At 45.7% G+C, this 141152-nt stretch overlaps 6 protein-coding genes across 13 annotated transcripts in view; 3 read left to right on the top strand and 3 right to left on the bottom strand.

Moving 5' to 3' along the window:
- PTMA (prothymosin alpha) overlaps positions 1 to 8897 on the top strand; it is a 16955-nt gene extending 8058 nt beyond the window's left edge. For 2 of the 6 annotated variants that reach the window (XM_087933673.1, XM_087933677.1), the window contains exons 3-5: positions 9 to 102; positions 5745 to 5818; positions 7889 to 8897. In XM_087933673.1, coding sequence (XP_087789799.1) covers positions 9 to 102; positions 5745 to 5818; positions 7889 to 7936 — 216 coding nt within the window. In that variant the 3' untranslated portion in view covers positions 7937 to 8897. Of the gene's footprint in view, positions 1 to 5; positions 103 to 5744; positions 5819 to 7888 lie in introns of all 6 variants that reach the window. The other 4 variants (XM_087933672.1, XM_087933676.1, XM_087933675.1 and 1 more) reach the window with 3 other exon arrangements.
- A 23910-nt stretch (positions 8898 to 32807) lies between these two features.
- On the bottom strand, positions 32808 to 77697 carry PDE6D (phosphodiesterase 6D). Its single transcript, XM_026721006.2, has 5 exons — positions 77334 to 77697; positions 46482 to 46570; positions 38383 to 38508; positions 35120 to 35225; positions 32808 to 33616 (listed from the first exon to the last, which is right to left on the bottom strand). The coding sequence occupies exons 1-5, from the start codon at positions 77399 to 77401 to the stop codon at positions 33535 to 33537; spliced, it is 471 nt and encodes a 156-aa protein (XP_026576791.1). The 5' UTR covers positions 77402 to 77697; the 3' UTR covers positions 32808 to 33534.
- A 3804-nt stretch (positions 77698 to 81501) lies between these two features.
- On the top strand, positions 81502 to 115892 carry COPS7B (COP9 signalosome subunit 7B). 3 transcript variants are annotated; one of them, XM_087933664.1, is made up of 8 exons: positions 81502 to 81583; positions 82079 to 82327; positions 85676 to 85853; positions 87727 to 87802; positions 91233 to 91321; positions 93539 to 93741; positions 93880 to 93985; positions 115188 to 115892. In XM_087933664.1, the coding sequence occupies exons 3-8, from the start codon at positions 85692 to 85694 to the stop codon at positions 115422 to 115424; spliced, it is 873 nt and encodes a 290-aa protein (XP_087789790.1). In that variant the 5' UTR covers positions 81502 to 81583; positions 82079 to 82327; positions 85676 to 85691; the 3' UTR covers positions 115425 to 115892. The 3 variants fall into 3 exon arrangements, with proteins under 3 accessions (XP_087789790.1, XP_087789792.1, XP_087789791.1); XM_087933666.1 differs by lacking the exon at positions 115188 to 115892 and adding an exon at positions 97845 to 100648; XM_087933665.1 differs by lacking the exon at positions 115188 to 115892 and adding an exon at positions 94937 to 95523.
- LOC148125939 (natriuretic peptide TNP-b-like) lies at positions 100305 to 101867 on the bottom strand. The gene is made up of 2 exons (XM_087933667.1): positions 101631 to 101867; positions 100305 to 100999 (listed from the first exon to the last, which is right to left on the bottom strand). Exons 1-2 carry the CDS (start codon positions 101739 to 101741, stop codon positions 100778 to 100780), a joined length of 333 nt encoding a protein of 110 aa, XP_087789793.1. The 5' UTR covers positions 101742 to 101867; the 3' UTR covers positions 100305 to 100777.
- Positions 107948 to 109319, top strand: LOC148125938 (natriuretic peptide TNP-b-like). Its single transcript, XM_087933679.1, has 2 exons — positions 107948 to 108250; positions 108774 to 109319. The coding sequence occupies exons 1-2, from the start codon at positions 108146 to 108148 to the stop codon at positions 108990 to 108992; spliced, it is 324 nt and encodes a 107-aa protein (XP_087789805.1). The 5' UTR covers positions 107948 to 108145; the 3' UTR covers positions 108993 to 109319.
- Positions 115893 to 118112: 2220 nt separating the features above from the next.
- On the bottom strand, positions 118113 to 131258 carry NPPC (natriuretic peptide C). The gene is made up of 3 exons (XM_087933678.1): positions 130935 to 131258; positions 129878 to 130331; positions 118113 to 118901 (listed from the first exon to the last, which is right to left on the bottom strand). Exons 1-2 carry the CDS (start codon positions 131046 to 131048, stop codon positions 129918 to 129920), a joined length of 528 nt encoding a protein of 175 aa, XP_087789804.1. The 5' UTR covers positions 131049 to 131258; the 3' UTR covers positions 118113 to 118901; positions 129878 to 129917.
- Between the last annotated feature and the right edge of the window lie 9894 nt (positions 131259 to 141152).

Raw genomic sequence — 141152 nt, 5'->3', positions numbered from 1 at the left:
CAAAGGAGAACGAGGAAAATGGCGAGCAGGAGGCGGACAACGAGGTAGATGACGAAGAGGAAGAGGTTGGCGACGAAGAGGAGGATGAGGAAGAAGGTGACGGTAAATTCTCCCCTCCGCCCTTTTTTTCCGTTTTTTCTTTCCTTTTTCCTTTCCTTTTTCCTCCCTTTTCCTTTTTTCTTTCTTTCCTTTCCTTTCCTTTTTTTCCTTTCCTTTCCTTTCCCCTTTCTCCTTTCCTTTTCTTTTTTCTTTCCTTTTTTCTTTTTCCTTTCCTTTTTCTTTCCTTTTCCTTTCTTTCTTTCCTTTCCTTTCCTTTTTTTCCTTTCCTTTCCTTTCCCCTTTCTCCTTTCCTTTTTTTTTTCTTTTCTTTCCTTTTTTCTTTTTCCTTTCCTTATTCCTTCCTTTTCCTTTTTCTTTCTTTCCTTTCTTTCCTTTCCTTTCCTTTTTTTCTTTCCTTTTCTTTTTCTTTTTCTTTCCTTTTTCTTTTTCCTTTCCTTATTCCTTCCTTTCTTTCTTTCCTTTCTTTCCTTTTTCTTTCCTTTTCCTTTCTTTCTTTCTTTCCTTTCCTTTCCTTTTTCCTTTCCTTTCCCCTTTCTCCTTTCCTTTCCTTTTTCTTTTTTCTTTCCTTTTTCTTTTTCCTTTCCTTTTTTCCTTTCTTTCTTTCCTTTCTTTCCTTTCCTTTTTTTTTCTTTCCTTTCCTTTTTTTCTTTTTCTTTCCTTTTTCTTTTTCCTTTCCTTTTTCCTTCCTTTTCCTTTCTTTCTTTCTTTCCTTTCCTTTTTCTTTCTTTCTTTCCTTTCCTTTCCCCTTTCTCCTTTCCTTTTTCTTTTTGGTCTCTTCTTGGGAAACGTAGTCCACCCCAATGGAAGGGGCGCCTGGCTGGAGAAGATTTAGGCTGAGCTGGCTATGGTGGAAAGGAGGCCGGGTCCCCCTGGTGGCCCTTTGGCATAGAGCATGACAAACAAGCCGATTCTGTGTTTTTTACACACCACGGGAGCGATCGGCATGGGGAAAACCGCTAAAATAGGATTGTGTACAATTTTGCAAAGTTGGGCACCAAGAGCTGGAATCCACCAAAGTCTCCAGGTGTAACTCCCTGGAGAAGAGAGGAATTAAAAGCAACTATTCACTCAAAAGCTTGCCTCCTTCTAAACGGGACGGGATTTAGTATTTTTAACTTTTTCTTCTAACCAGGAATCTCTCTGTAGGGGGCGGGGGAATAGTTTTTATTTATTTATTTATCCCACCTTTATTGTCTAGAAAGATTCTCTCAAGTCATCCAGGTCAGAGTTGCTCCAAAGGTGCTTTTTCAAGAGGCCACTGGACCAGGAAGTACTTTTGGGCCCCACCTTTCTTATTTTCATAAATATACATACCTTCTTTCCTTCTGTTTTGTTCATTGTTCTGTTTTCCTACAACACCTGGGTAGGCTGAGAGAATGACTAGGCCCAGCTGGCTTTCCTGCCTAAGGTGGGACTAGAACTCACTGTCTCCTGGCGATTGGCTCATCCAGTTGGCTTTCATGTGAATAGCGGGGATTAGTATTTATTATCTCTTGATGATGACTGGCTTAAAGTCACCCAGCTGGCTTTCAGACTAAGGCAGAACTAGAACTCACTGTCTCCCGGTGATTGGTCCAAAGTCACCCAGCCGGCTTTCATGCATAAAGCGGGACTAGAACTCACCATCTTATGTTTTCTAGCCTCGTGCCTTACCCAGTAGGCCAAACTATTTCTATTGCACTTTATTAATTTATTTGATTCTTTTTGTTAGTTTTTATCATTCTTTTTATTTTTATTTTTTGTTTTAAATATGGTTTTACATTGTGTGAGCCACCTTGAGTTTCCATGGGCGAATAGGCTGCAATATAAATTAAATAAATAAAATAAATACCTGCCTACTTACCTATATCTATTATCTGTCTCATCTATCTGTCTGTCTTTGGACGGATGGATAGATAGACAGAGATGATAGATAGATAGATAGATAGATAGATAGATAGATAGATAGATAGATAGATAGATAGATAGATAGATAGATAGATAGATAGATAGATAGATAGATAGATAGATGGATAGATAGATAGATGATAGATAGATAGATAGATAGATAGATAGACAGACAGAAAGACAGAAAGAAAGATAGATAGATAGATAGATAGATAGATAGATAGATAGATAGAGGATAATGATGAGAGGTGATAGAAAGGTAGAGATAGATAATGAGAGAGAGAAGAGATGATAGAGATACTGTAGCTAGAGAGATGATTATGGAAGGATAGATTGGTAGATAGATAGATAGATAGATAATAATTTGTGATAGATGATAGAAAGGTAGAGATAGATAATGAGAGATGATAGAGATATTGTAGCTAGAGATGATTATACATGGATAGATAGATTAGATAGGTAGAAAGATAGATAGAAAGATGATAATGATGACAGATGAAAGAAAGGTAGAATGAGAGATAGATAATGAGAGAGAAGAGAGGGATGATAGAGATACTGTAGCTAGAGAAAGATGATGATGGGATAGATATAGAGATCTACCTCCTTGTTTCTATCTCTATCTTATCTATCACTATCTCTATATAATCTACATTTATCTCTGTCAACCTATCACCTCTTTCTATCTAGCTACATACTAATCTACAATTCTCTCTCTCTCTTCCCTCCAACTCTCTTTTTTATTTATTTTTATTATTTGCCATTCTCTTCCCAACTGTTTCTGCCTTCTGGCACCAAAGAGGCCCATTCTGGAGCTTCCGTTGGAGTTGAAGCTGCAGAACATTTATTAGATTTTTTTTTAAAAAAACCACCCGATAAGCCAAAACCTGCCTGGGCAGCTTGCCATAAAAACCCATTAAAATTACAGTGCCAATAAAAGCATATACGGTTTTAAGATCAATAAAAGGCAAAAATGAAAAACGCCATTCCGGCTAAGGGGAGCCGCTGAGGAGCTAAGACACAACAGAAGAACAAATTTTCCAGGCTTAGAAATGTCTAGAAAAAAATGGTGCCAGTTGGGACTTCCGTCCGGCTTCTCTGGACAAGGGCTTTCGCAAACGGGCACCATCGCCGAGAAAGTTCTGGAAAAGGCTGGGTGAGAAGCTATTTTCAGGCTGTCCTCGACTTAACGTTTTTTTCCGCTGCTAAGCGAGACGTGGGTTAAGTGAGCTTTACCCCGTGTTACAACCTTCCTTGCCACTGTCATCACTAAGTGGATCGCTGGAGTTCTGCAGTTGGCAACCCGGTCCTTAAGCAAATCACTGCAGTTATTAAATTAATAACCCGGTTGTTAAGTGAATCAGGCTTTCTCTTCCCGCCCCCCCCCCATGGACTTTGCTTGTCAGAAGGTCATAAAACGGGACCTTGGGATACTGTGGCCATCGTAAATACGAGCCATCTGACTTTTGATCACGGAACCATGGAGACGTTGCAACGATCATAAGCAAGAAAACACAGTCCTAAGTCGCATTTTTCGGGGCCCTTGTAACTTGAGTCATTAAACGAACGGTTGCAAGTCAAGGACTACCCATAATTTGCTATTTTGGCCTGTAAGATAATGCAGAGGGTCCTGTAATTTGCTATTCCTGGGCCGGTGTACCTGAGGGAAACACCTGGTTTTGGGGGGGCGGTGTTTAGCCAGAATGCTGGCAATTTGCAACCATTTCGGCTTAAATCTTCGTGAGTCAAAAAGAGTTAAAAAAAAAAAAAGAAGAATAAATAGGGTTTTTTTGTCCCCCGTGAATGATGCTGCCCTCTCCTTGAGTGGTGGCCCTAGCCTTTTGCACCGAGGGAAAAAAATGTCCTTTTCTCCGCTACAGCTGGTCCTCGACTTAAGACCATAACCAAACCTAGAATTTCAGTCACCCAAAATTCACACCCCAGTTTATCCTTGGCCGCGGCGATTAAGCGAATCACTTGCATTTCTTAAAATTAAGTCACTAGGTCATTAAGCGAGTCTGGCTCGGTCGCAAAAGGGGATCCCGTGACCGTCATAACTACGAGTCCGTCGCCAAGTGCCCAAACTTCACCCCGGCGGATGCTGCAAAACGGTCGAGAGTGTGAAAAACAGTCCCTTTCTCTCCCCCCCCTCCCCCCGCAGTGCCGCCGTAACTTCAAACAGTAACTGAACCGTCGGAAGTTGAGGACTATACCTGTATTAGCACCTGGCGTGGGGAAGAAGGGGGGGGCTCCTTCCTGGATGCCCCAGGTTGGAAAGCTGCAAATATTTGGGAGCTTCGAATGCCCAGCCGTCGCCTTGCAAGGAGGGTGGGGAGAGCGAGCATTCTCCCCGGGGCTCGGCTGCCAGCCAAAAGCGCCAGCTGCCAGGCCTGCTAAGCCAACCCCCCCCCCCCCCGCCGGTCAAGGCGACTCTTCCTGGGCCCAGAAAGACGGTCTGGCTCCGCCGTGAGTCCTCTGGCATCCTCCGCCTTGTTGTTCCGAGCATCTCGGTTGCCGGGTGGGGACGGTTGCCTAGTTACCCTGCCCACTGATGGAGAAGGAGGGCCGGGAAGGAGCCGTGGAGGAGAGGGGGGGTGCCTTGCATTGCCAGCCCCTCCCTTTCTCTCCCCCCCTCCCCCCACTGATGGGTCTGGGCTGCTGCTTGGCCCCCTCCCTCTGGGGGATGGGCTTTGTGTGCCAAGAAATTGGAGACACGCTAATCTTGCGGGGCGGGGGGGGGTTGAAAAAAGTTATTCTCAGGTGACCCTAATCTCTGGCAGATCCCAGTGGCACTTAAGCCAGATTATTGGCCTCTCCGGGAAGGGTCGGGGTTTAAATCCCAAGAGCCTTAAAGAACACACACACATACACACACACACACACACACACACACACACACACACAGAGTTGTGTGGCTAAGAAACACTGGACCTGGGTAGCCTCTCAATCTGTCTGCTTTTTTCTTTCCTCTCCGAAAATCAAGTGGTATTCAGTTCCCCTTGTCGGTTGCCATGGCGACAGGCAAAAACCACCCGTCCCAAGGGTGAACCGGGAGTGAACTTTACAACAGTTTTTTTTCAACCGCGGCCGGTTCCCACGACAAGCTGTTGTGGCGTCAAAAATGCCGTAAAAGGGGGACAGGGCGGAATTCACTTCGCGACTCTTTGCTTAGCGACAGGAAACGTTGGGGTCCTCAACTGTGGTCGTAAGTCAGGGACTACCTTTATTTGGAAAAGAACAGTACTGGGGGAAGGTTGGCAGTGGTCTGGCACACACAGACACACACGCACAATTGGACAGCCATTTATCAGAAATAGTATAGGTTTCCTGCAAGGACGGGGTTTGACTAGATGACCTCCGAGGTCCCTTCCAACTCTACTGTTACGGGGTTATCCTAACACGGCTGTCAAACCAGAAGGCCTGCTTGGTTTCTACATTTCCCTAGAAGCAGCTCCTTTTTTTTTTCCCCTGGGTTTTTTTTTCCACTTACGGATGACTACCCTGGAGACCACCAGATTTGCAGCTTCCCGTCGGTACCTGGTTTGGGCTGAGGTGGAAACGGGATTTCCTGCTTGGGCACGGGGTTGGGCTAGAAGACCTCTAAAGTCCCTTCCAACTCTGTTACTCTGTGAGTCTGAATTCTTAGATCTCTTGTTTGGTGGGGAGGTGGAAACCTCCCCACCACACTCCAAAGACCTGCTTTGAGGACACCGGCCTAAGCCGAGATCGGCCTTGGAAGAGGATGTGAAGAAGCCGTTTGGTCCCGGAGCTCCTTTCTCAAGTTGTCCTTCCTTCTCTAGGCGAAGAAGAAGACGGCGATGAAGATGACGAGACCGAAGGTCCGACCGGAAAACGGGCAGCTGAGGACGATGAGGTGAGGGCATCTGGTCTTCCGGCCTCCCATCTCTACTGCTCATGGTTTTTTAATAGCTTACCAAAATATAAAATGCAGAAATGCAAAGAAAATATACAGAAATACGAAATAGAGAAATGCAAAGAACATATACAGAAATATAAAATGCAGAAATGCAAAGAAAATATAGAGAAATATAAAACAGAGAAACGCAGAGAACATATAAAATGCAGAAATGCAAAGAAAATACGTAGAAATATAAAATGCAGAAATGCAAAGAAAAATGAAAATAGTGGCAAAAAAAAGAGTACGAGGGGGAAAATGTAGGGTAAAAGTGGAGAAGAAAGAGAAATTCACTTCCAGCTAATTTGGTATGGTAAAATCAGGTAACAAAAACCTCGACTTTTTACTTTTACGTATCAATATATACCAGCCATTTCTATAAAAACAAACCTATCCAATTGTCAAAACTCAAAATCTAAAATTTTCATGTGTATATTTTTCCCTCGCTTCAAGCACAAAGTCCAGAACCGGGTTCCAAGCAGAAACAAAATGGTGTTCTTTAATCAAAGCAGTCAAATTTAGCCACCTCTGCTAACTCCCATCAACTTTCGCAGCCGTTAGTCCTTTGTGGGAATCACAAAAGCGTATTCTTGCTGCCGTCTGCCTATATAATGCCAAAATTTCCCCATCTTTGGAAGAAGCTGTGATGCATCCCAACCATGGAACATGGCCTTAATTTCAGTCCACCCGATCTCATTTTTTGAAGTCGCCTACCTAAGTCTCAAAATAGTCCTCCCTGCTTGTTTAGGCCAGGCCCATCGTCCTGAGCCCAGTGTCTGCTGGTAGTTTTTTCATTTAGGTTTCAGATCTGGGTCTCTGGGCACTTCCATAAACTGGCATTCCCAGGAATCTTCAAAACCCATTGACAGAAAAGCCCCGAGCCATAATTGTTACCTCAGAGAGTTCTAGGCAGGAGCTCAGGATGGCTGAGGAAAAGATGGAGGATGTAATCTGACCCAGAGAAGAAAAAAATATAATAATTCCATTAGGAAAAGGCCATTTGTGGAGAACTGGGGCCTTTAAAAAATAAATAAATACCAATTTTAGAAACTGCCTTTGTCCCTTGCAGGGAGATCTTGTGCGATAAGCCCCCACAAAGAAAATGGGACCGGAAGGTAATTGGGTTGTGAAAGGATACACATGCTTTTCCTGCACAGCTTGGTACGTCCCCGAAGAATTCTGTTGGATCAAGAAGATGGTGCTGTTATAGTTTGCTGGAAAAATACAGGAAGATGGACCTATGGCAGGGGTCGTCAAACTTGAGACAGCTTTAAGACTTTGTGGACTTCCAACTCCCAGAATTGCTCCTCCAGTCATGTTAGCTCAGGAATTCTGGGAGTTGGAAGTCCACAAGTCTTAAACTTGCCAAAGTTTGAAGACCCTTGCCCCTATGTCATCCTTGCAGCTCTCTGAGCTTGGTGGTTTTCTTGCAGACGTTTTGTTGAGTAACAAACTCGACTAGGTAACATCAGTGCTAGGAGAAGTCATGTTGGGGTCCTTGGTGCTCTCTGAGCTTGGCGATTTTCTTGCAGACTTTTCATGACCCAATTAGGTAACATTATCAGTGCAAAGAGGAAGACTGGAATCCTTGATGCTGTCCGAATTGGGTAGTTTTTTTGCAGACGTCTCATGACCCAAGTAGAGAATGTCATCAGTGTTAGAAGGGAGTTTCATACTAGACCAACCATCAATGGTAAACAGCAGCCTAATAAAGGAATCGCCATAATAACTCCACCAAAAGCAAACCGGGCAAGCAAGCCATTGTATATAAAATGAGAGCAAACCCCGCTCCCTGCTAGCACTGATGATGTTACCTAGTTGGGTCATGAAACATCTGCAAGGAAAACCGCCAAGATCAGCTCAACCCCCGAGCGACAAGAGTTTCTCTTCTGGTTGGAGGATGGGTCCTGCCTCGAAAACCCGATTTCAGGAGCAGCTGAACGGGGGTCATTTAATTTATAATTAATGAAAATTCCCAGATCTGAGCTCTCTGACCCATTTATTTTTTCCCCCGCCTTCCTTTTACAGGACGACGACGTCGATCCGAAGAAGCAGAAAACCGACGAAGACGACTAGGGAGTAGAATAATAAAAAAAGAAAAAGAACCAACTTTTTTTTAAACTTAAGAAAAGAGGGAAAAGAATTTTTTTAAGAAAAAAGGCCAGCGTGGAACTTCTTTCACCTTTGAAAAACTTCCTGTTACAAAAACGAAAAAAAAAAAAAACACGTTTCCCCCTTGTTGCTAATGGTCACCGTCATAAAGTAGAGCAAACAGACAAAAAATCCACCCCAACCCCAGTAAAAGCCGTGTGGCCGTAGAGCTGCCATTTTTTTTCCCCAACTTGTAAAAATAGCAAAAAATAAAAACCCAACAGCCCAAAAAATCTCCCTCCCTTCTCCCCTCCCCTCGGGAAAACTTCAAGGCCCAGCTTGCTTTCTTAAAAGTAACTTTAAAAGGAGAATTTGTTTGTATTTTTTATTTACATTTTATATTTTTGTACATATTGTGATGAGGTCAGCCATTTTTAACGCGATCTCCATTGACCAAAAGGGGGGGGGGCGGGGGCTTTTGAAGTGTGCTTTTCTTTTCGTTTTTCCTTTGTTCCTATAAACGAAACGAAACAAACGAAAAATAATTCTTGACTTTACTTGTGGTGTGACCGTGTCCAAAAAACCATTATCTCAAAGGAGAAAACTTTAAAAAAAAACGACCTTGTAAAAAAATAATAATAATAATAATTTCAAAAACACACGCAAAAAAAGTCCAAGGTTTATGACGAGCATTCCAGTAACACTTTTTTTTTTTTGTGTATGTACTTTTACCTGTACCATAAAAGTAGTGGGTTTGTGAGATGGCAAGGCCAAAGATTAAAAGATTTTTTCCTTTTGTTTTTTTTTTCCTTTTCGTTCTTTTTATTTTTGTCTAAGGAGTTGCTGTTAATTTTTTTTCTTCTTTTTGGCCTGTTTGATGTATGTGTGAAAACAATATTGTCCAACAATAAACCGGAATTTTATTTTGCTGGGTTGTTCTAACGAAGCTGGTTGCACAAGTGATGTGTAGTTTTTGTTTTTGTTTTTTTTAAACCTCCCCCAAGTAAATTTACCTCAGCTTATTTGAAGATTTACCAAATACTATTCCTAGTGAGGGGGAAAAAAAACCTTAGATTTGTGATATAGGTAGTCCTCGCCTTAAAACGACCACAATTGAACTCAACATTTCTGTTACTAAATGAGAAAGAAGTGAGCTTTGCCCCTTTTTTATGACCTTTCTTGCTGCCGTTAAGTGAATTCGCTGCAGTTGGTAAGTTAGTAAGTGAGAGGGTTATTAAGCAAATTCCTCGTTGACTTTTCATCCAAAGGTCGCAAAAGGGGATCATATGACCCTGAGACACCAACTGTCATAAATGTGAGTCAGGCGTCAAGCATCCGAATAAACCACGTGACCACGCAGATAGCAATGGTCATAAGTGTGAAAACTGATTCTTAGTCACTTTTTCACTTAGTCACCAAGCAGTCTCAACCTCAATACTCCGGAGGATCTTGGGAAAGATAAACCATGTGCGAACAACTAGAAGCAAATAAAGTTATAGCTAGCAGTCAGCATGGGTTGGTTAAAGACAGATCGTGCCAAATCCAATCTTATTTCATTCCTTGATAAAATCACTAAATTATTAGACCAGTGAAATGCTGTGGGCATAGTATACTTAGATTTCAGCAAGGCATTTGACAAAGTAGACCCACAATCTACTTGGTAAGCGAGAAAAATGGAATAGATCAGGGGTTGCCAACCTTTTCGACCTCAGGGACCACCAAATGTATAATTTTAAATCCTGTGAATCAAGAGACCCTGGAAAAATCCCCCCAAAAGTCTGCAGGAAAATTCCCCACCCTGTATTCCTACCAGTCGATTGTTCTTTATTTGGGATTGAAGGATACTGTCTCCAGCTCCGTTCTCAGGGAGAGAGAGACTTTTGACTTCATGCAAAGAAAGCAGCAGAAGCCGCAAAAGTCTTTCTCTTCCCCCAAACTCCGCCAGAAACGAGTCTTTGCCAGTGCAGCCTCTTGGGGCAGGAGGCTTTTCAGGGTCCCAAAGACTCATTCCTGGCAGAGTTTGGGGGAGAGAAAGAAAAACTTTTGCTGCTTTCCTTGCGTGCAGCCAAAAGCAGCAGAAGAAAGAAGCAGCCCAGGGGCCAGGCCAGGCGTGTGGGGCAAGTTCCCTTCTCCCCCTCCCGCCATTACCTCATGGTGTTCACAATGCAAGCCACACAAGCCTTATGTACCTGTGGGCCATGTGGGTGGCGCAGCCTTGTGTACCCACACAGCCTGGATTAATTGCTTTTAGGGGTGCTCTGGAGGTAACGTTTCTCTGAACCACCAACATTTTCTCGCAGCCCACCAGTTGGCAACCAGTGGAATAGACAATATCATCACCAGATTGATTCATAGTTGGCTGAGACCATGTTCAACGAGTAGCCCTTAACGATACTACGTCCCCATGCAAGAAAAGGGGGGTATCACAAGGCTCCATCTTAGGCCCAGTACTCTTCAATATCTTTACCAATGAGGGAAGAGAAGGGGGACTCACCGAATTTGTAGAGGACACTAAACTGGCAGGAGTAGCCAACGCCCCAGAAGACAAGCTGAGGATCCAAAGGATCTTTGACAGACTTGGAACAATGGCCTCTGTCCAGCAAAACGAATTTTACTATGGAGAAAAGCAAAGCCTCACATCTAGGCAGGAAAAATCAAAAGGTATAGTAAATAAAGATTAGGCAAGATCTGGCTCAAAAAGAGTAAGTGAGGGGGGCCTTGGACGATCACTTGAACCCGAGCCAGCTGTGTGCAGCAGCAGCAGCCGAAAACCCGAATACAACCCTGGGTTGTGTAAACAAGCATAGAATCAAGATCATGTGAAATATCAGTGCCGCTTTACAAAACCCTAGTAAGGCCCACCCCAAAAAAGGTGACTGAAGAGCAACTAAGATGATCAAAGGCCGTTAACAAAGACAATTAACCAGTGGAACTCCTTGCCACCAGAAGTTGTGGTTGCTCCATCACTGTAGGCTTTTATTTAAGAACAGGCTAGACAGCCACCTGTCTGAAATGATATATAGAGTCTCCTGCTTGAGGTAGGGGGTTTGATTAGATGACCTCCAAGAACCCTTCCAGCTCTATTATTCTATGTTATCCATTGGCTCAGCTTGAGTAGAGGGGTCAACCTCTTCTCTAAAGCCCCTGAAGAAGCAACGGATGGAAACTAATTCAAGGAGAGAAACAAGCTAGAACTAAGGAGGAATTTCCTGACAGTGAGGACAATTAACCAGTGGAACAGCCTGCCACCAGAAGTTGTGGGTGCTCCAACACTGGAGGCTTTTAAGAAGAGACTGGACCGCCAATGGTCCGGAATGACATATGATCTCCTGCTTGGGCAGGGGGATGGACTAGAAGACCTCCAAAGTCCCTTCCAACTTGCTTATTCTGTTATTCGGGTTTTCTGCACCTCGTCTGGGAAAACGTCCCGGATTCCCGTGAAGGAATTTCGTCCAGCTCCGTGCAATCAATGCCTGCCAGAATTCTGCTTAGCCTCACGAAAAACCAAAGAATAAATTTGATCAGCGGGAAAGTCCAGGAGGAAAGAGGGAGGGCCGAAGGAATTTGCACCCCAGAGGGAACAAAGAAAGGCATCCTGGTGGTACACACAGACACACACACACACAGACACACACACACAGACATACACATAGACACAAACTCCAGGAGCAAGCCACTGGTGCAAACCCATTTTTGTGTATGTGTGTGTGTCTCCTTCGGAAGCTATCAAACCAGGCATTCCCAAACTTTGCAAAAGGGGCGAGTGTGTTTGTGCGATATGCATACACACACACACACCCATCAAAAGAATGAAAATATTTTTGTTAGGTTTTCAGCTCAAAGCCATTGGTGCCTGTGTGTGTTTTTATAGGATCTATCAAACGGGCATTCCTAAACTTTGTAAAAAGAGGTGAGTGTGTTTGTGTGATACACACACACACACACACACACAAAACCTCCAAAAGAATGAAAATAAAGATTTTCCTTAGGCTTCAGCCGATATGCCCCCGACTTTTTAAGAATTCCATTTTAACGGACTCCATCGAATTCAACAATCCTCGACGTACAACGGTTCATTTAGTGACCGTTTGAAGTTGCAACGTTGCTCTGGAAAAAGTGACGTGTGACCGTTTTTCACTCTTACGACCTCTCCACGGTCACGCAACCAAAATTCAGACGCTTGGGAAACTTGACTCATATTTACGTCGGTCACGGCGTGCCCCGGGGGTCACGTTGATCCCCTTTTGCACCCTCCTGACAAGGAAAGTCAAGAGGCGGAAGCATGATTCATTTAACAACTGGGTGACTAACTTATCCACTGCAGTGATTCACTTAACAACGGGGGCAAGAAAGGTCGTAAAATGGGGCACTTAACAACTGCGACAAGAAAGGCTGTAAAATGGGGCAAAACTCACTGTGCAAATGTCTCAACAGCAGACATGTTGGGCTCAAATTGTGGTCATAAAGTCGAGAACTACCTATATGGTAAGACTTTCTCTCTGGAGTGATCGATCAATCAAGTTTTCGTCCATTTTCCTCATGAAGATTTCTGGGCCTCTTTCCCCCAAAAGTGAGAGCTTCGTTTCCGAAACAGCGCCTGGCATATCTTGGATCTTCTGGGATCGATGTTTGTTCTCGTGTGTGTGTGTGTGTGTGTGTGTGTCTGCAGGAGAGGTCACAAAAGTCAAGATGGCAGCCGCAATTGCAACCTTCTCTCTTTTTCACAGCGTTTTGAGTTCACAATTTATTTATTTTTCCCCTGGCTTTGGAACCCGTTGAAATTGGAAACCTCGATCAAGAGACAAAACTCTTGATCAGGACAATGGTGGGAAAAACCCTGCTCTAGTCTGGGGGTCACCAACCTTTTGGACCTCAGGGACCACCGAACTCATAATTTTAAATCCCGGGGACCACTAATATGAATTTTGACTGACGGTGGCTTGCTGACGTTGGTGGGAGAGAGAGAGAGAGAGAGAGAGAGAGAGAGAGAGAGATCTGATCTAACCTCCCTCCTTCCATCCCTCCCTCCCTCCCTCTCCCTCCCTCTCTTTCTTTCTTTCTCTCTCTCTCTCTCTCTCTCTCACACACACACACACACAAACATTTACAAGCACACAGAGGCAGGGGTGGGATTCGAATTTCTTAACAACCGGCTCTGTGGGCGTGGCCTAATTTGTGGGCGTGGCTTGATGGTCACGTGACCGGCTGGGCACGGCTTGTATGTAAATATTATAAATACTAATATAAATATTGTTTTTTTAAAAAAAAATAAAGAAAGAGCAACTTTTACCCCAAATCAGGCAAAACAGGCAGGAAGATTGAGTTGCTCACAGAATCACAGATTCATTCAGAGAGCCTGTCACATAAACTTTGCTTGCAAGCAAACTCACAACACACCATGTATGTAAATATTGATTTTTTTTTAATTTAAAAAAGAGCAACTTTTACCCCAAATCGAGCAAAGCAGGCAGGCAGATGGAGTTGCTCACAGAATCCCAGATTCACTTAGAGATCTGTGTTTCTGCCATCGTCTAGCTGAGTCTGCACTGCTTCAGTCTTAAGGAAGGTTCGGCTCTGCTTAAAAGCAGAGCCGAAGATCTAAAGATTAGCTAGAAAGCAAGAAATCCAACCATTTCCTGCTTCCTAGCTAATCTAAATCTCCTGGCACAGCAGAACAGCTGATTGTTGGAAAAAGGAAAAATAGCAACTTAGCAGGCAAGTTCGCCAGGTAAGGAGTGAGCGGGTGGGGAGGGTTCCCGCAGGCCATGTAGGAGGCGCAGCCTTGTGTTCCTGCGCAGCCTGGATTAATTGCTTTGGGGGGTGCTCTGGGGGTGACATTTCTCTGTGGACCACCAAAATTTTCTCGTGGACCACCAGTGGGCCGCGGACCACCAGTTGGCGACTGCTGCTTTAGATAATCTGGGTTTGTCCATTTTGCTGAATTGTTTTAATCATCGTTTGCATCCCAGGCTACCACTGGCTGGGTTTACGCATGATGCTAAGTCATAAGCCATGGTTTAAAACCATAATGGCTGCATTCACAGAGCAGGCTAAGAGCAAGCCGAATTCTAGAACTTATGGTGAATTTAGTGGTGCTTCTAACCAAGGCTTCCTAAGGCACCAACAGACACACATATAATCCAAAACTCTTTTATTTTAGTTCAATGGCTGTGAATTATCGTCATTCACAACCCGGAATGAGTCATAACTGGTTATAATTAGTTCCATGGATGTCTCCCAAAATTCTTCGGGAGAAGTCTGATAAGAACGCACCTTTATCTGACTTGAAGTGCTGCCAACGACTAAAGTCCCAATTAGTCTTTCTAAAACCAAACAGAAAACAAATTCATCACGGAGCTTTCAGAGTCCAAACCGATCAGAGCAAACGACGTTGCTTCCTGCAAAGGTTTCTCTACCTTTGCACTTCCTTTATACCTTAGGGGAGGAGCCAATCACCTCCAAGCCTTACTCCCGTTTTGTCTTAACTGTTCTTGCCTTCTGGCAGCTCTGTGCAAGCACACATTGGGAACACGCTCCTGCTGTTCCTCTGCCTCGCCTGTTGTGAGATTCTGGAGGCAGCACTCCACGCCCAGATGGCCCTGGCCCCATCTCTGCATCAGATGCAGGACCCTCGTCCAAGTCCTTCCCAGACTCCCAGAGGGGTCCCTGTTCTTCCCCACTGTCCGATTCTGCTGCCATTTGCGCCGGCTGCCGGCAAACCTCAACATACCCATTTTATCAGACTGGCCGCCTGTTGGCCGGGCAATTCTGGGAGCTGATGCCCACACACCTTCAAGTTCCCAACGTTGGAAAAATACCCCTATGGAAAATGGCTGGATCAGAAAGGGAAGTTTAAAAAAAGAAAGCCTTGGTATTGTTGCCAAGGAACCTACATTTATAAATAAATGATTTATAACTTAAATGACACTGGGCAGTTTGCAACAACAACGTGTCCATGGAGTTACTTGGAATCCAGGACGTTTTACCTTTTATCAGGGCAGTTAAGGGGAACTGTAAAGCCTTCAATCTGACATGCCACTTAGAGCAGGGGTCCCCAACCACCGGTCCCTGGACCAGTACCGGTCCGTGGAACAATTTCTACCGGGCCGCCAGTTTGCTGGGCATCGCCATCTTGTTTTGATGAAAAAGTGCTTCCGGTGAGCTTTTCCGGGTAGAAAGCGGCGTTTCGGTGCTGAAAGAACCCTCGCGCCTTAGTTTCATCAAGGGGGGGCGGCTTCGAACAAAACTAAGGCGCGAGGATTCTTTCAGCACGCATGGCAAGGTGAGCCAAGCAACCGTCCCGAAGCTGTCGCGAAGCCCATCGACACAGGTACAAAGGAGGAGTTGAAGGTGGCGGGGAGAAGCGGGGGACGGCTGGCTGGCCGGTTGCTCGGCTCGCCTTGCCATGCGTGCTGATGCCGGTACCAGGCCGCGGATGATTTTGTGATGCCGGTACCGGGCCGCGGCACAAAAAAGGTTGGGGACCACTGACTTAGAGGACCCAATATATATATAGACCGAGAGAGAAACAGAACAGAGAGCAGAGCTCTTTTCTATAAGGAGCCATGGCGGTACAGTGGCTGGAGTGCAGTACTGCAAACTACTTCTGCTGACAGCCAGCTGCCTTCAATTTGGCAGTTCAATTCTCACCGGGCTCAAGGTGGACTCAGCCTTCCATCCTTCTGAGGTGGGTAAAATGAGGACCCAGATGGTTGGAAGCAAGAGGCTGACTCTGTACACTGCTTAGAGAGGGCTGTAAAAGCACTGTGAAGCACTATATACTGTAAGTCTGAGCACTATTTAACTTCCTTCCTTCCTTCCTTCCTTCCTTCCTTCCTTCCTTCCTCCTCTCCTCTCCTCTCCTCTCCTCTCCTCTCTCCTCTCCCTCCTCTCCTCTCCCTCTTCCTTTCCCTTCCCTTCCTTCGCTCTCTCTTGTGGTGGAACAGTGCTTAGAATGCAGTATTGTAGGCTGACTCTGCCCAGAGCCAGCAGTTCAATCCTGATCGGCCCAAGGTCGACTCAACCTTCCATCTTACTGGGGTCAATAAAATGAGGACCCAGATTGTTGGGGGCAAGAGGCTGACTCTGTAAACCCCTCAGAGAGGGCTGTAAAAACACTGTGAAGTGCATATAGGTGCTATTGCTATCCCCCCTTCCTTCCTTCCTTCCTTCCTTCCTTCCTTCCTTCCATGGTTAGAATGCAGTACTGCAGGCTAATTCTGCCCATTGCCAGCAGTTCGATCCTGGCTGGCTCAAGGTTGACTCAGCCTTCCGTCCTTCCGAGGTGTGTAAAACGAGGACCCAGATTGTTGGGGGCCAGAGGCTGACTCTGTAAACGGCTTAGAGAGGGCTGCAAAGCACTATAAAGTGGTATATAAGTCTAAGGGCTATTGCCTTTCCTTCCTTCCTTCCTTCCTTCCTTCCTTCCTTCCTTCCTTCCTTCCTTCCTTCCTTCCTTCCTTCCTTCCTTCCTTTTCCTTTCTTCCCTCCTTCCCTTCCCTTCTCTATCCATCCATCCATCCATCCATCCACCCATTTATCCATCCCAGATTAAGGTGGACTCAGCCTTCTGTCCTTCCGAGGTGGGTAAAACGAGGACCCAGATTGTTGGGGGCAAGAGGCTGACTCTGTAAACTCCTCAGAGCGGGATGTAAAAGCACTGTGATCAGGTACATTAGTCTAAAGTGCTATTGCTATAAGGACAATTTTCCAAACTCCAGACGAGATCCCAACCTAAACTCCATAATACTTTCGGTCACAGCCCAGGTCATCAGATGGCCAAGGCCACCAGCCTCAGGGCAGCACAAAGCTCCTTTCAGTGCACCGAGGTGCTGAATCCATACACAGTTATTCCTGGATTACGACCACCACTGAGCCCAAAATTTCCGTTGCCAAGTGAGACATTCGTTAAGTGAGTTTTGCCTCCTATTACAAACTTCCTTGCCACAGCTGTTGAGTGAACCACTGCCGTTGTTATCACGGTAGCTAAACCAATCAGATTTCGCTTGTCAGAAGGTCGCTAAATCAGATCACATGACCCCGGCCCCCTGCAACCACCATCAACATAAGTCGGTCGTTAAGCGCTCAATTTTTGATCACGTGACCATGGGAATGCTGTCAGTGAGGGGAAAAAAAGCCATAAGTCACTTTTTCCAGTGCCATTATCACTTTGAATGGTCGGTAAATGAAGTGTTGTAAGTCATGGACTACCTGTATTTATTTAAAGGTACCCAGGAAGTCGCTAGATTTACGAATCAACAGTGCCCTCTGGTGGCTGGAGATGGGATTTTGTAAGCCGGACACAAACCACACACACTGGACAACTGAATCTTCAAACTCTGCCCAAGAATCCCGTTTGATCTGGCTGCCAATTTGAGGCTTCCTTGTGCTGTCCGGATTAATTTAATTTAATTTAATTTAATTTAATTTAATTTAATTTAATTTAATTTAATTTAATTTAATTTAATTTAATTCAATTTAATTTAATTTAATTTAATTTAATTTAATTTAATCTAATTTAATCTAATTTAATCTAATTTTATATTTTATTTTATTATATTATTGTATTGTATTTATTTTATTGTTTTAATTTTATTTATTTATTTGATTTGTCAATCACTTACAAGATAATAAGTATAAGTATAAACATGAGTAAGAATACAGGAAATAGGTATGAATAAATGGGGACAATAGGACAGGGACGGGAGGCACGATGGTCACTTATGCACGCCCCTTACAGACCTCTTAGGAATGGGAATTCTCTCCTTTCCTTTCCTTCCTTCCTTCCTTCCTCCTGCTCCCTCCCTTCTTTTCTTTCATCCCTCCCTTCTTTTCCCTCCTTTCTCCCCCCTTCCTTCTGTCCTTCCTTCTTTGTTTTATTTATTTTTTTATTTGATTTGTCAATCGCTTACAAGATAGTAGGTATAAGTATAAACATGAGTAAGAATACAGGAAATAGGCGCGAATAAATGGGGACAATAGGACAGGGACGCTAGGCACGATGGTGCGCTTATGGATACCCCTTATTTTGTCATCCATGCAAGAATGAGAGTCTGCTAACATCCCCTGCTGCATCAAGACTGTTGGGAATATAAGTCACCTAACAGGTATTTGGGTTAGAAATATATAAACCAGGATAAACATTTTAAAACTGTATCTTTAAGAAAATGCAAAACTGTAATTAGGTGTGTGGTTTTTCAAACAGCCATAAGATGGAGCCAGAAACCTGGGTTGTTTCTGTCTTAGTCTCAGAAGAGAGTGTGTCTGAGTGAGTCTCTGTTTTTCATTCTGTTGGAAAGTATTGCCCTTCCTCCATTTTTTCTAATTGACTGATATTATTGGATTTAATGTAAGTCTGTTACTGAACCTTTTTTTTTGACACTGGACTTTGATATTTGGATTATCCCTGGATTGAAAAACTGACTGATTTACCTGTGAATTATTTTGGATTGCTTGTTTGGATTTTGCTTAACGTTTCTGGAAGTAAAAACCTACATTTACTGTACAGTGTATCTGTGTGCTGTATGTGTATTATTCAAACACGACTCTCAAATACGTCTCCCTGTATGCACTCATTCTCCTAACGGGGAATTACCTCAACAAAGTCTCAAAGTATTTTGCAGATCAAGTATTATTCAGATTTATCTAACTATAGGTAAAGCATAAAGGTTCTCCTCGCACACCCATCCTAGTCGTTTCCGGCTCTAGGGGACAGTACTCATCTCCGTTGCAAAGCCGAAGAAGAGCCAGCGCTGTCTGGAGACGTCTCCATGGTCATGTGGCTGGCAGGACTAAACGTCCGAAGGCGCATAGAACGCTGTTCCCTTCTCACCAAAGGGGCACCTATTTTTCTACTTGCATTTTTGTTATGTGCTTTCAAACTGCTAGGAATGGGAGCTCACTCCGTTACACGGTGATGGGGATTTGAACCGCCAAACTGCCGACCTTTTGGATTGACAAGCTCAGCGTCTTAGCCACTGAGCCACCGCATCCCTACTATCTAACTATAATGGATGTATTATTCTATCCCTTTGTTAATCCAGATTTAGGATTGTGTTGTTGGTTTTTTGGCGGGAGCCAGCAACGTGCTGCAGCTGCCAAACAAACCAACACAATTCTAGGCTGCATCATCAGAGGGATAGAATCAAGATCACATGAAGTGATAGTACCGCTTTATAAGGCCTTGGATAAGGCCACACTTGGAATACCGCATCCAGTTTTGGTCACCACGATGTAAAAAAGGCAGGACTAGAACTCACAGCCACCTGGTGATTGGCCCAAAGTCACCCAGTTGGCTTTCATGCCTAAGGCAGGACTAGAACTCACAGCCACCTGGTGATTGGTCCAAAATCACCCAGCTGTCTTTCATGCCTAAGGCAGGACTAGAACTCACAGCCACCTGGTGATTGGTCCAAAATCACCCAGCTGGCTTTCATGCCTAAGGCAGGACTAGAACTCACAGCCACCTGGTGATTGGTCCAAAGTGACCCAGCTGGCTTTCATGCCTAAGGCAGGACTGGAACTCACGGCCACCTGGTGATTGGCCCAAAGTGACCCAGCTGGCTTTCAAGCCAAAGGCAGGACTAGAACTCACCGCCACCTGGTGATTGGCCCAAAGTGACCCAGCTGGCTTTCATGCCTAAGGCAGGACTAGAACTCACGGCCACCTGGTGATTGGCCCAAAGTGACCCAGCTGTCTTTCATGCCTAAGGCAGGACTAGAACTCACGGCCACCTGGTGATTGGTCCAAAATCACCCAGCTGGCTTTCATGCCTAAGGCAGGACTAGAACTCACAGCCACCTGGTGATTGGCCCAAAGTGACCCAGCTGGCTTTCATGCCAAAGGCAGGACTAGAACTCACCGCCACCTGGTGATTGGCCCAAAGTGATCCAGCTGGCTTTCATGCCTAAGGCAGGACTAGAACTCACGGCTACCTGGTGATTGGTCCAAAGTCACCCAGCTGGCTTTCATGCCAAAGGCAGGACTGGAACTCACCGCCACCTGGTGATTGGCCCAAAGTGACCCAGCTGGCTTTCATGCCAAAGGCAGGACTAGAACTCACCGCCACCTGGTGATTGGTCCAAAGTCACCCAGCTGGCTTTCATGCCAAAGGCAGGACTGGAACTCACGGCCACCTGGTGATTGGTCCAAAGTCACCCAGCTGGCTTTCATGCCTAAGGCAGGACTGGAACTCACGGCCACCTGGTGATGTTGAGACTCTGGAAAGGGTGCAGAGACGAGCAACAAAGAGGATTAGGCGACTGGAGTCTAAAAGATATAAAGATCAGTTGCTGGAATCGGGTATGTCTAGTTCAATGCAAAGAAGGACTAGGGGTGACATGATAGAAGTCTTTCACAATGTTGCCACCAAGAAACGGGTGTCAAGCTATTTCCGCAAAGCCCCTGAAGGCAGGACAAGAAGCAACGGATGGAAACTCATCCAGGAGACAAGCAACCTGGAATGAAGGAGAAACTTCCTAAGGTAAGGACAATTAACCAGTGGAATGACTTGCCACTAGAAGTTGTGGGTGCTTCCATCACTGGAGGCTTTTAAGAAGAGACTGGACTGTCTCAAATGGCATAGGGTCCTGCTTGAGCAGGGGGTTGGATTAGATGAACTTTAAGGGCCCTTCCAAGTCTGTTATTCTATTCTGTAGTTAGGTTTATTGGTGGTTTACAATTCAAGCACTACCCAAGCGTAGCCGTGCTTAGCTATTTTTCAAGGATTAAATTTGGTGCCACCAAAAAACTCTCTGAATGCTAATTCTAAATCTCTCTTTTAACCTCAACTGCTTACAGGTCGTTCTCAACTTACAGCCATTCATGTACTTACCGTTTGAAGTTGCAACAACACTGATGATAAAAAAAAATGACTTATGACCGTTTTTCACAGTTACAACCGTTGCAGCGTCCACACCATCAGAGTTCAGACGCTTGGCAACTGACTCATAGTTATGACAGTTTCAGCGTCCCTGTGTCTGGCAAGCCAAGTCCATGGGGAAGCTAGATTCACTTAACAACCGGGTTGAAAAACTGAGCAACAGCAGCGATTCACTTAACAACAGTGGCGAGGAAGGATGTGGCGAGGAAGCAAAACTGACTTAACCACCGCCTCGCTCAACAACAGAAATGTTGGCCTCCATCGTGGTTGTAAGTTGAGGATACCTATAATCAAGACCCCCTCCGTTCTTCAAGATCAAGGATCGAAGAAAGACGGTTTTTTCTCTTCTCCTTTTTAGGGTTAATGGATAAAGAGGAAAAAGCTACAGAAGATTATTGCAAGATGTTACTGCAGCAACAAGATTATTCTGCATTATTCTGATTATGCATTATTCTTCCATCCAGAGATGGAAAGGTTTGCCACTATCCTCCACTAATGGTTGGTGAAATTGGTAGAATTTGCTGAGGTGGATAAACCAACTTCTTTGATAAAAGAAAAGACATTTTCTACATTTATTGCTGGCTAGAAACCTCTTATGAACGCTTTGCATAATAATGAAGGGGGAAAAAAAAGAACTTCTGCCTCCTGGTTAGACAAGAGAGATTATACCGTGTTTCTCCAACACTACGGCGTCTACCAATAGGAAGGCCCAGCATGATTTCTAGGCATGAGGTGAAATTAAGCCCTACCCCAAAAATTTAGGCCTATTTATTCCATGCGTTTCCCCGCCGTTTCTCACATCGTTCGTTAGAACTACAGGAGGTGAAGAGAAATGGGGTGTGGGGGGGAGAAAACTCGCCTTTAGGAGTGCCCTGCAGGTAGCCTAGGCTAGAATACCCCGATCTACCGATAGAAGCTCCCCGAAGGCAGAGTCCCCAGCCGCTTCGGGGTGAGGCGTGGCTGCCCGTGTCCCCTCGCCATTAGGCAGTGTCTTTCGGGCGATGGAAGCTCCCCAAATGCAGTCACCAGCCACTTCGATCGGCCGGTAGAAGCGGCCTCAGGGTGAGCGCACACACATACACTCCCCTCGCTGCAAGGCTGCTTCTATCGGCCGACAAAAGCTCCCTTGAAGGCAAAGTCCCCAGCCGCTTCGGGGTGAGGCATGGCTGTCCATGTCCCCTCACCATTAGGGCAGCGTCTTTTGGGCGCTGGAAGCTCCCGAAATGCAGTCACCAGCCACTTCGATCGGCCGGTAGAAGCGGCCTCAGGCCGAGCGCACAAACACACATTCCTCTTGCCGCGAAGCTGCTTCTATCGGTTGACAAAAGTTCCCCAAAGGCAGAGTCCCCAGCTGCTTCGGGGCGTAGCGTGGCTGCCCGTGTCCCCTCGCCTTTAGGCAGTCTCTTTGGGGCGCTAGAAGCTCCCCAAATGCAGTCACCAGCCACTTCAATCGGCCGGTAGAAGCGGCCTCAGGGTGAGCGCACACACACACTCTCCTCGCCACGAGGCCGCTTCTACCGGCCGATCGAAGTGGCTGGTGACTGCATTTGGGGAGCTTCCATCGTCCGAAAGAGACTGCCAAAAGGCGAGGGGACACGAGCAGCCACGCCTCACCCCGAAGCGGCTGAGGACTGTGCCTTCAAGGGAGCTTTCGTCGGCCGATAGAAGCGGCCTTGTGGCGAGGGGAGTGTGTGTGTGTGTGTGCTCACCCCGAGGTCGCTTCTACCGGCCGATCGAAGTGGCTGGTGACTGCATTTGGGGAGCTTCCATCGTCCGAAAGACGCTGCCAAAAGGCGAGGGGACACGGGCAGCCATGCCACGCCCTGAAGCGGCTGGGGACGATGCCTTCGGGGAGCTTTCGTCGGCCGATAGAAGCGGCCTCGCGGCGAGGCATGTGCATATGGGCTGCTCTAGGTAGGGGAGGAAATTAAGTCACGCCCGAAAAGACGGCCTAGTCGTTTTTTCAGGGGTCAAAAAAACCCAAGGCCCGGCCTTATTTTGTGAGAAACACGGTAAAAAGAACAATAAACAACATGTGGTAACTTGAGTGAGAGAGGTTGGAATATATTTATATTTATAATTACATTTTTAAAAATGTTTTTCCTCCTTTTTCTTTAACATGTGGTAACTTGAGTGAGAGAGGTTGGAATATATTTATATTTATAATTACATTTTTAAAAATGTTTTTCCTCCTTTTTCTTTAACCATTTTCTTGCACCTTTTGTCTTTTCTTTTTTTCTTTTTCTTACTTTCCATTAGTTTGTGTTAGCTTGTTTCTTCCCACTTCAAAGTAAATTATAAAAATTATATGTCGGCAATATCGTAAGGATAGGACATCTGCAGTACGCAAGCTTATAACTTCCATGGTGAATAGTCTCTAAATATAATGAACATATCCACAAGGAAAAAAATAAAAAGCAAAGTTAAACCCTCAAAACTTCAATGGTGCGTATAACGGATCAATAAATCTGCAGGAAGTTCAGTTATGCATTTCATTTGTCTACTTAATTAAATTTCTACGCTGTCCATCTCACCTAAGGTTTACAACACCGTAACAAAACCACATCAAAACACTGAATAAATAAAAGCATAAATTAAAACCAGCATTAAACACGGGTTAAAAACTTACAAGCAAAGATAAAAATGAAGGTCCCAAATTCAAATTCAATTCTTCCTGAAAGGTGGGTGGGATGCAAACCTATTTGGACCAGGGCGGAAGCAGCATGTCCTGATTTTCTTACATCTGATGGGTGTGTAGGGAATAATCAGAAATCTCTCCTGGACAAGGATCATGGGTGGACTACAAAGACCCCAAGGGCTAAGACAGACAGACAGAGCGGGTGGGGGGGGGTGTTAAGTTGTAATTGTCAACCTTTGAAGGTCAATGATCCCTTTGCAAAAATGGCTTAAGTTACTTAACTCTAACAAAGGGAAGAGTTAAGGAGGACATCATAGAGGGGCTGCCCTAGAGAAGAAGAATAACAATAACAGACATTGGAGAGGACCTTGGAGGTCTTCTAGTCCAACCCCCTGGTCAAGTAGGAGGAAAGAAAAAGAAGAAGGAAGAGGAGAGGGGAAGGAGAAGAGGAAAGAAGAGGAGGGAGGGAGGGAGGGAGGGAGGGAGGGAGGGAGGGAGGAAGGAAGGAAGGAAGGAGGAGGAAGGAAGGAAGGAAGGAAGGAAGGAAGGAGGAAGGAAGGAGGAAGGAAAGAGGGAAGGAAGGAAGGAGGAAAGGAGGAAGGAAGGGAGGAAGGAAGGAAGGAAGGAAGGAAGGAAGGAAGGAAGGAAGGAAGGAAGAAAGAAGGAAGGAAGGAAGAAGGAAGGAAGGAGGAAGGAAAGAAGGAAGGAAGGAAGGAGGAAAGGAGGAAAGAAGGAAGGAAGGAGGAAGGAAGGAAGGAAGGAAGAAGGAAGGAAGGAGGAAGGAAGGAAGGAAAGAAGGAAGGAAGAAGGAAGGAAGGAAAGAAGGAAGAAAGGAAGGAAGGAGGAAGGAAGGAAGGAAGGAAGGAAGGAAGGAAGGAAGGAAGGAAGGAAGGAAGGTTATCCTTCAAGTCAAACATGCAGTTTTCTTGTCACTATAACGATGTACCAAATCCTTTTGTGACTGAATGATTGATTGTTAATCAATCAATTCTACAGCTTCAAAGAACTGAAGGTTTTTGAGGATATTTCATTTTTCTAGGAGCGGGGGTGGATGGATGCTAACTACTTCCTACCCTTCCAAGCCATCTGATCAATATTTTGGGAGCCACCCTGTCACCAGCGTAATTATTTTGTCCTTTTTAAAATTTATTTATTTTTTTGAAATCCCTGTTCATTTCCCTTTCCTATTGCGATGACGATTATTTGCGTAGTTGGGTTGATCACAGCTGGATCTTAAAGGGGGAACAAAATGGAACGAGCGAAGCAGGATATTGAAGCATTGCTGCCTGCGATAAAATGCTAAAGTCTGCTGGGTTTTTTGTGTGTGTGTGTATGGGGGGTGGGGAGGTTTGAGCCTCAAATGGAAGGGAGGAAGCATTTTGCAAATCGAATTAGGTTTGATTGGATTAGACCCTGTCTGGAGCAAAATGACCCTCTGGCCGTAACAAGGATTGGGCCGAACCTCCAGCAGGAGCACCGAAGCGGTGAAATTCGCCAGCAAAAGGCACGGTTTTCTGCTAGGTGAGATGGAAAAAAAGAGGATTTAAAACCTTTAGCGCCTTGTACATCCGGCTAGGGGTTTGAGGAAGTGGCCCAAGCAGGAGGGTCATTTATTTATTTATTTATTTGTCAAGCGATTATAAGGTAACAGGTATAAGTATAAACGTAGTTATGAATACATGAAATGGATTCGAATAAGGAAAATAAAAAGAAACAATCGGACAGGGACGGTAGGCACATTGGTGCGCTTATGCACACCCCCTGCAGACCTCTTAGGAAAGGGGTGAGGTCAATAGTAGACAGTCTAAGGTTGAAGTGTTTGGGGTTTGGGGAAGAAACCACAGAGTCAGGTAGAGGATTCCAGACATTGACCACTCGGTTGCTGAAGTCGTATTTCCTGCCATCAAGTTTGGTGCAATTAACCTTGAGTTTGTATCTATTGTGTACTCTTGTGTTGTTATGGTTGAAGCTGAAGTATTCATTGACAGGTAGGACATTGCTATGTATGATTTATATACTATATTTAGATCAGACTGGAGGCGGCGTAGTTCTAGGTTTTCTAGGTCTAGAATTTCGAGTCTGGTGGCATAAGGTATTCTGCAACAAGTAGAGGAGAACTCTTCTTGTGAAATATTTCTGGACTTTCTCAACTGTGTTACTATCAGATACGTAATGTGGGTTCTAGACTGATGAGCTGTATTCGAGTATTGGTCTAGCAAATGTTTTGTATGCTCTAGTTGTTAGTGTAATATTACCAGAGAAAAAGCTACATAAGATTAGGTTAACAACTCTTAATGCCTTTTTGGCTATGTAGTTATCTAGCACTTAGATCATTAGAGATGAGCACTCAAAGATCCTTGACAGAGTTTGGATCATCAACAAGGTCTTGACTATTCAGCCCCTATTTTATTTTCTGATACATATTTTTTGCCAATATGTAAGACAGAGCATTTATTTGTTGAGATTTGAAGTTGCCATTTGTTTGACCATTCTGATAGATAGTCGAGGTCTTTTTGAAGGGTAGCAGTATTGTCTGTGGTGTTGAATAGCTTTACATCATCAGCGAAGAGAACGCAGTTGCTCCTGATATGATCGCAGAGGTCCTTTATGTAGAGTATGAAGAGAGTTGGTCCTAGGACACTGTCTTGGGGGACACCACTGTTGACGGGTGCAGAATTTGATAGGACGCTCCCAATTTTGACCATTTGTAGTCAGTTTGACAGGAATGCTTCTATCCAGTTATGCAGTTGTCCAGAGATACCATAAGATTTTAGTTTCAGGAGTAGTTTGTCGTGTACCACTGAATCAAAGGAATCAAAGGTTAAGGGACAGTTGGTTAAAAGCCCAAGAAAAGGTTTATAGCCCCAGATGTGGAAGATGTTAGCTAGGGCCAGTTGGGTCTCTAGAGGTTGAGGTGGAGGAGTAGGAACCAGGAGATGGTGGGTTCTTCTAGGCCTGTTTTTAGGCAGGAAAGCCGGCGGGGTGACTTTGGGGCCAATCACTGGGAGACGGTGAGTTCTAGTCCTGCCTTAGGCATGATAAAACAGCCAGGTGACTTTGGACCAGTTTCTCCCTCCCTCCCTCCTTCTCTCTCGCTCCTCCCCCTCTCTTCCATCCTTCCCTCTCTTTCTCTCCCCCTCCCTCTCTTTCTCACTCCCCCTGCCTTCTTCTCCCTCCCTCCCTCCTTCTCTCTCCCCCTCCCTCCCTCTCTCCCCTCCCTTCTCCTCCCTCCATCTCTCTTTCCCTCCCTCCCTCTCTCTCTCTCTCCCCCCTCCCCCCCTCCCTCCCTCCCTCCCTCTCTCTCTCTGTCTCAGCTCAACCCACCTCACAGGGCTGTTATTCTGGGGGAAAGAGGAGGAGGATAGAGTATGTTAACCATGTTCACCATCTTGAGTTATTTCTAAGCGATAATAAAGGCTGGATAGAAATCAAATCAATAAATCGATCGCACAAATTTAGCCTGGTCGTTTGCAGGTTTTGTTGATGCAGGACCTCACCATATACATGTCACCAGACCTGTTTGTGCAATCTTTTTGGTCACTTCCCGGCTCCCCTCTTGGCCCAGAACTGTCTCTCTCTTCCTCCTTCCCTTCCTCTTTTCTTTTCTTCTTTCTTCCTTCCCCTCCCCCTCCGTCCCTTCTTTCCTTTCTTCCTTCCTTTCTTTCCTCTCTCTCCTTCTTTTCTTCCCCTTCTCCCTCCCCTCCTCTTTCTCCTTCCTCCCCTCCCTCCCTCCTCTTTCTTTCTTTCTTTCTTTTCTTTCTCTCTTTCTCTTTCTTTCTTTCTTTCTTTCTTTCTTTCTTTCTCTTTCTTTCTTTCTTTCTTTCTTTCTTTCTTTCTTTCTTTCTTTCTTTCCTTCCTCCCTCCCTTCCTTCCTTCCTTCCTTCCCCTTCCCCTCCTCTCCTTTCTCCTTCCTTCCCTCCCTCGCTCCCTCTCTCCTCCCTCCCTTCTCTTTTCTTTCTTTCTTTTTCTTTCTCTCTTTCTTTTTCCTTCCTTCCTTCCTTCCTTCCTTCCTTCCTTCCTTCCTTCCTTCCTTCCTTCCTTCCTTCCTTCCTTCCTTCCTTCCTTCCTCCCCCCACTTCCTGCTTCCCTTCCCTTACCTGGTATAGTTTTAGTTGAGAAATTCTGGTAGGAAGCAGAGCTGCCCCAGTGCAGTTTGCAAACCTCAGTGCAACCATGCTAATGAAGTTTCGGCTCAACCTCTGAGTAAAGCAGCTGATGCACCAGGGTACCAAATGCCACCCAGGTAGTAATTTCTCGGGCAGCCCATACAGGATGGGGAGTATAGATACTGAAGTCTGACAGAACCAGAGCACGTCCCTTTGGGAAGACCAAAGGGAAGTTAAAACTGTATTTCTCAAACTCAGCCACTTGAAAATGTGTGGACTTCAACTACCAGAATTCCCCAGGCAGCAATTTCCCCCCCCCCCCCCAAAAAAAGCGCTGGCTATGGAATTCTGGGAATTGAAGTCCAGCCTCTTCAAGGGCCGAAATCCAGAAATATAAGAATTCCGCTTCTCTTTGAAAGAACTCTTGTGTTTTGCTGCCATCTCGTGGCCATAGTGGTGAACAACTCTGACGGTCTGGCCTGGGAGGATTTTGATGGCTGGTGGACCGTCGCTTTGTTGGTGTACTCGGAAGCCAGGAATCCTGGGAGTTGAAGTCCAGCACCTTTTTCATACTGAGGAAATCGTACGCTTTGTGAACTGCAGCACGAGTCTGTTAGGCGCTAAACCCTGATTTCTCCCACAGGGATGGAAAAGAACTATAAATGACAAAGAAGCACATAGACTTGAAACCGGAGCTTTTTTTATTGGGAATCTTACCAGATGTCTATAGTAAAGAGCTGAAATATTTGATTGTAAATGTATTGACTGTGGCTAGGATTGTATTTGCAAAAAATTGGAAAAATGAGAAAATTCCATTGCAGGAAGAAGTCATAAAGAAAATATTGGAATGTGCTGAGATGAGTAGATTGACTTTTGAAATCAGAGAGCAAGAAGATAAACAATTTTATATAGTTTGGGATCTTTTCTATCAATGGTTGAATGATGAAATACAAAAATAGAAATGTTAGACAATAAGGAATAATATTGATTTCATTTTTCTTTTCTCTTTTTTGGTACTGGATATTATATTTATATAATAGTTTTCTGTTTCTTTTTTTTTCTCTTATTTAGGATAGAATTGGCACGATTATATGATTTGTTTTAGAATAAATTACTTAAAATATAGTTATCTCACAAAGGCATGATCGAATAAAAGTTTAGTCAAACTTCTTTTTTTAATAGTGATATTATGATTTATAAGTTTGTATTGTCAATAAGAGTTATTATATAAGGTAATTGTAATTGTGATTATGAGATGAGTGCACAAAACTGATGAACCAACCGACTCACTGTTTGTATATAAATATGGGGGAGCTGATGTTTTTATGTTTTGTCTGTTTGTTTGTATGTCAAAAAACAATAAAAACTTTTATAAAAAAAAAAAGAAAGAAAAGAACTATAGTGGAAGTTACTGCAAAACCCTGAAGGGTCATCTTTGAGAACTCCGGGTGGGCTTCCAAAGGAATAGCGGAGAAGTGTCAAGCCGATCTTCTCAAAGGGGAAGAAATAGATTGTGACAGATGAAACGAGTTGGAAGGGAGCTTGTAAGGACATCTAGTCCCGGGGTCGCCAACCTTTTGGACCTCAGGGACCACCAATCTCGAAATTTTAACTCCCGCGGACCAGAGATCCTGGGAAAATCCCCAGAAAAGTCTGCAGTAAAATCCCCCACCCCGTTTTCCTACCGATCGATCGTTCTTTATCTGGGATTGCAGGATACCGTCTCCAGCTCCGTTCTCAGGGGAAGAGAGACGGGGAGAGAGAGACTTTTGGCTTTGTGCAAGGAAAGCAGCAGAAGCCGCAGAAGTCTTTCTTTCTCTCCCCCAAACTCCGCCAGAAAGGAGTCTTTGCCGGCGCAGCCTCTTGGGGCAGGAGGCCTTGCAGGGTCCCAAAGAGTCATTTCTGGCGGAGTTTGGGAGAGAGAAAGAAAGACTTCTGCTGCTTTCCTTGCCTGCAGCCAAAAGCAGAAGAAGAAAGAAGCGAAAGAAGGAGCCCGGTGGCCAGGCCAGGCGCGTGGGGTGAGTGGGGCAAGTTCCTCCCCCTCCACCCGTCCCCTCCTCCCCTCACTACCTTGTGTTGTTCGCAATGCATGCGATGCAAGCCTTGTGTTCCCGCGTGGCCTGGATTAATTGCTTTGGGGGTGACATTTCTCTGCGGACCACCAAATTTTCTTGCAGACCACCAGTGATCCCTGGCCCATTGGTTGGCGACCACTGATCTAGTCCACCCCCCACCGCTCTTGGCCAAGCAGGAGACCCTACACCATTCCTGACTGACGGGCAGTCCAGTCTCTTCTTGAAAGCCTCAAGTGATGGCGCTCCCACAACTTCTGAAGGCAACTTCTGTTCCACGTGTTGATTGTTCTCACTGTTACGACGTTCCTCCTCATCTCCAGGTTGAATCTCTCCTTGTTCGGTTTCCATCCATCATTCCTTGTCTGGCCTTCGGGTGCCTTGGAGAATAGCTTGATCCCTTCCTCCTCTCTGTGACAGCCCCTCAAATACTTGACGACTGCTATCAGGTCTCCCCCGGTCCTTCTGTTCACCAGAGAAGTAGGTAGGAGGACCGGAGAAATTAGTTCCCAACAGCTTGTTGTCTATCACAGGGCTCTCCAAACTTGGCTCCTTTAAGACTTGTAGACTTCAACTCCCAGAATTCCCCAGGATGGCTGGGGAATTCTGGGAGTTGAAGTCCACAAGTCTTCAAGGAGCCAAGTTTGGAGGGCCCTGGTTTATCTTGAATAAGATCTTTCAGCATAAGACATGATAAGACGCTGCACACCAGAACAGCTAGACACAAGGACAGTTATTGTCTGAACGCCCTCACTCTGCTAAACAAATAATTCCCTCAACACTGTCCAACTATTTACAAAGTCTACACTACTATTACTACTAATCTTCTCATCACTCCTATTACCTATCTCCTTTTCTACTTGTGACTGTATGACTGTAACCTTGTCGTTTGCATCCTTACGATTTATATGGATTGTTTCCTAGTATGATTTGATTGCTTATTGTACCCTATGACTATCATTAAGTGTGGTGCCTGATGATTCTTGACTCTTGACGAATGTATCTTTTATGTACACTGAGAGCATTTGCACCAAGACAAATTCCTTGTGTGTCCAATCACACTTGGCCAATAAAATAATTCTAATTCTAATGAGGGTGAAACTTGGAGAAGAATGCAATTAAAATTAATTTCTCACCAAGGTAGCTCCACCGGACATCTTCGTTTACATGTTTTAGTCTTCAAAAGATCTCTGAATTCAAAAAGAGGTGCCACCCACAAATTGGGTGTGCTAAAGGATGCTAATGAACAGGTAATAATAAATTCTGTGGTATTGCCTGCGCCTTACCTGGGATTCCCACCATTTCCCACTTAATAACCTGCACGTCTTGTGGTTACGACAGCAACTAGGCTAGCAATCGCTGTCATAACACAAGGACTACTTGTAATTTGCTTTTGCCCTGTGTATTAGGTGTGTGCCGTGTGATAGAGGGGTGGCATGGTTGCTTGGTGGGTTAAGACACTGGGCTTATCAGTTGGAAAGCCAGCAGTGAAGGTTTAAGGCCCGAGTGCCATGGGATGGGGTGAGCTCCCATCTTGCCTCAGCTCCTGACCACCAAGCAGTTCGAAAGCATGCAAATGCAACAATATAAATAGGTACCACTGTTGTGCCTCTGCTGGAGTCTGACTGAGGGAGAGATGGAACGGCTGACAAGGAGTGGGAGTGTGGCTCCATTGGTTGTGGAGGAAACCGGGGGAGGGCACGGGCCGGATGGGCATTCAGAGGGGGACCCAGGCTCATCCCCTCTTCATCCTAGGGCACTCAGGGAGGAGCGGATAAGGGAGAAAAGTGAGTGGCATGATCTACGGGGGAGGAAGGGGCCCTGATCCCCTTCATGGGCTGCAGTTGGGAGGACTGGACAAACTGTGCATGGCAAAGGTGCTGGAAGCAAAGTGTGCATTCTTGTCTACTAATTCCTTCAGTGTGGCTTGTGTTGAGTTTTTTTATTCGAATTAACTTTACTTTGGGTGCGGACTGCATTTACTCCCTCCGTAAACTTTTTTCTTTTAAGAGTTTGGTATCCTGCTAAGGATAATCGGAGATTGGGGCCACGTTGGAGGCATTAAAGGGAATTTCTTCTATTTTTAGGACTTGGTTATTTTTGTGCCACGCCTAGGGTCATCACAACCCCTTTGGTGGGAAGGTAACAGCCCTCTGTGACATCATGCTGGTCACCTGACCTCAGAAATGTCTTTGGACAGAGCTGGTTCAACGGCCTTGAAACAGAAACGGGCACTGGCCCCTAGAACTGGCAAAGGTTTAGCAGAGTAAAATCTGCACAGACTCCTTTACCCCTTTAGGTGTAATAAGAGCCAAAGGAACTGTAGCCCGACAGCGGGAGAAGGATGGTTTCACTCCTGCCTGCTAAAATTCAAGCCCGATTCACTACTGAGTCTGTAAGTGTGTGAATGTGTTAAATGTGAGCACAAATGGATGGTCAGGATGGTCCAAGGTCCGGAGCGTCTGGCCGGCAGCTCTGCTGGGATGATTATCTTCTGGTTTCTGGCACGCATGTGCACTGGGCCAGTGAGTCTTTGCGCATGCACGTGCTCCAGAAAGACCAGGTGGCCGGCGCCTTCTGGGAACCGGAACATCATGCACATGTGAAGTCTAGCTGGCCGGCATGCGGGAACCCGGAAGAGCAATGGCCGACAGCCGGCGTGCCCGGAGAGATGGCGCTGCATGCTACTTCTGGCACATGTGCCATAGGTTCATCATCACGGCCTTATACCGTTCCGGACGAGTGGATGTCCAATCTTTTCTTAAAAACCTCCAGTGACGGAGCATCCGCAAGTTCTGGCGTTAAGCCGTTCCATTAATCGTTCTCACCGCTAAGGAAGTTTCTCCTCTAACCCCAGGTTGCTTCTCTCCTTGATTAATTTCCATCTGTTTCTTCTTGTCCTGCATTCTGGGGCTTGGGGAAATATCGGGAAGACTGCTATCCTATCATCCCTAGTTCTTGGAAATAAACAGATCAACCTTGGGCCCTGCTGGGAACGCCTGCTGGCAAAATTTCCTCGTTGCATTTCTGTCCAGGAATCCGGAACATCTGGAAGGCAACGCCAGGAGGAAGGCAAGTTCAGATCGTTTGGGGCTTTTTATTTTTCATGGCCCCGGAGAAACCCACCCCTGGAAGTAAATGCCAAGCGGAAAGGCAGGAACTTTTCAATCATAAATTTATTTATTTATTTAATTACATTATGTAAGAATATTGCAGTCTATTTTACAAGTTCAAGGAACCGGAGGGGACGGGGGACGGGGGGACGGACGGTGGAAGAAATGAGTATGGACCAGTTTAAACGGAGAGGAGAGTCGGAATTTAAAAATGGAGGTGGAGAAAAAGAGAGGGAGGGAGAGAAAGAGAGAAAGAGAGGGAGAAAGAGAGAGAGAGAAAGAGAGGGAGAACGAGAGAGAGAGAGAGAGGGAGAGGGAGAGGGAGGGGCCGAACAGGTGAAACTTAAAACAAATATAAAGAGACAATGGAGAAACTGAGATGACAGCCAGCCTGCCAAGAAGGCGACTAAAGGATGGAGACGTAGAAAGATCTAAAAAAAAAAACCAAACAAGCAACCCAACCCTTTAGAGTCCCGTTTACAATCTTGGTCCTTCTTGCCCGCCCCGAAAAAGGTCCCCTTTTCCAACATCCGAGAAGATGGCTACCAGGTGTTGCGAGCGTGGCCTTGTCCCGGGCAGGAGGGCAAGAGAAGGACGGGCCAAGGGCTCGAGTCTCGCCATGCTCCAGACCTCCTGATGCAACGTCTTCCGTCACTGGATGCCTTGTGGGGAGGGATTGGGGATTCGGCCACCCCCCGGAGGAGGGGAAGGGGGGGGAAAATCGGGTGAAGGGAGGAACTAAAGCCAGGCCCGAGCCCTGCCCCGGCCTCCTCTCAAACGTAGAACAGTCTTACTTTGGAAGTGCTGACAAGGAGGTTGTCGTCGTAAAACTTGGTTTCTATGATCACGTTCCCGCTGCAGAGGGAGAAAAGGAAGGAAAGGAAGAGAGAGAGAGAGAGAAAAAAAAGGTGAAATGGTAGAAGAGAGACCATTTAAAGCTTTCAAAACTGGGCGCTTTGCCCAGGCCTGCGGCTCTGAATGGGCTAAGGGCTTTTACTGTTGCTTGTTTGATTTTTAATCTTGCTTTTATGACTTAATAGGTAACTCAAGGTGGCAAACACTTCTCCTTTCCTATTCTTATTTTCCTCACAACAGGTAGGTTGGAGTGAGAGAGAATGGCTGGACCAAAGTCACCCAGCTGGCTTTTCATGACTGAGGCAGGACTAGAACTCACAGCCACCTGGTGATTAGTCCAAAGTCACTCAGTTGGCTTTCAGGCCTAAAGCAGGACTAGAACTCACAGCCACCTGGTGATTAGTCCAAAGTCACTCAGTTGGCTTTCATGCCTAAAGCAGGACTAGAACTCACAGCCACCTGGTGATCAGTCCAAAGTCACTCAGTTGGCTTTCATGCCTGAACCAGAACCAGAACTAGAACTCACAGCAACCTGGTGATTAGTCCAAAGTCACTCAGTTGGCTTTTATGCCTAAAGCAGGACTAGAACTCACAGCCACCTGGTAATTGGACCAAAGTCACTCAGTTGGCTTTCATGCCTAAAGCAGGACTAGAACTCACAGCCACCTGGTGATTGGACCAAAGTCACCTAGCTGGCTCTCATCCTTAAGGCAAGACTATAACTCACAGACACCTGGCTTTTAGGCCAGCACCTTAACCACTACACCGAACTGCTATGTAGTTAATTATTTCAGTTGCTGTCTATATTTATTGTGGATGCATTTATTGTTTTAAATGGCTTTTTAATTGAATTAATTGTTTTTATAGCTTTAGCACAGAGTCATTGGGTTGAGATGGGTGGCTATAGAAAGTGAATGAATGAACGAACAGCCCAAATGACTTGCTGGAGTCAGGGCTGTGGAAACTGGCCAGCCAGGCTCCAAAGGATGAAGAATTTATCCTTTCAAGGCTGAAGGAGCCAACCTCATATAGGCAAAGTAAAAAGCTGAGGCTGTAGCTTTATTCTGTATTTCACTGCCCTGCGAAAAGTTGGAAGTCAATGATTTTTCTTCCCTCTTGTCCCTCACTCTTCCTTCCTCGCTTTCCGTTGTCCTGTTACCTTTATTTTCAGTTGTAATTTTATATATGATAACCTCCATAAAAAAATAAATAAAAGAAAACAAAAAAGAAATCAGGTGAAGGTCACCCATGAATTCAAGACGGGACGCTCACTAAATCCCCCCCCCTACCAAAATAATAATAATAATAATAATAATAATAATAATAATAATAATAATCTGAAAATTAAGGACTGATCTGCAAACTTCACCACTGATTAGAGCCAGAAGGATCCTGACTTCAGCTAAAGACACCTCAGCATCGGAACTGGCGTTCTCCGTGTTTCTGGGAAGTCACTAATCTTGACCTGGGGTTGTGTGAATGAGATAAGGGCAAAGCACTCACGTGAGAACATTAGCGGGCATCATTTGCGACTCTGGAGCTGCTTCTATCAAAGACTGCCAGGTGTTGGTGGAGTTTGGGATGACAAAGCCAAACTCAAAGAACCACTCTGTAAAAAGAGGATGAGGATGAGTGCCATAAACAGCCAGCTTCTCCCTTTACACCTGTCGCCCAGGTAAGTAACGGCCTGGAAGCCAGACATCCCCTGCACTTAAAAGTCTCTCATATATGGGTAGGATTTAAAATGGGCCATACAAGTGTTTTTCAACCCTGATAAATTTTAAGATGTGTTGACTTCAACTCCCAGAATTCTGGGAGCTGAAGTCCACGTATCTTAAAAGTGGCTGTGATGACCCAAAGGGGCGTGGCACAAAGGCAACAGAGTAACATAAGCAAGTAAAGTCCCTTTAATACCTCCAACTTTGCCTCCAATGTCCAGGTTACCTTCTGGGCTGGAGAAAAAACTCTCCCAAGAACAGCCTTTAAGTGGAGGAAATTCAGTCCGAAAATAAAGTACTTATAAACTGTAGATAAAAATCCACACAAACCACGCTGCGGCAATTAACTGGACAGGGCAGAATAAGGAATTGCAGACTTCAAAGGCCAACAAAATACACACAGTTGGGAAGATGCCAGGAACCCAGATAAGCCTCGACCATAAAAGATAACTCACGATTTGCTTCCAACAACTTTGCTGTGCGCAATCTCCCTTTTTAAACACTGTGTTCCCAGTTGCAGCTAATGAAGGGAATCAGGGCCCTTTCCTCCCCGGTAAGCCACCTAACTCACGTTGCTCCCTTCTCCATTCCTCCCTGCGTGCCTTAGGACGAAGAGGAGGTGGGCCTGGGTCTTCCTCTGAATTCCCTCTCCCTTGTTCTACCTCTCCCTTGTTCTACCTCTCCCCTGCTCTGCCCAGCCGGACTTTGCCCTTCCCCGGTTTCTTCCACAGCCAACGGAGCCACACTCTCACTCCCTGTCAGCTGCTCGGCCTCCCCCTTGGAATCAGATTCCGACAGGGGCATGACAGAGGCTATGGTTGGGAAACACCACTATAGAGGTACTTTGTTTGCTGCCTAAACAAAGTTTATAGAAGTATTCTATCCTTCAGCTGCAAGGAACAATTCAGATATGTTCTCCACCTCGGGCAGGATTTGAAATGATCTAAATCAGTGTTTCTCAAACTCTGCGAGCTTCAGGTAACAGAACCACAGAGTTGGAAGGGACCTTGGAGGTCTTCTAGTCCAACCCCTGGCTCAGGCAGGAAAGCCTGCACCATTTCAGACAGATGGCTGCCCAAACTCTTCTTTAAATCCTCCAGTTAATTCTTCTGGCTGTCAGAAAATCTCTCCTGATTTCTAAGGTTGGATCTCTCCTTGATTTGTTGCCATCCGTCACTTCCTGCCCTCTTTTCTTTGGGGCAGCCCATCAGATATTGGGAAACTGCTGGATGTGTGGACTTCAGCTCCCAGAATTCCACAGCCAGCATTATCCAGTGGGCAACTGAATGGAGCTGAGCATTTACTGGCTGGACGCCCTTCCTGTTGCCAATGTGGAGTTTTTTCCAGCAGATATATTCTCATTGCGCCAGAGAGAGAAATATCTGCCTCTGCCAAGGATCGAACTCACAGCCTCCTGATTGTGAGGTGAGAACTCCACCTCTGCACCACTCCTTTCTCATGTCGCCTTATAGAATACAATATAGGTATGTGTGGGTATGGACACACACACAGACACACACACATATATACCCAGCCTATACCCAAATCTCCCTAGAATAAATTTAGTTTAAATAAAGTGTCAGCAAATACACATACATATATGTCATGCCCCTGTTAGAATCTGACTCTGAGGGAGAGGAGAAACAGCCGACAGGGAGTGGGAGTGTGGCTCTGGAGGTTGGGGAGGAAACTGGGGAAAGGCTCAGGCTGGCTGGGCATTCAGAGGAAGACCCAGGCCCACCCCCTCTTCATCCTAGGGCACGCAGGGAGGAGCAGATAAGGGAGAAACGTGAACGGCATGGTCTACGGGGGAGGAAAGGGCCCTGATCCCCTTCATGGGCTGCAGCTGTGAGGACTGTTTAAAAGGACAAACTGCGCATGGCCCAGTGCTGGAAGCAAAGCGTGAAATAATTCTAGTCTTTCAGTTCTTATCTACGTTCTGGCATCCTTCCCAGTGTGTGTGTTCCGATATCTGTGGACGTCTTCAAGACCTTATCCTGCCTTTGTTTCATTAATTGCTTCAGTCTGGTTAGTGTTGTTTGTTTCTATTTATTATGTATTTTGAGTTTGAAGGGAATTTCTTCCTTTTCGCAACTGTTTGTGGGTTGTTTTTTTTCTCCAGTCGCTGATAATTGGAGCTTTGAAGCCAAGTTGAAGGAACTAAAGGGACTTCACCTGTTTTTGTGACTCTGTTGCGTTTGCATCCCACCCTGGGTCATCACAAATGCATACAATCTATATATATTTGCTGACACTTTATTTAAACTAAGTGTGAGTATCAATGTTATCTATAGATGCCATACACTAAATAATAACTAATCCTTATTTATGATTGGTGCTGACTTCTGATAGGGCAGAAAAAACGTTAATTCTTTTTGTTGCTTGCCTGTTGTGGCCCGACAGCTGACAGCAGAGCTGGCGGCAGACTTGGACAGTGAGTAGGTTGGGGAGGAACATGGGCCAGTCCTGGAGTCTGGGGAAGGCTCGGACGAGGGCTCTGCGTCGGAGGCAGAGATGGAGCCAGGGCCATCTAACAGTTACCAGCTGCCTTCGGAGTCAGAGATCAGTGGGGAAGAAGAACGGCTGGAGCCTGTTCCCAGTGTGTGCATGCACAGAGCTGCCAGAAGAAGGGAACAGCTAAGGAACAATTGTTGACTTGGGAGTAAGGGGCACAGGTGGACGGTGAATGGCCCCTTCCATAGGGAATAAAAGAGGAGCAAAAGGGGAGTGGGTTTTGCAGGGGACCATTTGTTCATTCCGGCATGCTTGCCAAGTATTGCGGGGACTGAAAGATATCGGCCTTGGTCACTCTCCAAGCCTGATAAAGGTCTGTAATTGGGAACTATCTGGAAGGACTGTTGGCCAGGACTTTGTCGGAGAGGAAATTCATTGTAAATTAAATAAAAGGTGTTTATTGGGAGGAGGACTCCGCTTCATGCTGTTGGGGAAGCTGAGGTTAGAACATCCTGCCTGCCTGTTTCTCTCTTTCTCTTTCCTCCTCCCTGGTGAAAACCCAGCCCAGATTTCCAAAGGAGAATAAAACTGCACCTTCTAGACATTGTCCCTTGAAATAAACTTTCTGTTCCAGGCGGAATTTTTCCATCTGCTCTGTGGAGGAAAAATTTAGCTCCCGAGACACAGCTTTGCATTTCAGAATCTTCTTAGGAACTCGAGCTGAGAAAAGAGAGAAAGAAGAGAGGGGTTGTTGGTAGAAATTATTATTCCAAACTATAAGACATGGCTTGGTGTGGCCAAAGGTGCTCAGATGTCAGCAAAAGGCAGGAGGCGCTTCCGAAAAATTGTAGAAAAAAAAAATGCAGGCAGTCACGCTGGGCAGTCACGCTATAGGACGCAACTGCTCACCCACTCTCCTATGCAAGTAAGAATAGAATTCTTTTATTGGCCAAGTGTGTGATTGGACACACAAGGAATTTGTCTTTGGTGCAAATGCTCTCAGTGTACATAAAAGAAAAGATATATTCCTCAAGAGTCAAGAATCATCAGGTACAACATTTAATAATAGTCACAGGATACAATAAGAATAGAATAGAATAGAATAGAATAGAATAGAATAGAATAGAATAGAATAGAATAGAACAGTCGAATTTTTTATTGGCCAAGTGTGATTGGACATACAAGGAATTTGTCTTTGGTGCATAAACTCTCAGTGTACCTAAAAAAGAGACGTTCATCAAGAGTCAACAATCATCAGGTGCAACACTTAATCATAGTTAGTCATAGGGTACAATAAGCAATCAAATGATACTAGGAAACAGTCCATACAAATCATTAGGATACAAGCAAGTCCTACAGTCACAAGTGGGAGGGGATGGGTAATAAGGAGAGAGGAGAAGATTAATAGTAATAGTAGTGCAGACTTTGTAAATAGTTGGAGAGTGTTGAGGGGATTATTTGTTTGGCAGAGTGATGGCGTTGGGGGAAAAATTGTCCTCGTGTCCAGTTGTTCTGGTGTGCAGTGCTCTATAATGTCGTTTTGAGGGAAGGAGTTGAACCAGTTTATGTCTGGGATGTGAGGGGTCTGTAGATATTTTCACAGCCCTCTTTTTGACTCATGAGGATATACAGGTCCTCCATGGAAGGCAGGTGGGTAGCCATTGTTTTTTCTGCAGTCCTAATTATCCTCTGAAGTCTGTGTCTGTCTTGTAGGGTTGCAGAACCCAACCAGAGAGTTCTAGAGGTGCAGATGACAGACTCAATAATTTCTCTGTAGAACCGATCAGAAGCTCCTTGGGCAGTTTGAGCTTTCTTGAAAGCCAACAGCGTGTAAGATGAACCCCCGTGGAGCCAGGTTAAAAATACAAATATAATTACGGCAACCCTTCCCTGAGCCTTCTCAAAAGCCTATGTTTGCGTGTGGAGAAGAACTGGCACGGCTTGGAGACTTTCCATTAAGTCTTTTCATCCTGCGTCCCGACTTAGAAGAGACGTGCCAAACGCCAAGTTATTTCCAACCAGGGGCTTGTCAGCTGTGGAAAGGGACCCCTCCCCAACTGGGCTGGCACAATGCAGGGGTGCTTGCCTAGTGGGTCCCCACCCCCACCCCAAAATAGTCAAGGTGGCAGTTGCAACTGCACTGAGCATCACGATGCACACCTAACCGCCGGCTGGAGGATGAGGCTTAAAATATTTTGTTGGGGGTGGCAAAAGGTATGAAGCCCCACTGTCAGGCTGAGCTTTTCAGCTGGAAAGCTGACAGCCTGTGTTTGAGACCCAAGTGCTATGGGATGGGGTGAGGTCCCATTCCATGCTCCAGCTCCTGCCCACCTTGGCAGTTCGAAAGTAAAGGAGGTGAGATGGACCAGTGGTTAAAAGACCCGGATTTTGCTAGTTGTAAAGAGGACAGTCGAGGTTTGAGACTCAAGCAGAAAGCAACGGGTGAGCTCCCATATCTTGCTCCAGCTCCTGCCCACCACCTCAGTTTGAAAGTAAAGGAGGTGGGAAGGCTCAGTGGTTAAAGGCCCTTTATTTTGCTAGCTGTAAAGATGACAGTCGAGGTTTGAGACCCAAGCACAAAGCAACGGGTGAGCTCCTGTACCTTGCTCCAGCTCCTGCCCACCTCGCAGTTCAAAAGCATGTAAACGCGAGTAGATAAATAGGTACCACTTCGGTAGGAAGGTAACGGCGTTCTGTGCATCTCGGCGTATAATCATACTGGCCACACAACCACGGAAATTAGTGGACCATGCTGGCTCTCTTGGTTAGGAAATGGAGACGAGACCACCGCCTAGAGTCGGATACGACTGAACAGGGACACTTTCACTTTTGCCTTGATCCAGTGGGTATGCTAATCAGATGCATGTAGCCAGGCCTTATAAGTGGGGTGTTTAAGAGTGACACCCTAAATCAGGGGTCCCCAAACTCGGCAACTTTAAGACTTGTGGACTTCAACTCCCTGGCTGGAGAATTCTGGGAGTTGAAGTCCACAAGTCTTAAAGTGGCCGAGCTTGGAGACCTTTGCCCTCCATGGAAGTCTCACTCTTGCCGGGGAAAAGAAAAAGAGCAATGGTAGGAAAATCCAGTTTTCACTCAAAAGGTCGTAAGCGTTTCCAACTAAAAAGGAGTAAATCTGTTTCGATGCATCCTTCCTCTCCAAAGGAAACATGAAATAATTCTGGTTGAATTGTTTTCAGGGATAAATACACTGCCTCGGTTTTAATGCTTTTAACCAGGCTGTGGTTCTGTGCCTTGTAAATTATACAGCATCGTTGTGACTCCGAGACTTGAACCGGATCAACCAGCAGATGTGGTTTCGAGCGAGGAAGACGATCTGGCACTGAGATTCGAGCCTGCATTATTAAGTGACTTAGAGGGGAGTCAAGTAGAGGGAGAGGAGTTGGATTTGAGAGACGAACCTGATTTATTGGAGGATTCAGAGTCCACTGAAGAATCTACTTCCCTAATTACACCTCAGGTGTTAACTGTTAATCAGGAAAGTGTATCAGAGGATTCAAGCTGTGATGAAACTGCTGGATGCTGGATGGATGCCAGAACCAGGAGAAAATTGAGACATCCAGCAAAGGATTAATTAATGAGACTGACACGCCTTTTCTTAGAGGATATAAGGGAGCGCACGACTTTGAAATCTTTGCTGGAAACAAAGCGAATCTTGCCTTGGAAAAGACTTGCGTCTGATTACTGCGTTGTGATTTACGAACTTTACAGAATTGCCGGACAGATTCTAAGAGGATTGGCAAAGGACTGTGATAACAGAGCAATTGAATCTTCTGTCTCTGGTTTTGTTTACGTAAAGTATTTGAACTCTATAACTTGAAGTTTCCTCTGTGGATACAGGTGGGACAGAACACAGCATGGTAGCAAAATGACTTCCCCACCCGCCCACCCCCGGGGAGAAAATGATCTGTATCATAAAAACTTTGGGACCTGGAACCTAACAACAGATCTTGAAGAAGAAAAAAGAGCCATTAGCCAGATGAATGGCTTGACAAAACAACCGATGATCTTGATGATGATGTTATCCATTGAATCACATCAACTCTTGGCGGTTCTCTGGGTCAGATCTCTCCCCCGTCTCCCAATCTTGATACTTCTTTTCAGTTTTTCTATGCTCTGGCCGGTGTCAGCGTTGATGGTGTCCAGCCACCGTTGTTCTTTGGCGCCCTGGTTTCCTTATGCTGCTAACTCATCCCAGTGTAATTGCTTTCTAATAAAAGGAGAATGTTTGCGTTGTGGCCTGCCAGGGGCCACAAGGCTCGGACGAGGGCTCAGAGATGGGGCCAGAGCCATGCGACAGTTATCAGCTGCCTTCGGAGTCGGGGATCAGTGGGGAAGAAGAACAGCTGGAGCCTGTTCCCAGTGTGCACATGCACAGAGCTGCCAGAAGAAGGGAACAGTTAAGGAACAAGGCTCAACTCGGGAGTAAAGGCACAGGTGGACGGTGAATGGCCCCTCCCACTGGGAATAAAGAGGAGCGAAAGGGGAGTGGGGTTTTTGCAGGAGACAATTAGTTCAATCCACTAGGGCGAAGATCTGTTCCTGACTCCTTGCCAAGTAATTGCTGCTACAGCGTGGCGTTTGGAAGCTATCGGCCTGGCAACTCTCCCAGCCTGATAAAGGTCTGTAGTTGTGAAATCTCATGAAAGACTGTTTGCCAGGACCTTCGCTGGAGAGGAATTCACTTGAACCTAAATAAAAGGGGTTTTATCGGGACGAGGAGTCGGCTTCATGATCTTGGGAAGTCTGGGTCAGAACAATTTGTAGCTCAGGGTTGACATGAGGGGGTTCCTGGTCAGTGGTCAGATTCAAACATTTTTACTACCGGTTCTATGGGTGTGGCTTGGTGGCTGTGGCAGGGGAAGGATACTGTAAAATCTCCATTCCCTCCTCACTCCTGGGGGAAGGTTACTGCAAAATCCCCATTCCCTCCCTCACCCCACTAACCTGCTTTCCAGCTCCGTTCTCCTGCACAGGGCAACCAAAGGAGACCCAGCCGATCAGCTGGGACTCAATGGGAGGCAGAGAAGAGATGGGGTTGGCGGGGCCAGTCAGAGGTGTGGGATTTGCCGGTTCTCCAAACTACTCAACATTTCCGCTCCCGGTTCTCCAGAACCGGTCAGAACCCGCTGAATACCCCTTCTGTTCCTGGATGCTCTTTGAGCTTGCTTTGAGTTCTTGCAGACGTTTCATGACCCAAACTAGGTAACATCATCAGTGCTAGGAGGGAAGGGGGTTTGCGCTCATTTTATAGTCTACCAACACGGATGATGTTACCTAGTTTGGGCAATGAAAAGTCCGCAAGAACTCAAAGCAAGCTCATCATTGCTTTCTCCGCTGAATTCCCCTGCGTGACGTGGCCAAAGCGAGCGAGGGGCAATTTCGTGATTCTGCCTTTCAGTGATGTCTGGTGTCAGACAACTGTGTCTGGCTTAACTTTGCATTTCCAGAAATTCTCAGTAGGGCACAAAAGACGCAAGGCCACTGGCCTTAAATAAGGGGGCAAAGGGTCTCTACAGCAGACTGCAACGTCTTCCTTCGTTTGACAACTATGGTTGTCCCATATCTCCTTTCTTAAGTAACACGAACCCCAGCCTATCAAGGCTTGCTAAATTCACAAGAACAGGGGTTGAATCTCCCTACAAGGAGATTTGACTGCAAGGAAAGCACAACCTGTATCAAGAGTTTCCTATTTAGGATCCAATGGAAGTCCACCCATTGGCCAAACTGTCCTGGGCAACAAGCCTCAATGGTGGCCAGAAACAAACCTAGTTTCTACCAAAGTCTTGCTTATAGTAATGAACATGTTGGACTCGTTGCGGTTTTGAAGTTGAAGACTACCCGGCTCGGGTTAACTATGTCTTTGCAAAGCCTGCGCGAAGATTTCGCAGAGCAATTTCAGGCAACCGGCTAATTCAAGCATCGGGGCTTGATAAATCACAAGCCTTTTGTGCTATCGATAAGCTGAGCAATTCAATTCAGACTATTGACAAAACACCAGTGCTAATTTAGAGAGAAAGAAACAGCTCCCTTCTTACTGTCCCAAAGGTGCTTTTTCAGGAGGAAACTGGATTTTCTTGGTTGGTTTTTTTGTTTTTCTGGTTTGGAATATAAATCCTTCCATTCCCCACCATCCGGTCAGAGCTGAAGAAGCTTCTTGGATGAGAAGGGAAATGTCTTCAAAGGAAAAAAAAAATAAGAAAGTCTAGTTGCCTTTTTTTTTTAAAAAAGCACCTTTGGGACAAGCATGACCCGAACGACTGGGAATCTCTACGAACTTTTAGCTAATACAAATTTGAGATGGACACCCCTTTGAAAGGGCTGGGAGCAGGAATGGATTTCCAGAGGGAAAAATGGCAGACTACAGGAAGCATTTGCACTACTCGGATGACCCCGAAGACACAGGTAAAACCTCCAAGTGGCCTCAACCACCTTCTAAAAAGGATGCAAACGACCAGCCGTCTGCAAGGAATATAAATCCTTCCATTCCCCACCATTCAGTTAGAGTTGAAGAAGCTTCTTGGACGAGAAGCAAAACGTCTTAAAACACACACACACACACATACAAAAGACTGGGGGAAAAAAGGCACCTTTGGGACGATGTCTTGGATGATTGAGAATCTCTACGGACACCCTTCTTACTGCGTAGTAAGTGAACGGTTGGTTCTTCGTCACTTCAAGTGATTGTTTTGCTTCAGTATCCGGTCTGGGTCGGTCCCCGAGACCAAAGGTTTTGCCTTCTGAGCTTTGGGATTGGTGATGGAGCCCGTCCTCAGGGAACGCCTCTCTACCAGAAGGTGTGCTTTGGGCTGCTCTTGTGCGTAGTATTTTTGTGGTGCCTGGTTGGGCGTGGCTTCCTGTTGATTGATTGGTGTGTTGATGGCCAGCTGTTGGCTGTTGTTTCCTCGCCGCCTGATAAGCTGATGGTCAGTCAACACTCCTCTTGACTGACAAGGAGTCCATTTCCCTGGCTTCACTCATTTCCCTGGCTGTTTTTGTCCCTGCTCGGCCAGCAATCTTAGTAGCGGAGAAATTCCATGCCCAGGTCGTCCTTGACTTACAACAGCTCATTTGGTGACCGTTTCAAAGTTATAATGTCATGGAAAAAGGTGACTTAGGACCGTTTTTTCACCCTTATGACCAGGGTGTCAACTCATAAAGCATTCCTATGCCTGTTTTCAAGTTGCCATAAGCAAAAGGGGGGGGGGGAAGGGGGAAATCTGAAGGAACAGTACGGCGGTTTGAAACCAGAAGTACATTCCACTATTATCTTTAAAAGATTGTAGCTAGGCGGCTGGATCTTCTGGCCCCGAAAATCCTTTATTAGAGAATGTGATTGATGACACCCGGCCCATGAATGTGCTTCATTGAAGAATCTGATTTATGATACACCAGGAGGGACGGGGACAGGGACACAGGGTCACAGGTGACTATGAATTACATATGCCAGAGTTAGCTTCATCTAGGTCAGTGGTGGCTAACCTTTTGGGCTCCTGTGCCAAAAATTGTGTGCGCGTGCTTGCACGCTCACATGCCAGCATCCAGAAGGCAATGCGCCCCCACCATGTCCCCTACGCATGCATGCGCAATCCCACCCCACCCACCCGCCGGTCCCCTACTTGCACTGGGCCTCACAGCTGATTTTTGGCGGTTTGAGGCTTTTTCGCCTCCCAAAGGCTCGAGGAAGGCTTCTGCAGGCCGAAAACTAGCCCCGTTTCGTCACTTCCGGTTTTTTCGGAAAAAAACAGGAAGTGACAAAATGGGCCTAGTTTTCGGCCTGCAAAGCCTGCAGAAGCCTTCCTCAAGCCTTTGGGAGGCCGAAAAAAGGCCTCAAACCGGCCAAAAATCAGCTGTGAGGTGCGCACATGGGCAGTGAGGTAAATTTGCCTACAGCTCGCGTGCCAGCACAAATGGCTTCTGCGCGCCACCTGTGGCACGCATGTCATAGGCTCGCCATCACAGGTCTAGGTTAATAGCGGCATGTTGCTCCTAATAGATATTTTGAGATTTTTTTTGAAGCTTGGCTCGAGGCTCATTATTTCATTAGGGCTATCGTGGGAACCCTGACATAGGGAAGCATCCCCCAAGGTCGTGTGATCAAAATTCAGACACTTGGCGACTGACTCATATTTATGATGGTGGCAATATCCGGTGTGTGTGTGTGTGTGTCATGTGAGCCCCTTTTGCGACCTTCTGACAAGCAAAGCCAATGGGGAAACCAAGTTTCCCTTAACAACCGGGTTACCACTTTAATAACTGCAGTGATTCGCTTAACAAATGTGGCAAGAAAACTTGTACAACGGGGCAGAGCTCACGTAACGTTTCGCTCAGCAAGAGAAATTTTGGGGCTCAGTTGTGGCCTGTATGTCCTCGTTCGTGGCCATGTGAGGTTACTAAACTGGAAGCTAATAAGTTGGTTATTTTGCTCCCTAGATGGGTTAATGCAGATCCTGCCCCAGTTGGGCGAATCTCTGAAAGGGGGTTAGAAACAAGGGCAAGCCTCTATGACCCGTGGACTTCAACTCCCAGAATTCCCTGAGCTGGCCATGCTGCTTGGGGAATTCTGGAAGCTGAAGTCTACAGCTCTTAAAGGGAACTCTGGGAGTTGAAGTCCGTACTTCCTGAGGTGGAGAAAACCCTGCCCCAGAAACACCCCCTACCCCCTCATATGTTACCTTCATGCTCTACTCCGGGGACGGAGAGATCTTCCGTTCCTTGCCAGAGGATTTTCCCAGTTTCTGCATCTCGGAGATTCATCCAGTTTCTGTTGGCGCAAGAATTAAGGAGGGAAACGTAAAAAAGGAAACGCCCCCCCACCTGAGCTGTGGCCGTAATGTCAAATTCTCCCAGCACACGGAAAAAAAGGACGAGTGGCAGGAGGCAAGATAGCTTCGATCGGCGATGGGCTGGAGAAGCTGCGAAACTGGTGTGAACCTATAAAAATCCCGCCTGCGCTATTAAGCAAAACCAGCCCAGCTCTCCAGCGTGAGCGGAAACAGCTCTTTGAAGGTCCAAAGAATAGATCTGAAAACGGGCAAAATTCTGCATTCAATCCTCTTTTCCCCCCAAAAAACTGAATGCTCTCAGCACCCGTATTCAACACAATTTCATTTTAACGTATGACAATCAGTGTAACATCCAAAGTGACAAAGTATTCTATTCTATAATATTTCTGAATTCTATTCTATTTTCTCTTCTATTCTCTATTTTATTCTATTCTCTATTCTATTCTCCATTCCATTCTATCCCACTCCATATTTTCGATTCGATTCCATTCCACTCCACTCTATTCTGATTTTATTCTCTTATCTATACCTGCAAGTCACACGGCAATCAGCAAGGATTAAAAAGCAAAACCAGGTTGTGATATTCTACCTCATAAAATTTATTCCTATAATAACATTTCACCGATGGCAGGATCAAATAAGCAAACTATTTTCACAGGAAGGTTTTTGCACCATGCGGGTCTATTAAATAATAAACAGTGACCATCCACCCATCCCAACTCAGAATTAAATAGTGGAGGATCCATCTCTTTTGAATTGGGGGGTGTCGAACCCCAGACCTGATGTAAAATAAGGACACAGGTGCGGCTGCATAGCCATCAGGTAGGCCTGCCAGGGAAAGGAAAGAAGGAAGCTTGGAAAATGGCGGTTAGCAGAATAACCGGGTTGGAAGGGACCCTGGAGGTCTTCTAGTCCAACCCCTTGCTCAACCAGGAGACTCTCTATCATTTCAGACAAATGGCTGTTCAATCTCTTCTTAAAAGCCTCCCCTGATGGAGCACCCACAACTTCTGAAAGCAAAATGTTTCACTGGTTAATTTATCTCACTGTCAGGAAATTTCTCCTTAGTTCCAGGTTGGATCCCTCCTTGGCTAGAACAGGCTGATGAAGAAACTGCCACAATAGAATAAATAGAATAGAATGGAATGGAATGGGAATAGAATAGAGTAAGAATAGAATAGAATAATGGAATGGAATAGAATAAGAATAGAATAAGGATAGAATAGAATAAGGGAATGGGAATAGAATAGGATAAGGATAAGAATAGAATAGAATAGAATAGAATAGAATAGAATAGAATAGAATAGAATAAGGGAATGGGAATAGAATAGAATAGAATAAGGGAGTGGAATGGAATAGGAGGATTGGAGAGGAAAGAAGAGAAGTAGAATAGAATAAGAATAGAAGAGAAGAGTTGGGGGGGACCTTGGAGGTCTTCTAGTCCAACCCCCCTGCTTAGGCAGGAAACCCTATATCACTTCAGACAAATGATTATTCCATCTCTTCTTTAAAACTTCCAGTGTTTACTAGGCGGTAGCTTAACAGAGAAGAAAATGCAATATTAAAATATACAGGAGACAATTCTGCATGCGGCTCTCTTCCAATTGGTCAAGTAAGTTGAGCAATGTTTTTTTTAAAATTTGAGTGGGAGACAGGCTGCTGCTTAAAAGTAATCGAGGGGCTGCCCCAGAGCAGGGGGAGGTTTTGATTTATTCTCCAAAGCCCCTGAAGGCAGGACAAGAAGCAACAGATGGAAACTAACCAAGGAGAGAAGCAACCTGGAACTAAGGAGAAATTTCCTGACAGTGGGAATAAGTATTTTATTTAAATTGTTATTTTAGCACCAATGGAAAAAATGTGTCTTATGACCGTTTTTCACACTTATGACTGTTGCAGCATCCCCATGGTTATGAGATCAAAATCCAGACACTTGACAACTTACTCGTATTTATGATGGTTGCAGTGTCCCAGAGTCATTTGACCCCCTTTTGCGACCTTCTGACAAGGAAAGTCAACGTGGAAGCCCAGATTCACTCAACAAACGTGTCACTGCCTTAACGCAGGGGTCTTCAAACATGACAGGTTTAAGACTGGTGGACTTCAACTCCCAGAATTCCTCCTCCAGTCATGTTAGCTCAGAAATTCTGGGAATTGAAGTCCACAAGTCTTAAACTTGCCAAGTTTGAAGACCCCTTGTGATAGATGATACATACATACAAAGATGATAGGTAGATAGATAGATAGATAGATAGATAGATAGATAGATAGACAGACAGACAGACACAGAGAGACAGAGACAGAGAGAGAGAGAGAGAGAGATGATAAATAGATAGGTGATATGTGATAGATGAGGGGTGTTAGGAATATGTCACCTAACAGGTATTTAGGTTGGAAAATATATAAACCAGGAGAAACATTATAATACTGTCTCTTTAAGGGAATGCTAAAATTGTAATTAGGTGTGGTTCCTCAAACGGCCATAAGATGGAGCCAGAAACCTGGGTTGTTTAGTCTTACTCTCAGAAGAAAGTGTGTCTCAGCAAGTCTCTGTTTTCCTTCTGTTGGAGAGTATTGCCGTTTCTCCATTTTTCCTAATTGACTGATATTCATGGATTTGATGTAAGTCTGATACTGAACTGTTTTAGATACTGGACTTTGTTATTGGATTATCCCTGGACTAAAAACTGACTGATTTAACCTGTGAATGACTTTGGACTGCTTGTTTGGACTTTGCTTAAATGTTTCTGGAAGTAAAAACCTACATTTCCTGTACAGTGTATCTGTGTGCTGTGTGTGTATTATTCAAACACTACTCTCAATACGTCTCCCTGTATGCGCTCATTCTCCTAACGGGGAATTACCTCAACAAGGGGTCTTCAAACTTGACAGCTTTAAAACTGGTGGACCAACTCCCAAAATTCCTCCTCCAATCATGTTAGCTCAGGAATTCTGGGAGTTGAAGCCCACAAGTCTTAAACTTGCCAAATTTGAAGACCCTTGTGATAGATGATAGATAGATACATACATACATGATAGATTGATAGATAAGTAAATAGGTAAGTAGGTACAGAGAGAGAGAGAGAGAGAGAGAGAGAGAGAGAGAGAAAGAGAGAGAGAGAGAGGCAGGATAAATTGATAGATAAGACACAGGGGTCTTCAAACTTGGAAGCTTTAAGACTTCAACTCCCAGAATTCCTCCTCCGGTCACGTTCGCTCAGGAATTCTGGGAGTTGAAGCTGCCAAGTTTGAAGACCCTTGCCATAACGAACTGCAGTGATTCGCTTAATAACAGCAACAGGCAAGGTCGTAAAACAGGACGAAACTCACCTAACAAGTGTCTCCACTTAGTATTGATAAGAGATTCTCAGTCCTCTAGGTCATGGCTGTCCCAAAGGTGCTTTTTTTTTTTTTTCAAGAGGCAACTGGATTTTCTTGGATGAGAAGTGAAACATCTTCGAAGAAAAACCAGAAAGTCCAGTTGCCTCTTGAAAAAAACAGCGCCATCAGAAATTTACCAACGGAAATTTGGGGCTCCATTATGGCCGTAAGTCGAGGACTACTTGTACCGAGCTGAGCTTCAAGCTGTGGAAGGAAACATTTTGGGTGAAACCTTCTCCAAGCAAATGCCACTCAGATGTACTAGATTACAGGGGTCTCCAACCTTGGCAACTTTAAGACTTGTGGACTTCAACTCCCAGAGTGGAAGTTGAAGTCTACGAGCCTTAAAGCTGGCTGAGGAACTCGAAGTTGGCTGAGGAACTCTGGGAAAGCCTTAAAGTTGGCTGAGGAACTCTGGAATTTAAGTCCACAGCGAAGTGCTGGGAACTCTCCAGTCCACGTGCCAAAGCTGGCTGAGGAACTCTGGGAAATTGAAGTCCACAGCGAAGCTGGCTGAAGAACTTTGGGAGTTGAAGTCCACGAGCCTTAAAGCTGGCTGAGGAACTCTGGGAATTGAAGTCCACGTGCCTTAAAGCTGGCTGAGGAACTCTGGGAAATTGAAGTCCACAGCGAAGCTGGCTGATGAACTCTGGGAATTGAAGTCCACGAGCCTTAAAGTTGGCTGAGGAACTCTGGGAAATTGAAGTCCACAGCGAAGTTGGCTAAGGAACTCTGGGAGTTGAAGTCCACGAGCCTTAAAGTTGGCTGAGGAATTCTGGGAGCTGAAGTTCACGAGCCTTAAAGCTGGCTGAGGAACTCTGGGAAATTGAAGTCCACAGCGAAGCTGGCTGGCTGAATAGTCCGGTTAAGCTGCTGAACTCTGGGAATTAAAGTCCACGAGCCTTAAAGCTGGCTGAGGAACTCTGGGAAATTGAAGTCCACAGCGAAGCTGGCTGAGGAACTCTGGGAGCTGAAGTCCACGAACCTTAAAGTTGGCTGAGGAACTTTGGGAAATTGAAGTCCACAGCGAAGTTGGCTGAGGAACTCTGGGAACTGAAGTCCATGAACCTTAAAGTTGGCTGAGGAACTCTGGGAAATTGAAGTCCACAGCAAAGCTGGCTGAGGAACTCTGGGAGTTGAAGTCCACGAGCCTTAAAGTTGCCAAGGTTGGAGACCCCTGTGCTAGAAGGAAGCTCTCCCGAAACATATGGAAGTCGAGCGTGTTTGGAAGGTATCCAGCTGGATGGGTAGAAGGCGGCAGTGAAGCATTAGAAGATAAAAGGAATTTGAGTGGTCAAGAGGCAATGATTGCTGCAAGCATTAGATTTCAGGAAGGCTTCCAAATGTATTAATTCTGCTTTAATTGCGCATTTCCTTCCATCCTCTGCTGGGAACAAAAGAGGGAACATGAGATCCTCACGTAAAAACTTCCAAAGCTCTTAGATTCTCATATGGAAAGAGGAGAGAGAGAGAGAGAGAGAGAGAGAGAGAGAGAGACGTGTGCAGTGGTCAGAACATTCTTTACAAAGGAGAATATTTGTAGCTCAGGATTGAAATGAGGGGGTCCTTGCTGCTCTCCTGAGATGGCTTGTTTTCTTGAAGAGGTTTCGTGACCCAAACTAGGTAACACCATCAGTGCTGGGAGGAAGTGGGGTGTGTGGAGAGGAGGGGGAGGAGTAGAAGGACTTGGTACTCTTTGAGCTTGGTGGTTTTCTTGCAGACATTTCATAACCCAACTAGGTAACATCATCAGTGCTGGAAGAGAGTGGGGTTTGCAGGGAGGAGGAGGAGGAGGAGGAGGAGGAGGAGGAGGAGAACTGTGGGGTCCTTGGTACTCTGAGCTATGGTTGTTTTCTTGGAGACGTTTCATAACCCAACTAGGTAACATCATCAGTGCTGGAAGAGAGTGGGCTTTGCAGGGAGGAGGAGGAGGAGGAGGAGGAGGACTGTGGGGTTCTTGGTACTCTGAGCTATGGTTGTTTTCTTGGAGACGTTTCATTACCCAACTAGGTAACATCAGCAGTGCTGGGAGAGAGTGGGGTTTGCAGGGAGGAGGAGGAGGAGGAGGAGGAAGAGGGCTGTTGGGTCCTTGGAACTCTCTGAGCTTGATTGTTTTCTTGCAAACGTTTCATGACCCAACTAGGTAACCTCATCAGCACTAGAAGGGAGTGCTGTTCTTCTAAACTGACAGCAAACACCACTCCTTACCAGCACTGATGAGGTTACCTCCTTAGGGTAACGAAACATCTGCAAGAAACCAAGCAAGCTCAGAGAGCAGCAAGGACTCTTCATTCCTTATGGAGCCCGGGGAGCAGAACACATCTTTTATTTCTATTTTATTTACTTGCGCCTCGCCTTTTATTATTGCCGTAAAGAACTCAAGGCAGGCGAGTCAGTTTGCATCATCAACTTTCCTTTTCAGCTTGCCCGAATGGTGAGAGCGGTGAGCTACGTGAACATCAGATGCAGGGATCTCATGAAGTGATCCAGTGTTTCCCAAAAAAGTCCTTCCAAAATTAAAGGCATTGGGGCTATAGCAACATTTCTCCACTTTTGCCACTTTAAAAAGGGTGGACTTCAACTCCCAGGATTCCCCAGCCAGCAAGGAGCTTTTAAAAGGTTGAGAAACGCAGGTAGTCTTTGACTTATGACCACAATGGAGCCCAAAATTTGCATTGCTAACCGAGACCGTTAAGCTTAGTGAGCTTAGCCCCAATTTCATGACTCTTCTTGAGGCATTTATTAAATGAGTCACTGTGATTGTTATGTTGGTCACATGGTTATTAAGTGAATCTGGCTTCCCCCTTGTGATGACTCGGGGCATGGCACAAAAGCAACCAAGTCACAAAAGTGGGTAAAGTCCCTTTAACACCTCCAACTTGGCCCCCAACGTGCAGTTATCGGCTGGAGAAAAGAAAACTCCCTCACGAACAGTTTTCAAAGGGAAGAAATTCTGTCCGTACCCAAAGTACATCTAAATTATAAATAAAAACCAACACAAACCACAACTGCAGCAATTAACGAGACAGGGCAGGATAAGGAATTGCAGACTTCAAAAGATAATGAAACACATACAGTTGGGAGGATGCCAGAACCCAGATAAGACTTGACAAACAAAGATATTTCACGCTTTGCTTCCAGCAAGGTGCTTGTGCACAAACGCCCTTTTAAAATCCTGTTTTCCCAGCTGCAGCTAATGAAGGGAATCAGGGCCCTTTCCTCCCCCATAAGCCACATTGCTCCCTTCTCCATTCCTCCCTGCGTGCCCTAAGATGGGGTGGCCCTGGGTCTTTCTCTGAATACCCAGCCAGACTGTGCCCTTCCCCCGTTTCCTCCACAGCCACCAGAGCCACACTCCCACTCCCTGTCAGCTGTTTGACCTCCCACTCGGAATCAGATTTCAACAGGGGCACGACCCCCCTTAACTTTGCTTGCCGGAAAGTTGCAAAAAGTGACCTCATGACCCCGGGACACTGCAACTGTCATAAATATGAGCCAGTTGCCAAGTGTCTGAATTTTCATCACGGGACCACGGGGGATGCTGCAACCGTCCTTATTGTGAGAACTGGGCTGGAGCCACTTTTTTTTCCAGGGCCACTTTGTAACTTCAAATGGTCGCTAAAGAATGACTATCTATACAATATATGTTAAGGGTGGTGGGCTCTAAACCCCAACCCCTTTACAAGAAAGAAGTTGAACAAGTCTGATTCTTTCTTTTTTTTTTAATTTTAATTTTCTATTTTATTTTGTTTAGGAGTTCTTTTTTTTCCTTCTCCTTTCGGTTACACGTTACGAACCATTGGGATTATTTTTTTCCCTATTAAAAAAAGAAGGCTGCCAAGAACCCCGTTCATTCCTGCCCATTTCAAAAGGCAGCTTCCCCTGGAAGAAGGGAAGAGGAGAGGATTATTTTCGAAAGACAAAATAACCACCACCCGCAGGGCACCTTGGAGCTCGCTGTTCCCTGCGTCCCTCCCTCAAGACACGCCTGTTCTCCAGGCAGCCTCTCCATCCAGGGACATCGAGAGCCAGTTGCTTCCTCCTCAGCCAGACCGACGCAGAAAAATACTACAAACTTACTGGCAGAGCTGCAAAAATAGAGGGGGGGAATATTTGCAAGAGCCCAGAGATCTGGATTTCTCTGGCTTTCTGTGTTAGATAGGAAACGCTGATGTAAAATTACGCAGTGATGAGGCCTTCCTCTCCTCAGAACCTGGTCTCAATTCTCCGAGAGCCATTATCGTCTAATGAAATTTCAACTTTTCAGAGTAGAATATTTATTTTTGTTTTGTTTACTCTGCCTTTATTTATTTATTTTTAAATCACAGGTGGTGACGAACACACCGAATCTTCCTTCCTCCTCTTGTTTTCACCACAACACCTGCCCTGTGAGGTAGGTTGTGCTGAGAGTGGTTGGCCCAAAGTCACCCACGTGTCTTTCGTACCGAAAGAAAAACTAGAATTTACAGACTCCTGGCTTTCAGATTTGTGTTTTCACCACCAGACCAAACCGGCTCTCTAATCAAGTCAACGGCCTCCATGACGATTCCTCGCTTGACGCATTGCTTCCAATTGCAGCTACTGTGACCTGTGGTGGCACCGTGGTTAGAGCGCAGTACTGCAGGCTGCTTCTGCTGACTGACTGCAATTCGACAGTTCAAATCCCACCAGGCTGAAGGTTGACTCAGCCTTCCGTCCTTCCGCGGTGGATAAGACGAGGACCCAGATTGTTGTGGGCAAGAGGCTGACTCCGTAAACCGCTTAGAGAGGGCTGGAAGTCACTATGAAGCGGTAGATAAGTCTAAGGGCTAGTGCTATTGTGCATCTAACCAGCCTTTCTTTCCCAGTAAGGGCCCTCCAGCTTCCCAGTTAAGTGGTATAAACAGCCACGCAGTCAGGCCCTTAACTAATTGTTCTGAGCGCCTCAACGTTTCCTCTCTTCAATGCCGGCCTTTTTCCAAGGCCGTAGCCAAAACATTTAGCAACTCCTGGCACGGAAATGAGAAAGGGAAACCAACAAAATTATCTTCAGGAGGCGGCAACAACCGAAGGCACCACAACACAAAAGAGGACACAAAAGGCTGTTTAAGGACACACTTAGGGTCCACTCAACAGGCAGAGAAATCAAAGCATCCCGACAGCCCAGGCAGAGTCCAGATGACAAAGGCTGACGACGTTGCAAATTCAGACAGACCTAGGTTTGAACGACAGCTAATCCTCGAGTTACGACCGCAACTGAACCCCAAATTCCCGTGGTTAAGTGAGAGGACACTTCAGGGCACTGCAACTGTCGTCAATGCGAGTCAGTTGCCGAACGTCTGAATTTGGATCGCGTGACCCTAGGGATGCTGCAACGGTTGCAAATGTGAAAAATGGTCATCAGCCCCCTTTCCCCCCCAGTGCTGTTATAACTTTGAACGGTCGTTAAACAAACCGTTGTTCGTTGAGGACAGCCAGTACGCAACTCAAATGACCCTGGATTGGGGTTTCTTCCATAGGGTCCAGGTCTTTTACGCTCCTACCGTTGGCCACGCTGCTTCTCCTCCAGGGTTTCGCCTCCACGTTATTATCCACCGGCTTTTGTCCTCGGATGGCCCTCGTCCCCCCACCCATCCTTTTGACCTGGCAAATGGGCCACGGCCCCTCCGTCCCCGGCCCGTTCGTCAAAGTACAGTTCGCCTCGGGCGTTTGGGCACCCGGGACAGTTCGCCCACGAGGCGATTTTATTACAAAGAACTCCCTTTTCTTGTTTCCCTTCTCCCTCCTTCTCTTTCTTTCTCTCACTCTCTCTCTCTCTCTTCCCTCTATCCTTCTAAGGCTGGGATACCTACCTGAAACAAAAACTCCTTCGGACGAAGCCGGGTTATTTACGCCTCGGCCACCCCCGCTCTTCCAACCCCCCTTCCCTTCCATCTGCTAACAAGATCCCGCTGTGGCTTCCGGTTGCCGACTGGTTGGTGGCGGACTGTCCTGAGCGCCCAAACGCCCGAGGCGAACTGTACTTTGACGAACGGGCCGGGGACGGAGGGGCCGTGGCCCATTTGCCGGGGCAAAAGTAGGGGGGGGAGGGCCATCCGAGGAGAAAAGTTGGCGGATAATAACGTGGCGGTGAAACCCTGGAGGAGACGCAGGTGCGGCCAACGGTAGGAGCCGAAAAGTCCCATTCCATGGCTCCGTATTGGTTACAGGTAGTCCTTGAATTACAGCAGTTTATTTTAGCGACTGTTCAAAGTTACGATGGCACTGGAAAAAGTGACGTGGCCGCTTTTCAGGGTTATGACCATGGCAGCATCCCCACGATCAAGAGGAGAATGCTTGACGACTGACTCAAACTTATGATGGTTGCAGCGTCCGGGGACCTTCCGACAAGGGAAGTCCATGGGGGAAGCCAGATTCCCAACCCTGTTCCTAATTTAAGAACTGCAGTGATTCACTTACCAACTGAGGCAAGAAACATCACAAAACGGGGCCAAACTGACTTAATAAATTTCTCACTTAGCAACAGAAATGTTGGGCTCCTTTGGGGTCGTAAGTCGAGGGCGACCTTTAGTGTCACTACTGGATCCCAATGAGACACACCGCAAAATGTCGCTGGGCTACCCTTGAACACACTCCCACTTTGTAGGTCGTCTTCGACTTGCGACCACAAGGGAGCCCAACATTTCTGTTGTTAAATGAGAAATCTATCGTTGTGTGTGTAAGCCCTGTTGAATTGACATATTTATTTTCAGATTTCTTTCTATACAGGAAGTCCTCGGTTTACGGCAGTTCGTTTAGGGACCGTTTGAAGTTAGAACGGCAGTGAAAAAACGTGACTTAGGACTATCACGGCATCCCCTTGGCCACGTGAGCAAAATTCAGATGGTTGGCAACTGACTCGCCTTTATGACGGTCTCAGCATCCCCGGGGCTCATGTGATCCCCTATTGCGACCTTCCGACAAGCAAAGTCAATGGGGAAGCCAGATTCACTTAATGGCCACCTGACTAACTTATCAATGGCACTGATTTGCTTAACGTCGTAAAACAGAGCAAAACTTACTTAACAACTGTCTCACTCAACAACAGAAATTTGGGGCTCCCTTGTGGTTGTAAGTTGAGGACGACCAGCACACGACATCGCAGAGCGATAGTATCTTCAAGGGTAGCTTAGTGACTTTCATGGTGATCTTGTTGGACTCCAGTAGTGTAACTACAGGGTGTCCTCGACTTACGGCCATCACTGCGCCCAAAATTTCTGTTGCTATGTGAGACAGACTTACGGCCATCACTGCACCCAACATTTCTGTTGCTAAGTGAGACAGTTGTTAAGTGAGTTTTGCCCCATTAGTGATCATGGGATCGGTGTTTGCAACCTTCTGAGGAAATGAGGAAGTCAGATTCGCTTAACAACCGCGGTACCAACTTAACAGCTTCGGCGATTCCCACCACAGTGGTGGTAAGAAAGGTCGTAAAATGAGCCAAAACTCAACTTAGACAAACTGTCTCGCTGAGCAACAGAAATGTTGGGCTCTGTTGTGGTTGTACGGCGAGGACCACCTGTACAAAATCTCCTGAAACAGCTGGATATTTACCCTATAAATAAGGCCCAATTGGAAAATAAGCCCTACCAAGATTTTTCAGGATAGGATAGGATAGGATAGATATTGGATATAGAATAGAATGGAATGGAATGGAATAGAAATAGAATAGAATGTAGGATAGAATAGAATAGAATGAAATAGAGTAGAATAGAAATTGGATGAAGAATAGAATAGAATAGAATAGAATAGAATAGAATGTAGAGGAGAGAATAGAATAAAATGAAATAGAGTAGAATAGAAATTGGATGAAGAATAGAATAGAATAGAATAGAATAGAATAGAATAGAATAGAATTCTTTATTGGCCAAGTGTGATTGGACACACAAGGAACTTGTCTTGGTGCAAATGCTCTCAGTGTACATAAAAGATACATTTGTCAAGAGTCAAGAATCATCAGGTACAACACTTAATAATAGTCAAAGGGTACAATAAGCAATCAAATCATATTAGGAAACAGTCAATATAAATCGTAAGGAACAAGTGACAAGGTTACAGTCATATAGTCACAAGTGGAAGGGGGTGGGTGATAAAGAGGGATGAGAAGGTTAATAGTAACAGTAGTCCAGACTTTGTAAATAGTTGGATTGAATGCTTGTAATATAAGTGCTACCCCCAAAATAAGCCCCAGTTAAGATTGTCTGCCAGACAGGTGCATTTATTTCTCAGAAAAGAAGACCTAACCAGAAAATAAGCCCTAATGCTTCTTTTGGAGCAAAAATTAATATTAAACCGGGTCTTATTTTCGTAGAAAGACGGTAGAAACGCTTCCTCTGCGCCAGAAGCCATAACAGCCTGCTAGGAGCATACTAATATCATGGCAACGGTATGACATGCGTGTATCCTGGCCTCTAAGGATCTGTGTTTTCCCAGTAGGGAAAAACACCAAATTGGTGCAGTGGGAAACCAGATTTGTTTCCTTCAGTTGTGAATTATTCTCTTTCTTAGCTATCGAGCAGGGCCGCTTCCCCTGCTAAACCAGAATATTACAAAACTATACAGGGAGTCCTTCATATGTATAGTTTATGAGGTATAACCGTTCATTTGGTGGCTGTTCGAAGTTACAACGGCACAGGGAAAAAAGAGAGACTTAGGACCGTTTTTCACACTTGCGACCATTCCTGTGAACGAAATTCAGACACTCAGTGACTGACTCGTATTTATGACAGTTGCAGTGTCACCCTCATCCGCTTTTGTGAACTTCCAATGAGCAAAGTTAGCGGGAGAATCTGGATTAACTTAACAACCCTGTGAGTCACTTAACGACAGCAGGCATTCACCAAATACCTGCGGCAAGGAAAGGTCGTACGGCGGGGCGGAACTCACCTAACAAAATCCTCACTCAGCAATGTAAACGTCGGGTTCAACTGTGGCCGTAACTCGAGGATTACCTCTATGACGATGTCACTTTTTTTAAAAAAAAACTGAAGATCTTTTTGTGTCTCGCTTAGCAGGAGAAATTTGGGGCTCCATTATGGTTGTAAGCCGAGGACGTGTTTCTCCAAAAATAAGACCCTATCTTATATATTTTTTGTCATCAAAGGCAGGCACCAGGTCTTATTTTCGGGGGATGTCATCCACTGACTAACCTCACTTGCGTGCGCTGCCCCCGGCCTCCTTTTCGCTGTCAAGAGGCCCTTCAGGTACTTCTTCTGTGGCTGGCAAGGCTTCCCCGAAGGCCTCTGCAGCCGAAAACAAGAGCTTTGGATCGATCCAGAGCTTTGTTCTCAGCTCCAGAGGCCTTCAGGAAAGCCTTGCCAGCCTTGCAGGCTGCAGAAGAAATGGGCCAGCAAGGCAGGTATTGGGGTGTGCGAGGCCCGGTTACACCTGTCCAAAGGTAAGTAGTAGGGCAGCTCCACCCCCACATCCCCACCCTAGCTTAATTTTTACCTGTGCGCTCTGGAGTGGGTGGGATCTTAATTAGGGCTTATTTGGGGGGGTAGGGCTTATATTGCAGGACAAGAAGCAATGGGTGGAAACTAATCAAGGAGAGAAGCAACTTTAAGGAGAAATTTCCTGACAGTGAGAACAATTAATCGGTGGAACAATTTGCCTCCAGAAGTTGTGAATGCTCCAATACTGGAAGTTTTTTTAAAAAGTGTTGAATTTGTCTGAAGTGGTGGTGCAAGGTTTCCTGTCTAGGCAGTGGGTTGGACTAGAAGACCTCCAAGGTCCTTCCAACTCTGTTAGTCTGTTATACAGAATTGGAGTATATTCTATTCTATTGGGCACATGTGTAAAAATCAAACTAGGACTTACTTTTAGAGTGGGTTATATTTTCGGGAAAACGGGGTACCTTATATACAATGGCGGACTCCTGTTTTACCTTAAAAATTTGGATCTTCAATCAAGTCTCTGCAGAATTCTGGATTTGAATAAAGCAGAAGAGCGCAGTTGGGAGCTTTTTTTTTTTGCGTTTCAGAGTTAATTTTGAGAGCTGTCACAAGCCAAATTGGCGCATCGAAGGAGCCAAATTAGAATTCAGATCAGGGAGGAGCGAGGCCGGGACAGGGCATGAAAGCCAACAAAGGAACGAGCTAAAATTTGCTGACAAAGTACCACGGGGGATTGAATGCTGGCTCGACGTTCTCCATCCCTTCCGCACAACCCCGCAGCCCGCAAAGCGGTTCTACACAATCCGCTTTAGTGGCAGGAAAGTCACCGATGACACGCTGCATTCTCATCCCGGCATTATTCATCTGTTGGTTTTGTCATGACAGGTAACCCCCGACTTGCAACCGTAAGGGAGCCCCAAATCTCTGTTGTTCGGGGAGACCTTTGTGAAGGGGACCCGTTTTACAACCCTTTCTTGCCACGATTGTTAACTGGATCACGGCCATTGATAAGTGAGTGGCCTGGCTGTTAAAGGAACCTGGCTTCCCCGTTGAACTTGGCTTGTCAGAAGGTCGCAAAAGGGGATCATGTGATCCCGGGACACTCCGACCGTCATAAATACGAGTCAGTTGCCAATCCCCTGGATTTGGATCACACGACTGCGGGGATGCTGCAAACAGACATAAGTGTGAAAAACGGTCGTGAGCCACATTTTTTTACAGTGCTGCTGTCACTTCACACGAATGGCTGTGAGCCGTGGATTTCCTCCCTTCCGATTTCTTGATGATTTCTCAGAAAAGCAGGTCGTGAAAAAAAAATATTCCCCTTCTTGACGTTGCAAGAAATCTCTCTTCTGCATTTCCCTGCATAACTTTTTTTCTCCCCTTCATTCCTCCCTTGCTGGATTTCATCCTCTCTGTCCCGACTGAGCTTTGCACCAGATCATCCGTTATCTATATATATATAAAAGCAAAATACCCCTCAAGCATCATCACGAAATCTCCAGAACCGTAAAGCCTACAAATTTGAAATTTGGCACATATGTTCCTCTTGGCTTCTAGGTGCTCACGAAGAAAGGATTTTTTGAAATGACCATCAGATCATTAGTATTTCCTATTATTATTATTATTATTATTATTATTATTATTATTATTATTAACGTGCTCTGATGCTAAGGAGTTCTACTTCCGCTCCCCACCTGAAAAGAAATCTGTTCCAAATGCAAAACACAAGCAGAGGAGAGGAGTTTCGATTTTAGAGCATCAAGCAGCTTTAGTACAGAACAGCTGAGCTAAGCCACGCTCAGGCTCCTTGCTGTCTCCTTTCTTGCTCACACAGCAAATACTGTTTCAGTTTCCAAACAGCCCTCAACTCTTTCACTCCTCACCTGAAAAGAAATCTGTTCCAACTGCAGTTTAGCTAAGCCATGTCCAGGCGCCTTGCTGTGTCTCCTCCTCGCTCACACAGCAAACACCGTTTCAGTTTCCAAAAAGCCCTCAACTCTCTCACACACTGAGAGGATGCTAGCCAGATGAATACTGATGGATGCTGGTAGGCAGAGGCAGAATTTTTTCCCCCCTTATTCTCCTCCCCAAAAACTGACCACATAGTTTCGTAGAAAAGCACGGGGATCCAGCTGGTCTGAAAATACGTCTCTGGCCATTCCAGCTGGGTTGCCGCTTGGCGGAAACTCACCTGATCTGGCTGGAGTGAGATGACACATCAGCGAGACCGTCTGCTGGGACAGCCGTAATTGTGACAATTTCAGGGGGTTTCCTTCCAACTTTGAGATGGGAAGAGAACAGGAGGCAGCTCTTGGCTCCGGCGGTGGCAAGCAAGCAGTTTTGATGAAGTGGAGAATTGGAGGAGTTGAAATCCACACATCTTCAAAGTGTCCAAGGTTTGAAAACACGGAAGTAAATCTTTATTTCTAATGCATGACATAGCCTGTATTGGCCAGCTGTAGACGGACAGGCAGAGATATTACAATCTAAGGAGGTCAAAGTTTTGCTTTCACTCATCTGTGAAAAATACTACTCGAAAGAGCAGGAATATTGCAAAGAGAAGGACTATAAAATCCACTGAAGTGCATCACCGAGCAGTGGTGGCGCAGTGGTTAGAACTGCAGCGTTACAGACAAATTCTGCCCACTGCCAGCAGTTTGATCCTCACCAGCTCAAGGTTGACTCAGGCTTTCATCCTTCTGAGGTCAGTAAAAGGAGGACCCAGATTGTTGGGGGCAAGAGGCTGGCTCTGTAAACCGCTTAGAGAAGGCTGCGAAGCGCTATAAAGCGGTATATAAGTCTTACGCGCTAGTGCTGACACGCGCACCATCTGGCTAACCATTGTTCCAGGGAGGAAAGTCAAGTTTACAGATGTTACTCGTTACCGTTACTTCCTTCTGCTTCGCCCTGACTCAAAACAGATGTAGAAGTCCCAAAACAGGCCAATCACTTCTCAACATGCCCTTGAGAAACGTAACAAGCGACTTTTCGACACCAGAACCAGCTGGCTTTTAAAACTTACCCTACATCTCGTCACCTAATCTCAGTTTTAACAGCGACGAGTTAGGAAAAACGGTGCAATGGGGCAGCACACTGCAAACTTCAGCTCTGCAAAATGGATGTCTGACTTTGCCACTAATCAAGGACCGAGCAAATTTTACTTTTCAGCAACGAGAGAAATAAGCATTATAACCGTGGAGTGGAAGGGGAAAAAAAAGAGCAAGTTGGAAGATCTTCCTATCTAGGGAAAAGGGAGCTGGATGAAGAGACAAAAGAGCAAAAAAAAAAAAAAAATTCAGTAAAAGAAGTACAAGCAGTCCTTGACTTACAACGATTCGTTTAGTGACCGCTCAAAGTTACAACAGCACCAACAAATGATCGTTTTTCACACTTATGGCCGTTGCAGCATCCCCACAATCATGTGAGCCAACTGACTCGTATTTATGACGGCAGCAATGTCCCAGGGACACTGGATTCCCTTTTGCGACCTTCTGTCAATGGAAGCCGGATTGACTGAACACACTGGGCTCCCCACTTACCGACCGCAATGATTCAGATAACAATCGTGGCAAGAAAGATCGTAAGGAGCTCGCTTAACAACGGTCTCGCTTAGCAGTGGAAGTTCGGGGCTCCAACTTGGGTTGTCCTAAGTGTCGAGGACCGAGCCAATTTTACTCCTCAGCAATAAGAGAAATAAGCAATACCATGGAACGGAAGCAAAAAAAACCCCCAAAAGAACAAGCCGGAAGATCTTCGTAGTTAGTAAAAAAAGAGATAACCTGGTCGGGTCAGGTGACAAAAACAAACCAGCTAAGATCCCCAAGATGCTTTTTTCCAGAGGCGACTGGACTTCCTTGTTTTTTTTCTTTTGAAGACGTTTCACCTGTCATCCAAGAAGCTTCTTCAGCTCTGACAGAATAACAGACAACAGATAATCAGAGTTGGAAGGGATCTTGTAGGTCATCTAGTCCAACCCCTCCAGCCAAGCGGGAGACTCTACGGCATTTCTGACAGATGGGAGTCCAATCTCTTCTTGAAGGTCTCAAGTGATGACACTTACACAACTTCCGAGGGCAACTTCTGTTCCATGGGTTGATTGTTCTCCGTGTCAGAAAGTTTCTCCTTATTTCCAGGTTGAATCTCTCCTTGTTCAGTTTCCATCCATTATTCCTTGTCTGGCGTTTGGGTGCCTTGGAGAATAGCTTGACCCCCTCCTCCTCCTCTCTGGGGCAGCCCCTCAAATATTGGAAGGCTGCTCTCTTGTCTCCCCTGGTCCTTCTCTTCCCTAGACTAGCCAGGCCCAGTTCCTGTAACCGTTCATTGTATCTTTGAGCCTCCAGTCCCCTCATCATCCTGGTTGCTCTTCTCTGCACTTTTTCTAGAGTCTCAACATCTTTTTTGTAATGTGGATGCAGGACTCTAGGTGTGGCCTTACTAAGGCTTTAGTGAGTGGTATTAGTACCTCCCTTGATCTTGATTGTATCCCTCTGTTAATGCAATTTAGGATTGCATTGGCTTTTTTGGCTGCTGCTGCACACAGCTGGCTCCTATTTAGCCGGTTGTCCACTAAGACTCCAAGATCCCCCTCACAGTTCCCGCTATTGAGCCTGGTTTCACCCCGTCTATTATATGTGTCCTTTGGGGTTTTCTTCCCTAAGTGTAGGACTTTACTTTTCTCTATGTTGAATTTCATTTTGTTAGATACGGCCCAGTGTTCTAGTCTGTCAAGATCCCTCAGGATCTTGAGCCTATCTTCTTGGGTGTTAGCTATTCCTGCCAGCTTAGTATCATCTGCAAATTTGGTAAGTTCCCCTTCTATTCCCTCATCCAAGTTGTTAATGAAGATATTAAAGATTCGTGGGCCTAAGAAGGAACCTTGTGGCACCCCACTGCTTACTTCCCTCCAGGTAGACTTAGACTCAAATAGCGAGGAATGGAAGGATTTATATTCCTTGCAGACAGTTGGTCATTTGCATCCTTTTTAGAGAGTCACTGAGGTCACCTGGAGGTTTGTTGCCTCCTGAAAAAGCACTTTTGGGACAACCATGATCTGGATGACTGAGAATCTCTACAGACTTTTAGCTATACAATTTGGGATGGACACCCTTTAAATGGTGTGGAAGTAGGAATGGATTTCCAGAGGAAAAATTACAGACTACAGCCACCATTTGCACTAGTCAGGTGACCCTGACGAGACAGCTAAACCTCCGAGTGGCCTCAACGTCTCTCTAGAAGGTTGCAAATGACCAGCTCTGTGAGGAATATAAATCCTTCCATTCCCCATTGTCCCGTCAGAGCTGAAGAAGCTTGTTGGATGAGACAAAAAACAACAACAGGAAAACCCAGTTTCCCCCTGAAAAAGCACCTTTGGGACAACCATGACCTGGATGACTGAGAATATCTACCAAAACAGCTAAGGGTTTCAATAAAAGAGATATTCAGTTGTGGGCTGGCTGCACGGCATCCTAGCATGAATTGAATGCATGAATAAAAATCTATCTTAATATTCCATCCTGTCCACCAGGAAGCCAAAAGTTCTAAACTCCCACTTCCCCACTGTATAAAATCCATCAACCCTGAGATATCGCCCCTATTTTTCACCTTCACAAAACTTGGCATCTCCTGGGTGGCCTTAAATTTTTTATTTTTATTTTTTGCAAAACAGCCCGAGTGAGAAACTGCAGGTTTGCCCTTGAGATGAGAAATTGGCAGCTTAATCCAGTTTGGGCTGATATTTGGGGAAATGCCTTTATCCGATTTATTACCAAGCAGAAAGAACCGACTCTGAAGCACTTGGCGGGGCACTTTCAAGGCAGACTTCGGACAGATTAAAAATGCAGACTTCCTGCGCGCTCTTCTCTTTTCTCACCCTGGCTTTGAATTCGGATTTAGCTGGATCTTTTTCATTTCAAAGAAAAACGGTGTTTGTTTAAAGAAGGAAAACCCTGCAGAGATTCCCAAGCATTTCACTTTAAAAAAAAAAAAGTGCCATCCTACTACAGCTCCATTACTCTCTCTTACATTAACTACTATGTGAGAAATTATTGGCAGGCATATTGACATCCATACAGCTAGTCCTCAACTTAAGACCACAACTGAGCCAAAAATTTCTGTTGCTAAGTGAGACAATTGTTAAGTGAGCTTTACCAGATTTGTTAGGTGAATCACTGCAGATATTAAGTTAGTAGCACTAATAAGTTGTTAAATGAATCCCAAATTTGGCAACTTTAAGGCTTGTGGACTCCCAGAATTCCTCAGCCAGCCATAAGGATAACAAGTTATAAAATCAGATTAGATTAGAATATGAGAAAATGAATAGAACATGAATAGAACAGAATTAATAGAATAGAGAACACGAATAGAGTAAAATAGAATAGAACATGAATAGAATAAAAGTTGGAAGGGAACTTGGAGGTCTTACAGTCTAACCCCCTCCTCAGGCAATAATACCATTTCGGACAAAAGATTGTCCAATCTCTTCTTAAAAACTCCCAGTGTGGCTCCACTGATGAATTGTTGTTCTCACTGTCAGGAGGATTAAAGGCCTGGAGACTAAAACATATGAAGAACTTGATGGTTTTCTTCCAAGCATTTTATTATCCATCTAGATCAGTGGTTGCCGACCGGTGGGCCAGGGACCACTGGTGGTCCGCGAGAAAAACTGGGTGATCCACAGAGAAATGTCATCCCTAAAGCAATTAATCCAGGCTGCGAGGGAACACAAGGCTGTGCTGCCCACATGGCCCGTGGGAACACAAAGCTTGCATCGCTTGCACTGCACACAACAGGAGATAGTGAGGGGAAGGGGGAAAGGGCAGAGGGGGGGGGGAACTTGCCTTACGTGCACCACGCGCCTGGCCTGGCCACTGGGCTGCTTCTTTCTGCTTCTTTCTTCTTCTGCTTTTGGCTGCATGCGAGGAAAGCAGCCAAAGTCTTTCTTTCTCTCCCGCAAACTCCGCCAGAAAGGAGTCTTTGGGACCCTGCAAGGCCTCCTGCTCCAAGAGGCTGCGCCGGCAAAGACTCCTTTCTGGCGAAGTTTGGGGGAGAGAAAGAAAGACTTCTGCGGCTTCTGCTGCTTTCCTTGAATGAAGCCAAAAGTCTCTCTCTCTCTCTCTCTCTCTCTCTCTCTCTCTCTCCCTCCCTCCCTCTGAGAACGGAGCTGGAGACGATATCCTGCGATCCCAAATAAAGAACGTTCGATTGGTAGGAAAATGGGGTGGGGAATTTTCCTGTAGACATTTTTGGGATTTTCCCAGGGTCTCTGGTCCGCGGGATTTAAAATGGTGAGTTTGGTGGTCCCTGAGGACCCCTGATCTAAATAACATTTATAAAGCTCACTGTTACTACTCATGATGATGTTAATTGGGTAATGAAAGGTGACTGTGAACAGTTACTAAACAAACGATTGGAAGTCAAGGTCTATCTGTATACAGGTAGTCCTCGATATACAACAGTTCATCTAGTGACCCTTCAAAGTTACAACGACCCTGAAAAAAAGCGACTTACGGCTGTTTTTCACGCTTACGATTCTTGCAGCATCCCCACGATCACGTGATCAAAATTCAGACACTTGATATAAGGGACATGATAAAAATTAAACTTGAAATGTACAATTACGATAGAAAATTAGAAATGGTGAGTCAGCATACACAAGAACACAATAAACCGGGGGGAGGAGTTCTATAAAGAAGAAGCCAACACAGGGGTATTTTAGAAGACATTATATACGGGAGTCTCTGTGGTTAAACTGGGAGTAAATTAAAAGACAATGTTATTTGAAAATTCCAGTCTGGCTATCGACTATTGAAGCATTTTCTTATCCTATAATATACAAAAAGGAACAAACAGTTAGATATGGTGAAATATTGAATGAAAAGGGTGAACTCAAATCTATACAAAAACTAGAGGAATAAAGATGAATTGGTTTTCATATGCGCAAATACATTCAAGGTGTGATAAAGATTCTAAAATGGAAGGTTTCTATGATAAATTGACTGATTTAGATAAGATTTTGACAGGTACTGATGAAAAGGTGATTAAAAAACTGTATGGATATTTATTAGAAATTAAATTAGAAGAAGAACAAGTTAAAGAAACTATGATTGCTTGGGGGAAGAATTTTGGATATGGGATCGATCTAGAGAAATGGCAAAACTTGTGGTCTCAAAATTATAAAATGACAATGTCAACAGCATATAAAGAAAATTTGTATAAGATGTTTTACAGGTTGCATTTCCCCCCGACAAGAATAGCAAGAATATTCAAGAATAAATCCGAAAATTTTTGGAAATGTCATCAGACACCCGGCTCATATTACCACATATGGTGGACTTGTGCAGATGCTAAAAAATACTGGACTAAAATCCACACGTGGTTGGAAAAAATGACAAAAAAACATATAGATTTGAAACCAGAGATATATTTATTGGGAATTTTACCTGAAATATATAGTAAAGACTTGAAATACCTGATTGTAAACGTGTTGACAGCGGCTAGGATTGTATTTGATAAAAACTGGAAAAATGAGAAAATACCATCACAGGAGGAAATCTTCAAGAAAATTTTGGAATATGCTGAAATGAGTAGATTGACATTTGAAATTAGAGAACAAGAGGATAAACAATTTTATAAAATTTGGGATCTTTTCTATCAATGGTTAGATAATAAAATACAGTAATGAAATATGTAGACTTTTAGAAAATAATAAATGTACAAAAATGTACTTCTTTCTTATTATATCTACAAAATGATTTTAGGATAGATTTCGGATGATAATATGAACTGTTATAAAATAAACTAAGTAAATTATGATTATCTTTTAAAACATGAATGAATTAAAGTATAGTCAAATGATTGATTAATAATGATACCAAGGTACTTAATTTTTAACTGAAAATATGAGATTATACGCAATGTAATTGTAATTGAAGACTATGAAATGGAAGCACAAAACAATTTGTAAACCAACCGGCACACTGTATGTACACGTATGGAAGATAGCTTGATGTTTTTATGTTTTGTTTGTTTATGTTTATTTTTAAAAACTAATAAAAATTAAAAAAAAAAGAAAATAAGAAGAAGCCAACATTGAAGGACAAAATGGACAATTATTTAAGCAGGGGGGGAAAGGAATTAGAATTCAAAATTTGTGGTCTGATGGGATGATAAAAGGGAGAATGGTTTGGAGAATGGATAAAGGGAAAGGGAAAAAGTAGAAAAAGGAAGGGCAAAAGAAAAATCAAAAGAAGGAGAGAGAAAAGTTTAATAACTGGAATGAGAAATGGAGGGGAATAAGAATGCGAAAAAAGGGAATTAAGAGAAAGGACCAGAAAACAAAGAGGAATAGGAAACAAACAAGGATGAAAAGAAAGTATATTGTCCAAAGAGTGAGAGATAATGGGTGAAAAAAAAAGGATAAGGAAGGAGATTCCGCAAGGTAATATGTTGTGATGTATAAGAATATATTGAAAATAGTTTTGTAATGTATAGATAATTCATAAGGTGTTTGAGAAAATATAATGCGGAATCTGAGAAAAATATATATATTTGTGTTATATACTAGATGGGGGGATTGATATTAAGGTAGGATGAAGGTGGTTAGCTCGAATTATTAACCAGAGGGGATAATTATATTTACAGAAAAGGATTGATAAAATGACAAAAGTAATATGAGAAATAAATAATAGAAATGAGATGAGAATTTTAGATAATATTGTAAAATAAGATGAGAATGTATTAGTATAACATGAATTGGAACTAGATAAGTTTAATATTTAACAATAATAAGGATGATGCAATATGAAACTAAACAGAATAATGAATAGGTAACTATGGTCATGTTTGTATTGAGATTTGAAACCTGGAACCACACTGCTTGCTAAATGAGAATTTTTTATTTTAAAAAATAAAATAAAAGCAGGGAGAAAATTGAATAATGGAATTACGAGGTATGTTTAACTGATATGGTGGTAGGCATTTGGAGAGAGTTTTGAAAGGTTGAAAATAAGCATTGAAGGATTATGAATTAATGTGAAATATATGCATTGAGAGATACGATTGATATTAATTTTGCCTACACTAAAATGTATGATATATTGAAGCCACGCTATTAATGTATTGTTCTGCATATGCAGATTGAAATTTAAAAAAAAATGGAAAAAAAATTCAGACGCTTGGTAAAGGACTCCTATTTACGATGGTCGCAGGATCCTGGGCCTCACCCGATCCCCCTTTGCGACCATCTGACAAGCGAAGTCAATGCGGAAGCCAGATTCACTTAACAACCGTTGGAAAGAAAGGTTGTTAAAATGGGGCAAAGAACCTCACGCCTATTGCTGCCTCTGTCGCCCCATTTTTGGCCTGTGACGGGGATCGGAATGGGTGGAAAACAGGGTGCACAGAGGCCAAAAATGACATGCGGAGGCCAAAAGTGAAATTCAACGTAGAGAAAAGTAAAGTCCTACACTTAGGCAAGAAAAACCAAAAGGACACATATAGACTGGGGGAAACCAGGCTCAATAGCAGGAACTGGGAGAGGGGTCTTGGAGTCTTAGTGGACAACCAACTAAATAGGAGCCAGCCATGTGCAGCAGCAGCCAAAAAAGCCAACGCAATCTAAATTGTATTAACAGAGGGATACAATTGAGATCAAGTGAATACCACTCTATAAAGCCTTAGTGAGGCCACACCTAGAGTACTGCATCCAGTTTTGGTCACCATATTATAAAAAAGATGTTGAGACTCCAGAAAAAGTGCAGAGAAGAGCAACCAGGAGGATTAGGGGACTGGAGGCTAAAACCTATGAAGAACGGTTGCAGGAACTGGGCCTGGCTAGTCTAGGGAAGAGAAGAACCAGGGGAGACAGGAGAGCATCTTCCAATATTTGGGGGGCTGCCACAGAGAGGAGGAAGGGATTAAGCTATTCTCCAAAGCCCCTGAAGGCCCGACAAGGAATAATGGATGGAAACTGAACAAGGAGAGATTCAACCTGGAAATAAGGAGAAACTTTCTGACAGGGAGAACTATCAACCCATAGAACAGAAGTTGCCCTTGGAAGTTATGGGAGCGCCATCACTTGAGACTTTCAAGAAGAGATTGGGCTGCCATTTGTCAGAAATGGTGTAGGGTCTCCCGCTTGGGCGGGGGGGTTGGACTAAATGACCTACAAGGTTTCTTCCAACTCTGATTATCTGTTATGTGAAAATGAAGTGCGCAGAGGCTGAAAATGGGGCACATGGAGGCAGCAATAGGCGATAGCGATCCCTGAAGCTTGAAACAGCTGATCGTCAGGAGGCTGATCCAACCAACGATCAGCTGCTTGTGCTAATCAGGCTGTGCTGAAGTTGAAACTGGCTGTTTGCTACAGGCAGGCAAATGACTGGGAGGCAGAGGTGGGGGCTGACAGATGGGTGGGGCTTCGGCAACATTCGACGTATAAGACGCACAGACGCTTCCACCTGCTTTTGGGGGTGGGAAAAAGTGCGTCTTATACTCCGAAAAATACGGTATTTCAAAGTACAGTATTTTTAGAGGTATTTCAAAATACCGAAATCGCACAGAGGCAGCTACATCAAGACAGGGTAAACGTCTGTAATCTTAGCAACTCCTTTTTTTGGGTGGGGGCTAGGAAGGTGGAGAGAAATACAGCGAGTCCTCGACTTACAACAGTTCGCTCAGTGACTGTTGCAACGGCACTGGAAAACAGTGGCTTTTGACCGTTTTTCAGAGTTACGACCTTTGCAGCTTCCCCGCAATCGTGGGATCAACATTCAGACGCTTGCCAACCGGCTTGTACTTATGATGGTGGCGGTGTCCCTGGGTGTGTGTGCGTGTGTGTTATGTCATCCCCTTTTGTAACCTTCTCACAAGCGAAGTCAATGGGGGCAGCACCAGATTCGCTTAATGACCAAGGTACGAACTTATCAACCGCAGTGTGATTCACTTAACAGCGGGGGCACAAAATGCCGTCAAATGGGGGGAAGGTGTGCTTAACAAATGTCTTGCTGAACAACAGAAATTTTGGGCTCGGTTGTGGTCCTAAGTCGAGGACTATCTGTAAAACAACCAAGGGTATTCTCAATTTCCCCTCCGAAAGATTCAAACCCACAGCACTGCCCAATGCTGGTTTTTCTTTTCTTCACAAGCCAACATGGCTACCTCCTAGGAAGAAGAGAAAATAACCAAGTTCTGTGCTGTGCACACCTTGTTGGCCTGATGTTCCAAATGCTGGTGTTGAGCCGTAGCCAAGCTTATTATGTGGTACAGTTGCGGTGAACTATTTTAGCCTGCGCCTCCCCCCTCTTCCTAGCTCCTGATCTCAAGGTTATAATCTTCTTTACGCCTCCTTGATCCTTCTTCATCCTTTTTGTGGATGGGCTGCCACCCACAAAAGGTTCTGCAACCGCACTTTAGCCTCTGGTGCAGAATCTGAGAGCCAAAACTGGATGGCTGCGTCCATTTCCTTTGGAAACTGCCTTCCAAGGTTCCCCATTGGACAAGGAAGAAGAACTTTTAAACAGTTACACGGGTCTTGCAGATAACATTTGGAAGCGTTCGATTACAACAATTTTTAAACCAGCCTTATATATTCATTTATTATTAAATTTCTATGCTGTCCATCTCCCCTACAAGATAACTCTGGGCGGTGTGTGTGTGTGTTTATATGTATGTATGTGTACCGGTATATGTATGTATATTGCTATATAAAGAGAGAGCATTAGATCCTTCCATACTATATAGCATATGGTTAGGAAGATGATAGATATGGTAAGTAGGTAGGGAGATACAGTAAGTAGATAGATAGATAGATAGATAGATAGATAGATAGATAGATAGATAGATAGATAGATATAGAGATTAGATAGATAGCTAGATAGCTAGATAGCTAGCAGATAATCGGAAGGCGCCTTATAGGTCATCCCCCCGCCCAAGCGGGAGACCCTACACCATTTCTGACCGATGGCAGTCCAATCTCTTCTTGAAAGTCTCAAGTGATGGCGCTCCCACGACTTCCGAGGGCAACTTCTGTTCCATGGGTTGATTGTTCTCCCTGTCAGAAAATCTCTCCTTATTTCCAGGTTGAATCTCTCCTTGTTCAGTTTCCATCCATTATTTCTTGTCTGGCCTTCAGGTGCTTTAGAAAATAGCTTGACCCCCTTCCTCCTCCTCTCTGTGGCAGCCCCTCAAATATTGGAAGATGCTGTCCTGTCTCCCCTGGTCCTACCCTGGTAGGTAGGTAGGTAGGTAGAGATAGATAGATAGACAGACAGACAGACACGGTAGGTAGGTAGATACCGTAGACAGGTAGGCAGGAAGGCAGATAGATATGGTAGATAGATAGATAGGTATGTAGGCAGGTAGATATAGGTAGGTAGGTAGATAGATACGGTAGATAGATGTAGGTAGATAGGTATAGATAGGTAGATAGGTTGATAAATAGATATGGTAGATAGATGTAGATAGGTAAGTAGGTAGATACGGTAGACAGGCAGGCAGATACATATGATAGATAGATAGATAGATAGATAGATAGATAGATAGATAGATAGATAGATAGATAGAAAGAAAGAAAGAAATAGGGTAGATAGATGTAGGTAGATAGGTATAGATAGGTTGATAAATAGATATGGTAGATAGATGTAGATAGGTAAGTAGGTACATACGGTAGACAGGCAGGCAGATAGATAGATAGATAGATAGATAGATAGATTTGAGAGACAGATAAGGTAGATAGATAGCATAGATAGATAAATAGGTAGGTAGGTAGGTAAATAGATATGGTAGAGAGAGAGAGACAGACAGACAGACAGACAGACAGGGTAGATAGATAAATATATAGATAGGTAGGTAGGTAGATATGGTAGACGTAGATAGGTAGGTAAGTAGATACAGTAGACAGACAGGCAGGCAGATAGATATGGTAGGTACGTAGGTAGGTAGGTAGATATAGATAGATAGGTAGATTGACCTCAACTTACAACAGTTCATTTAGTGACTGTTCAAAGTTACAACGGCACCGAAAAAAGTGACATTTTCCAGGCTTACAACCGTTGCAGCACCCCCATGGTCAGGTGATCAAAAGTCAAGACGCCTGGCAGCTGGTTCATATTTATGACGGTTGCAAGATCCCTGGGTCCTGCGATCCCCTTTTATGACTTTCTGACAAGCAAAGCCGACAGGGAAGCCCGATTCACTAACTCCACGAGGGTGGGCCCACGATTCACTTCACAAGAAAGGTTGGCAAGAAAGGTCGTAACACGGGGGCAAAACTCACTGAACGCAATTCCTCACCCCAGCAGTGTACATGTGGGGCACGCTTCTGGTCGCAAGTTTGAGGATTACTTGCACATCGACGCCACTTTAAAAACAACCGAAGATCCCTTTGTGAGCCTAAAAGAACACCAAGATTAAGCCAGGCTATAAAGAGAAAGGCTATTTAGGGAAGCATCTGTCTTCATACCCAGCCAACGTTCCAACAAACAAGCAAGGAAACAATCCCACATATTGGAAAATAAAACTGCCACCTCTTCCGAGGAGCCGCTGGAGCACAAACTGTGGCTGGAATGCAGAAGAATTACTGCTTAAATAAAACGGAGCGAGGGGTCTGAGGTCTGGACTGTGCAGAAAGATAATTCCCCGGACTAAGATTTGAGAAAGGAGGGTGGGCTTAAAATCCCGAATGCCTCCATTTAACTGTCCTCAAGCCATCTTTACTTTTGCAGAAGAATTACTCTAAGAATTACTCTTTATTTTCCCAAACCTGGATATCAAAAGAGCACTCTGGGCATGAATATCACCGGGCAAGAGAAAACAAGCTTTTCGTCAAAACCGGGCGATTTTTTTGCAACTGATCTTTGACAGTTCTTCGAACAGCCATTACGGGATTTATACCAAAAATATTGGATCTCCTGTTCGAGTTGGAATCATTTTTTTTAAAATTTATTTTAAGAAAATCTATACGGCTGCCCAACTCTTGAGTTACTCCCTTGAACACCGAGGCTGCCTTGGTGGATCAAGGCAGCAAAACAAAGCGCAAAAGTTCAACTCCGACTTCGGTATTCCTGGCAACGGGGGCCGCTGTTCCTATCCGTCATGGAAATACAGGGCCGCTCTTGGGAGATTTAACTTTTCTCCCAAATGAGACCTCAACGTCGGGTTGCAGCCTTCCTTAAGCTAGCATGCTCTGTATGTCAACACCACCCGCCATCCCGTTCTGTTGCGAGCCTGCATTTTGTCTGCTTGCAACGTGCGAAGCGGGAGGCGCATTTGCGAGATTAAAAAAAAAAAATACGCTTTTGACCTTGTCTGGAGGGGGGGATGCAAGACTCTCCTTGCCACGAGGGAGAAGGTGGAAGAGCATTTGCTACTGGGAGGAGGATCTTACGCGAGTCGAGCCTCAGGAGTCGCATGGGATTTGTCTTTTAAGTTACAACGGCGCGGGAAAAAAAAGTGATTTATGACTGTTTTGCACTTACAACGAATGTCCCCAAAGTCATGTGACCAAAATCCGGATGCTTGGCAACTGCCACTTATGTCAACACAAAATATTTCTCTAGTCTTTTAGAGTTGCCATCAGAAAGGGAGTGCATTCCTAAATTATCATAATTTCTAGGCGCCCTGAAGCTTCCGGCGCACAAGTTTATTATTGGAGAGCATGATGGATGACTCTTGGCTATCGATGTGTCCCATGGGAGAATATACACCCAGGGGGTGGGGGAAGACCAGGGTCAAGGGGGAAATGAATGATGCGTCTCAGAGTTAGCTACACCCAGGTAGCCCCGGCATGTTCACTCCTAATAAATCTTTTTAACTCTGAAAGATGCGGCTGGGGACTCATGATTTGAATGGGGGTGAATGCCAGAGCCCTGACAATTTATTTATGACAGTTGCAGTCATAAATGTGATCCACTTTTGCAAACTTCTGAGAAGCAGGAAGCCAGATTCACTGAACAACCGAGTTACTAACTTAATTGATTATTCATTCACAACTGCGGCAAGAAAGATTGTGTAAAATTGAAGCAAAGCTCGCAAATTAGCAACACAAATCATACACTCAACTGTGGTCATAATTCGAGGAGTATGACGCCACCACGCCTGCTGGGCTCAGACAATATATTAACCCACAAAACAGAAAAATAACACCTTCATCTCTTCTATTAAAATCCAAACTAACATCAAGTTTAAGGCAAGATAGGTGCAGTCTTCACCCGATACCATGAAACATTGGAATCCTCAACTTGCAACATTTCATTTAACGACTGCTCGAAGTTACAATAGCACTGAAAAGCGACTTATGACCGCTTTTCACACTTACGACTGTCTTTTCACATGTTTCACACTTACGACCGTCGCAGCATCCCCACAATCATGTGATCAAAGTTCAGATGCTCAGCAACCAACTGTTGTGCTTAGCGGCAGCAGGTGAAGATGGCTGAGGAGAGTGAGGACTCTGATGAGGGGATAGGACCATCAGGGAGTGGACTGATGCCTTCAGAGATTGTGGGGGATGGCAGCAGCAATGAGGAGTTCCCCGAGGAGCCTGTGCCAAGTGCACATGCACGAAGGATTACTTGGAGGAAAGAACAATTACAGCAGCACGGGCGACTCGGGAGTAAGGCTGCAAGGTAATAGCCCCTCCTTCAAGAGGATAAAAGCCAGGTTTGGAAAAGCCTTCTTTGCAAACAGCAAAGAAGCTCTGAAACTCAACTTCTGGGCATTTTAGTTCGTGTTTGGAGTATCTGGTAAATTAGTTCTTATCTCTTGAGTTTTCGGCAGCATTGACAAACAACTTGGCAAGGCTCTTGTAGGAGCTAATTAGTAGAAAGCAGCCTTTAATCTGCTTCTCACTCGTTAATAAACCTTAAAAGGTGAGGGCTGCTGCCTTTGTCTGTGTTTGCTCTTTGAGAACCTGGTTGGGTCAGAAACACGGACTCGCTTTTATGACGGTTGCGGTGTCCCTGGGGTGTGTGTGTCACATTATCTGCTTTTGTGACCTCCCGACAAAGTCCATGCGGAAGCCAGATTCTCTTAACCAACTCACTAGCTTCACCAGTGCAGCGATTCACTTAACAGCGGCGGCCAAGAAAGGTCGCACAAATGGCGCAAAAGTCACTCGACAACCGTCTCGCTTTAGCAGCAGAAATTCAGGGGCTCAATTGGGGTCGTTAAGTCGAGGATTAGCTCTATGCAGTGCCACAAAATTATTCATTCACCCAGGAGAGTTGGAAGGGGAGCGGGGAAGAATCCCAGCCCATACAGGCCGTCCTCGACTTATGACACCTGAGCCCAAACTTTCCATTAAGTGAGAATTTGCTATGCGAGCCTGGCCGTTTCCCCACCTTTCTTGCCACCGTCGTTAATTGAATCCCCACGGTCGTCGAGTCCATCACAACAGTCATTAAGTGAATCCTGCTTTCCCCCCCCCCTGACTTTGCTGGTTGCAAAAAGGGGATCCCGTGACCCTTGAGCAGGACGCTGCCACAGTCATAAGTATGAAGCAGTGACCAAACCTTTGAATTTTGAATCCAGGATGCTGCAACGCTCGCCTCGATGTGAAAAGTAAGCCATAAGTCACTTTTTCCCCCATAGACGGTCACTAAATGAACCGTTAAGCCGAGGACTTACCAGTATTGGGGTCCCAGGCAGCTCAAGACACTCCCCCACCTCCCCAAGAGAGCTGCCCCCAAATGACCCTCCCATTGCTCATCACTCTGGTACCGTATTTACCGTCGAGCGCCTCTAAAATGCGCTCTCTGCCCCTCCGAAGTACCGTAAGTAACCAAATAAGCGCGCAAGCCACCCAAGGCAGCCCCCCGGAATAGATAGAACGTTACCGTATTTCTTCCTCTCACGCTCCCTCCCCAAAAATCCGCCCCCCGCCGCATTACCGTATTTCCCCGTTGCCGCCACCGCCCCGCTCCCTCGCGCGCATCCCAGACAGGCCGGATACAGTTTGAAGCCCCTCAGGATCTCCTTGGCCCGCTGCTGCTCTTCCTCCTCTTCTTCCTGGCTCGACATGGTCCCGCTGGGCGCCCCTGGCAGGCCTGGCCGAGGGGAGAGAGGCGAAAAGGCAGAGCTCGCCGGCCCGGACTCCCCTGCGCCCGCCACTGTCCAGCTGAACCAACCACCCGGGGAAGGATACGCCCGCGCCGGCCAATCGCCGCCCGCGAGTGACGACGGGCAGCAGCGAGGGCCAATCAGAGGGCGAGGAGAGGCTTGGCGGCGGCGACGCCCCTCCGGTCGCTATGGAAGGGACGCGCGCCTCCTCCCTCCCGCTTTCGCAGCAACCGCGGGCAGCTGTGGAGACGGGTGTCGCCGCGGGACAATCTTCTCTAAAAGCCGAAGTCTTGCCCGCAGTGGGAAACGCCGTGGCTGTGGGAAGTGCTGCGGCGGAGCGCCCCCTGGCGTTCAAGAGTAGGGGGAGGCAGGAGCAGCGGGGTTTTCTGTTCTCACGTGGGCCAGACATACGTTACTTCGTGGTTATTAATGAAGGCTTTAGTGCTGGGGTGTCCAACTTTGGCAACTTTAAGACCTGTTGACGTCGACTCCCAGAATTCCCCAGCCAATGCTGGCTGGGGAATTCTGGGAATTGAAGTCCACACCTCATAAAAGTTGCCAAGTTTGGACCCCATTGTTGTTGGGGTAACTCCAGTTGGAAAACTCCATGTGTGCCCCCTTGAAATTTCCCCCCATTCTTTTCACTTTTCCACTTCTTAAAAAAACAAAAACTTTCCCCCCCCTCTAAAGGGGTGGCTGGGTTTATTCATTTACCTAACAATTATAACTCAATATTCTAGTTTTGATACCCTGGGTCCATATGAAAACAGAAAAAGGAAAAAAAAATCAAAAAATTCCAGGTACCCATCTACCCACCCACCCAAATATTAGCAAAATAAAGCTGCTAAGTGGTCTTAGAGCTTAATAGGTAAACTATTGCATCACCTTTATCAACAGGTAACTGGGATGTGTGGCTATTTAATTAAATTTTTAAAATTTTAAGATCCTCATTTATTGTTTATCCTGGATTTTATTCAATGTCTGTACACCAGTCACCTCTGGTGAAATGAGCAGTATATAAATTTAATAAATAAATAAATAAATGTGGTTAACCTTTAAAAAATTGCCGTATAAAAACAGTGATCTGTTTTAACAATAAAATTGTTAGCTGGGGCTGCATTTCTTTAATATGTTTTACCCATAATTAACTTATCCATGGTTTGTTCACTTAATTAATTTCCTGGTAGTAATTTCCACCAACTTCGAAGTAGTTGCTCCTGTTCTTTATTATTAAAACGGCAACATTTGACCAAAAAAAAGAGAGAGGAACAAACAAATGAAAACTTAATGTCACAACAAGGCATAACAGAATTTAGGAAAATAGCTTTAGCAGCCTCCTGCTGGTTTTACCCATCTCTACATGAACAAATAATTGTCAAGAACTTCAGGGAGCCATCAAAAAGCAGATATTTTGGGGAGCCATCAAAAATCAAATATTTCTAATGTCAGCTCCAAGAGACAGATCAATGGTGATGAATTTTTACCCACTGCTGCTGTTTTGCAAGAGCCAAAAGAATCTAGCCTGTTTACCTGAGAAGCCCTAAATGTCATAATATTCTTAGCTGCTACAGAAGTTAATTAAAAGTTAAAAACAGCTAATGTTCTGGAATGCAGAGGTTTGTTTATTTATTTTTAAAATTAAAATGTATAAGGCTGCCTAATTGCCAACAGTGAGATGCTGGATGAAATAAGTAGTTTTGTTAAATTATGAACAATTTGGTCTAAGGAATAAACAGAAAACTAGCAAGTTTGCAGGTGGCACCAATTATACATTGATAAAATATTGCAAAGAAATGCAGGGAGGACAGGAAGAATTGTAAATTAGATAGCAAACCCAAATAGCAAATAGTCCATGGTCCAGTCAACCCTTTGAGGTAGATTACACTAAGAGATCAAGTCATGCTGGCAATGTTATTTTTATTATAAAGTAATAGAATCTGTAAATTTCAATGCATTTGCCCCTCACTTTCTATATAGGTAATCCTCAATGCTGATGTAACTGAGTCTGGAATTAAGGTTCCAAGTTGTGATGGTCATGGCATGCCTTATTTTAGGAGCATTTTTGAAGTGTTGCTTAAGTCAATGCCACAGTCATTAAGTGAATGCTGTGTCATTAAGTGAATCCCTTTTCTTCAATGGGAATTTTTGCCAGGAACTGGAAGTAAAAACCAAAAATCGTGACCATGGAATTCTGCAAATAAATATGAGCTGGTGGCCAGGTGCCCAAAATGTAATCATATCAATCAATCAATCTATCAATCAGAATAGACCTGGAAGGGACCTTGGAGGTCTTCTAGTCCAACCAATATGACTGTGAAGGGGAGGGGTGTGGCTGTTGGAACTTTGGAACCAGTTCATAAGTACATCTGGCAAGATCTGTCACAACTTTGAATGGTTGCTTAACAACCGGTTGTTAAAAGAGGACTACCTGTATCTTTGGGAGATCTAGGAAGGAGTTTGTCTGCAACACTTTCCTTGGGAACAGTTTTGCCCCCCAAACTCAGGTTTATGTTATCTGACTGTTATAAAACAGAATCACAGAGTTGGAAGGAAACTTGAAAGTTTTCTAGTCCGACACTCTACTCAGGCAGGAAATCCTATACACCATTTCAGACAAATGGTTTTCCAATTTCTTCTTAAAAACCTCCAGTGATGGAGCATCCACAACCTCTGGAAGCAACTTGTTCCAATTGACTAATTGTTTAATTGTCATGAAATTTTTCCTTAATTCCAGGTTGCTTCTTTCCTTGGTTAGTCTCCATCCATTGCTTCTTGTCCTGCCTTCAGGTGATTTGGAGAATAGAATGAACCCTCCCCCCTTCTTTGTGGCAATCCCTTAAAGTATTGGAAAACTGGTATCATGTCACCCGCTAGTCCTTCTTTTCATTAAACAAGACATACCCAGTTCCTGCAATTGCAGTTGGGTTAAAAAACTTTTTCACGAGAAAAGTTATCCATTCCTCCACTCACAATAGAATTCTTTATGTCAAAATTTTGGGCCTGGACAATCGATCACGAAATTGTCTGCTTTTACATCTTGCCTGTCAACGACTTCTTCAGCCTCAATCACAATAATACACGGGCAAACAACCAATACCATATCAAGGTAAACTGCTCCAAACTCGATTTGTTGTTACAGCCTCAACCTCATCCCTAAGAGGTCCTTAAAGGGGACGTGCATAAGCCCACCGGCGTGCCTACTGTCCCCGTTTATCTGTATTTACTTCCTTTGTTCTTGTTTATGTTCATACTTATACTTGTTATCTTGTACATGTTTGACAAACAAACAAACAAACAAATAATAGCTGGGTACATCTTTGTACAGGAACCAGAATCTCTGTGGTGAGACTGGCAGCTAAACAAGCTATTTCAGTGTTTCTAAACTTTGGCAAATTGAAGATGGGCGGACTTCAACTCCCAGAATTCCCCAGCCAACATGCTGAATTAGGCTTCCTTATTCTTGTCAAAATAAAGTCTCCTTTGAGTCAAACTTGGCTTCCAACCACTTCACAGACAGATCCCTAGAGCAGCGTTTCTCAGCCTTGGCAACTAATAAATAAGGAAGAACAATAATTCAGCATGCTGGCTGGGGAATTCTGGGAGTTGGAGTCTGCCCATCTTCATCTTGCCAAAGCTGAGAAACATTGAAGTATTATTATTATAGAATAGAATTCTTTATTGGGCAAGTGTGATTGGACATTATTATTATTGTTATCATTAAACATGAAACTCAGTCAACTGAACATTTAAAAATGTGTCACTAATATAATTGACTGATGCTAACGGTTGATATGGGTTGCTGTCAGCATCCTAGTATTTTCTTAAGAGGTACGATTATTATCATTATTGTTGTTGTTGCTGTTATTATTGTTGTTATTATTAAAAGGGTTAAAGTGAGGGTCCAAGCAAAGTGCGTCATGGGAGGCCAGCCCCTCTCAAAAGGCGGTTTGCTCCCCTCAGACTACTTCTGTTTGGGCGGAACGTTTTTGTCGGAGGAGCAGTTTGCGGTCGGGACGGGGGACGAACGGACCGTCGGACGCACCTGCGAGCGGCGCCCGTTTGGGCACGGCGGCTGTCATGGCGGCCTGAGGAGCGGTGCGGCCAAGCGGAGAAACAGCCGGGGGGACAACGGTACCTTGCCCGGTAAGGACTGCGACCCTGAGCCTGGGAAAGAGAAGGGCGCGACTTCGGGGGCCGGAGAGGGCCTCGTTCGCCCCTCCAGAGGAGGCGGGTGAGCCGGCAAGCGGCCGGGAAAGCATTTTCCTTCGCTGCTGCCACTCCGCTGAATGAGACTCCTCTCTCTTCGGAGCCTCCTTGGCTCCCTCCATGGTGCCAGTTGGATGGGAATGATGGGATTTGGAGTCCAAGCGGTTGGGGGAGTGGGTGGCGGCCCTAAGACGAGCTGGAATCCGGACCAGGGGAATAGCCTTAAGGAGAAAGGGTTGGCTGGGGATGATGGGCGTGGTAGCGGGAACCCTTTTAGCCGGCGTACCCACGTCTTCTTCCACTCCTCCGGATCCACTTGAGGGCGCCAGTTAAGAGAGCCTATCCAAGCTGTTGGCTGCCCCCTGGTGGCCTCGTGGGGTTTTGCAGGCCAGATATGGATCTTTTCTCTTTAATATCTCCTCTCTCTTGCAGGGAACATGTGCAGCCGTCGAGTCCCTTAAACAGGTTGTGCGGTAGCAGTGGCATGCTCCGTCCTTAAACACAAAGGTGGTGTGGTAACCAGTTGTGTGCTCTGTCCATTTCTTTCTCATTTCTGAGCACACTGGAGTCTGAAGTAACACCACTTATTTCCGTTCACTGCCTCTGGGATACTCTGATAGAGACTCTGTATCTGCAATATCCAGTGGAGACCTCCTCCTTTTCTTTGTAAGCCCCTGACTGGTATGTTTGTTTATTTATTTGTTGAATTTATATTGCTGCCTATTATTCGCCCATGGCGACTCAAGTCGGCTTACAGAATTTAAAAACTGTTGCAAAGAGATGTTGTAATGAAGGACACATACACATGGTTTTTGCGTTCAGAAGTTCCTCCTTTCCTCAGTTCACTGTACTTTATTATACTTTAAATGAAGCAATGTGCTTAGATATACAAGCCCAATGATTGATTTACCCCAGGTTTTACAGCATAGTAAAAGTGCAGTAATTGGCTAATACAATAAGCTAAGAAACGTGCAGGTGGATGAATTTAAGCATATCGTTGACAGTATGTTTCCTGAGGAAAGATCTTTGTTCTAAAATAGCACAGCTCAGAATCTGAGGGGAAAAAACCTTAGACTTTCAATGTAGCAGAAAGAGCTCAGTAATAGAACAGAGAAAAGGTCAGTAATAGGTCATAGAAAGGTCAGTCTCTGGTCAAGTTGGTGTGCCCTATCTTTGACCATTGACTTATCTACAAAAAAGAAAAGAAAATAATAAAAACTAACAAAAGGAATCAAATAATAAAGTACAATAGAACAAAATCTGAAAAAAATTGCCCCCCAATTCCCCACCCTCGCTGCCCCAATGACAGCAGATCACACGAGCCATTTCATGGGCTCCATCCTGCTCTGGGTTCCCCAGGCCCACTGGCAAAACCAGGTCTTCGGTGCCTCCTGGAAGAGTATTAGAGTGGGGGCCATTCTAATCTCTGGAGGGCGGGGGGATGATGTTCCAGAAAGAGGGAGCCACCACAGAGAAGGCCCTTCTTTTGGGTCCCACCAGGTGTATTTCCCTCAGGGATGGGACCTGCAACGTTCCCTACCTTGTTTGTTTATGAACCACAACTGTATAATCAAACTTTGGACGCTTGGCAGTTGGCTCATATTTATGATGGTTGCAGTTGTTGGAAGTTAAAACCCACCTCTCTCCTAGAATAATGAAATATTTTAGGATATACTAAAAAGGCAGAATATTTCCCCTAAAAGAGAAATCGAAACTCAGAGAGGCAGAAACTCAGCCCTCTTACCTTTGTTAATGGGCCATTAAGGCCTGGGCCAGTCTATTCTACATAACAAAGATCCTTCAGGCCGTTCAATTGCCCTTCGTTGCATCATCCAGCAAGTTTCAACCAAGCTTAGCACACAGCCTACAAAGCTAGCTATGACCTCTGACAGCAACCAATCAGATTACTCTTCCTGTGCCCCAGGAAGTTCAAAGCCAGAGAGGGCATAAAACCCAGGGGCTCTCAGCATCTCTTCCCTTTTTCGCTCAGGAGCTCCAAGGCATGTGATCCTGTCTGCCATTAAACTACCTTTCCAAACAGCCTCCATGTTTCCAGTGTGTTTCTCCCTATTTGGAACTGGACCCAGAAGGATATTTCTTCCAGCACAGCGTCCCAGGGACATGTGAAAACTTTTTGTGACCTCCTTATGAGCAAAGTCAATGGGGTCATTTTACAACCATGTTACTAACTCAACAACTGTGGCAGGAAAAGTTGTAGAATAGAGCCAAACTCACTTAACAACTGTCTTGATTAGCAGCGGAAATGTTGAGCTCAGTTGTCATTCGTTGAAAACGAATGTATGTAAAAACAATTAAAAACTTTCTCTAGCTGATTAACACAATGACTCCCAAACACCCCATTCAGTCACAGTGTGGGCGGTTACTGCCCTAATCCTGATGCTTGGGAAAGCAACCAGGTCTTCAGGGCTTTCTGAAAGATGAACAGAGTTGGAACCAAGTAGCGTGCGAGAGCAGGCACACCTACAGAAAAGGAACATCCCCTGGGTCCTGCTAGGTCAGGGGTGTCAAACTCAAGGCCTGGGGCCAGATCTAGCCTGGGGGGGTGCTTACATATGGCTTGCGGGGTCACCTTGGAAACAGCAAAGGACTGGCCTGCGGTGCTTCTTCCAGCAAAAATGGAGCTCGGGGGGCTGCCTGTGGCCCCCCCTGAGCTCCATTTTCATCGGCAGACGGTTGCAGGAGGCCATTGCAGCTGAAAACAGAGCTCTGGAGCCCGTTTTCACTGGCAGAGCGCTTGGGGCCGCCACAGGCGCCCCCTGACACAAATGATGTTGAGCTGGCCATGCCCACGCTGGCCCCCTGAGGTCAAATACAACCCTGACGCAGCCCCTCAATGGAATCGAGTTTGGCACCCCCACGTTAGATGATCTCTACTAGATGGGACCTGCAGCATATCCCTGTTGTCCCAACTTAATGGGATGGGTAGAATTGACGGCAGTGAGGTGGCCCCTCAGCATCTTATCATACATAATACGGCCAAATGTTTTTATTCTTCTGATGATACACACTGCCAGTATTGTAAACCGTCAAGGCTCAGCCTCTACTGTCATTTGTGGCCGCTGCCTTTTGAATCCATGTTGCAAAATCTGCTGCCTTCCTTACTTTGGCTCCACCTCCCTGTTCAAATATTCAGATTAATGTTAATGTGGACATCTTCATTTGCAGGTTCAAGTAAAAACTGATAAATCGTTAGGATTAGATTATCAATCTGTTCCACCGGCAAGGAAAGGCATTTCTTTAAAAAGTGGCCCCGATTCTGGAATTGTTTAATTTCCTTGATAAGTTTTGGTGGAGGTAGTCCTTGACATACAACCACTCATTTACTGACTGTTCAGAATTATAAAGGCACTGAAAAAACGACCTATGACCAGTTTTTGCGCCTATGATGGTTGTAGCATCCCTAGGGTCACATCCAAATTCAGACGCCTGGCAGCTGGCTTTATTTCTGACGGTTGCACTTTTCCAGGGTCACGTGATCATTGTAAGCTTCCCAATGGGCCTCTGACAAGCAAAGTCAAACAGGGAAGTCATTTAATAACCACGTGACTTACTTAACTGCAGTGATTTTTTTTTTTTTTGGCCTGGGGAAAAATGTCATAAAATGGAGCAAAACTCAAAAAATTATCTTACTTAGCAGTGGAACTTCGGGGTTCAGTTGTGATCGTAAGTCAAGGACTACCTGCGTTGCTTTTGTTCCTGATGTAGTACTGACTTATTGTCTTCGTGCTTTTTATAGTTGTTCAAGTAGTTTTGAAAACTTTTAAACGGGAAAAGCAGAAATTTGTAAATATTTTCACGCTTTCTTTTCTCAGCCTTCGTAAATGTAAACTTTGGGTGTTCACCCGCTTTAGGGTTGAGCATCTCTTGACATTAATCGTTTCTTTAGGACTATACTTTTTTTAGACATGAAATAAAGCTGAAGTGTTTTCATTCATCATACCGGCTTCTGTCACGATATCACTTTTGAGCCAAGCATTGAACAGTAACTGTGACGCTCTGTTTTTGCAGGGTTTAAAAATTGAGAATGGCAGGGGAGCCAAAACCCGCCTGTAATCTCCTGGAGCAGTTCATTTTATTAGCCAGAGGCACCAGTGGTTCAGCTCTGATTGCCCTCATCAACCAAGTGCTGGAGGCTCCTGGGATTTACGTATTTGGAGAACTACTGGAATTAACTAATGTGCGAGAGGTGAGTGCTGGACATGTTCTTTTCTTCACTTGTTTCCATGCCGGGGCAAGATGTTACAGTAAGATTCCAGTAGAAGAGAAATCTGTAGCTCAGGGTTGATGAATTGCAGCGCCCTTGATGCTTTAGGATTTTGGTGGTTTTTCTTGCAGACATTTCGTTGTCCAACTAGGTAACATCATCAGTGCTGGCAAGGGGTAGGGTTTCCTTTCCGTTTTTATACAGTAGCTTGCCCTGCCAGTGTTAGTAGAGGTGTGGTTTTCTCCTTGGTAGCTTTTACCACTCTAGCAACCAACATCCAGGGAGGGAATTGAACAATTCATGTGTATCGTCTGAGGCCTGGGAGAAGCTCAATGCCTCAAGGTCTAACGGTGAGAGCTTTCTGTTTCCCAAAACAAAGAGATTGCGCTGGATTGATGGACAGTGGACATGTGGGTGGCCCAGGGGAGAAAAAGGAGGGATTTTTACTATGCAGTTTTTGCAGGAAAACCTCAGAATTGGCTTTGCTTCTTCTGTATCCTGAATGAATTTATCAGCAAAATCTTGGTAAAATAATGTCCCTGGAGTTTCTTTTGCTGCGTATGCCAGTGGGGCAGGTGATACTGCCCTTGTCAGTGGGGATCAGGGACTGCATCGAATGAAACGCCCCTCTTGGTTCCTCACAGTTTGTAAACTGATACACTCCCTGTGCCAAGGAGCGGCATCCAAGCCATTGGTGCTGCTTCCTGTATCTTGAAATCTAGCATCGAAGATGGTGACCTCTGGTACTGAAATATAGGTAGCTTTTGACTTACGACCACCGTTGAGACCAAATTTCTGTTTTTCTTAAGTGAATTTTGCCCCATTTGACGACTTTTTCTTGCCACCGTTGTTAAGCGGATCACTGCAAATACGAGTCAGTTGCCACAAGCATCCGAATTTTGATCGAGTGACCACAGGGACGCTGCAACAGTTTTAAGTGTGAAAAGGGGTCATAATTCACTTTTTTTTTTCGGTGTTGTTGTAATTTTGGTCACTAAATGAGTGGTTGTAAGTCAAGTACTAGCTGTAGTAGCCTTTGTGACCTGTCTTGATTCAGCTGTGTGTGCCATCCTGTCCTCACCAAGCTCTGGCTTAGTCTCTTCCTTTGGCCATGTGTTAATAGCACATGAATAGCCCAAAGGTGCTTTTTCAAGAAGCAACTGGACTTTCTGTTTTTTTTCTTCGAAGATGTTTCGCTTCTCCTCTTAGGGGACTGGAGGCTAAAACATATGAAGAACGGTTGCTGGAACTGGGTATGTCTAGTCTAATGAAAAGAAGGACTAGGGGAGACATGATAGCAGTGGTCCAATATCTCAGGGGCTGCCACAAAGAAGAGGAGGTCAAGCTAATTCTCCAAAGCACCAGAAGGCAGGACAAGAAGCAATGGGTGGAAACTAATCAAGGAGAGAAGCAACCTAGAATTAAGGAGAGATCTCGTGACAGAACAATTAACCAGTGGAACTGCTTGCCTCCAGAAGTTGTGAATGCTCCAAGACTGGAAGTTTTAAAAAAGATGTTGGATAACCATTTGTCTGAAGTGGTGTAGGGTTTTCTCCCTAGGCAGAGGGTTGGGCTAGAAGACCTCCAAGGTTCCTTCCAACTCTGTTACTCCTATTCTGTTCTGTTCTATTCTATTCTATTCTATTCTATTCTATTCATCCAGGAAACTTCTTCAGCTCAAGAGCTGAAGAAGCTCCTTGGATGAGAAGCGAAACGTCTTCAAAGAAAAACCAAAAAGTCCAGTTGCCTTTTGAAGGAAAAAAAAAGAAAAGAAAAGCACTTTTGGAAGAACTTGGAGGAATAAGAATCGCCCCAGATACACGAATAACCCTTTTTGCTTTTCTTATCTCTCCAGATTGCTGAAGGCCCGAATGCTGCTCATTTTCAGCTGCTGAATCTATTTGCCTACGGAACCTATCCGGATTACGTCGGTAAGAGTCCACCGGAACGCTAGAAAACTTTGACCCGATGCAAGTAGCTGCAATACCTGTCTGTCTCTCTAGTGATCAAATGTATACAGGTAGTCCTTGATTTACCAAATTTCGTTTAGTGACTGTTCAAAAAGCTATGATGGCACTGAAAGTGGTGACTTAGGACCGTTTCTTCACAGTGACCACCTCTGCAGCATCCCCGTGGTCGTGTGATCAAAACTCAGACGCTTAGCAACTGGTTCATACTTACGACCGCTGCAGCGTTCTGGGGTCACATGATCCCCTTTTGAGACCTGACCAGCACAGTACACGGGGGAAGCCAGATTCCCTTAACGACCAAGTGAGTAACTTATCAACTGTGGTGATTTGCTTAACAGCTTGTTGACAAGAAATGTCGTAAAACGAGGCAAAGCTCACTTACCAAATGCTCACTTTAACAACATACATTTTGGGCTCAGTTGTGGTTCATAAGTTGAGGACTACCTGTATAGCTGTCCTTCTCATTAAAGCCAACTGTGGGTGATACACAACGATGAATGCTGCCTTTGTAAGCTTCTTACAAAGATCTTAAATTTCTTTCTCAAAATATCCAGTTATGGTTGATTTAAAGGAAGATCACACAATATGTCTTGTCAGTTTTACCCTGGTAGGTAGGTGTGATGAGCCGGAGTGTAACACAAATGTAACAAAATCCAAAATGTAAATAAATGTCCTTTAATGCCTGCAACTTGGCCCCACTGTTCAATAATTCTCAGTTGGAGATAAAACATATTCAAAAATAGTCTTCAAAAGAAAGCAATACAGTCCGAATTTAATAAGCAGATAGAGGTGAAATAAAAAACCAAACCAACAACAAATTTCCACAATGGAACAAGACAAGTATTTACCAAATTCAAGGAGATAATAAGGCAGTCTTTTGGAAGGACGCCAACCAAGATAACTTCAGGCCAAAATAACACACGCTTTGCTTCTAGCAACACTGTTTTAACCGTCTCTCTTATCTACTCCCCAGCTGCAACCAATGAGGGGGATCATGGCCACTTCCTCTCTCATAAGCCAAGTTGTTGCCTTATCCGTTCTTCCCTGCGTGTCCTAGGATAAAGAGGGGATGGGCCTGGTTTTGACTGCCCCAGTCGGCCTCTGCCCTTCCCCAGCCTCCTCCACAACCTCTGGAGCCACACTTCCACTTCCTGTCGGCTGTTCCTCCTCTCCCTCGGAGTCTGACTCTAACAAGAGCATGACAGTAGGCTTAATCTGTTGTCCAGAGTGTCTTTACTGGTTGTGTACAATGTAGGAAAGGGACAGAGTGATCCCACTGTGTGGGATTTCTGGATAAGAGCTGCTCTTTGGATCTTTTACGGCTGTGTAATTTACAATCTTTCATTTGTAACATTTAAGATTCAGTGTTCTAACTGCTGATCTGTAGAACAGTGTAGAATTCCCGGTTCACGCTGGTAGCAAGGGATGTTTTTTATTTATATGGGTGGCCCTCGTTTAATGACCGCTTCTCCGGCAACTATTCAAACTTATAAATGGAGCTGAACAAGCGGTACTTAGGACTAAAAAGTTTGGCGTTCGGCTCGCAGCTATGACACTGCAGAATCACCATTCTGTGCCAGTTTCCTACAAGCAAAATCAACAGGTTGGTCGCGGAATCAAAACCACGTGAAGTGTTAGTACCGTTTTATCAAGTTAAGACCACACCTAGAATGCTGCATCCAGGCTTGGTCACCACTTTACAGAAAAGATGTTGAGACTTCGGGAAAAGGTACAAAGAAAACTGTTTGGACCCAGACCCTTTTCCAATAAAACAAACACGAACCAACGGGAACAGAAACCTTTTAATGATTCTTACGAATCCCCAGTTAAAAGGCTGCTGCAAACTAATTAACTTTGATAAGCACAAGCCTCGCCAAAACCGTGCTAGTCTGCCAAGAATCACAGATAAGAAATATTTCACAACACAAGAGTCTTCAAATACCAACTTAAGATACTGTAATGTCCACGAGGCTGAGGTTCAAAATGTCTTTGCTTCCTGCAAAGAACGTTCTCTTCGCAGCTGGCTTTTATCTTCTTGAAGGAGGGGCCATTACCTTGCAGCCTTACTCCCGAGTCGCCCGTGCTGCTGTAATTGTTCTTTCCTCCAAGTAATCCTTCATGCATGTGCACTTGGCACAGGCTCCTCGGGGACCTCCTCATCGCTGCTGCCAGCCCCCACAATCTCTGAAGGTAGCAGTCCACTCCCTGATGGTCCTGGCCCCTCATCTGAGTCCTCGCTCTCCTCAGCCGTCCGCACCTGCTGCCAGCTAATCACAACAAAGAGCAACTAAAATGATTAAAGGCCTGGAGACTAAAAAAAATATGAAGAACAATTGCAGGAATTGGGTTTGGCTAGTCAAGAGGAAAAAAAAGTACTGGTGTTGGGGACATGATAGCAGAATCCCAGTATTTGAGGGGCTGCCTTGCCTTCTGGTGTTTTGGAAAATAAGTTGACAAAACAAGAAACAATGGATGGAAACTAGCCCAGGAGAGAAGCAAACTGGAATCAAGGAGAAACTTTCTAAAAGTGATGACAATTAATCAGTGGAACTGCATGCCACCAGAAGTTGTGGGCACTTCCATCACTGGAGGTTTTTAAGAAGAGACTGGAAAATCACTTGTCTGAAGTGGTATCGGGCAGTGGTGGCTAACCTTTTTTGGGCTCGTGTGCCAAAAATTGTATGCGCGCTTGCATGCTCGCACTCATGTGCCAACACCCAGAAGGCAATGCGTGCCGCCCATGCCCCTACGCATGCGCGCGCAATCCCACCACCACCACACCTTATCTGCAATGTGCCTCACAGTTGATTTTCGGCCGTTTTGAGGCCTTTTTCGGCCTCCCAGAGGCTTGAGGAAGGCTTCTGCAGGCTTTGCAGGCCAAAAGCTAGGCCCATTTCGTCACTTCCGGTATTAACAGGAAGTGATGAAACCGGCCTAAGTTTTCGGCCTGCAAAGCCTGCAGAAGCCTTCCTCAAGCCTCTGGGAGGCAAAAAGGGGCCTCAAACTGATCGAAAATCAGCTGTGAGGGACGCGCACATGCGCCGTGAGGTAGGTTTGCCTGCAGCTCGCGTGCCAGCACAAATGGCTCTGTGTGCCACCTGGTGGCATGCGTCCATAGGTTCGCCATCCCAGGTATAGGGTTTCCTGCTTGAGCAGGGGGCTGGACTAGAAGACCTCCACGGTCCCTTCCAGCTCCATTCTGATTCTGATGGGAGGCGTGTACGACCCCCACGTGACAGTCGATGCCCCCTCTCTTCCAAAACGGCCCCAGGCTGACAATCTTTGACATTTGCCGGGGCGTTAAGGGGAAACGCAAGGACGTTTTGACCCCAGACACATTCGGTTTCATCCATAATCTGAAGGTGTTGTTGAAATGTGATTTCTCGCACAGCGAACCAGAAAAACCTGCCAGCTTTGACGGGGCCCCAGAAGAACAAGTTGAAGCACTTGACCATTGTCAGCTTAGCTTCCAGAATGAAGGTAAAGTAGAAATGCACTCAATTTTTTTAAAAAAAGTTATTTTCTGCAGGCGGAGCCATTGGCAGACATGCATGCAGAGGTCACCAGTGGGGGCTCCGCTCTGTTCCACCGAAAACTAGAAGTTTTAGAATAGTCGCCCGTTTAGGACTTCAGTAGAGAAATTGACAAATTGGGCCAAATTGGAGCTTGTGGATGCCCTTCTCTCTAGCATTTGGGGATGGACCCATTAGACTTCCTCCTTCCCTCCCTCCCTTCCGTTCTCTTTTTTCTTTCTTTTTATCTCTTTTTCTTTCTCTTTATCCCTCCCTCACACCTTTTCTCTCTCTTTTTCTTTCTCTTCCTTCCTTTCTCCGTCTGTCTCACTCTTTCTCTCTCTTTCTCTTTCTCTATCCCTTCCTTCTCCTCCTCTTTTTCTCTTTCTCTTTTTCTCTCTCTTTCTCCCTTCCTTCCTCTCTCTGTCTCTTTCCTGGTCTCTTTCTCTCCCTTGCTCTCTTTCTCTCTCTCTCTCTCCCTCTTTTTTTCTCTTCCTTTCTCCGTCTGTCTCTCTTTCTCTCTTTCTCTTTCTCTATCCTTTCCTTCTCCCCCTCTTTTTCTCTTTCTCTTTCTCTCTCTCTCTTTCTCCCTTCCTTCCTCTCTCTGTCTCTTTCCTGGTCTCTTTCTCTCCCTTGCTCTCTTTCTCTCTCTCTCTCTCTCTCTCTTTCTTTCTCTTCCTTTCTCCGTCAGTCTCTCTTTCTCTTTCTCTATCCTTTCCTTCTCCCCCTCTTTTTCTTTTTCTCTTTCTCTTTTTCTCTCTCTTTCTCCCTTCCTTCCTCTCTCTGTCTCTTTCTCTCCCTTGCTTTCTTTCTCTCTCTCTCTTTCTCTCTCTCTCTTTCTTTCTCCTTCATAGGGCAATTGGGTATTACACATGAAACCATAAAGACACAAAAGCCATATTTAAATACTACAATAAAAACAGTTAAACACAAGAATAAAATAAAATTAAAAGGTCAGAGGAGGGCTTCAGGGTGCTGACTAGCCTGAAGCATTTTTCCTTCCTAGCCGTAGTTTGCTAGCTAGCCGAGGTCAAGATCCGCGTGGCCAGCTTCTCCGCTTCTCAGTGAGAGAAGTCACTCTATCCACTTGATCCCCTCCGGATGTATTGAGATCAAAATGTTTACCCCACCCAAGCAGGGAGTTGTAGTTCCAGGACAGTGGAAGATTCCTTTAGATTCCTGTAAACCGGTGTTTTGTTGTGGATTGATTTCAGGGAACTCGGGAACTTGGGTGGGGAAGAAATTCCAACTTTATTTTCACTAGCTACCGACCGAAATTTAACTTGGCGTTCCACAGAATGCAGGCGGCGAAAGAATACATGGCTGGGCCACTCTGAAAATGCTTCTTAGCTTGAATAAATCTCGCTGTCTAATATTTGAATTCATTTTTAAACTTTTTGAGAACCGTACTTGAGGATAATCAAATTTCCTTTAAAATACAAGCGTTAATTGTGTATACATTGTTTTCTGCATTTAAATGCAATTTCTGGAAAAGATGTCCCGGGCAGAAAACCCAGCCAGCCATCTTGGAAGGAGGGGTGTGTGTGTGTGTGTGTCTGTGTGTGTGTGTGTGTGTGTGTGTAGATTACAGCAAAAGTGTTACGGTTTAAAATTATAATAGGTAAGGGCGAGATTTATAAGCAGCGGTGGGATTCAGCCACTTTGGCCCAGTTTGGGCGAACCGGATGTTAAATTTATATCTGGTTCACCGAACCGGTAGTTGAACCGACTGGCTGGCCCTATCTACCCCTCCCCTCCCCTCCTAGGAGTCTCCACGTGGCCCGTTTTGGATGCAGGTAAGTTCAGGGCCCCCATGGAGTCTTGGGAAAGGTGAAAAACAGCCCTTCCAGAGGTTCTGGAAGTCCAGGAACGGGCTGTTTCCGTTTTCCGGAGCCAGGGGGAGGCCGTTTTCGCCCTCCCAGAGGCCCGAGGGAAGCCTCCGGATTCTGGGGAAGGCAGAAAACGGCCCTCCCAGAAGTTCCAGTAGGCCACACCCACCTAGCAACTGGGCAGCAAACCGGTTGCTGGGATTTTGGAATCCCACCCCTGCTTATAAAGCCGCTTTTTTTTCCCAATGGTGTTGTACTTTTGAACGGCCGCTAAATGGACTGCCGTACATCGAGGAGGAGCTGTGTAAGCCTAAGGGCTTTTGGCTTCACTTCCGGCTGTTCCGCCCCCTCCCCAGTGCATCCCTTATTCAGTGCTGCTGAAAGACCTGGACATGCGGAACCTCCGGGAGCTGGAAGACCTGATCATCGAAGCCGTTTACACCGACATCATCCAAGGCAAACTGGACCAACGGAACCAAGTGCTGGAAGTGGATTTCTGCATCGGCCGGGACATCCAAAGGAAAGACATCAGCAACGTCATTAAAACCCTCAACGAGTGGTGAGCTGTTCCTTCCTCTCCCTGCCTCCCTCTGCCCCGACAGGTTCTGTTTGTGGGGGCGTCTCCCCTCTCCCGCAATTCAGGCAGCGTTGCCGCTTTCCTGCTCCGTCGGTGACGGTGTGAGTTTTGTCTTGGCAGGTGCGATGGGTGCGAAGCTGTCCTGTTGGGCATCGAGCAGCAGGTACTTAGGGCCAACCAGTACAAGGAGAACCACAACCGAACTCAACAACAGGTAGAGACGGAGGTAAGCGTCTTATAAGGGCCGTAGTGGCGCAGTGTAATTAGTTTATGGCATTGCAGGCTGACTGCCCCACGGCCAGCGGTTCGATCCTGACTGGCTCAAGGTTGACTCAGACTTCCATCCTTCTGAGGTCAGTAAAATGAGGACCCAGATTGTTGGAGGGCAAGAGACTGACTCTAAAGCCCCTAGAGAGGGCTGGAAAGCACTATAAAGCGGCATATAAGTCTAAGTGCTATTGCTCTCCTTCCCTCCCTCCCTTCCTTTCCTTCCTTTCCTCCTCCCTCTTTCCTTCCCTCCTTCCTTCTTTTCTTCCTTCCCCCCCATCCTCCTTCCTTCCCTCCTTGACCATTTCCTAGTATGATTGGATTGCTTATTGTACCCTGTGACTATTATTAAGTGTTGTACCTGATGATTCTTGGCTCTTGACGAATGTCTCTTTTCTTTTTATGTACACTGAGAGCATTTGCACCAAAGACCAATTCCTTGTGTGTCCAATCACACTTAGCCAATAAAGAATTCAATTCAGGTCACTCCTGGCCCAGCTGTTGCCCTGACTTTCCTGGGCCTATTTATTTAGGGTGTACAGCTTCCCTGACCATCAGATCCTGAAGTTATTGTTAATAAAACCTAACTTCACCGGCAATTTGCTTCCCTTTTTCCTGATTTTGCAGGCGCAGGATAGTTCCCGAGGGTGGAAAGGGGTCAGTAAAAGACGGTGTGCCTTTCGCTTTCCCCCCATAAATAAGGGTTTGATTCCCATGTGCCAGAAGGTGGCGCTGTGCCCATGTATCCGTGAGCTTGGTGGGGCGTTTTTATGTTTTGTTTTTTGGACTTCCTGAACCTGCCAATCATCAAAGGCTGATGGATGGATGGACTCACATGCCCCTCTGTTTCTATCCTGACTCTTGTGCCGCTGTTTTTCTCGGCTGTTCTGGTTTCTTCTGGACCCTCCAGGCGATTCCCCACTTTCTTCACCACCCCACCAGGGTGGCTCTGGTCCTGATCGGGACCCTCCAGCAAGGGAGCCCAGGCGAAACCGCGCACGATTGTGGATTATGCACTGTCACAACCGAGGAAGAGACCGGAAGCCCCCTGTTGCAACCTTCTGACAAGCAGAGTCGGTGGGAAAGCCAGATTCACTTAACAACTGTGTTACTAGCTTAACAGCTGCGGTGGTTCATTTAAAAACTGTGGCAAGAAAGGTCATTAAATAGGGCAGAACTCACAAACTCTCTCATGTAGCAATAGTCATTTTGGGTTCATTTGTGGTCGAAAATTGAGGACTATTTGTACTTTGAAAATTCAGCTCATCGCTTCTGTGGCCTTCTGCCTACCCACAGAAGGCCCAATCGGCTGGAATCATGCCGACCTGCTGTCCAATATTATCCTGTCCTCTCTTTCTTACGGCTGCCTTTCATTTCCATCACTCCGCTAAACAAATAATCCCCTCAACACTGTCCAGCTATTTACAAAGTCTACAGTACTATCGCTATTAATCTTCTCATCACTCCTTTTTTTTAATATAAAAGTTTTGTTAAAATTTTACACATCTCTAATCCTTATGTCTAGCAATTTCATTCTTTCTTTTAACATACGTGTCACAGTTTGCAGCTCCGACTTAAATTCATCGCTTATTTCTTCCGTTTCGTTATTAAAGATCAAGTTTTTCTATTATAGTCTTTGCCAAAAGTGTTCGTTTCTCTCACTTTCTCTGTCTTCTGTTTTCTTGTCACAGTCAACCTCCAACAGTCCCAAAATATTGTATTCCTTTATAATTTACTATAGTCCCCTCCTTAAAAAAAAACTTGCGGTTTTTTTTTTATATTAATCTTTTATTCCATTTCTTCTCTCTTTCAGATATTTATGCGACCAGTGATTTTCCATAAAAACATAAGAGGAAAATCTCTAACCATTAGGTGGTGCTGTATATAACTTTCTTTTCAAAGTTTTTTTAATTCTCTTTTCAGTAGTATTAATGTTAATTTTTATCCATTCCAAATAAGTCCAGCATTTTATCGAAAGCCTAATTAATGTCCATTCTGTATATTAGTGTGATTGGAGACACAAGGAATTTGTCTTGGTGCAAATGCTCTCAGTGTACAAAAAACATACATCTGTCCAGGGTCAAGAATCATCATGTGCAACACTTAATAATAGTCAAAGGGTACAATAAGCAATCAAATCATACTAGGAAACGGTCAATATAAATTGTAAGGATAAAAGCGACAAAGTTACAGTCATACAGTCACAATATTTTTTTGAAAACCCCGAAAAGCGGGAAGAAAGAGTCCTCGCTTGGAGGAATGGTAGCGGCGAACGGAGAGTAAGAGGAAAATATAAGGTAAAAGAAAAACCCAAGATAAAAGAATTAGATGAAATCAGAGATTTAATTTGAACAAAATGGACATTAATTAGGCTTTGGATAAAATGCTGGACTTATTTGGAATGGATAAAAATTAACATTATTTAACATTTAAAGAGGCTATAGTAAAATATAAAGGAATACAATATTTTGGGACAGTTGGAGGTTGACTGTGACAAGAAAACAGAAGACAGAGAAAGTGAGAGAAACGAACACTTTTGGCAAGGACTATAATAGGAAAACTTGATCCTTAAAAACAAAATGGAAGAAATAAGCAAAGAATTTAAGTCGGAGCTGCAAACCGTGAGAGGTATGTTAAAATAAAAAATGACATTGCTGGACACGATGATTAGTAAAGTAATGGCGTTGCAGCTTGCAGAAGAACAAAGAAAGCTCAGAGATGACAAGTCGGAATAGGGAAACAACAGCCCAGGTGAATATGGAGAACAAGGATCATTGCCAAAGGATATAAAAGAATTTAAAATAAAGACATTGCCAACAGAGACAACAAATAAAAGAGACAAGGCTCCCAAGACTAACAAAATGAGGAAGGAATTATATAAGAAGAAACCCCACAAAAGAGAACTGGAAAGGGTGGGGAAAAATATGGCTGACAGGCAGAGGGGAATAAAAATAATATCAGAAGGAAAAAAGAAGAAAGACCGGGGAAACTTAGAAAAGGGAAAGCTGGCTAAAATTAAAAGAAATAATAAAGCCAAAAAATTTAGAGATAAGGGTTAGGGATTCCATAAGGAGATACCACATTGGAATTTATATTGGAATTTAGTCTAAAACTTGCTGGGAAATATTTTAGCATTTATGTATGTATGTATGTATGTATTTGTTTTCTGAGGTTTTCGCGGGTATTTGTATATGGATCTTTGGTTATTCGGGTTTTCTCCCACATAAAATTGGAAGTATTTTGGCGCCGTTTCGACGAAATCTTATTTGTTATCTTCAGGCTTGTGTCTTCGGCTTTGTGCTTCTTGGAGTAATGTGAGCTTGAAGCTGTTTTTTCTTTTAACTGCCACTGGGAGTGCGAGTTGACTGGGTGGGTCAGACAACCAACAGTCAACAGTCAACACAGCCAAGCCCCCAACCAGTCAAGTCGCATTCCCATTGGCAGTTCACTCCTGACCTTCCTGGGTCTATTTATTTAGGGTGTATTTCATACACTACGGCTTCCCTGACCATCATATCCTGGGGTTATTGATAATAAAACCTAACTTCACTGGCAATTTGCTTCCCTTTTTCCTGATTTTGCAGGAAATTTCCCAAGGAGAGAAAGGGGTCAGTAAAAGACGGTGTGCCTTTTGTTTTGTTTTTGGACTCTCTCTCTCTCTCTCTCTCCCTCCCTCCCTCCCCTCCTCTCTCTCTCTCTCTCTCTCTCTCTCTCTCTCTCTCTCTCTCTCTCGTGTCAGGAGAAGATGGAGGGCCCTGGCGCCGTGCCACTCTTCAGAGAAACGTGGATTGCTTCCCTGCCTTTTCCTTCCCTTCCAGGTCCTGAACATCAAGAAGACTTTGAAAGCCACTGCGTCCTCCTCCTCTTCCGCCCAGGAGATGGACCAGCAGCTGGTGGAGCGGGAGTGTCCTCACCCGGAGCAGAGGCAACCCACCAAGAAGATCTCCAAGGTCAAAGGGCTGGTCTCCAGTCGCCACTAGTGGACCAGAGCTGCTGCAGGGGAGGGGAGGCTGCTTTGGGGGGGGGGGCTCCAAGTGACTCTGGAGGAAGGGGTCTCCCTGCCCCCTTTGCCCAAGAGCCCCTCCTTCCTTCAGCTCCTGAGCCAGTGGACACTGCCAACGGTCTTCTCCCCCGGAGCTGCTTTGCGTAAGGACTTGGGGGTCCCTGTATTTTGGGGGTGGGTGGGTGGGTGTCAGGTGCTGAATAAGGAGGCGGCCACCCACCTTTAGGGTCCTTCCCACCAGGGCTTGCATTCCTCGGCAGCACAGCACACTCCCCCAGGGGGGCAAAGGCTGGGTAGGTGGGAGGTTGGATCTTCCCGTCCAAAGGGGGCCCGAGGGAGCGCAACGTGCCTGCTCCTCCTTCGTCTCTGGGGCCTTGATCTTCGAAGTCAACTCTCTACCTCAGCGGTCCCCAACCTTTCTGGCTTTGCGGGGGCGGGAGGAAGAGGGGACGGTTCCCCGTGGCCAAGCGCTGTGTGCATCTCCCTTCGCGCAAGCCACCGCTAAACTCACACTGCCCAGTACTGGCCCACAGCCCCTGGGGTTGGGCACCCCTGCTCTACCTCATGCTGGCGGACGCCGGGCATGTTTACTCCCCATCCTATCAGGGTCTCCTTCTCAGGCCAGGTGCTCCTACCTTGCAACAGGTCGGGTTCCCTTCCTTGAAGCCAAGGTGGGGAGGGGGCGCAAAGCAGCCGCTATTCCAACTTCCTTTCTGTACCTTGGACCCCCCAAAAGGCAGGGCTGCCCGAGGAATAGTGCACCCTTCCTCCCCTCTCAGTCTGTTTCCCCCCCACACCCCGAGTTCTCTACTCCCAGTTTACTCCCTGCTGTAGCTCCTGGACGATGGCCTGTGGGGGGCACCGGGGGAGGGTGGGATCCAACCAAGAGGCCTCCGCCCCTCCCCATCCTTTGCTGATCCCGAACCCTTAATTCGGGCAAAGACCCCCTGCGTTTGGAAGTTCAGACCTTGAATTTCTCTTTCTGGTTGTCTCTGACCCTCCTTTTGTAAACGTTTCTTAGGACGGTTTGGACATTTCAACTTTTTATTTTCCTTTTTTCTAATTTGATAATCTGTTATAGACTCATGCAAGGTGACTTGATCAGAAGGATTGTTGTTTTTTTTTCTATTAAAAAAAGAAAAGAAAAGGTTACCCCTGGACTTCACAGGGTGAGCTCGTGGGTCAATTTTGTCACGTGGGAAATTACGCGTTGGGGTCAGCATCGTGGGAGCGCCAGGTCAAGATCTGGAATAATCCGGAATTTTGTCAGATCCAGAATAATGTCAGGTTGAAATCCATTTTCAAAGAAAAGAGCAAAGCCCGTCTTCCAAGACAATTTCTTTCATTTAGGAAAGCATCAAATTGGCAAAGTCTATTGTGATTCCAGATCTGACACAACCCGGAATTACACCACATAATATTGGAAGTTAGAAACAACCCCCAAAAGTCACATTCCCCAATAGAAGTAAATCAATGTTTCCTGGTGTCATCAATCTCCACCTCCAGGTCTCAGCAGGGTCAGCGTTCGTTCCCACGGGAAGAAGAACTACCTAGCCTAAACAACTCTCTCTATCTCCACTCCTCCCACCTTAGGAATGTGGCAAGCTCGAAACTCTTCCCCCACATAACCAACAAAGAGAAAGAAAGAAAAGGAATACATACTAAGCCTCACTAAAATGGCTACATATAGGTCAATTTCAGGGTTGATACTGAGATCGCTCTCTCCTCTTCCTGGGTCTTCACCGGGCAGGCCAAGATCTCCTCACATTATAAGGCAGGGTTCCTCAAACTGGCTAGCTTTCTGATAGGCAGTCCTCAATTTACGACTGGTCGCACAGCACTTTGGCCACACACAGCAACCGGACTACATTTACTGCTGTTTGCAACATCTTGCTGTAATATGTTAATTATTATTTTTTCCCCAAAACTGGTGTTTACTTCTGTTTCCTGACAAAAACTGGCCCGCAACAAGTGGATGGGCCTGCATAAGTGTTGTGTTTGCTTCGTGACCAGTGCAAAAAGAGGTCATAAAACCCAGGTAGGTCACCCGATAGTCAGCGTTATGACCGTCTTGATTTATGACTTTAATTTCTAGGCTCAGTTCTGGATTTCCGCAGTGTCCCACAGGGGTCACGTGATCGCCTTTTGCGACTTCCCGACAAGCAAAATCCAACGAGGAAGGCAGGTTCACTTAACTACTTGACTAACTTAATTCACTGCAACGATTCGCTTAGCAGACACGGCAAGAAAAGTCGGGCAAAACTCACTTAACAAATTTTTTTTTTTTAAAGATGTAAAAGTTTTTTATTTATTTTTTCAAATTTTACACATCTCTTCACGTGAGCAACATGATTTCGGATTACAACACTTGTACATAATCATACTTTCATTTCCATTAATCTGATATAATATCATCTCATATCATTATCCATTTCACTCATCTTTTAAGTAAATTTGCATTTCCTATTTCAATTCATGAATTCAGTATCATTTCATCCAGACATAGGTTTTCAATTCTTTATCCCCTTTTATTTCCATTTTCAGCTTACCCACTATTTCATTTTACACGACACATCATTATGATCCTTAATTTTCTCTAAGCCGATATATACTAAATAATCTAAAGCAGGGGTGTCCAACCTTGGCAAGGTGGCTGAGGAATTCTGGGAGTTGAAGTCCACAAGTCTTAAAGTTGCCAGGGTTGGACACCCCTGATCTAAAGAGTCAAAGTAAAATAAAGTCGATTATTTAGGATCCGGCAGGTGTCGGTTTCGGGCGGTTTTGGACGGGCCAATTGCAGCCCATGCCACTCGAGGTGCCGATGTGGTCGAGCCGGATGCCGAAGCAACCGCTGCCCAGCTTGGCCACTTTGGAGCCGCTGCGCCCAGCCGCTGGATCCGGGGACTCCTCCGCCGCCGGCAGCCGCCGCTGCTCCTCCGTCACCGATGCCATCACGCCGCCCGCCGGAGCCTGCAAACCCAAACAAGGCAACGGGGCTCTTCATGCAGCAAGAGCCGCCCGGACGGGGCGCCCCTTCCTCCTCCTCCTCCTCCTCCCCCCATAAAAAGAGACGGGATGGGGAGCCTCGGAGGGTGGATGGAGGGAAGGCATCGCGGGCGGGAGTTGGCAGGAAAGCGGCTTCGACGGGGCGGGTGGGACGAGGGAAGGTCCCCGCCGTCTGTTTCCCCGCAACCCCGTGGAGCGCTTCCTCGGCCAGGCCAGCCCTGCAAGGTCCGGGTGTCACGCGTGGACGATGGGAGCTGTAGTCCCTTCTCGCGCCCGGGATTTCCCGGCTGCCCAGTCAGCTTTCAAGGTCCCTCTTAAGGCGGGGACGATGGGAGCGGTAGTCCCCCGCTTCTCCGCTCGGGATTCCCCCGCCCGGGCCAGCCCTGCAAGGTCCGTATTGGGGGGCGGGGGGGACGATGGGAGCTGTAGTGGCCTTTCCCGCCCGGGATTTCAACCCCAACCCGGCGCCGCCATCTCACAGCCCGGTTGCTGCCGCCAGAGACGGAGCCCAAGCAGCCCCGTCGAGGAAAAGCCCCTGCAACCCACCCACCCACCCCGGCCCCCAAAAGTCCGCCGCCCTCCTCCTCCTCCTCACCTCGGGCAGCGCCTGAGGCAGCGGCGCCGGCTTCCCGTCGAGGGCGAGAGGCAGCAGGGCCAGCAGCAGCAGCAGCAGCCCGCCGCCCGCCAGACGGGAGAGGCCGACCATTTTCCCCGGGTGGATGAGAGAGAGAGAGCGAGGAATCCTCGAGGGCGCGGACCGCTGAGCCGAAGGGAGCTGAGCCGGGCACTGTGGCTGCAGCAATGTCTCGGGCCGGATCCGCTTGCGGGGCCTTATATCAGCAACCGGCAGGTGACGCACCGACGGCGTCCTCCGCCCAGGCCGGCGGGGGGAGGGAGGAGGAGGAGGGTGAGTGTGTGTGTGTGTGTGTGTGTGTGTGTGTGTGTGTGTGTGTGTGTGTGTGTGTGTGTGTGTGTGTGTGTGTGTGTGTGTGTGTGTGTGTGAGAAAGAGAGAGAGAGAGCCGTCGGGGTCGATCCTCCGCCCTCCCTCCCTTCTTCTTGCCTCGAGGGGGCGCTCGGGGGCAGGATCTCTTCCTCCAACTCGGCGCTCGCAGGTCCTCGGGCGCGGCCGGGAACCATTGGCTTGGGAGTCGGTCGGACTTCCAAACGCCTGGAGTTGAGGGAGGCTGGGGAAATGTTGGAGTTAAAACACACACACACACACACTCCGCGTGGGTATAGTGGGAGAGAAAGCCGCTCTGCTGCAGTCCTCTTCCTTCCTTCCTTCTTTCCTTCCCTCCCACCCTCTCTCCTTCCCTCCTTCCTTCCTTCTTTCCTTCCCTCCTTCCACCCTTCCTTCTTTCCCTCCCCCCACCTTCCCTCCCTCTTTCCTTCCCCCCTTCCTTCCCTCCCTCTCTCCTTCTTTCCTTCCTCCCCGCCTCCTTCCTTCTTTCCTTCCTTCCTTCCTTCCCTCCCTCCTTCCTTCTTTCCTTCCTTCCTTCCCTCCCTCCTTCCTTCTTTCTTTCCTTCCCCTCCATCCTCTTTCCTAGTATGATTTCATTGCTTATTGTACCCTTTGATTATTATTAAATGTTATACCTAAAGATTCTTGACCCTGGACATATGTATCTTTTATGTCCACTGAGAGCATTTGCACCAAGATAAATTCCTTGTGTGGCCAATAAAGAATTCAATTCAGGTCACTCCTGGCCCAGCTGTTGCCCTGACCTTCCTGGGTCTATTTATTTAGGGTGTACAGCTTCCCTGACCATCATATCCTGAAGTTATTGATAATAAAACCTAACTTCACTGGCAATTTGCTTCCCTTTTTCCTGGTTTTGCAGGAGCAGGATAGTTCCCGAGGAGAGAAAGGGGTCAGTAAAAGACGGTGTGCCCTTTGCTTTTCCCCCATAAATAAGGGTTTGATTCCCATGTGCCAGAAGGTGGCGCTGTGCCCATGTATCAGTGAGCTTGGTGTGGCGTTTTTATGTTTTGTTTTTTTTGGACTTCCTGAACCTGCCAATCATCAAAGGCTGATGGATGGATGGACTCACATGCCCCTGTTTCTATCCTGACTCTTGTGCTGCTGTTTTTCTTGGCTGTTCTGGTTTCTTCTGGTTTCTTCTCTGTTCGTTCCACTCTTGGTGTCTGCGCAGGTAGTCCTCGACTTAACAACAGTGACCAAAGTTACAACAGCCCTGAAAAAAAGTGACACACACAACCTTTAAGGTAAAACCGTTGGCAACATCCCTTTGGTCATATCATCAGAATTCAAATGCTTGGCCACTGCCTCATATTTATGACAGTTGCAGGTCCGTGTGTGTGTGTGTGTGTCTTGCACGATCCCCTTTGGTGACCTTCAGGCGAGCAAAGTCAACGGAGAAGCCGGTTTCACTTTACGACCGCGTCACTGACTTCACTGATTCCCTTAGCCCCTGTGGCGAGGAAGGGTGTAAAATGGGGCAAACTTCACTTGACAGCTGTCTCATTTAGTACGAGAAGTTTTGGCCTCCATTGTGAACGTAATTTGAGGACCACCTGCAACTTCGACTCTTGACCTTGGCAGCCTTCAAACACTTGACCAGGCTCTTCCTTACCGGAGCTGATTAGTTGGAAGCAGCCTTTGATCTGTGCAGAAACAAGATTCGTCAATGAACCAGTAAAAGGTTGTGCTGCTGCCTTTGTCTTGGGTTTCCTCTCGGGGAACCAGGTTTGGATCAGAACACACGTGGTCCCCTGTTGCAACTTTCTTCTTTTTCTTTTTTTAAAATTTCAATCTACATATAACAGCAATACATTAACAGTGTGGCATCAATATGTCATACATCTCTCATTGCATTGATTCATATTGATTCACACTTCTTCAATATTTATTTTTCAATGTTATCTAAAATTCTCATCTCCTTTCTAGTGTCATTTCTCATATTATTTTTTTCTGTCACTTGTCATTTTATCAATCCTTATCTGTAAATATAATTGTCTCCTCTAGTTAATAATTCGAGCTAACCACCTTCATTCTTCCTTAATATCAATCTCCCTATCTAGTATAAAAACACAAATATATATTCTCAGATTCTGAATTATATATTCTCTATAAATCATCTACAATATTTTGGGACTGTTGGAGATTGACTGTGACAAGAAAACAGGAGGCAGAGAAAGTGAGAGAAACGAACACTTTTGGCAAGGACTACAATAGAAAAACTTGATCTTTAATAATGAAATGGAAAAAATAAGCAAAGAATTTAAGTGGGAGCTGCAAACTGAGAGAGGTATGTTAAAATAAAGAATGACATTGCTGGACACGATGATTAGTAAAGTAATGGCGTTGCAGCTTGCAGAAGAACAAAGAAAGCTCAGAGATGACAAGTCAGAAGAGGGAAACAACAGCCCAGGTGAATATAGAGAACAAGGATCATTGCCAAAGGATATAAAAGAATTTAAAATAGAGACATTGCCAACAGAGACAACAAATAAAAGAGACAAGGCTCCCAAGACTAACAAAATGAGGAAGGAATTATATAAGAAGAAACCCCACAAAAGAGAACTGGAAAGGGTGGGGAAGGCTGCTGACAGGCAGAGGGGAATAAAAATAATATCAGAAGGAAAAAAGAAGAAAGACCAGGGAAACTTAGAAAAGGGAAAGCTGGCTAAAATTAAAAGAAATAATAAAGCCAAAAAATTTAGAGATAAGGGTTAGGGATTCCATAAGGAGATACCACATGGGAATGTATATTGGTATTTAGTCTAAAACTTGCTGGGAAATCGTATATGAATTATGCTGTTATGAACTCTTTCTTTGGAGGATTAAAAATGGGAATGGAAATGAATTAAAATATATAGATAAGCTTTGGTTAAGTAGAAAGGAAGAAAAATATGATTATTAATGATAATAAGTAAACTGAAGATAAAATGAGACATGTTAAGAAGTTAGTCTAGTGATTTATTGGAGGGATACTTTAAAATATATACATTTTAAAATATATGGTTGATTAATGGATATTAGCAGTGTACAGCGAGAGGATTTTATTATGATTAAAGTAGGGGAATGAAAAATACCATGTGCATCCTAAATATATATATTTTACTTTTACTCTTTTTAGATTGTTTATTAGGAAAACTTTACTATGTTTTAAAATGAGTGTCTGGTCTTTTTGAGACTTTGGTTTTTTGGAATTTGAAAGAAAATAAAAGGAATTTTACTATTGCCAGTAATTTGGGAAACAGTTGAGAGGTCAATTAGAGGATTCGGAATAAAGACTCAAGAGTATGAATTGTTGAAAATAAACTCAAAAGATATTGGCTGAAATAATATACTGGACTCTGGGATTCAATATATCTACTAAAGAAGAGGATTTCAGCTATTAAGGAAGAGGAAGGAAAAAGGAAAAAGGAGAAGATATAATGGAGGAGCTACTTGTTGATATAAGACTAGACTCACAAGATACAAGATCGGATATGCAAGATACAAGGGACATGATAAAAATCAAACTTGAAATGTGTAATTATGTACTACAGAAATTAGAAATGGTGACTCAGCACACACAAGAACACAATAAACCACAGGGAGAGGAGTTCTATAAGGAAGAAGCCAACATTGAAGGACAAAACAAACAATTATTTAAGCAGGGGGGAAAGGAATTAGAATTAAAAATTTGTGGTCTGATGGGATGATAAAAGGGAGAATGGTTTGGAAAATGGTTAAAGAGAGAAGGGAAAAGCAGAAAAAGGAAGTTCAAAAGAAAAAAATTAAAAGAGGGAGAGAGAAAAGTTTAATAACTGGAATGAGAAATGGAGGGGAATAAGAATGGGGAAAAAGGGAATTAAGAGAAAGGACCAGAAAATAAAGAGGAACAGGAAACAAACAAGGATGAAAAGAAGCTACACTGTTCAAACAGTGAGGGATAATGGGTGAAAAAAAAGGGATAAGGAAGAGGATTCCGCAAGACGATGTGTTGGGATGTATAAGAATATGGTGAAAATAGCATTTTGTAATGTATAGATGATTTATAGAGAAAATATAATTCAGAATCTGAGAATATATATTTGTGTTTTTATACTAGATAGGGAGATTGATATTAAGGAAGAATGAAGGTGGTTAGCTCGAATGATTAACTAGAGGAGACAATTATATTTACAGATAAGGATTGATAAAATGACAAATGTGACAGAAAAAAATAATATGAGAAATGACAATAGAAAGGAGATGAGAATTTTAGATAACGTTGAAAAATAAATATTGAAGAAGTGTGAATCAATATGAATCTATGCAATGAGAGATGTATGACATATTGATGCCACACTGTTAATGTATTGCTGTTATATGTAGATTGAAATTCAAAAAAAAGAAAAAGAAGAAAGTTGCAACAGGGGACCATGTGTGTTCTGATCCAAACCTGGTTCCCCGAGAGGAAACCCAAGACAAAGGCAGCAGCACAACCTTTTACTGGTTCATTGACGAATCCTGTTTCTGCACAGATCAAAGGCTGCTTCCAACTAATCAGCTCCGGAAAGGAAGAGCCTGGCCAACAAGAGTCTCTTAGCGACTATTCGAAGTTGCAGGTGGTCCTCAAATTACGTTCACAATGGAGGCCAAAACTTCTCGTGCTAAATGAGACAGCTGTCAAGTGAAGTTTGCCCCATTTTACACCCTTCCTCGCCACAGGGGCTAAGGGAATCAGTGAAGTCAGTGAGGCGGTCGTAAAGTGAAACCGGCTTCTCCGTTGACTTTGCTCGCCTGAAGGTCACCAAAGGGGATCGTGTGACACCCCCCCCCCCGGGCACTGCAACCGTCAAAAATATGAGGCAGTGGCCAAGCATTTGAATTCTGATGACATGACCAAAGGGATGTTGCCAACGGTTGTACCTTAAAGGTTGTGTGTGTCACTTTTTTTCAAGGCCGTTGTAACTTCGGTCGCTGTTGTTAAGTCGAGGACTACCTGCGCGGACACCAAGAGTGGAACGAACAGAGAAGAAACCAGAAGAAACCAGAACAGCCGAGAAAAACAACAGCACAAGAGTCAGGATAGAAACAGGGGGGCATGTGAGTCCATCCATCCATCAGCCTTTGATGATTGGCAGGTTCAGGAAGTCCAAAAAAAACAAAACAGAAAAACGCCACACCAAGCTCACGGATACATGGGCACAGCGCCACCTTCTGGCACATGGGAATCAAACCCTTATTTATGGGGAAAAAGCGAAAGGCACACCGTCTTTCACTGACCCCTTTCCCCCCTCGGGAACTATCCTGCTCCTGCAAAACCAGGAAAAAGGGAAGCAAATTGCCAGTGAAGTTAGGTTTTATTATCAATAACCTCAGGATATGATGGTCAGGGAAGCTGTACCCCCTAAATAAATAGACCCAGGAAGGTCAGGGCAACAGCTGGGCTATGCGTGAATTGAATTGAATTCTTTATTGGCCAAGTGTGTGATTGGACACACAAGGAATTGGTCTTGGTGCAAATGCTCTCAGTGTACAGAAAAGAAACATCAGTCCAGGGTCAAGAATCATCAGGTGCAACACTTAATAATAGTCAAAGGGTACAATAAGCAATCAAATCATACTAGGAAATAGTCAAAGAGGGAAGGAAAGAGGATGGGGGGAAAGGAAGGAAAGAAGGAAGGAAGGAATAAGGAACGGAAGGAAGGAAAGAAGGACGAGGACTGTATCAGAGCGGCTTTCTCTCCCACTATACCCGGGATATGTGTGTCTTAACTCCAACTTTTCCCAAGCCTCCCTCAACTCCAGGCGTTTGGAAGTCCGATGGACTCCCAAGCCAATGGTTCCTGGCCACGCCTGAGGACCTGTGAGCACCGGGTTGGAGGAAGAGCTCCTGTCCCTGAGTGCCCCTCGAGGCAAGAAGAAGGGAAGGAGGGAGAAGGATCGATTGTGATGGCATGCACACACACCCTCCTCCTCCCTCCCCCCTCCGGCCCAGGCGGAGGATGCCATCGTGCGTCACCTGCCGGTTGCTGATATAAGGCCCCGCAAGCGGATCCGGCCCGAGACATTGCTGCAGCCACAGTGCCCGGCTCAGCTCCCTTCGGCTCAGCGGTCCGCACCCTCGAGGATTCCTCGCTCTCGCTCTCTCGCTCTCATCCACCTGGGGAAAATGGTCGGCCTCTCCCGTCTGGCAGGCGGCGGGCTGCTGCTGCTGGCCCTGCTGCCTCTCGCCCTCGACGGGAAGCCGGTGCCACTGCCTCAGGCGCTGCCCGAGGTGAGGTGGAGGAGGGCGGCGGACTCTTGGGGGCCGGGGGGGGTTGCAGGGGCTTTTCCTCAACGGGGCTGCTTTGGCTCCATCTCTGGCGGCAGCAACCGGGCTGTGAGATAGCGGCGCCGGGTTGGGGTTGAAATCCCAGGCGGGAAAGGCCACTACAGGTCCCATCGTCCCCCCCGCCAAGACGGACCTTGCAGGGCTGGCCCAGGCGGGGGAATCCCGAGCAGAGAAGCGGGGGACTACAGCTCCCATCGTCCACGCGTTACACACGGACCTTGCAGGGCTGGCCTGGCCGGAGAAGCGCTCCCTGGGGTGCGGGGAAACAGACGGCGGGACGTTCCCTCATCCCACCCGCCCCGTCGAAGCCGCTTTCCTGCCAACTCCCGCCCGCGATGGCTTTCCTCCACCCTCTGAAACTCGCCATCCCATCTCTTTTGGAGGGGGAGGAGGAAGAGGAGGAAGGGGCGCCCCATCTGGGTGGCTTTGCTGCATGAAGGCCCCCGTTGCCTTTTTTGGTTTGCAGGCTCTGGAGGGCGGCATGATGGCATCGCGGCAGGAACTGACGGAGGAGCAGCAGCAGCCGCCGGCAGAGGAGTCCTCGGGTCATGCGGCTGGGCGCAGCGGCTCCAAGATAGGGAACGGCTGTTTTGGCCTCCCGCTCGACCGCATCAGCAACACGAGTGGCATGGGCTGCAGAAACCCCATCCAAAACCGCCCGAAATCGACACCTGGCGGATCCTAAATATTTGACTTTATTTTACTTTGACTCTTTAGATTGTTTAGTATATGTCGGCTTAGAGAAAATTAAGGATCATAATGATGTGTCATGTAAAATGAAATAGGGGGTAGCTGAAAATGGAAATAAAAGGGGATAAAGAATTGAAAACCTATGCCTGGATGAAATGATATTGAATTCATGAATTGAAATAGGAAATGCAAATTTACTTAAAGATGAGTGAAATGGATAATGATATGAGATGATATAAGATTAATGGAAATGAAAGTATGATTATGTACAAGTGTTATAATCCGAAATCATCTTGCTCATGTGAAGAGATGTGTAAAACTTTTACATCTTAAAAAAAAAAAAACATTTGTTAAGTGAGTTTTGCCCCACTTTTCTTGCCGTGTCTGCTAAGCGAATCGTTGCAGTGAATTAAGTTAGTCATGTCATTAAGTGAACCTGCCTTCCTCGTTGGATTTTGCTTGTCGGGCAGTCGCAAAAGGCGATCAGGTGACCCCTGCAGGACAGTGCGGAAATCCAGAACTGAGCCTAGAAATTAAAGTCATAAATCAAGACGGTCATAACGCTGACTATCGGGTGACCTACCTGGGTTTTATGACCTCTTTTTGCACTGGTCACGAAGCAAACACAACACTTATGCAGGCCCATCCGTTTGTTGCGGGCCAGTTTTTGTCAGGAAACAGAAGTAAACGCCAGTTTTGGAGAAAAAAAATAATAATTAACATATTACAGCAAGATGTTGCAAACAGCAGTAAATGTAGTCCGGTTGCTGTGTGTGGACAAAGTGCTGTGCGACCAGTCGTAAATTGAGGACTGCTTATCAGAAAGCTAGCCAGTTTGAGGAACCCTGCCTGATAATGTGGGGAGATCTTGGCCTGCCCGGTGAAGACCCCGGAAGAGGAGAGAGCGATCTCAGTATCAACCCTGAAATTGACCTATACGTAGCCATTTTAGTGAGGCTTAGTATGTATTCTTTTTCTTACTTTCTCTGTGGTGGTCATCGGGGGAAGGGTTCGGGGCTTGCCACATTCCTAAGGGGGGAGGAGAAGAGAAAGAGTTGTTTAGGCTAGGTAGTTCTTCTTCCCGTGGGAACGAAAGCTGACCCTGCTGAGACCTGGAGGTAGAGACTGATGACACCAGGAAACATTGATTTACTTCTATTGGGGGAATGTGACTTTTGGGGGTTGTTTCTTACTTCCAATATTATGTGGTGTAATTCCGGGTTGTGTCAGATCCGGAATCACAACAGACTTTGCCAATTTGATGCTTTCCTAAATAAAAGAAATTGTCTTGGAAGATGGACTTTGTTCTTTTCTTTGAAAATGGATTTCAACCTGACATTATTCTGGATCTGACAAAATTCCGGATTATTCCAGATCTTGACCTGGCGCTCCCACGATGCTGACCCCAACGCGCAACTTCCCACGTGGCAAAATTGACCCATGAGCTCACCCTGTGAAGTCCAGGGGTAACCTTTTCTTTTCTTTTTTTAATAGAAAAAAAAAACAATCCTTCTGATCAAGTCACCTTGCGTGAGTCTATAACAGATTATCAAATTAGAAAAAAAGAAAACAAAAAGTTGAAATGTCCAAACCGTCTTAAGAAACGTTTACAAAAGGAGGGTCAGAGACAACCAGAAAGAGAAATTCAAGGTCTGAACTTCCGAACGCAGGGGGTCTTTGCCCGAATTAAGGGTTCGGGATCAGCAAAGGATAGGGAGGGGAGGAGGCCTCTTGGTTGGATCCCGCCCTCCCCCGTTGCCCCCCACAGGCCATCGTCCAGGAGCTACAGCAGGAAGTAAACTGGGAGTAGAGAACTCGGGGTGGGGGGGGAAACAGACTGAGAGGGGAGGAAGGGTGCACTATTCCTCGGGCAGCCCTGCCTTTTGGGGGGTCCAAGGTACAGAAAGGAAGTTGAAATAGCGGCTGCTTTGCGCCCCTCCCCACCTTGGCTTCACGGAAGGGAACCCGACCTGTCGCAAGGTAGGAGCACCTGGCCTGAGAAGGAGACCCTGATAGGATGGGGAGTAAACATGCCCGGCGTCCGCCAGCATGAGGTAGAGCAGGGGTGCCCAACCCCAGGGGCTGTGGGCCAGTACTGGGCAGTGTGAGTTTAGCGGTGGCTTGCGCGAAGGGAGATGCACACAGCGCTTGGCCACGGGGAACCGTCCCTCTTCCTCCCGCCCCCGCAAAGCCAGAAAGGTTGGGGACCGCTGAGGTAGAGAGTTGACTTCGAAGATCAAGGCCCCAGAGACGAAGGAGGAGCAGGCACGTCGTGCTCCCTCGGCCCCCCTTTGGACGGGAAGATCCAACCTCCCACTTACCCAGCCTTTGTCCCCCTGGGGGAGTGTGCTGCCACTGCCGAGGGATGCAAGCCCTGGTGGGAAGGACCCTAAAGGTGGGTGGCCGCCTCCTTATTCAGCACCTGACACCCACCCATCCCCCAAAATACAGGGACCCCCCCCAAGTCCTTACGCAAAGCAGAAGACCGTTGGCAGTGTCCACTGGCTCAGGAGCTGACGGAAGGAGGGGCTCTTGGGCAAAGGGGGCAGGGAGACCCCTTCCTCCAGAGTCACTTGGAGCCCCCAAAGCAGCCTCCCCTCCCCTGCAGCAGCCCTGGTCCACTAGTGGCGACTGGAGACCAGCCCTTTGACCTTGGAGATCTTCTTGGTGGGTTGCCTCTGCTCCGGGTGAGGACACTCCCGCTCCACCAGCTGCTGGTCCATCTCCTGGGCGGAAGAGGAGGAGGACGCGGTGGCTTTCAAAGTCTTCTTGATGTTCAGGACCTGGAAGGGAAAGAAAAGGCAGGGGAGCAATCCACATTTCTCTGAAGAGTGGCACGCCGCCAGGGCCCTCCATCTTCTCCTGACATGAGAGAGAGAGAGAGAGAGAGAGGGAGAGAGAGAGAGAGACAGAGAGGGAGGGGGAGAGAGAGAGAGAGAGAGAGAGAGGGAGAAGGAGGGAGGGAGGGAAAGAGAGAGAGAGTCCAAAAAACAAAACATAAAAACACCACACCAAGCTCACGGATACATGGGCACAGCGTCACCTTCTGGCACATGGGAATCAAACCCTTATTTATTGTTGTTAAGCTAGTAACACAGTTGTTAAATGAATCTGGCTTTCCCACTGACTCTGTTTGTCAGAAGGTTGCAACAGGGCGCTTCTGGTTTGTTCCTCGTCTGTGTCGGTGCATAATCCACAATCGTGCGTGGTTTCGCCTGGGCTCCCTTGCTGGAGGGTCCCGATCAGGACCAGAGCCACCCTGGTGGGGTGGTGAAGAAAGTGGGGAATCGCCTGGAGGGTCCAGAAGAAACCAGAACAGCCGAGAAAAACAGCGGCACAAGAGTCAGGATAGAAACAGAGGGGCATGTGAGTCCATCCATCCATCAGCCTTTGATGATTGGCAGGTTCAGGAAGTCCAAAAAACAAAACATAAAAACACCACACCAAGCTCACTGATACATGGGCACAGCGCCACCTTCTGGCACATGGGAATCAAACTCTTATTTATGGGGAAAAACCGAAAGGCACACCGTCTTTTACTGACCCCTTTCCCCCCTCGGGAACTATCCTGCTCCTGCAAAACCAGTATATACCATGTATATGTATGTATGTTTGTATGCATGTATATATGTACAGTACTCAGCTTTGTTCCGGTATTTTCCCACGTCATTGTAGTTGTGCTTTTAAAGTTGTAGCAACATTTCTGTAGAATGTCATCTGCCATCATCAGGCTTCTGTATTGTGTTCGTCTGTTGTGTTTGTCTGTTCGTCCAGACGAACACAATGCAGAAGCCTGATGATGACAGATGACATTCTGCCAAAACGTTGCTACAACTTTAAAAGCACAACTACAATGATGTGGGAAAATACCCGAAAAAAGCTGAATACCATACATACATACGGATCTTTGGTTATTCGGGTTTTCTCCCACGTAAAATTGGAAGTATTTTGGCGCCGTTTCGATGAAATCTTATTCGTCATCTTCAGGCTTGTGTCTTTGGCTTTGTGCTTCTTGGAGTAATGTGAGCTTGCAGCTGTTTTTTCTTTTAACTGCCAATGGGAGTGCGACTTGACTGGTTGGGGGCTTGGCTGTGTTGACTGTTGACTGTTGGTTGTCTGACCCACCCAGTCAACTCACACTCCCAGTGGCAGTTAAAAGAAAAACAGCTTCAAGCTCACATTATTCCAAGAAGCACAAAGCAAGACACAAGCCTGAAGATAACAAATAAGATTTCGTCGAAACGGCGCCAAAATACTTCCAATTTTACGTGGGAGAAAACCCAATAACCAAAGATCCACATACAAATACCCACGAAAACCTCAGAAAACAAATACATACATAGATACATACATAGATACATACATAGACACACACACACACACACACACACACACACACACACGTCCTAAAATATTTCCCAGCAAGTTTTAGACTAAATACATTCCCATGTGGTATCTCCTTATGGAATCCCTAACCCTTATCTCTAAATTTTTTGGCTTTATTATTTCTTTTAATTTTAGCCAGCTTTCCCTTTTCTAAGTTTCCCTGGTCTTTCTTCTTTTTTCCTTCTGATATTATTTTTATTCCCCTCTGCCTGTCAGCCATATTTTTCCCCACCCTTTCCAGTTCTCTTTCGTGGGGTTTCTTCTTATATAATTCCTTCCTCTTTTTGTTAGTCTTGGGAGCCTTGTCTCTTTTATTTGTTGTCTCTGTTGGCAATGTCTCTATTTTAAATTCTTTTATATCCTTTGGCAATGATCCTTGTTCTCCATATTCACCTGGGCTGTTGTTTCCCTCTTCTGACTTGTCACCTCTGAGCTTTCTTTGTTCTTCTGCAAGCTGCAACGCCATTACTTTACTAATCATCGTGTCCAGCAATGTCATTCTTTATTTTAACAAACCTCTCACAGTTTGCAGCTCCTACTTAAATTCTTTGCTTATTTCTTCCATTTTGTTATTAAAGATCAAGTTTTCCTATTATAGTCCTTGCCAAAAGTGTTCGTTTCTCTCACTTTCTCTGTCTTCTGTTTTCTTGTCACAGTCAACCTCCAACAGTCCCAAAATATTGTATTCCTTTATATTTTACTATAGTTGCCTCTTAAAAAAAAATTGCGGGGTTTTTGTTATATTAATCCATTTGTTATATTAATCCATTTAATCCATTTTTGTTATATTAATCCATTCCATTTCTTCTCTCTTTCAAATATTTATATGACCAGTAATTTTCCATAAAAACATAAAAGAGGAAAATCTGTAACCATTAGGTAGTGCTGTATATAACTTTCTTTTCAAAGTTTTTTTTAATTCTCTTTTCCGTAGTATTAATGTTAATTTTTATCCATTCCAAATAAGTCCAGCACTTTATCCAAAGCCTAATTAATGTCCATTCTGTGTATTAGTTCAAATTAAATCTCTGATTTCATCTAATTCTTTTATTTCATCTAATTCTTTTATATTTTAAAGTATACCCCCAATAAATCGATAGACTAACTTAATATGTCTCATTTTATCTTCAGTTTACTTATTGTCATTCATAATCATATGAATGCATAATCATATGAATATCATATGAATATATCATTCATAATTATATGAATAATCACCTGATGATTCCTCACTCTTGACGAATGTATCTTTTATGTACACTGAGAGCATTTGCACCAAGTCCAATTCCTTGTGTGTCCAATCACACTTGGCCAATAAAGAATTCAATTCAGGTCACTCCTAGCCCAGCTGTTGCCCTGACCTTCAGGGGTCTATTTATTTAGGGGGTACAGCTTCCCTGACCATCATATCCTGAGGTTATTGATAATAAAACCTAACTTCACTGGCAATTTGGTTCCCTTTTTCCTGATTTTGCAGGAGCAGGATAGTTCCCGAGGAGAGAAAGGGGTCAGTAAAAGACGGCGTGCCTTTCGCTTTTCCCCCATAAATAAGGGTTTGATTCCCATGTGCCAGAAGGTGGCGCTGTGCCCATGTATCCGTGAGTTTGGTGGGGCGTTTTTCTGTTTTGTTTTTTGGACTTTCTCTCTCCCTGCCTCCCTCTCTCTCCTTCCCTCCTTCTCTCTCTCTCTTTCTCTCTCCCTCTCCCTCTCTCTCTCTCGTGTCAGGAGAAGATGGAGGGCCCTGGCGGCATGCCACCCTTCAGAGAAACGTGGATTGCTCCCCTGCCTTTTCCTTCCCTTCCAGGTCCTGAACATCAAGAAGACTTTGAAAGCCACCGCGTCCTCCTCCTCCTCCTCCTCCTCTTCCGCCCAGGAGATGTACCGGCAGCTGGTAGAGCGGGAGTGGTGGTGCCGCTTCCCCCTGTCTTCCAGGGGAGTATACCAAGGCAGCGGAAGGAAATGCGGCTCCCCTCAATCCAGCTGGTGGTCTCCCCCTCTTCCCCCACCCCTCCGAGGTGGGTCTGATGGTTCGGTCTCATAGGGACCCCTCCAACAGGGTAAGCATGGACAGAAGCCGCGCACAATTGCGGTCTCCACCATCCTCGACAAAAGTGCCGCCAGAAGTCTTCTCATCACTCCTTATCGCCCATCCTCTCCCATTTCTGACTGTATAACTGTAACTTTGTCGCTTTTATCCTTATGATTTATATTGACCATTTCCTAGTATGATTTGATTGCTTATTGTACCCTTTGACTATTATTAAGTGTTGCACCTGATGATCCTTGACCCTGGACAGATGTTTCTTTTATGTACACTGAGAGCATTTGCACCAAGACAAATTCCTTGTGTGTCCAATCACACTTGGCCAATAAAGAATTCAATTCAGGTCACTCCTGGCCCAGCTGTTGCCCTGACCTTCCTGGATCTATTTATTTAGGCTGTATTTCATACACTACGGCTTCCCTGACCATCAAATCCTGAGGTTATTGATAATAAAACCTAACTTCACCGGCAATTTGCTTCCCTTTTTCCTGGTTTTGCAGGAGCAGGATAGTTCCCGAGGGGGGAAAGGGGTCAGTAAAAGACGGCGTGCCTTTCGCTTTTCCCCCATAAATAAGGGTTTGATTCCCATGTGCCAGAAGGTGGCGCTGTGCCCATGTATCCGTGAGCTTGGTGGGGCGTTTTTCTGTTTTGTTTTTTTTGGACTTCCTGAACCTGCCAATCATCAAAGGCTGATGGATGGATGGACTCACATGCCCCCCTGTTTCTATCCTGACTCTTGTGCTGTTGTTTTTCTCTATTTTTTCTTTTTTTTCCTGGTTTATTCTCCGTTCGTTCCACTCTTGGTGTCCGCGCAGGTAGTCCTCGACTTAACAACAGTGACCGAAGTTACAACGGCCTTGAAAAAAGTGACACACACAACCTTTAACGTACAGCCGTTGTCAACATCCCTGTGGTTGTGTCATCAGGATTAAAAGGCTTGGCCACTGCCTCATATTTATGACGGTCGCAGTGCCCCGGGGTGTGTGTGTGTGAAGGGCCGATTACAGAAGATGAGAGAATCTGTGGCCTAGGGTTGGATTGTGCGGTGCTTGGTCTTCCCTGAGCTTGCGGGGTTTCTTTGCAGACGCTTCATGACCCAACTAGGTAACATCACCAGTGCTAGAAGGGAGTGGGATTTGTGGGGCAGGCAGGAGGAAGAGGAGGAGAACAACTGTGGGGTCCTTGGTGCTCTCTGAGCCTGATTATTTGCTTGCAGATTTTTCATGACCCAGCTAGGTAATATCATCCGTGCTAGAAGGGAGTGGCATGGTGTAGGGAGGAGGAGGAGGATTATGGGATCCTTGGTGCCCTCTGAGCTTTGTTGTTGTTGTTGTTTTGCAAATATTTCATCACCCAACCAGATAACATCACCCATGCGAGTGTTTGCTCCCTGTTACTCTAAAGTAGCTTGCCCTGCCAGTGTTGGTTGGGGTGTGGTAGACACATAGAGATAAACCACATTTACACACCACTGAAAGGAACAAACGAGAAGAAACATCCTCTCCAGCAACCAACACGCAGATAAGCGGGGATTATCACCAAACAAATCGGGTGAAAATAATACTCTAATCCAAGAACTACAAAGGAGAAAAACCACTCTCTCGTCATTGGCCGGCAGGGAAACCTACTGTATATAAACAGGGATCAAACTCCATACCTCTTCAAGTTGGGATTATCCCACTGTTATCTACAGGTAATCCTCAGCTTACGACGGTTCATTTAGTGACCGTTCAAATGTTACAACGGCCCTGAAAAAGGCAACTTATGGCCATTTTCAACACTTACAACCATTGCAGCATTGGTCATGCGATCAAAATTCAGGCAGAGTCAATGGGGAAGCCAGATCCACTTAACAACCGGGCTACTGACTTAAAGGAACTGCAATGGTTCACTTAACAACCGTGGCGAGAAAAGTCATAAAGTGGGGTAGAATTTACTTAACAAGTGTCTCACATGGGAAGAGAAACTTTGGGCTCAACGGTGGTCGTTAAGTGGAGGACTCCCTATATTTAGATGCAACCATTAAGCTTTAAAGAAGGGCAAGATTGTCACAAGAGGATAATATTCATCGGCTCTCAGAGAAATTTGCTATCCGTTTCCCCGAAAATAAGATCCTGTCTTATATATTTTTTTTTGCCACCAAAAAAGGACCAGGTCTTATTTTCAGGGGATGTCATCCACTGACTAACCTCACTTATGCGTGTCGCCTTCAGCCTCCTTTTCGCTGTCAGAGGCCTTCAGGAACAACTTCTGTGGCCGGCAAGGCTTTCCTGAAGGCCTCTGCAGCCAATAATAGAGCTCAGGATCGATCCAGAGCTTTGTTTTCAGCTCCAGAGGCCTTCAGGAAAGCCTTGCTGGCTGCAGGAGAAATGGGCTGGCAAGGCAGGTGTCGGGGTGTGCGAGGCCTGGCTACACCTGTCCAAAGGTAAGTAGTAGGGCAGCTCCACCGTCCCATCCCCACCCTAGCTTAATTTTTACCCGTGCACCATGGAATGGGCAGGATCTTAATTAGGGCTTATTTTGGGGGTAGGGCTTCTATTGGGCGCGCGATGTAAAAAATCAAGCTATGTAACTTAATTTCGGGGTAGGTCGTATTTTGGGGGAAACTGGGTAGAAAGACAAGACAGGCACAAATTTAGCAGTTCCGTTATGAAGAAGAGAAAGAAAAAAAAAGACAAAAAGATCTCCAGTCTAGTGAGTTTAATTCGGGGGACATTTTGAAAAGTGGTTGTAATTTCCGTTAAAAACGACAAGCAGAGCAACGGTTCCTTTTTAAAACCTTTGGTAAATAGCGGGCATCTTCTTTTTTCTTTTTTACAAATCCATTTATCTATCCGCAGTATCTAAATCCTTGTTCCCAAACCCACAATTTTAATCCCGAAAAGAAAGATAAAATTTGCGTCCGATTAAAAACAAAAAACAAAAGACAAGGTTTACCGATCGTACGCGAGTTTTTGTTTTGGTTTCGTTTCTTCTTCCAGCTATTCAGGATGAGAGGGAGTAGGGAAAAAAGTTACACAATGCTCAGCCCCTTTTTCATTTCGTTTACATAAATAAAATTATTATTAATATTTTTTTTTATAAATATCTCTTTATAAACAATATATAAATAGCTTTTACAACTTAAATACATTTAGGCGTGACATGAATGTACAAACAGCAATTTGGATGGCAATACGCAGCTGGTTTTTCCTCAGTCTTCAGAAAACGGTCCTTTGTTGCGGGGAAGAAGTGGTGGTGGGGTGTGGTTGTGTTTCGGTGTGGGCGGGTGTTGGTGTCTATATATATGGCATCTATATGTTAGGTAAGGTAGGAAGATTTGGGGGTGCAAAAGTCAATCCAACCCTCCCCAGCCCCCCCAAATGGTTGGCTCTGGTTCAGGTCCTCGTACCAACAGCTGTCGGTGGCCCTTGGTGACTGCAGGGGATGTCTAGAAATGTCTGCGGATGGGGTATGGGGTGTCCATTGAAAGACCTGGAAGAAAAGCATCAAAAAAGAGTCATAAGGGGCTTCGGACAAGAGGAGACAAGCAACCTGAAATTCTTAACAGTGAGAAAAAATTAACTAGTGGAACAGCTTGCCACTAGAGCCGTGATGGCCAACCTGTGGCATGCAAAGCCATTTGTGCCGGCAAGTGAGCTGCAGGCAAACTTAACTCACTGTGCATGTGCGCGCCTCACCGCTGATTTTTGGCCGGTTGGAGGCCTTTTTTCAGCCTCCCAAAGGCTTGAGGAAGGTTTCTGCAGGCTTCTACAAGCTATGTAGGCCGAAATCTAGCCCTGTTTCATCACTTCCGGTATTTCCAGAAAAAACAGGAAGTGATGAAATGCGGCTAGTTTTCGGCCTGCAAAGCTTTCAGAAGCCTGCAAAAACCTTCTTCGAGCCTCTAGGAGGCCGAAAAAGGCCTCAAATCGGCCGAAAATCAGCTGTGAGGCACAGTGCAGGTAACAGGGCGGCGGGTGGGGGATTGTGGGTGCAGCTTCAGGAGGCCAAAAAATAGGCCTTCCAGAAATACCGGAAGTGACTAAACAGCCCCGTTTTCAGCCACCCAAGGCTTCCCTCGAGCCTCCGTGGGGGCAAAAATGGCCTCAAACGGGCCGAAAATCAGCTGGGAGTCACACGCATGTGCAGTGCAGGTAAGGGAGCATGGTGGGGGTGTTGCACGTGCATGCACAGGGAGGGTGGGACGCATTGCATTGTGGGTGCCAAAAGGTTCGCCATCACTGTTATATAGCATTTGAGTCCTAGCAACTAGGGATAGTCCCCGAGTTGCGACCCCAATGGACCCTGAAATTTTAACTCTTGCTAAGCAAAACATCTTGAACATGAAATCTTGCTCCATTTTATGACTTTTCCTTGCCATGGTTGTTACGTGAATCAGTGCAGTCGGTAAGTTAGTAACCCAGTTGTTAAGTGAATCTGGCTTCCCCAATGACTCTGCTCATCAGAAGGTCCCAATCGCGTGATCCAGGGACACTGCAACCATCATAAATATGAATCCGTTGCCAAGCGTCCGAATTTTGGTCACAGGACCTGCAGTGGTCATAAGAGTGAAACATGGGTCCCCAGTCACTTTTTCTCAGTGCCATTGTAAGTTCGAATGGCCACTAAACAAATATGTGTAAGCCGAGGACTATTTGTGAAATGTCCATCTTAATTTAAACCTCGTATTTAGACTTCAGGGGTTACACCCAGAGAATTGCTTGCATTCTTGCATTCTCTGAGGGAGAGTTTAATCAATCAGAATAGAAGCTGGAAGGGATCTCAAAGGTCTTCTAGCCTAATCCCCTCCATAGCTGAACCTTCTCCATCATGCCTGATTCTCATTATTTCCTTTCTTTCTTTATTTCTCTTCTTCAACCAATTATCCCAAATTTCATAATACTCCGACTCTTCTTTCTCTTTTAGTTTTAAGGTCCATTTATCCATTTCAGCATAATCTAGAATTTTTCGAATTGTTAAATTCCTCCGAAGGTACGTTATTTTGTTTCCAACATTGTGCATATAGTACCGTGTTTCTCATAAAATAAGGCCGGGTCTTATATTTTTTTGAGCCTCGAAAAAACGGCTAGGCCGTCTTTTCGGGGGTGACTTAATTCCCCCTCTTGCATCCTCATCTAGAGCACCCGCAGGCATCCTCGCCACCAGCTGCTCCTAACAGGTGATCATGGCGAAGCGCAGAGAGCTCCCTACTCCCACCAAACATCTTTGCTGCAGACCTAAGACCTTTGGCACCCGCCCCTGTTGCTTTCCCTTCTGCCCATTCCGCCGCCATGTTTGGAGCTGCCGCTTCCGTGTTTGGAGTGCCGCCGCCATTTGGAGCATCGCCGCCACGTTTGGAGCTGCCGCTTCCGTGTTTGGAGTGCTGCTGCCATTTGGAGTGCCACCTCCATTTGGAGCACCGCTGTTATGTTTGGAGCTGCCACTTCCACGTTTGGAGCTGCCGCTTCCATGTTTGGAGTGCCGCCATTTGGAGCACCGCCGTCATGTTTGGAGCTGCCACTTCCACGTTTGGAGCTGCCGCCGTGTTTGGAGCGGTGGCGGCGCTCCAAATGGTGGTGCTCCAAACAGCGGCAGTGCTCCAAACGCGGAAGCGGCAGCTCCAAATGCGGACATGGCAACTCCAAACAGCGGCAGTGCTCCAAACAGCGGTGAGGTTCCAAACACAGAAGCGGCAGCTCCAAACTCAGCAGCAGCTCCAAATGCAGAAGCGGCAGCTCCAAACGGCAGCGGTGCTCCAAACGTGGAAGTGGCAGCTCCAAACGCAGCGGCGGCATGGGCAGAAGGGAAATCAACATCGGCGGGCGCTGAAGGTCTTGGGTCTGCCGCAAAGGTGCTTGGCAGGAGTAGGGAGCTCTCCGCGCTCTGCCATGATCGCCTATTAGGAGCAGCTGGTGGCGAGGAATTGCTGCCCGTGGGGCGCTCCTAGCAGCAAGTCCCCCCGCCCTTCCCCCCATTTTGCATGTTTTAAAATAGGCCTAAATTTGGGGGGAGGGGCTTAATTTCATTTTATGCCTAGAAAACATGCTGGGTCTTCCTCCTGGGGGAGGTCGTATTGTTGGAGAAACACGGTACTTTCCTTATTACTGTCAAAATATGAAGTAGAATATATTTAATCTTCTTCCTATTCCCAATAGAAACAACTCTGCTTTAAATTTTATTTGCTCTTCTGCTATTTCTTCAGTCCAACTCCAAATTTTGATCCAGTATTTTTGGGCTTCCGGGCATGGCCACCACATATGGTAGAGGGTACCTTGATTTCGTTTGCATTTCCGGCATCCACCATGCCTGATTCTCATCAGATTGCAAGTCACTAAAAGCACCTTCAATTGATTTCATCCTCATGCACAGAAATCATTAAGAGAATAACAAGAGGAATAGAAGAGGAAATTTAACAGAATGACAACAGTTAGAAGGGACCTTGGAGGTCTTCTAGTCCAACCCCCTGTTCAAGTAGGAGACCGTATACCATTCCAGGCAATTGGCTCTCCAATCTCTTCTTAAAAACCTCCAACGATGGAGCCACCTACAACTTCTGGTGGCAAGCAGTTCCACTGGATAATTGTTAATTGTTCTCAGTCAGGAAATCTCCTTAGTTCTAAGTTGCTTCTCTCTCCTTGATTCGTTTCCATCCGTTGCTTCTTGTCCTGCTTTCTGGTGCTTTGGAGAACAGGCTGACCACCACCGCTCTTCTTTGGGGCAGCCCCTCAGATATTGCAGCCCGGCTATCACATCACCCCTAATATTAGATTACACACCGGAAGGTCAGACAAGGAATAACGGATGGCAACTGAGCAAGGAGAGATTCAGTCTGGAAATAAGGAGGAATTTTCTCTGAAAGTGAGAACATTCAACTCATGGAACAGAAGTTGCCTTCGGAAGTTGTGGGAGCTTCATCCCTGGAAGCTTTCATCAAGAATCTGTCAGAAATGGTGTAGGGCAGGGATCTTCAAACTTGACACCTTTAAGACTTGTGGACTTCAAGTCCCAGAATTCCTCCTCCAGTCATGTGAGCTCAGGTATTCTGGGAAGTTGAAGTCCACTTGCCAAGTCTGAAGACGCTTGGTGTAGGGTCTCCTGCTTGGGGTGGGGGGTTGGACTAGATGACCCACCAGGTCCCTTCCACCTTTGTTAATCTAATCATGGAAGGAGAAAGAGATCTAGCAAAAACCTCCAGTGGGTCGAAGCTCCTGCAACTTCTGAAGTTGGGATTAATTCATTTTTCATGGAAAGCAGAGGCCAGCAGGGTACAAAAACCCGAATTGCTAATGGGATAACCCTCGAGAAGGCGGATTCCATCCTTCTGAGCATCGCAGGTGGACAATTTCCCCTTGCTTCGCCCAACCACCACTGCAGCAACGACACACGGCGCATGAGCATGGCTAATATTTCCAAAGATCTTCCTTTTTAAAAATAAATAAATAAAATCCACTTCAGGGAAGAATCACAAACACCATCCTGATTCTTTTTCAGAAGTTCCACAGACACACACACACACACAGACACCAACAACGTACAATTCACACACACCTTCTGTAGCTTTTTGTGCACAAGCGGTGGCTAGGCAGAACAATTCACCCCCCTGCATCCGTCTGGTTTGGTGGGAGGCCCTAAATTTAGGATGCTCACACCCTAAATTTGCTCTCCAAAGTATCTGAATCTTCTCTGCTGCCAACTTGAAAACACACAGTCCTCGACTTACAACATGTTCATTTGGTGAGTGGCTCAAAGTTATAACGGCATGGGGGAAAAAAAAGGGATTTATGACCGGGTTTGCCCCCCCACACACACACTTAGGACCTTTGTGACAGGCCCCATGATCCAAGTTCAGCAGCTTGGCAACCGACTCGTACTTACGACGGTTGCAGTGATCCCCTTTTGCGACCTTCAGGCAAGCAAAGTCAATGGGGGAAGCCCGATTCCCTGTTACTAATTTAACAGCCTGCAGTGATTCGCCGAACCACGGTGGCCAGAAAGGTCGCCAAATTTCACTGGAGAAATGACTCGCTTAACAACAGAAATGCCGGCTCAATTACGGTCATAAGACGAGGACTGTCTGTAGGATGCTAACTCTACGCCAGGACATTTTTCAATCTTGGCAACTTTTTTAAGACTTGGTGGACTTCAACTCCCAGAATCCTCCCCAGCCAGCAGTGCTTACTCTCTTGTAATCCCTTCCTCTGCAATCTCTCTCTCCACTTTAGGAGGTTAAGAGCAAAAAGAAACAGACACGGCTGGCTGGGGAATTCTGGGAGTTGAAGTCCACCAAGTCTTAAAGTGGCCAAGTTTGCAGACCTCTGCCTTAACTGTTAGACTAAAGACTTTGTGGACTCCAACTCCCAGAATCCTCCCCAGCCAGCAGTGCTTACCCTCTTGTAATCCCTTCCTCTGCAATCTCTCTCCACTTTAAGGAGGTTAAGAGCAAAAAGAAACAGACATGGCTGTCTGGCTGGGGAATTCTGGGAGTTGAAGTCCACCAGTCTTAAAAGTTGTCAAGGTTGAGAAATGCGGATTTATGCCGATTTTTCCTTCCAGCTGTTCGCTGAATATTCCTGCTCATCCCGCCTCCTTTTTAAGCCACCTGCTTTGTGCCAGGGATTTCCTTTTGTTTCCCCGAACGAGACTGGTGGCTCGGAGAAGGCGAAGCGAAGCCTGCCAACCTAGTATTAATATTCGGCAGCCTTTTAATAAAGGCCTTAATTAAGACCTACAAAAGAAAACAGAGAGAAGGATCTCAGTGGGGAAGATTAGAGAAGCACCTGTCCAGAAGTTCTGTAGGGCTTTAAGAAATGGCTCTAAGAAACAGCAAAGAAAGAAAAAGAAAGAGAGAGGGAGAAAGAAAGAAAGAAAGAAAGAAAGAAAGAAAGAAAGAAAGAAAGAAAGAAAGAAAGAAAGAAAGAAAGAAAGAAAAAGAAACCGGGGCAATTTGGAAGCTTAAAAAAGAAATTAACTTGGCTGTTGAGTCATGGCAAAAAAGACGCTGAGACGATTCCTTAAGGGGTGTCTCAGTTCTCAAGTTCATTTAGCGACCAAAGTTATGATACCACTGAGAATAAAAGGGACTTTAAGACACTTAAGACCGTAGCAGCATCCTCATGGTCACATGATCAAAATTCAGGCGCTTGGCAATGGACTTGTATTTACGACGGGGGTCACATGATCCCCTTTGCCGACGGACAAGCAGAGCCAATGGGGAAGCCGCATTCACTTAACAACCGTGTCGCTAACTGAACGACGGCAAGCGATTCCCTTACCAACCGTGGCAGGAAAGGTGATAAATTAGGACAAAACTCACTTTACCAATGTCTCGTTTAGCAACAGGAATTTGGGGCTGTCGTGGTCATAAGGCGAGGACTAGCTCCATTCAAAACCCCACCTAGTGGGAACTTTACTGGAGGCGAACCTACTGCAGGAGCTCCGAATCTGCTTGATATTCTAGAACGGTGGACGCCAACCAGTGGGCGAGAAAATTTTGGTGGTCCACAAAGAAATGTCCCCCCCAAAGCAATTAATCCAGGCGGGGCGGGAACACAAGGCTGCGCCGCCCACATGGCCCGCAGAAACCCAAGGCTTGCGTTGCTTGCATTGCAAACAACACGAGATAGGGAGGGGAGAAGTGGGGGAATTTGCCCCACTCACCCCTCGTGCCTGGCCTGGCCACCGGGCTGCTTTTTTCCGCTTCTTTCTTCTTCTGCTTCTGGCTGCATGCAAGCAAAGCAGCCAAAGTCTTTCTTTCTCTCCCCCAAACTCCGCCAGAAATGAGTCTTTGGGACCCCGCAAGGCCTCCTGCTCCAAGAGGCTGCGCCAGCAAAGACTCATTTCTGGCAGAGTTTGGGGGAGAGAAAGAAAGACTTCTGCGGCTCCTGCTGCTTTCCTTGCATGAAGCCAAAAGTCTCTCCTCTCTCTCTCTCCCCCTGAGAACGGAGCTGGAGACGGTATCCTGCGATCCCAAATAAAGATTGATCGATCGGTAGGAAAAACGGGGTGGGGAATTTTCCTGCAGACTTTTTTGGGGGATTTTCCCAGGGTCTCTGGTCTGCGGGATTTAAAATTATGATTTTGGTGGTCCCTGAGATCCAAAAGGTTGGCGACCCCTGTTCTAGACCCCAATTCCCATCGTGCACAACGGCATGATCTCAGGATGATAGGAGCACTTAGAAGGCTGGCCTGCAAATGCTTAAAATAAAACAATTAATAAAATAAATGCAACCAATAAGACATTTTCATGCCGAGATCTGTCCTCTTTGTTTAGTTTTCTCACGCCGAGTTGGGGCTTGGAACCATCTCCGCTATGCGACAGATGTTGCAAGAAGCTCTCGCCAAGCCGCCTGTATATATATATATATTTATACGTATTTTATTTTAAATGGGCAAATAAACTCTTTCCAGCCGGCTGGTTAGAAAGTTAATGAAGCTGGCTATAATTATACCCAGGGCCTCATTTAGCCAGAAACAGGTGGCTGCTAAAACTGAGGGTTGTTTTTAAGGGGTGGGAAAAAAAAAATTGCATTATTATCCTTTTGCAGAGTTTGGGAGCTGAGACGCTGCTCAGAAAGCGTCTGGGACCCCTAAATTCTGCCCCTTCCTTAGGGCGGGAAGCCCTTCTAACCGAGTTTTCCAGCCCTAGAGAAATTGTATCAGCCCCACTCTCACCCCTTTTAAGAAGGATCTTTGGGGAATCAAAATTTTGGTGCAAAACTGACTGCGGTGTTGCCTGCCAAATATGAACGGGCTTGCAAGATATCTTCCATATTATCTGCGCCAGCTGCTGGATTCCCGGCAATAAATAAATAATAATTAAATAAGGTTTTTTTTTAAAAAAAAATCCCAATTTTAAGATAGATTTCTCTTAAAAGGTGTTCGAATTCAATATTTGAACACCTTTTAAGAAAAGAAATCTGTGTTCTATCTTAAAGTTGGTTTTTAAAAAAATAAAACTTATTTAATAATCTCTATTCATTTTAATATTTGTTTGTAGGAGGTAGGAAGATACAAGCGGATTTAGCAGCGTGGTTCAGCGTCTGAAGAATTGGTAGGTAAACAAGCACACATTTGCTCACAATTCGGATACACAGCCAAGAGACAAGAAATCGGTTGTCGGTCTCTGAAGCTGCCATTCAGCCAACTGCAGAAATGCAGGAAACAGGGCCAGTCTCTTTTTAATAGAAGTAGTCCTCAACTTACAGCCACGAGACCAACATGCCTGTTGCTAAATGAGACGTGCATTAAGAGAAAATTTCCCCGTTTTATGACCGTTCTTGCTGCATTTGTTAGGGAATCACTGCCGTTGTTCTTAGTGACACTGTTGTTAAGTGAATCTGACTTTCTGCATTGACTTCGATTTTCAGGTCGCAAAAGGGGATCACACAACCCCCTCCCCTCCGGTGACACGGCAACCGTCATAAATACAAGTCAGCTGCCAAGCCATTGAATTTGGATCACGTCGTCATGGGGATGCTGTTAATGGTCATTAAGACCTGGTCCTAAATGGCTTTTTCAAGGGCCGTATCTTTGAACGGTCACTAAACAAACTGTTGTAAGTCGAGGACTATGGTCTGAACCGAATAAGAATCGGTTGTGAGTCTCTGAAGCTGCCATTCAGACAACCGGAGAAATGCCGACAACATGGCTAGTCCTGTTTTCAATATAACCCAGGGGGTGGGGGATTGGACTAGATGCCCTACAACAGGGATCCCCAACCACCGGTCCCCGGACCGGGACCGGTCCGTGGATCATTTGGGACCGGGCCGCCTACTTCGCTTCGGCGCCATCTTGTTCCGACGTGCTGGATCAAGCTCTGGTTTTGATGCCGTCCCTCAGCCTCGCTCGACCCAAAACGTCAGCCCCACGCCGTGCGTGGCTGGAGAAAAGGGGGACGTGGTAGCCGCGGAGAAGCTACTCTCCCTAAGGAGGCTCCCGATTCGCCGGGCTTACACCAGGAGTTCTGCAAGGCGCTGGTGAAGGGAGGCTACGCCACCGCCGATTATTCGACCCCAGCCTGAACTAACTGCCCTCGCCCTCTTCGGAAGCGGCCGGCGACCTGGTCACGGCTCTGGTGAAGCTCGTCTTCGATCGCCTCACCGACACGCGGCTACAGGCCACTCCGGTGGCTTTCCAGTGTTTGGGAAAGGGGCTGTTAAATCTCGAAGCGGCTAAGCCGGAACAGAGCAATGGGGTCAGCAAACCGGGTTCTCTCTTTAAACTAGGTGAGGGTCAAGGGGTTGCAGCGAAATGGGGCGAGAAAGATCCGGAAAGAAGAGGGCTCTCTCCAGGGATCCCCGGAATTCCTTATATGCCTGGATTTTAAAATATTCCGAAAGAAGGAAATGTGTGTGTGTGTGAGAGCAGTATTAAATATCTAAAACATATACATTAACCACGATTGTTAAATCCAGTCCAACTTCGATTATAATTAAATTAAGTCATAACTAGCTTTTCAATGAGTGGAATAGTGTCTCCATATCATGATCAAATGAACCAAGAAGAATGGCGGTCTACCAGCATCCAGATCCCACTAGAATGGGTGAAGACAAAATATTTGGGCTGTAGATATTTTGGAAGAAGGGGAATGTTGTGGAGTTGAGTGGGAAAGTGTAGCTATCTGTTTAACATTTTTAAAGTGAAGAGCAGTGTTTCTCAATTTTAAGAAGTCCGGAATGCTGTCTGGGTAATTTTGGGAGTTGAAGTCCACATAATCTTAAAATTGCTGGAGTTGAAAACACTGGATAGGCAAAGGGTTTCTTTGCACTTACATATCTTTAGTGCAATCCCTACTATATATATATATATGACAAATCTTTAAAATGTGTGGACTTGGACTTTCTGAATTCCCCACACACCTTACAATTGTTGAAACTGTGGAAAGCTGAAGACCATATCGGAGATCAAACCCATCCTAAATGTAAAATCTGAATTGCAGATTATTACCTTACAAAACGCTTTTGGAAAAAACATATATTTTTTGCCAAACATATATTTTTGTTTGATCCTGATCAACTGAATCCTGATGACTTTATTGGAGTCTAGTCTTGCATTTATACACATTTTTAGTAATCCTCCAACACTGGTTAATTTTGGTGAGTTGATAGTGTAATAGTAAATAAAATAAAAAATACAAATAAATAAATAAACAATAAATAAATAAATAAATAAAAAACCCCTAACCGGTCCTTGAAAAAGTGTTTCTGCGTGAAAACTGGTCCCTGGTACGAAAAAGGTCAGGGACCGCTGCCCTACGAGGTCCCTTCCAGCTTTGATTATCTGTTATCCAGCTAATTCTAGGCAGAGTTTTTGCACCATCAGGATCGGCGGTTGTGCGAACACCTTCGCACAACCTATTTGGCTCTGCCAGCAAGGCTTCCTTCTACTCTTCCTTCGAATTGTTCCTTTCCTTATGTTTTTTTTATTATTGTTGCTTTCGTATTTTTTTATACTGTAAGTCACCCAGGGGCTTTGGATACCAGATGGGCAGAAAATAATTTTTTATGAATAAATGAAATAAATCAGGAAGAATAAGGGAAACGTTAAAACAGGCACATCTGGCTCCTCGGGATCTTAGATCTGAGGTGTGTCAGGAATTAATGTTGTGTGCTCTGCAGAGTCATATAGAGGCATGTTTCTCTACCTTGGCTATTTTAAGATGGGTGGACTTCAACTCCCAGAATCCCCCAGCCAGCAGAGCGATCCCTTCCTCTACAATCTCTCCATTTTAGAGGGTAAAAGAAACAAGAAACAGACATGGCTGGCTGGGGGATTCTGGGAGTTGAAGTCCACCCATCTTAAAATGGCCAAGGTAGAAAAATACATCCTTCCACGACTTGAACCCGTCCCGTCGTTCAAGACTTCAACTCCCAGCATTCCCAGCGGGTTTTTTGAACAATTTTCAACTCTCATTTATGGGGTGGGGGGGGGTGGATGCTTGGCAAATGACTTGTATTTACGACGGTCCTGGCATCCCGACTTGACGTCACGGGAGTTCCTACTTCACCAAGTACGCGTACGCTCACAAGGGGGCCGATTCACCGGCACAAGAAAGGCCGTACAACAGGGCAAGACTCACTTAGCAACTGTCTCGCTTAGCCCCGGAGATTTTGGGTTCCACCGTGGTCGTTGAGGATGACCCGTAAATAGCGTGCGAACCCCAGAAAAAGAACAGCGCCACCCCCACCTCCCGAGTCTTTTCAATCCCCCCCCCCAAAAAAAAACCCCCAACCTCCCTAAATGTCTGTATCCGGATGACAAACGGACCGGGCGTATAAAAGGAACGGGGGTTGGACTAGATGACCTACAAGGTCCCTTTCGTTAATTGGTATCTGCATCTGAACAGCCCTAATGTTGAAGTATTGATTTCGGGTGGTCTGTTTACCCTCCCCCCGCCCCACTCCAACTAAACCGATGGATCGACCCATTGCACCGCCGGGGCCACTGAGGCCAGGCGCGCTGCCACTCACCGCCGCCAGGTGTCGCCTTCGGGCCGGCTTCGACGGCGGCTCAGCAGCCCAGGCCGCTTTTGGTGCCGATACGGTCGAGCGGGAGGCCGAAGCAGCTCTTGAAGGTCCGCCCTTTCTTGGGCGGCCTCTTCACACGACGCCAGGCGCCTCCGCCACCGCCGCCGCCTCCTCCTCCACCGCCGCCTCCTGCGGGGTACTCGGGGTACGCCAACCGGCCCGAGGTGGGGCGCGACTCCTTGATGTCGCGGCGCAAATCTCGCATGAGCCGCGAGGCAGCCGCCGACACCGCCGCCCCTTTGCCTTTCGGCGGCGTCGGGGCTGCATTGCCCGCCTTGGAGCCGCTGCTGCGCCCAGCCGCGGGACCCGAGGACTCCTCCTCCGCCGCCGCCGCCGCCGGCTGCCGCTGCTCCTCCGTCACGTCCCGCCGCGACGCCGTCGTGCCGCCCGCCGGAGCCTGCAAACCCAAACAAGGCAACGGGGCTCTTCATGCAGCAAGAGCCGCCCGGACGGGGCGCCCCTTCCTCCTCCTCCTCCTCCTCCCCCCCATAAAAAGAGACGGGATGGGGAGCCTCGGAGGGGGGATGGAGGGAAGGCATCGCGGGCGGGAGTTGGCAGGAAAGCGGCTTCGACGGGGCGGGGGGGACGAGGGAAGGTCCCCGCCGTCTGTTTCCCCGCATCCCGTGGAGCGCTTCCCCGGCCAGGCCAGCCCTGCAAGGTCCGTGTGTAACGCGTGGACGATGGGAGCTGTAGTCCCTTCTCGCGCCCGGGATTTCCCGGCTGCCCAGTCAGCTTTCAACGTCCCTCTTAAGGCGGGGACGATGGGAGCGGTAGTCCCCGCGCCCGGGCCAGCCTTGCAAGGTCAGTATTGGGGGTTCGGGGGGGGACGATGGGAGCTGTAGTGGCCTTTCCCGCCCGGGATTTCAACCCCAACCCGGCGCCGCCATCTCACAGCCCGGTTGCTGCCGCCAGAGACGGAGCCCAAGCAGCCCCGTCGAGGAAAAGCCCCTGCAATGCTCCCCGGCCCCCAAGAGTCCGCCGCCCTCCTCCTCCTCCTCACCTCGGGCAGCGCCTGAGGCAGCGGCGCCGGCTTCCCGTCGAGGGCGAGAGGCAGCAGGGCCAGCAGCAGCAGCAGCAGCAGCCCGCCGCCCGCCAGACGGGAGAGACCGACCATTTTACCCGGGTGGATGAGAGAGAGAGAGAGCGAGAGAGAGCGAGGAATCCTCGAGGGCGCGGACCGCTGAGCCGAAGGGAGCCGAGCCGGGCGCTGTGGCTGCAGAAGCGTCTCTCGTCGAGCCGCGCTCGCTTCTCTGGCCGGATCCGCTCGCGGGGCCTTATATCAGCAACCGGCAGGTGACGCACCGACGGCATCCTCCGCCCCGGCCGGCGGGGGGAGGGAGGAGGAGGAGGAAGAGGGAGGGTGTGTGTGTGCGCGCCGTCGTGATCGATCGTTCTTCCCTTCTTGCCTCGAGGGGGCGCTCGGGGGCAGGAGCTCTTCCTCCAACCCGGCGCTCGCAGGTCCTCGGGCGCGGCCGGGAACCATTGGCTTGGGAGTCCGTCGGACTTCCAAACGCCTGGAGTTGAGGGAGGCTCGGGAAAAGTTGGAGTTAAGACACACACACACACACACACACACACACACACACACACACACACACACACACACACACACACACACCCCCCCGCGTGGGTATAGTGGGAGAGAAAGCCTCTCTGCTGCAGTCCTCTTCCTTCCTTCCCTTTCTTCCTTCCTTCCCTCCTTCCTTCATTCTTTCCTTCCTTCCCTCGGTCTTTCCTTCTCTTCTTCCTTCCTGCCTTCTCTTCTTTCCTTCCTTCCCTCCCTCCCTCTTTCCTTCCCTACTTACTTCTTTCCTTCCTTCCTTCCCTCCTTCCTTCCTTCTCTTCTTCCTTCCTTCTTCCCTCCCTCCTCCCTTCCCTCCCTTCTTCTTTCCTTCCTTCCCTCCCTCCTTCCCTCCTTCTTTCCTTCCTTCCTTCCCTCCTTCCTTCCTTCCCTCCCTCTCTCTGTCTTTCTTTTTCTTTCTCTCTCTCTTTGTCTTTTTTCTTTCTCATTTTCTTTTCTCTCTCTCTCTCTCTCTCTGTCCCTCCTTTCTTTTGATTCTAATGTCTCAAATTCCAAGTGATTGCAGCAGCGAAAGCGGGAGGGGGGGGATTTTTAAAAATCCGATTAAATTCCCATTGGAGCCTAGGGAGGTTCTTCTCTCCCCAAAGGCTGGTGGGGAAATCCCCAGCCCCACCCCCCAGCCCCCTCCTCCAACTGCAGGGATAGGGAAGGAAGGAGGGGGGGGGCATCTTAATCGCTCATTCCTGCCCCCCAACCATTTTTGTCTCCAGCAGCCAGATGGGGAGAAGACCTGAAGTTGTTTCCAGGGGGTTTATGTATGAACACGCGCACGCACGCCCACATGCAAACACACACATTTGCACAAACATTGCAGACCCCCACACTGCAAAACCCCCAGACCCAGAGAGTCCTAACTGCCATGGAAATTGGGAGGGGGAAGCAGTTGCAGAGCACACACACACACACACACACACACACACACACACACGTGTGTTCCAAGCCCTCTCCAAGTTGGCTGCTGCCATTGTCACAAGTTTGTGGACCAAGCCCTTCTTCTCCGGCCAAACCGAGGCTGCGCTCCGATTCGCAAGACACCGAACTGGTTCTTGGCTTAAACCCCACCTTTGGAGTGGGGGGAAGGTTCGCATAACGCAGGTTGTCCTCAACGTACGACCACAACGGAGCCCAAAATCTATGTTGCGGGGTGAGAAGCTTGTGAAGCGACAGCGTTGCCCCAGATAACAACAGATCATCAGAGTTGGAAAGGGACCTTGTAGGTCATCTAGTCCAACCCCCCCTGCCTCCGTTCTACGATCTTTCTTGCCACTATCGTTAAGCGAAACGCCGCCCTTCTTCAATTAATCCCGCAGTCGTTAAGCAAACCTCGGTCTACCCGTTGACTCGGCTCGTTGGCAGGTTGCTAAAAGGGAGAGTCACGAGACCCCCGGGGATGCTGCAACCGTCATAAATGTGAGTCCATTGGCAAGCGTCCAAATGTAAATCACGTAACCATGGGGGATGCTGCAGCGGTCATAAGTGTGAAAAATGGCCCCATTATTTCAGTGCCGTGGTGACCTTAAACAGTCACTAAGTGAACTGTCATAAGTCAAGGACTACCTGCGCGTTGAACAATCTGACAACGGAGGTGAGCTTGTAACCCAGTTTTAGCTTTGCCTGTTGTGTAAATGCAGGCGCTGAGTTTAACCCGACCTGACTTGGTTAAACGTTTTCCTGGTTTCTTGACTTATTCAATTTATTATCTCACTTCCAAACGACACTGGATGGTTCCCAACATAGAAATGTATGGTCTGTCTCTGAATGCTACACCAGGGATGGGGGTTAGAAGGGGCCTTGCACTATCCTGGTTAGTGAGCACATGTGTGTCTACGTGCTGGCATTAAGCAGACTTTTTTCCCCATAGCTTTTAGCTCATCCCAATCTGTGGCTCTCCCTGCTTAATTTGAGCCAGTTGGATCTAGTGGTGAAGGCATAACGCTAGAAACCAGGAGACGGTGAGTTCTAGTCCCGCCTTTAGGCATGAAAGCCGACCGGGTGACTTTGAGCCAATCACCAGGTGGCGGTGAATTCTAGTCCCACCTTAGGCACGAAAACTGACAGATGACTTGCCAATCAGTAGGAGATGGTGAGTTTTAGTCCCGCCTTAGGCATGAAAACCGACCGGGTGACTTTGAGCCAATCACCAGGTGTCGTTGAATTCTAGTCCCACCTTATGCACGAAAACTGACAGGTGACTTGCCAATCACTAGGAGATGGTGGGTTCTAGTCCCGCCTTAGCCACGAAACCAACTGAGTGACCTTGGGCCAGCCCCTCACTCTCAACTCACCCCAGCCTACCTCAAAGGCTTGTTGGGGGAAAAATATGAGCAGGACAGTATGTCGGATCTGTTCGCTGCCTTGAGTTATTTGTAAAACTAATAAAGGCAGGACACAAATAAATAAATAAAAATAATTCCCTTTGCAAAGCAGCGGCGGGCTCGGAGAGGTGGCCGTAGCAAAGCAAAACCCGACTGGACGGTGGGAGTCCTTGGTTGGGAGACCACCAGGAGATCCCAGGTGGTAAAGCCATATCCAGCAGCCATATCCACCAATGCTGCTGAGCTGTATTGGATCTGTCATGAAATCACAAGCCTGGAAGCTCTACTCAAGAGGAAATTTACCATCTCTTGTTCTGATCCCAATGATCTCTCCCATCAATGGGAAAACAGTCTCCAAAGTTATAAAACTCCCGCTCTCGATTGCTACCCACCTGCCTTCCATGGAGGACCTGTATCCTGCACCCTGAATCAAAAAGAGGGTTGAGAAAATATCTATGGACCCCTCACATCCCCGACATAAACTGTGTCAACTCCTACCCTCAAATCAACGCTATAGAGCCCTGCACCTCAGAACAACAAGACACAAGGGGAGTTTTTCTCCTGAACGCCATCGCTCTGCTAAACAATTCCCATAACGCTATCAAACTACTTAGTAAGACTGTGTTACTATGATTCTTCTCATCCTTCCAAGTACCTATCTCTTCCCACTTAAGACTATAACCGTGTTGCTTGTAACTTTACAATTTATAGTGTTATATTTGTTCCCTAGTATGATTTGACTGCATATTAGTAACCTATGACTATCACTAAGAGTTGTATCTTATGATTCTTGATGAATGCATTTTTATTTTATTTTTCTTATGTACACTGAGAGCTTATGCACCAAAGACAAATTCCTTGTGTGTCCAATCACACTTGGCCAATAAAAGAATTCTATTTCTATTCCATTCCATTCCATATTTGCTATTCTATTCTGTTCTATTCCATTCCATATTCTATTCTATTCTATTCTATTCTATTCTATTCTATTCTATTCTATTCTATTCTATTCTATTCTATATTCTATTCTGTTCTGTTCTATTTCTATTCTATTTCTATTCTATTCTAGTCTCTATTCTATTCTATTCTTCATTCCAATATTCTATTCTATTCTATTCTATATTCTATTCTGTTCTATTTCTATTCTCTATTCTCTTCTCTTCTATTCTTCATTCCAATATTCTATTCTATTCTATTCTGTTCTGTTCTATTCTCTTTTCTAGTCTGCATTCTATTCTACTCTGCTCTGCTCTGCTCTACTCTACTCCTATTCTGTTCTGTTCTATTCTATTCTATTCTATTCTATTCTATTCTATTCTATTCTATTCTATTCTATTCTTACAACCTCGCCATTTTAAGACTTGTGGACTTCAACTCCCAGAATCCCCCAGCCAGCATAGCTAACTCTCTTCTGATCCCTTCCTCTGCAATCTCTCTCCACTTTAGGAGATTAAGAGAAAAAAGAAATAGACACGGCTGGCTGGCTGGGGCATTCTGGGAGATGAAGCCTTAAAAGTCTTAAAATGGCCACGTTTCGAGACCCCCATCTTAGAAAAACCTCCATTTTTCACCTTTCCTTTCCCCAGTAGTAAAGTTTGCAACCAGTAGTGGGGGCAGTTGGCTTGGCCTTTTTTGGTTCTTCCTGCCCGCCCCGACTTGCCTTTTGCAGAGGCTGGGTGTCACTTCCAGAGTGCCTGATGTTGTCACCGGTGCCCCTTATCTAGAATTACCCACATATGGGTGGGGGGCCAGTTACCGAAAAACCAGTTGCGGTCAGAAGTATTTACAGAGCAACTGCCCCAAGGCCGTTAACACCATTTCTTTAAACTGAACAGGGTTGCAAAGGTAAAAGGAGGAAATGAGGTGTCTTTGTGTGGTACTGTGTGCATAACTGTGCAATTAATGTCCAACCTATGCGGGGCCATTAGGAAGGGACAAGAAAAACAGCCTGGCGCTATCAGCCTATCAGAAAAATAAAGAACGTTCTTGACGTACATTTTAAAAGTATTTCTATTTTTACACTATTTTACTTGCATTGCTTACAGGTGGTGTGTGTGTGTGTATGTGTGTATGTGTGTGTGTGTGTTTGTGTGTATATACATATATATATATATATATATATATATATATATATATATATACGGCATTCGGCTTTGTTCGGGTATTTTCCCACGTTATTGTAGTTGTGCTTTTAAAGTTGTAGCGACGTTTCGGCAGAATCTCATCTGCCATCATCAGGCTTCTGTATATATATATATATATATATATATATTTGTTTTCAGAACACAACCAAACCCCCTACCAATGAGAACACACCCCACCCAATCAGAACACAGCCAAGCCCCCACCCAATCAAGTCCCACCCCACTGGCAGTTAAAAGGAGGAAGCAGCTGCAATCTCACATTACTCTGAAAAGCACAGAGCCGGAGACAGAAGCCTGAAGATGATGAATGAGACTTCATCGAAACGTTGCCTAGATACTGAATCTTACGCGGAGAAAACCCGAACAACCAAAGATCCACATATATATATATATATATATATATATATATATATATATATAGTTTTATCTTTTGAATATTGTAAAGTCTCCCAGAGTTACCCTGCCTGGGATAAGATGGGCAGCCGATAAATTTAATCAATACATTACAAATGAAATTAAAGGTTAAGGATTTGTACAAAACATCTTTTTGAAAAGCAGGGGTGGGATTAAATCAACGGCTATTTTTCAACCAAAAAACAGCAAGAGGGCATTGCACCAAGCCAACAAATAAAAATTTAGAGATAGGTAATATATAGAATAGAATAAAATAGAATATAGAATAGAATAGAACAGAACAGAATAGAATAGAATGGATTAGATTGGATATTGGAATGAAGAATAGAATAGAATAGAATACAAAATATAGAATATAATATAAAAGAATTGAATAGAATATAGAATAGAATATAGAATATTGGGATGAAGAATAGAACTGAATATAGAATAGAATAAAATTAGAATTAGAATATAATAGCTTTATTGACCAAGACACACAAGGAATTTAGTGCATATGCTCTCAATGTACATAAAAGAAAAAAATAAAAGACATTCATTTTATTTTAAGATACTACACTTATAAAGACCCTCTCTTCTCTCGTATTCATTTGAAAATGACATTGCAAAGAATGACATATTGGCATTCCTTTGATATATAAGAGCCGTGGTGGTGCCGCATAGTGGTTAGAATGCACTATTGCAGGCTTAATTCTGCCCACTGCCAGGAGTTCGATCCTGATCGGCTTAAGGTTGATTCAGCTTCCATTCTTCCGAGATGGTTAAAATAAGGACCCAGATTGTTGGGGGGAAATATGCTGACTCTGTAAATTGCTTAGAGAGGGCTGGAAAGCACTGTGAAGCGGTATATAAGTCTAAGTGCTCTTCCTTCCTCTACCAACTTCCCTCTCTCCGGCCCTTCCTTCCTCACCTTCCTTCCTCCCTCCCTCCCTTCCTTCCCTCCTCTGGGCCCTGTCTCCTTCCTTCCCTCTCTCCTTCCTTCCTTCCTTCCTTCCTTCCTTCCTTCCTTCCTTCCTTCCTTCCTTCCTTCCTTCCATCCATCCATCCATCCATCCATCCATGGTGGTGCAGTGGTTAGAAGGCAGCATTGCAGGCTGGCTCTGCCCACAGCCAGGAGTTTGATCCTGAGCAGCTCAAGGTTGACTCAGCCTTCTGTCCTTCAGAGGTTGGTAAAATGAGGACCCGGATGGTTGGGTGCAAGAGGCTGACTCTCTAAAACCGCTTAGAGAGGGCTGTAAAGCACCATGAAGCGGCATATAAATCTTAAGTGCTATTGCTATTTCTTATTCTTAAGAAATCCACAGTCTTTCCCAACACTGTTCCTGATTATTCTATTAGAGCCGCGTTTCTCAACCTCATCCATATTAAGATGGCTGGCTGAGGAATTATGGGAGTTGGAGTCCACCCATCTTAAAGTCATTGAGCTGAGCCGTGGAGTCGCACAAAGCAACGAATCTGGCCTCCGATAGAAAGGGAACGTCAGATTTCTTTTAAAGTCATGTTTCACCCTTGGTGACTCCTACGTAATTTCCTTTCCAGGATACAAAACTTAAGATTTTTCTTTTAATCGGAGTTTAGCCTACAGCAGTGACCATTTTTAGAATTTCTGATTCGTTTTTTTTTTCCTTTTTCAGATTAGCAAAAGTTGGCTCGCTACTGCCCCCTAGCAGAGCCAAGGAAAAAAGAACGACAAGCCACTGGTGAATTGGGGTGTGTGTGTGTGTGAAGGAAAGTGAACCCCAAATTTCTCCAGGGTTGTTGAGAAAAACCCTGAAGATGGCACACACAGATATCTCTGGCAAGTGAGGGCATTCTCTGTATAATCGGGTCAATTAAGGAAATTTTGGGGTGTGGGGAAGAGGGTTAGCCTGCTGGATCTAGCATGGGGGTCTCCAAATATGGCAAGACTTGAGGACTTCAATTCCCAGAATGGTTGGCTGGGGAATTCTGGGAGTTGAAGTCCACAAAGTCTTTAGTCTAACGGTTAAGGCAGAGGTCTCCAAACTTGGCCACTTTAAGACTTGTGGACTTCAACTCCCAGAATTCCCCAGCCAGCCTTGTCTGTTTCTTTTTTCTCTTAACTCTCCTAAAGTGGAGAGAGATTGCAGAGGAAGGAATCTCAAGAGAGTAAGCACTGCTGGCTTAGGAATTCTGGGAGTTGAAGTCCACAAATCTTAAAGTGACCAAGTTTAGAGATCCCTGTTGTGGTTAGTCGGCAGCAGGTACGGACAGCTGAGGAAAGCGAGGACTCAGATGAGGGGCCAGGACCATCAGGGAGTGGACTGCCGCTTTCAGAGATTGTGGGGGCTGGCAGCAGCGATGAGGAGGTTCCCAAGGAGCCTGTGTCAAGTGCGCGTGTGTGCAGGGTTGCTCGCAGGAAAGAGCAGCTGCAACAGCACGGGTGACTCTGGAGTAATGGCCCCTCCTTCAAGAAGATAAAAGCCAGCTGTGAATTGGACTTTCTTTGCAGGAAGCAAAAACGTTTTGAAACTCAGCCTCGTGGACATTCCAGTATCCTGAGTTTGTATTTGAAGATTCTTGTATTGCAAATTATTTCTTGTCTGTTATCTTTTGGCAAGTCTCGCACAGTTTGGCAAGGCTTGTGCTTATCACAGCTAATTATTTTGCAAAAGCATTACAAGGTTTCTGTTCCCTTTGGATTGTGTTTGATTTGTTGGAAAAGGGCGTGGGTCCGAACAATCCCCGGGTTAAGGCAATCAAGCTAGAAAGCAGGAGTTCAAACCGTGAGTTCAAGTCCTGCCTTAGCCACCAAAGCCAGCTGGGTGATTTTGAGACAATGTCTCTTTTTCTCAGCCCAACCCACCTCACAGGGTTGTTGTTGTGGGGAAAATAGGAGGGGGAAAATGGTTTGGGTATGGGTTGTTTGCAAAATTAATAAAGACGGGATATAAACAAACAGACAAATGTTGCACCTATGTAGCTGGATAACTTGAGTGGAACCTCCACATTTGGAGGAAGTGTATCTGTGCAGGTGGGACATGCTACAAGTGAGTGCAGCTGCTGGCCTACCCAAATTTTACAACATTTGAAGGCGTCGGATTGTCAGCTCTTGGGAAAAGGAGGTTATCTTTAGTGCCCTTTAGCCTGATCTTGAAAACGAAATGTTTTTAACCTTCTGTTTTCTCTGCGAGAATCCTTCGAAAGTAATCACCCGCTAGAAAAAGTGGCCTTGAAAGAATTGCAGGGGGTTGGTGGCGCAGTGGTTAGAATGCAGCACTGCAGGCTAATTCTCCTGACTGTCAAGGGTTCGATCCTGACTGGCTCAACGTTGACCCAGCCTTCCGTCCTTCTGAGGTTGGTAAAATGAGGACCCAGATTGTTGGGATACAAGAGGCTGACTGTAAATCGCTTAGAGAGGGCTGTAAAAGCACTGTGGAGCGGTATATAAGTCTAAGTGCTCTTGCTATTGAAAGAGGAGATATCTATCTGTCTGCCTGCCTGTCTAGTATATCATCTCTCCCCTGGTCCTTCTCTTCCCTAGACTAGCCAGGCCCAGTTCCTGTTACCATTCTTCGTATGTTTTACTCTCCAGTCCCCTAATCATCCTGGTTGCTCTTCTCGGCACTTTTTCAAGAGCCTCAACATCTTTTTTATAGCGTGGTGATCAAAACTGGATGCAGTACTCTAGGTGTGGTCTTACTAAGGCTTTATAGAGTGGTATTAGTACCTCCCTTGATCTCGATTGCATCCCTCTGTTAATACAATTTAGGATTGCATTAGCTTTTTTGGCTGCTGCTGCACATAGCTGGCTCCTATTTAGCTGATTGTCCACTAAGACTCCAAGATCCCTCTCCCAGTTCCCGCTATTGAGCCTGGTTTCACCCAGTCTATATGTGTACAATAAGTGTGGTGACCAAAACTGGACCAATTCCAGGTGTGGCCTTACTAAGGCTTTATAAGCCAGGGGTCTCCAAACTTGGTAACTTTAAGACATGTGAGCTTCAACTCCCCGAATTCCTCAGCCAGCTGGTTGAGGAACTCTGGGAGTTGAAGTCCACAAGTCCTAAAGTTGCCAGGTTTGGAGATCTCTGTTATGCGCTGTCCTCACCACTCTCTGTAGGGACTTTCCATCCGAGGCATTGCGGCCACCCAACCAAAGAGGGATGCGGTTTGTTAAAACGCTCTCGGTGGTACCTCTGTAAAAAGTGGCCAGGACACAAGGAAAAAGATGTGGTCTCCTCATCCAATGCAGGAAATGCAGGTGCTGGTTGTTGTTGTTTTTTTTAAATCTTGGGCCAGTCTGTCTCTCTCAGCCCAAGGAAGAAAGCAATGGCCAAACCACTTCTGAAAAACCCTGCCAAGAAAACTGCAGGGACCAATCCATAACATTGAACTTGACAACATTTTTTTAAAAACAAGCCTGTTTGGTTTCACCAGGGGTCGATGCACGTGTGAACACAGGAAAGAGATTAATTCTGGTTTATTTTAATAACTAGGTTAAGTTTGTCATTCACGATTTCTCTCCCAGCAAGCGGTCCTTTCAACTTGCAATTTGTAACTCAAGGACAGAAATTCATAAAGACTCTGGACTATGTGGTGTTGGAAGAAAAATCCTTCTGGGTAGAAGTGGGGAAAAAGACACTGGAAACATGGAGGCTGTTTGGAAAGATGGTTTAATGGTGGACAGGACCACATGGCTTGAAGCTCCAAAGTGAAAAGGAAGGATGATCAAATGCTTCCAGGTGAAGGAAAAGATAAAAAAAGATCTATTATTATTATTATTATTATTATTATTATTATTA

Source organism: Pseudonaja textilis, chromosome 4 (assembly GCF_049901715.1).
Source record: "Pseudonaja textilis isolate UNSWEBS1 chromosome 4, rPseTex1.2, whole genome shotgun sequence".
In the NCBI taxonomy this organism is placed as follows: Eukaryota; Metazoa; Chordata; class Lepidosauria; order Squamata; family Elapidae; genus Pseudonaja; species Pseudonaja textilis.
The sequence above is the reverse complement of the archived record's forward strand: the minus strand, read 5'-3'. Positions and strand labels throughout refer to the sequence as shown.

What these genes read in the sequence shown, in the direction of transcription:
- PDE6D (XM_026721006.2), bottom strand. Translation starts at nt 77,401, where the DNA reads ATGTCGAGCCAGGAAGAAGAGGAGGAAGAGCAGCAGCGGGCCAAGGAG. An exon ending in CCCCGGAGTAGAGCATGAAG is followed by an intron (nt 38,509 to 46,481) that starts GTAACATATGAG and finishes CTCTTTTCTCAG; the next exon opens with CTCGAGTTCCTAAGAAGATT. An exon ending in ATGCCCGCTAATGTTCTCAC is followed by an intron (nt 33,617 to 35,119) that starts GTGAGTGCTTTG and finishes CTCCCTCTGCAG; the next exon opens with CGGGAACGTGATCATAGAAA.
- COPS7B (XM_087933664.1), top strand. Translation starts at nt 85,692, where the DNA reads ATGGCAGGGGAGCCAAAACCCGCCTGTAATCTCCTGGAGCAGTTCATT. An exon ending in AACCTATCCGGATTACGTCG is followed by an intron (nt 87,803 to 91,232) that starts GTAAGAGTCCAC and finishes TTTCTCGCACAG; the next exon opens with CGAACCAGAAAAACCTGCCA. An exon ending in ATTAAAACCCTCAACGAGTG is followed by an intron (nt 93,742 to 93,879) that starts GTGAGCTGTTCC and finishes TTGTCTTGGCAG; the next exon opens with GTGCGATGGGTGCGAAGCTG.
- LOC148125939 (XM_087933667.1), bottom strand. Translation starts at nt 101,741, where the DNA reads ATGGTCGGCCTCTCCCGTCTGGCGGGCGGCGGGCTGCTGCTGCTGCTG. An exon ending in TGCCTCAGGCGCTGCCCGAG is followed by an intron (nt 101,000 to 101,630) that starts GTGAGGAGGAGG and finishes TTGGGTTTGCAG; the next exon opens with GCTCCGGCGGGCGGCGTGAT.
- LOC148125938 (XM_087933679.1), top strand. Translation starts at nt 108,146, where the DNA reads ATGGTCGGCCTCTCCCGTCTGGCAGGCGGCGGGCTGCTGCTGCTGGCC. An exon ending in TGCCTCAGGCGCTGCCCGAG is followed by an intron (nt 108,251 to 108,773) that starts GTGAGGTGGAGG and finishes TTTGGTTTGCAG; the next exon opens with GCTCTGGAGGGCGGCATGAT.
- NPPC (XM_087933678.1), bottom strand. Translation starts at nt 131,048, where the DNA reads ATGGTCGGTCTCTCCCGTCTGGCGGGCGGCGGGCTGCTGCTGCTGCTG. An exon ending in TGCCTCAGGCGCTGCCCGAG is followed by an intron (nt 130,332 to 130,934) that starts GTGAGGAGGAGG and finishes TTGGGTTTGCAG; the next exon opens with GCTCCGGCGGGCGGCACGAC.